This window comes from Ictidomys tridecemlineatus, chromosome 8 (assembly GCF_052094955.1).
Source record: "Ictidomys tridecemlineatus isolate mIctTri1 chromosome 8, mIctTri1.hap1, whole genome shotgun sequence".
NCBI classification, from domain to species: Eukaryota; Metazoa; Chordata; class Mammalia; order Rodentia; family Sciuridae; genus Ictidomys; species Ictidomys tridecemlineatus.
This window is the reverse complement of record NC_135484.1, coordinates 156,882,895-157,027,073: the sequence shown is the minus strand read 5'-3', so window position 1 is coordinate 157,027,073 and position 144,179 is coordinate 156,882,895. Positions and strand designations below refer to the sequence as shown.

Sequence of the window (144,179 nt, the reverse complement as noted above, 5' to 3'; positions counted from 1 at the left end):
TTTTTCTAAGACTCTTGTTTTTTTCTTAGATTCTGTATTTTCTTGAGCTCATGATTTTGATCTTACAGACCTAGGTTAATTTTTTCTGATCAGTTATATCTTTGATCAATTATGGAGTTTTTAAACATTGAAATGGACATTTCACCTTCAAAAAGCTATAAAGCTACTATTGTGTTATGTGTGCACACTTGTGTTATGTTTTGTATGTCTATATGTCCATATGTCCATATGTCATATATATGATATACAAATTAACATATATAATAGCGCTCATAAAAACAAATTTTTAAAAAATAGATCCAAAGATCTTTAATTCATGTGATTTAAATGGCTCAATTCAAATTGGATAAACAGATAATAGTAAATGTCTTTACATTTAAGCTTATAAGTTTTTTTAGGTGTTCAAAAACCTAATAAAATATTAATGTCTATGAAATGTCTAATATGTCTTGGTTCTAGGACTTTTCCTTCAACAAAAAAAAATGGCTAGCACTGTTCAATACACTTGTCTGATATTTTGATAAAATAAGTCAAATAAATTTAAAATCGGATTACTCATTCATGAGTACTTTTGTTAAATATCTGATTGATTTACTAAGGTCTGTATAAGTTTATTTTCACAATGAGTTGTGTGTTAAAAAGACAAAAATTTCTTAAAATGTAAGTTTACTCATAACATTGTGTTTATTAAGTTTTATTTTTTTCTAGAGCAAGCAACCATAAAAATTAAACAAATGGTTAAATAAGAACTGTTATTTTAGAGCATTGTACTGTCATTTCTTTAAAAGATAAACTTGGTTAATATAACAACATCAATGTAATTGTGATGCTATTAATGTGCTCATATCTTCCAGGTTTACAAGTCTGTAAGTTAGAAGCTTTAAAAGATCATTATACCAAGCTGGTGTTCTAAAGTTGTATGGTGAAAAAAATATTTGGGGGATTTATTTACCTGTTATCAATAAGATATGTAAAGTTTTATGTTACTTTTTACATTGGGGAACAATTTAAATGTATTTTGAAGTTGATGAGAGCCTAATCTATGTAAAGGTTAATATTGTAAAGCACAAAGTATTTTGCTACTTTTCACAAAAGGTTAAAAACTTTCAGCCTTTCTTTAATTCATGTTTTAAATGTGATATCATAGGGTGTTACCTAGTGTTCTTGTGACCTGAAACAATTTATGTAAACTTTTTAAAATGATATTTAAAAGGCAAAGATCAGCTTTAGAACTAGAACACTTGAGATTTATAAAGAGCCCTGCCTTACCTGAGATAAGGTTCTGTGTCCCATCTTACTACATGTGAGAATGACTATGAAAGCCGTAGGCCAGATATTAGTTCATTTAAAGTTAAGTTCAAGAGTTGTTTTTTTTTTTTTTTTTTTGGTCAAGATTACTAGAATCTCAAACAGGGGATATAATGTATACCAAATTCAGGGTAGCTATTACAGAAACTAAATGTTTATACTCTTGTTAATTTTATTTTGTAATTGCCTTATAAGTGATCTAAAGATTCCCTGTTAGTGTTTACAGAAGTGTTGCTTTAAAAACACAAACTGGGTTAATTTAAGATATTAAGCCATCATCTACAAGACAGATAAGATAATACAGATCCCAATTAATAAAAAGGATATATAATTGTAAAGTTACAGATATTAAAGCCCAATACTCTTAATATAAGGCTGTTAAAATTTATTTGCTGGATGTTTAAGATTAAGTTTTAAAATTAAAGTTAAATTAAAAGGACCAGAAAAACCAATATTTGGCTCTTGCCCTCAGAGTCAGTCTGAATCCAGGGAACAGGGGACTTCTCTAAAGAACTTTGCAACTCTGGGCCCCATAACCTCCTGATCAGGGAGATTAATGAGACCACTGAAGAACAGAAAGCCAATCAGTGCATTTGCTATGAAGAAGAGAGTCATCAGAGAAAGGAGACATCCCTGATGCTTCCAAGGGAAGCCACATGGTCAAGCAAGACCTGGTCCCATCCTAGTGCAAATGGCACTAGCAGAACTGAGAAGCTGCTCTCAAGTTTCCCCAGGAATGACTCCCATAAAACCTCAGCTGACTGTTAACAATAGATAGAAACAAAAGTCAGTTTGACTGCTTCATCTTAAACACTTAGCAAAGACATTAAAACCAAAACACAACCATTCCTGGGTATTTTAAATAATAATAATAATAATAATAATAATAATAATAATAATAATAATAATTTAAGGTACACACTTTATGTTAGCCTCCCAAAATAAGTAAGACTGGAGACTACAAAGAATGATTCTCAGACAGAAATACCTGATAACTATAAAAAGAGACTATCAAGAGGAGTTGCCAGAGACAGAAGTTTTTAGTTTAAGGCCTACAGATATTCCTAACCTACACAGGTAGACTTAGTGTTAGCTAGTATGATTATCCAGCCCTGAGTAACAGAATTAAAGGTTTATCTATTAGGCACCGAGGTCATACTAGTAAAAGGGTTTTGCAAGATCCGATGACATTAAATTATTAATCTGTATCTTATGGGGAGGGACAACTGTAACACTAAAAGTTAAATGTTATACTTACAGTCCTGATAACTGGGGATGTTAAAGCCTGGTGAGGGAACTTCTATACAGTGACATGTTCCATCTGCTGCAACATTTATTCAGTACTCATGGTTTTGTTTCTCTCATAGAAGCACCCATCCCCAGGTGACTTTACAACCTGTTCTTCCCCAACCAGACTCCAAACTGAACTGACTTCAAAGGAAACTCACATCCCTCATGCTATAACCCCTCAGGTCACCCTCTCTCAGCACAGAAGCCAAAATGAGCGACAACCCTCTTCTTACAACAATGGAGCCAAAAATAAATAGACTGTCAATAAAAATAATTAATTGTCAGGTCAAATCAGGGAGACTGGTTTTGGGTGTGTTCAAAGAAGTTGGAGACTGTTAACTGAGGGATTAAGATTCCCTCAGTGCTCTTCCCCTACCCTATCAAATAATTGAAAGGGACACATAAGAAAAGGGAGGAATGATAGACACAACCTGATCTTTTCTTAAAATTGGGAGCCATCTCACCACAAAGCCATGAAAAGGTAATTTCAGCTTTACTATAAATTACTGCAAATTCTGAACCTGCTTGGAATGCCTGCCCATACCTTGAACACACCCATGCCTGGTTCTCTGACCAGATAGCAGCCCTCTCTGAGACTTTAGTGATGCCTCACAAATATTGGCCTTCCCTGGCCAGATAATGATCCTTTCAGAGGCCCTAATGGTCCTCATAAATTCTGATGTTGGGGCCAGCAAAAAAATGTAAACTACCATTTGTGTGATGCTCGTCAGAGTTCTGTTATCTGTAACCCTCCTTTGTGTTATTTTCTGGGCTATACGCTGGGCTGCAGGAAAGATGGGGTGGCTGACTTTTTTCCCCGGGTTTGGCTGGAAGAGGTAGCTTGGCCAGTCGAAATAATAAGCTTGCTTTAATTTGATTTTAATTGGAGTCAGTGGTCTTTTCTTGCATCCTGGTCTAACAGTTATATGCCCCTAAATTCAAAGCATTGTAAAAAAAAAAAAGAAAGAAAGAAAAAAAGAAAGAAAGAAAGAAAGAAAGGAAGAAAGAAAAGAAAAGAAAAGAAAAGAAAAAATAGAGGAGATTTTGGGTTTTTTTATATTACATGTTACAATTTTAGCATTCATTTTTACCTGTTGTGGAGGCTGTGAGAATTCAGTCTCTCACACATATGTCCATTCCCATACCTGACATTTTGCTGTCAGGCTATTGTTTGATGTAAAGGTCTATACTTTTCCTGCCACCTCACTTTAATTGGAAATTTTGTCAAATCTTAAATTTATCTGAAGGTAGGGTTCATCGTCAGACCTTGTACCCGGACTTCTTCCTTCTGTGCTCATTTAGATTCAAGTATTTTTTGGAGCAGACCCATTCAAAACTGTAAACAATAAGTCTTGCTAAAAGTCACTTTTCCAATGGCCCATCAGTGCAGGAATTGAGATTGGGACCAGTGTTAGTCTGTTGTGGAGACAGTTCTAAAAAGAGCCATGGGAGCCCTGAGATTTTGAACTTGAGTGTTGGTATCAAGAGGAAAGATACTCACTCTCTATGAACATTCTGGAGCAGGAGAGGGATCCTGGAGATGACTCAGGCCTAATTCTGCCACAAGTGCTCAGATTAGGTACTATAGAGCTTTTGTGTTGTACTTCCATTCCCTCCCCTGAGACCTGAAATAGAATTAGTGACAGATGGCTGGTTCTCTTGAACTACATTGTTCCTGAACCTGAGGACAATGAATAGAAAGTAGATCAAAAAGGAAAATCAATGCATCTGTCTTTCCACTACTAGAAAAATATATCCATCAAATAATGAAACAATTTCCTTTTACTTGAAAATCAAAAGATCAAGTGGTTGGTAGTCTGAGCTTCTATGGCTATCCAGTCATGCTATTGTGGCCCAGAATGCTTTCTGTTTTTCATTCTGCCATCCTTTTGATACAGCTATCAGGGGAAAGGGAAGAAAAAAAAAACAAAGAGCTAGAGGCCCAATGACTTCCATTGATATCTCATTGGCTGGCACAGAATCATAGAGACTTCTACCTGCAAAGGATACTGGGGAATGCAGTTTGTTTTTCACTCTTAGTTTGGGTTTGGTTCTGTTTTTGGTTGTGGGGACTAAATGTAGGGTTGCTTAAGCACTGAGCAACCATTGCCAACCCTTTTTATTCTTTAGAGACAGTGTCTCTCTAAGATTTTTTAGGATCTCACCATGTTGCTGAAGCTGTCCTTGGATTTGTGAGCCTCCTGTCTCAGCCTCCATAGCCACTGGGATTATAAGCATGTGCCACTAGGCCTGCCTGACTTTTTTTTTCTTTTCTAAGGTTCTGGGTTTAGAACTCAGAGCCAGGCACATGTGAAACACTTGTTTACTACTGAGCTGTACCTTCAGCCAAAAACTTGTCATTTTGAAATGTTTGCAACCCATTTAAAAAAATATAAGGTCCCGGTGGAATGAATGAAAGATACCTGAACCTGGACCTTAGCAACCAGTTGAGCTGGGGTGACTCTGTGCAGAGCCAGTGCAGGCTCATGGTTGCATGGAAGGATAGGCATCAATTGAGAATAGACACAGATCTGAATGGATCCTTGTGGACTATTAAATGAGAACTGCTGGATAGGTGGCCATGCTGAGACACTGTTCTTTCATATGTGTTGGGTTGGGCATCCCAGATGGAGAAGAGGTAGAAGGTGAGTGCTGAGAGCCACGGCCAAGTCTGTATAGCCCCTGGCATTTTGCCAGCAGTATTGATTGACAGACGAGGCATTACTATCCACCTCTGCTACAACTTTGGAGTTCTCACACTATTTTGGAGTTCTCATTGGGATTTCTGGGGATTCCCCGAGAGTTCCCATTAGTTGGGGAAGTGCAGGAGGAGGGATTTCCGGGAGAGATATTACTGGCTAGGGGTTTCCGGATAAGCCACATGGCATTCGGGAGAATTCCCCAGGAGTGTGTGTGAGGTTTTCTCTTCCAGTTCAAAAATAAAGTTTGTTCCTGCTTCAGTGGCTCATGATTTGTGCCCAGGCAGACTGCGGCAGGTGAGTGCTTTTGGGTGGTTACCCACTGAGATATATTCCCAGTCTTTTTTTAAATATTTTTTTCTTTGTTGATAGATCTTTATTTTGTTTATTTATATGTGGTTCTGAGAATCAAACCCAGTGCCTCAGGCATGAAGCAATTGTTCTACCACTGATCCACAGGCCCAGCCTCATCCCCAGCACCTTTTATTTATTTATTTGATTTGGCCCTACTAGGATTGAACTCTTGGATACTCTACCACTAAGCAACATCACCAGCCTTATTTTGTATTTTATTTAGAGACAGAGTCTCACTAATTTGCTTAGCTAATCACCATTGCTGAAGCTGACTATGAACTCATGATCCTTCTGTCTCAGCCTCCTGAGCCACTGGGATTACAGGTGTGTGCCACTGTGTCTGGCTCCCCCTTTTTTTTCTTTCTTTTTTTTTATTATTCTGATACAGGGTTAAAGTGTTTCTCAGGACCTCACCAAAAATTAATGAGGCTGGTTTTGAACTCCCAATACTCCTGCCTCAGCCTCCACATCCACTGCAATGACAGGCCCATACCACTGTGCCAACTCTCATAAAATTTAAAAAGTTATTTATTTCATGGTAAATGGATCTATTTAAACTTACAATACAAAAGCATACATATAATATATTCATTTATAAATAAATTTATAAAAATTAGCATATGCCATTTATATAAACATAGATATCACAAAACTTACTCCTAGTGATCAAATGTGACCCATAAAATCTTGAACACATATGGACATTTGATTTATATCTTTTTATTCTTTTTCTAGACTTATTATTGTAGACAAGTTTAAAACACCAAATGAGTGAATGCAAAGAATTGTGCCCATTTCCATAGTTATTAATTGAAGATAATATTTTATTTTCCTACTCGTGGCATTCATTTCCCACAAATACTGCATGTGGCTTTTATGTGTTGAAGCTGAAAAGATGATCACACAGAAACTGAGAACAGAAAAGTTTTCAGATTTATGATAAGAATGAGAAAGACACTGATTGTGTGTAAGCAGCACCAAAAACAATTAACACCAGAAAGTGGCTTGTAGGTTTTGTAGCAAAATAAGGTGACTGAATTCTATAATAACTACTTAAACAAATCAAAACATCCAGAAGTTTGCAGGTTTCAAACAAAAATGATAATTTTAATGAGATGAAAATTACCCTGGACTGATAATTACACACTATATACACATGTTGAGTTATAATAATGGGTCTCATATCCAAGTACAATAGTAGATTCAAGTTAAAAATTAAGATAAACAGAAATCAACTCTTTGATGTTTTAACCAAATATCTATATCATCTCAGATTTTTAAATGGTATCCTATGTTCATGAATGTTTCACTATTTTGGTTTCTCTTACTGTCATGTCTTTTAGATCTACAAGGTCTAAAGAGTCATGGAATGATTTAGCCTCATCTACATGGTTTTCTGATGACTTATTTTTTTCAAAACTTGTTTACACTTTATTTTATTATTTTATTTTTTATGTGGTGTTGAGGATTGAACACATTCCTCACATGTGCGAGGCAAGCACTCTACCACTGAGCCACAATCTTAGCCCTGATGACTGGTATTTTTTAATACGTGACTGGAAACAATTTAAAATGCATACCTACTATTTCAGACACTTGACTTAAAACACAACATGCCTTGTATAAAAAATATTAACATCAAAATTTTTGCATCAAGTTTATGCATGGTTTCTTTACTGTAGATATACATTGCTTACTTCAAGCAGATGAATATTGGGATTCTTATGGAAGTTCATCTTTTAGGCTTGGGTCTAACTTTTGTTCTTTAATTTAAAAACTTAGAGTGGAATGACTTTGAGTCTATCTGAACTGTGGCTTTTATTACCACTTTATTTCAGATGACTGAGGAGAAAACAGTATTAATATATTTCTACTGATATTCAATAGCTGGACTTTGGCCACTTAAGATAGTTTTTCTGGTCATAATAATAACATATATGTAAGATGGATAGCTTCATTAGAGATTCAAAGACAGTCCTAAGATACTGCCAAAGAGCTTTCTACACATAATGTTAGAATATTCTAACATCATGGAAAATATTCTGAAACAGCAACATATGTAGCCGTCATTAAAACAAGAGATTTAAATCTCCCAAGTCACATATATGAGGAACTGCATAATTAAAACAGAATGACCAACATTTCTATTGAGGACTTTTTATGTCAGAAACACATCCATATTTTATAGTTGTTCTTCTTTCATACATAATAGCTCTAGAGTATAAGTAGTATGACCCCATCTATATTATATGAGATGATCAGATTTAGCATCACGGTAAAACTTGAACTCAATGGAAGATCAAAAATACAAATTTAAAAAAAAAAAACATCTTAGAGAGGATGTTTCTCAGTGTCATCTTAGGTGATATATTAAAGACATTAGTTCTGCTATTAAATGGTCAAAAATACAGCTCTGAAACAATACACCTATGGGCATGCCTACTACATTGAGATTCATTTTGTGAGAAGATTGCAATTCTTTACTTTTGTGCAATCATCCCATTTCAATTCACCAAAAATTGTAGAGTTCTCAATATGTTTCTAGTGTTTAATCAAGAAGAGAAAGATGAAATCAAAGTAACACACTACCCCAGAAAACCTCTGAGATTATACCAAGATAAAATTATATCAAGAACTATTTTGATAACATATGGTAATTTTGAATCTATTAAAAAGCCAATGTACAGGGGGAGCACAGATACCATTACATAATCCAGACATGATTTGGTAATAATATGGGAATGGCACCTGGAGAGTGCTAGAAAGACTTGATAACTGAAGTGAAAAAAGGGCATGTTGGGTGAATCCACATCTATCCCTGGTAATAGCATAAGCTGAGATTGATGAAGATGATGCTATTTGAAATGAAAACTTCTTCTTCAATTCTCCTATGATATATACTATTTATATGAAATATAAGAAAAGATGAAAAATACGAAGAAAACGATATTATTTATTACTATAAGAAACAGGTTTCTCTGAAGTTCATCTTGAGGTCTCAGCTAACACCATCATGTTCTTCTACAACTTCACATTCCTTTTCTAGCACAAGAACATTACCATTGGTATCTTGGCCCAAATACACCTAGGGTGCTCATAAAGATGGGGTTTATAGCTACAGATGTTTTTGGGTTTTTTTGTCTCAGAATTTTAGAGGTGACACCAAATGTAAATAAATAATCTACTTCCACAGGTTTTTTGGGGGGCTTCTCAATTTGTACCATTTGCCAGCTGAATGATACCAACATCAGCCCCAGAAGCTCCTGCTTGGAAAAGATTAACCATGAATTCCCACATCAGAGCCTGTGATTCCTTGTTTCCTATGGGTATTCTACATGATCTTGAATGCTTGCTTCTCATTCTCTTCTACTGCCATCACCAATGTGACCTCACATGATCTTATATTTATTACTGTATACTGAACAATTGCGCCAATGTGTTACTTCCCAAAGCATTTATTTTTTATATTGGGGGTATTCCAGGAATTCTTCTTTCTAGGGCTCATGTCCTTAGTTCCGTCTAAAGGTCAATAAATAGATAAACCTCTCAGTAAAAAATAAAGGATGTTATCACTATTAATACCTGAACATTAAAATAAATAAACAATGTTTACAACTCTCAGCCCATAGGTATGAGGACTTATATTACATAGATCAATTTGTTGGAAGACACAAACTACCAAAATGCATTGTGTCCTTGGTGATCATCATAATGGGAAGAAATTATTGGTTTCAGCATTGTATCCTCACCAAGCCATGGGTTTATTAAGAATAGAGTCATGACATGGTATCAATTATATGTCAAAAGGAAAAAATAATCAACATAAATAGAAAATAGTTCCCTCAGAAGAAGACAGAAGAAATTACAAGCACACTGTGGCAGTGCACAGAATATCCAAAATGTGGCCTCTGTCTACTGCGGAATCTACAGAATGCATGAACTCTATACCTGCTGGGAAAAACAAAAGTCTTGCAACCCTCCAGCTAATTGGGCTTTATAATTTGGTATTATAAAAAAATTAGCCAATGATAAAGCAATATTTCTTGCAGGATTGAATGCTGATGAGGCATTTTCAAGAATATAAAATAGATTTCCAGAGCTATTCAGTATAGAAATGTTGTCCAGAAATGAACTTCAGAAATAGCCCAAATGTCCATCATTTGATTAATTTCAACTTTGGTCTATCTACACCATGAAAGGTTAAGATCTTTGCATATGTGGAGTGTTTTCCAGGTTGTTTCATTGAGTAAAAAATAAAGGGCAGACAGAATAATCAGGAGCACTCCATTTTGGGTAAGAAAGAAATTCACATAATAACATATCATTATTCTTGCCTCCTACCAGAACAAGAAACAGTAAGAATATATACTAGAAACAAATTAAAACAGATATTCATGAGGGGCAATGGGAGGAGATTATTAGGGATGGGGTAGAGGTGAGACTTTAGTGTATTTTAACATGGGTTTATATTTGAGCCACATAAACAATGACCATATTCAAAACATAGAATTAAATTAAAGGACAAAAATCAAGCCTGACAGACAGGTGAGAATCGGACCACCCAAACATGAACATACTGTTCTGTGACTGAATAATTTCTTAAGCTTGCATAATTTCCAGAATCTTTTACTACAATGTGAACAAAATTTTTACCTAAAGTAGCAACCGTGGTTGTGGTGTTACAATTACTGGTCAGTACTTGGCAATAAATGATGTCAGAATTCATATGCTATGTTTATTGTCAGCACAGCAACGGATCACATGGGTTTCATGCTTTCTTCATGAGACTGTAGTTTACAAGGGCAGGGGCCACTTTTTATCTAGAGTGAGCAGCCTGCTGAATACACAGATACTACTATTAACATACACTGAAGAATTCTTTAACAGTTTAATGCCAAGAACATACAGAGGACTTGACAGTTACTTCCAGGTCCAGATTTCAGAAGCTTGGCTAGACACACTTGGATATACACACTTGAGACTCAGCAGTTTCTCTGCTGCCCCGCCTTTGGTTCCAGAGAGAGCATGTCTTCCTCTAAGCTAAGACAGAAATACAGTCCTGAAGTACCTGGCATTTGATGATTTCCCTTCTGGGGTGGCTTTAATCCAAGATATTTTCCAATCCCTGGAGTAATTGAAGTCCTCAAAGTTGCTCCATTATCTTGATAACAGCAGCCCTTGCACTGAAGGATCTCACAGAGAATGCATTTGAATGCCATCTCCTCCCAGCCCTTGTGATAATCCCATTCCCATCAACCAGGCACAGAAAGTGCAAAAGTGACAACTGAGGACAGAACTGGCAGGTGACAGTATAATGTGGGATTTCACAGATTCCATAATAAAATCCTTCTTACATATCTATATGTATATCCTATTGGTTCTGTTTCTCTGGGGAACACTGACACAGCATTGTCACATTAAATGAGTTAGTGAGTGGACAGCACTTGGAGCTGTTGTAGGCACCTTGTAGCTGCCCCTTTGATGTGATTTTACCTCCTTACCCACTCCTTCAGCTGGTGGATTGAGTTGTGTTGATATTTAGAAGGGGACCCATATGCTCTGGCTCATACAGTAAAATCATTTCCTGGAGAGTGGACAATATTGGAGGGTGAGTAGACCTGCATTTGCTAACAGATATAACTGCCTTAGTCCAGGTAGACCCCAACAAAGAGACCTTCAAGGCTCAAGATTTTACAGAGGCTGACCCAGAAGAAGTAGCCTACACTGTCCTGTGGAACAGGATCAAACTCAGACTCAGGTTCAAATTCTGACTAACTATGAATACTTATGCTAGTTTCTTCATCTCCATGACTGGAAGAATATGTGCCTTCAATAAATGTTAGCCCCTCTTCTTTAGAAAGAATTATTAAGATTTCCCCTGGGAAGAAGTTCCACGTGTCTTCTCCTAACATCATGTGTATTCTATATCCTGTATGCATTCCATCCTACTTTATATCAGCAAAATATCACCCAAGGAGATTACAGAATTCAATACAGTCTCATGGTTTTCTGGTTCCTGCCCAAGAAATGGCACAGGGAGGCCTTAGGAAATTCGTGCAATGAAGCTAAAATATTTTATTGATAACAATTTTATCGAGATCAGGGGTATTGTAGCAAATGACCTCCTGGGCCTGTCTCTTTTCACCTTGGTGAACACTGGGGCCAGGGATGGGTGGGGAGTGATGGCTGGGGCTAAGAGGCAGTGCCCCTGGTGCAAGCAGAGACAGGGCCTGTGGGATGTCACGGAGTGTGCTGGTTTGGGCACCAGAGGACCCCAGATTCCAAAGTGGGTTCCTGCCACTTCCTAGCTGTGTGACTTGGAGTCCATTGCTTAACCTTGCAGGCCAATTTTTTCTCTGTGGAATAGGGAGGACGGTAATACCCTCTTAGGGCAGTTGTGAGGACCCAGGGGTGTCATTAAAGTTCTCAGTTGCTATGATCATTACTTTCTCCATGGTCCAAACCTGGGCTGAGGCGCCTGGGTCCAAGGCCCATGCAGGCGCAGGCACACAAACTGCCACCAGCCAGGTGAGACCCAGATGACTGCCTAGCCCCTGGATTTTAATCCTTCAGGGTCAAGGGGGTGGGCAAAGTGGATTCAGGGGAAGGAGTAATGATAGAAGGTCAGGAAAACTGCTAGTTCTGACCCTCCAGCCTGTGGGCTGTGTAAATGGGAGACCGACAAGCTGGTTCCAGACCTGGTCTGAGCACCCTGCAATGAGGGAGGGGACTGAGAAGAGGAGCAGAGTCTCATGAGCGAGATCTCATGGTGGTAGCGGCAGAGGCCCCGTGGCTGGTGAGTGGCGGGCTGAGGAGGGCCCCGTGGCTGCGGTGGCACCACCTGATTCGCGATACCCGAACCTGCGCCCAGCTGGTCAGCCAGGGCTGCGGGCCAGTCCTCCTGGCCAGTCAGACCTTGCACTCGGTTTGACCCCAGGTCCCGCCTAAGTTTTCCGGGTGGAAGGGTGGCGCTCCTGGCCATGGCAGCTCCACTTTGCTGTGAGCCAGGCACTTAACTTGTGCACTTCCATGCTTGGACTGCACAGAGAGGTGCAGCGCCCTGCCCAAAGTCACACTGCTGGGACGTGGTGGGATGGGCTTCCAACACCCACGCAGGCCTGCACCCCTTCCTTTCCTCCAGTCCTTCTCCCAGCAGTGCTCACAGCTGGTTCCCTGGGGTCCTGGTGGGCTGCAGAGTGTGTGTCTGGGACCCACTCTGAAGTTGGATGCAGCATGGTATGTGAGTTCATTGGGACATGCCTTTTGTCTGATTCCCGGAAGGTCTTCCTCCCCTAAACTATTGGCCCAGTGTGAGAGGGCAGAGGTGGGCTTAGAGTGACCCTTGTTCGCCAGGAGCGGGGTCACTAGCCGAACAAAATTGGAATACTGGAGCCGAAGCCTTGCCTCAGGCAAAGGCAAGTTTGATTCCCACCGAAGCACTGATTCTAGTCTGGGACAGTTGGTTGTCAACCCCAGAACCAAGGCCCCTCTCTCTCCTTGGTGTTGAACATTTATCATGTCCACTTGCACACATACTGAGGGGGGAGGGGAGGCCCAAACCAAAGTCAGACAGAAAGTGGGGACAGCCCTCCCCATCCCTGCAGCTGCCAAAGCCAGAAGGAGGAGAGGAGCCCCCCCGAGGGTGGCCGCCCCACAGTGGAGAGGAGGGGCAGACGACAAGTCCCCATGCACCACAGCACTGCTGCCCGGCCACCACTGCCTTCCGAGGCACTGCCCAGTGACCTCCCTGGTCCTCGGGTAGGCGTGGCTCTCAGAAGAGCAGGGTGCTCATGCTGCCCACCTCACTTGGCTCCTTGATGAAGATCTCGAAGGACTGGGAGATGTTGGCGACAGCCAACAGGATCCCCATCCCCAAGCCGATGGCACCCAGGAAGGCAGCCAGCACCAAGAGGCCCCAAGGCACAGGCCCCCAGAGTGAGGGGACTCCTGGAGTACCAGGTGGTGGCTGCAGGGCCCCCAGCCCCCCATGCCACCCAGGGTGCCCTGAGCTTCCCAGCAGCTGGCCGGGCTGTCACCAGCTGCCCCCCAGGCTGCGGGCAGCACTTTCACCCTGATCTTGTACAGAAACGTCAGGGGACTTGGGGGGCCCACACAATGCTGCCCATGAGCCTGGGTCATTCTCTCAGATCCCAAGGGCAAGGAAGCAGCCAGTGGCAGGGACCCACGGGTGGTCTGGTGCTGTGGTCCCCTAGCTCCTGAGACGGGGCTTCTCCACCGAGAGCCACTGAATTCCCCACTGTCCATCGCTCAGCAGCCAGTCTGGGCAAATGGGGGGTCACTTCTGGCTCTAGCCGTCCTGAGACACTTGGGCCACAGGGTCCTTTTCTGATTCCTACCCCAGCATGCATTCTCGGGGACTCGTCCCCATGGCCCTCGGCTGCTGGTGGGGAAGAGGGCCTCCTGCCACCTGCGCTGAGCAGGCCCAGGCCCAGCTCCTGTTCAACCAGGAAGACAGAAAACCCCAAGGGCACCAACTGCCCACTTCGACCACTGGGCCTGAGGGGAGGCAGGGAGGCCTCGATCCCAGGGGCCCATGGAGGAATGTCCCCCAGCTGTGGCGCAGATAACAGGGCCACTGTGCTAAAGATGTGTCCATTCTGCACTGACCCCCCTGTCCCCACGGCCTGGAGCAGCTATTCTCAAAGGCAGGCTGAGGCCAGTCCGGGGCCAGAGGCCCCACTGTGTCTCCAGGAAGGTCTTACTGTCCTCACTGGTTTTGTTCCTGGAGAGACCTGCCAAAGGCCAATGTCTCGGCTTGGCACCAGAATCACAAGGCACTCACACTTTGTAGATTCAAACAGCAATTCTTTATTCCAGCTCTCACACCGCCTCCACACAGGTCCAGGGGCAAACGCATTCTCTGCCGTCTGCCCGCACAATTCACCTACTCCACGAGGCTCTCTCCAAATCCCATTTTAATCTCACGAGAACTCAACAGGAACAAGCAGCAGGAACACCCAAATCCCAGCAATAATCTTCAACTTCCAACTTCCCTAAAACCCATTATCTTAAACTGGCAACGCCTTAAACTCAAGGAGCTGGTTACTTCCTCAAACCTGATCAGCTCTAAACCCGGATCTGCCTTGGTCCTTGAGCAAGGTCACCTTATTAAAGCATGCATGCAATGTCCCATCGAATGTCCTCTAAGCAGCATGGGGTATGCTTGGCAAGGAAATTTCGATGCGTCATTCCTACTTGGTAATGGCTCTCAGCATCTCCCCCCTTCTGATTAATTAAACAACAAGCAATGTGGCTTAGGACCGTGCCTGGTAGGTTGTCCAATTCAACATGTGGTTCTTACCCGTCATGGGAGAACTGACTTTTACACGTCAATTTCCTGTCTTAGGTTGAATCCACTGCAATCAGATCAACCCGTCAGTGACTACCGGTCCAGCATTCAGCCATGCTTGTGGATAGGCCTAAGCACCAGTGGGGAGGTGAGGTTCTTGCCTCACCTCTGTTCGCCCCCAAATTTAACCTTGGTGCCAGTGGGGGGGTGAGGTTCTTGCCTCACCTCTGTTGGCCCCCAAATTTTAGACCATCACTAGTAGAAGGAAGATACAGAAATGCCACACACCAAGCCAATTGACGGCTCCTTTGGAAAAATTGCATCACTGGTGACACCATCAGCAAAGATGCCAGCATTACCACAATTAACATGGGGTGCGCTGGCAAGGAAATTGCATCACTGGTGACACCATCAGCAAAAATATGCCAGCAGTACCACAATTCACTGCACCAGACGATAGTTCACAATGCATGCAACTGATATATAGTCCAGGCAAGTTCTGCAGGCAGTTCAAAGTGGAAGAGTCTATCAATATGTCCATTTCCTCCCAAAGTAAATCAAATCCTTGATTGAGCATTACTTGTTGAGTTATATTCATTGATGCATCAGTTTATACAGTTTACTGTGGTAGCTATCATAGAAGCTGTAGTTTGGTTTTCTTAGTCTTCACCGGCACTGGGATGGAGATGGGAATTCTGGCAATGATGTTAAAGAGACATTATCCTGAACAGAATTATTAAATATAATGAAAAGGAAAAGTGAAAGTAAACAAACAGATCTGTTAATCACCTTTAAAAACAATAGTAAGCAAACAGATCTATTAACCACCTTTGAAAACAATCATTAACAGCTGTTTACCTAATTAGATTAAACCACTTAAATCACGTGAATAAAAAAAAATTCGGATCCATTTTTTCATGAGCGCTCCTCATATAAAAATATGGACATACACACATACTGACATGCAACACAAAACAGTGCATACATAACATACAACACATAAGACAATAATAACGGCCTTGTAGCTTTACCTAGGTAAAATCTCCATTGCAATGTTTAAAAACTCCACAGTCAAAAAATAAAAAACAGTCAAAAAACAAAACTGATCAGAAAAACATTAACCTAGGTTTGTATGAGCTCAAAAATAAAATAGAACTTTATGATGTGGGAAAATGCAATAATAAAATAGATATTGAAAAAAGCACCGTGGTAAATCACTGTCGCAGATGTAAGAATAGCCAAGCTGGAGCTCTGGATTTCAGCTGTTATGGATTTCAGTCAAATCACCTTCTTTTTCTGTAGAAATTGTTTTGGTTAACCTCTCTGGAATCCAAATTGGCTGCTCTTCTCCCTGTGGGAACACACAAACGGAACCCCGACTCCAGACAATAACTGGGTCGGGACCTTTCCATTGTCCTGTTAGAATATCTTTCCAAAGTACCTTAGGCTTATGTACATTTTTCGGATACATATGTCTTTCTGCAGCACTAAGTCCTGATGAATCCAAATTTTAAAAGTTTAGAGTAAAAAGGGTTATTTTAAGTTTATCTTTGGGGGATATATACCCCTTTCCAATTCCCTCTTTTTGCTTTAATAGGTACGTTTTAATAGTTTGATGAGCTCTTTCAACTATGCCTTGTCCCTGTGGATTGTATGGGATTCCTGTTATATGAGTAATACCAAATGATGAGCAAAATTGTTTAAAAGATTTAGACGTATAACCAGGACCATTATCAGTTTTTAACTGTTTAGGAACACCCACAGTGGCAAAATTTTGTAAGCAATGAGCTATAACATCTTTAGTTTTTTCTCCGGCATAAAGGGAGCCCATCAAAAATCCGGAAGAAGTATCAACTGTAACATGTAAATATTTTAATTTTCCAAATTCTGGCAAGTGTGTGACATCCATCTGCCAAATATGGTTAGGTATCAGTCCTCTAGGATTGACTCCAAGATTAACTTGTGGTAAAAAGGTCACACAATTTTGATATTGTTTTATTATATGCCTGGCTTGTTCCTTAGTTATTTTAAAACGCTTTTGTAAAGTATTAGCATTAACATGAAACCTTTTATGAAAATTTGTAGCTTCTTCTACAGTAGAAAAAATATGTATATCATGTGTAGTTTTATCTGCTAAATCATTGCCCAAACTAAGGGCTCCAGGCAATCCTGTATGTGCCCTGATATGTCCTATAAAGAATGGATCTTTTCTATCCCAGATTAGACTTTGTATAGTGGAAAACAAAGAGAAAACAGTAGAGGAAGGGGAAATCCTAGCAGCATCTTCAAGGGATATTATAGCATTAACTACATACTGACTATCAGAAAATAAATTAAATACAGAATCTTTGAACATCACAAAAGCTTGTAGAACTGCATTAAGCTCTACCTTTTGAGCTGATTGTTTGGGAACTAAAAATGTAAAAGTTTGATCAGGGGTAACTACTGCAGCTGTACCATTATTAGACCCATCAGTGAATATATTTGGAGCATTCACGATAGGTGTTTTTCTTGTCATTTTAGGAAAAACTACAGGATGCTTAGACCAAAAATACAACAAAGGATTAGATGGTAAATGATTATCAAATGAAACATTCGATTTACACATGATTATTGCCCAAGTATTTAATTCATTAGCTAACTCATCAATTTGATCCATAGTATATGGAGTAATAATTTTATTGGGAGAAATTCCAAACACTGCCTTTGCTGCTCTTATACCTTTGAGTATTAATTGTCCTACAGCCTCAGGATACCTAGTAAGAACAGTGTTAGGAGAATAAGATAAATGTATCCACAATAATGGACCTTCCTGCCAAAATACTCCTGTAGGAATATTTCTCGTTGGTAGTACAATGAATAATAAAGGCAAACTTATATCAATTCTATCTAAATGCATATTTTCCATATATGTCTCAATAATTTTTAATGCCTTTCTAGCTTTAGGAGTTAACATTCGGGGTGAATTTGGATCTGATGGACCTTTTAGAATATCAAATAAAGGTCCCAACTCTCCTGTTGGTATGCCTAGATAAGGCCTTATCCAATTTATATCTCCCAACAACTTTTGAAAGTCATTAAGTGATTTGAGTTGATCTACTCGTATTTGAATTTTAGGTGGACGGACCATGGTTGAGGATAATAGAACTCCTAAATAATTAATTGGAAAATTTAATTGTATTTAATTTAATTTTGTCTATTCCTATCTCTAGATTATAATTTTTTAACAAGTTTGTAAGTGTGGCATAACATTCCAACAATGTGTTTTTATCTTTATGTGCCAATAATACATCATCCATATAGTGAAATATTTTTAGTTCAGTGCTGAGGGCCATTACCAAGTAGGAATGACGCATCGAAATTTCCTTGCCAAGCGTACCCCATGCTGCTTAGAGGACATTTGATGGAACATTGCATGCATGCTTTAATAAGGTGACCTTGCTCAAGGACCAAGGCAGATCCGGGTTTAGAGCTGATCAGGTTTGAGGAAGTAACAGGCTCCTTGAGTTTAAGGCGTTGCCAGTTTAAGATAATGGGTTTTAGGGAAGTTGGAAGTTGAAGATTATTGCTGGGATTAGGGTGTTCCTGCTGCTTGTTCCCATTGAGTTCTCGTGAGATTAAAATGGGATTTGGAGAGAGCCTCGTGGAGTAGGTGAATTGTGCAGGTAGACGGCAGAACGGTTTTGCCCCTGGACTTGTGTGGAGGCGGTGTGAGAGCGGGAATAAAGAATTGCTGTTTGAACCTACAAAGCTGTGTGGTGGCTCGTGATTCTGGTGCCAAGCCGAGACATTGGCTTTGGCAGTTCAGGATTTTGATTTCTAAGTGGCTGGATTGCTTTATTAACATATATTTGACACATAGTTGGACTGTTAGCCATTCCTTGAGGGAGTACTTTTCATTCATATCTCTCATCAGGACCTTCATGATTTAATGCAGGGATAGTAAATGCAAAACGTGGACTATCCTCGGGATGAATTGGAATCGAAAAAAAGCAATCTTTAATGTCTATAGCTAAAACATGCCACGTTTTTGGTAAAGCAGACAATTGAGGAATCCCTGATTGAGCAGGTCCCATAATGACCATTTCATTATTAATTGCTCTTAAATCTTGTAATAATCTCCATTTACCCGATTTCTTTTTGATAACAAAAATGGGAGTATTATGGGGAGATACGGAAGGTTGTAAATGTCCTTCTGCTAATTGTTGTTTGACCAGATCATGGGCTACTTGTATCTTTTCTTTAGTCAGGGGCCACTGAGGAACCCACACTGGTCTTTCTGATTTCCAAGTAATTTTGATTGTCTCAGTGGCCCTTTCTGAAAATCCAACCCATGTCTGTCTGTTCCTTGATCTATTTGAATTGGCGCCGCTATACCTTGTTCTTGTTTTCCTAATCTTTTTTCTTTCCCGATACCTTGTCTAGCCCTAGTAGTGGGCGCATTAGGATTGATGTTATTTGTTAACATCAAACCTAGTTGATCTAGGACATCTCGTCCCCATAAATAGGAAGGTGATCCAAAACATATGGCTGTATAATTCCTTCACATCCTTCAGGATCCTTCCAATCTAATACCATAGCACTTCTATGGGGATTAGTCGCCACTCCTAGGCCTCGAAGCGTTTGAGTGGCTTGTTGTAATGGCCAATGTTTTGGCCATTCTTGAAGAGATATGATGCTAAGGTCAGCACCTGTGTCCAGCCGTCCATTAAATTCGTGACCCTGAATATTTAGTTTTAGCATTGGGTGAGAATCTAAATTTAAAGAAAACATAGCCCAATCTACACCTGTGGAGCCTAATCCCTTGGAACCTCTTTCTACATTATGACTGGGGAACTTATTATGTAGGCTGGGTATTATTAACAACTGTGCTATTCTATCTTCAGGTGAAATTACTGATATACCTCCTGGAGAGCTAGCTATAATTTTTATTTCACCTACATAATCGGGATCAATTACCCCAGGACTTATCATAAGTCCTTTTAATGTAGATGAACTACGTCCCAACAATAAGCCTACTGTTCCTTGGGGAAGAGGTCCTTTTACTCCTGTGGGAATGATTTGAACTCCCATCTCTGGAGTTAGTACTGCTTTGGCAGAGGCGCAGATGTCCAGCCCTGCGCTCCCTCAGGTTTGTCTGATGAGGGATTTAATGGACAATGTGTCCTGGGCACCACCCTGATGGGGTTGCTGGGTTCCTCCACTGCCCCGTATATTTGTGGTTGTGGGCCCCGGAGCATTGGGCCCCCCAGTCCGTTTTTTGGCAATGAAGCCTGATGCCTTTCTCCACGATATCGTGGGTAAATACCTGATCCTTGTCCGTTTTTTGATAAGGGAGTACCTTCTATGGTGGTTTGAGAACGGCATTCATTAGCCCAATGTCTCCCTCTACGGCATCGTGGGCAAATACCCGGTATTCTATTCCTTTGATTTCTAGTTTTGTTAAACCCTCCTCTTATGGGGCAACTCCTTTTAAAATGTCCTATTTGTTCACAATTATAGCATGTTTCTAGCCTGGCATCTAAAGCCTGTTGTACCGCAGCTGCCAAGACTTGCCCTTGTTCATTAACATCTCTACATAATTTAATATATGTGTTTAAATCTTCATGTCTCCATGGTCTAATAACCTCTCTGCAGCAACGATTTGCTTGGTCATAAGCCAGTTGTTTTATTAATGGCATTGCTTGTTCTGTGTCACCAAAAATTTTGGCAGCCGTTTGAATAAGCCTATCTACAAAGTCAGCGTAAGGTTCATTAGGTCTCTGTATTACCTTAGATAGCTGACCTTGTAAATCTCCATGTCCTTGTAAAGTCTTCCATGCCCTAACTGCGTCTGTAGCAATCTGTACATATACAGCAGGATCATATTCCATTTGTTGCCGCTGACCCTCATAAGGTCCCCTTCCTAATAACATTTCAAGATTTCTTTGAGGGTAACCGGCTGCTGCATTTCGCCTAGCTGTCTCCATGCAAAATTCCTCATTGGCAACCTTCCATAACAAATATTGTCCTTCATTTAGCACAGATTTACACATGCTAGCCCAATCTGCTGGCGTCATGTCCAAGTTAGTAATGGACTCCACCATGCTTACCGTGAAGGGGGCTTGAGGACCATAGGTTGTTCCAGCCTCCTTTAACTGCTTCACTGTTTTAAATTCTAAAGCACGGTGAATTCGCTGCCCTCCTACCTGTTCAAATACAGGGCATGCTAATCTTTGAGGTCCTGTCTCAGGATCCCATCTATCAACTACGGGGTTTGAGGGCCACTCAGCTGTCTCCATCGGCGGGGCTGTTGGTTGAATTACACCCTCTTGTAAAACGGAGTTAGTAACAGCCTCTTGTTGTGGCCTTTTTCCTAATAAACTCTTTTCCTTTAAATTTTCTCCCTTTCTCTGACTAGCTCGAGAGACCTTCTCTTTTGCTTGATCTAAAATGTCTTCCTCCATGGTCTGAATCTCTAACAATTTACTTAACACTTTTTCGGCTTCTTTTTTAATAATTTCTAATCTTCTATAAAGATAACGCAACCCAATAAGATAACACAAAACAAAACCACAACTGAATGAAACAAAAACTGAATAAAAATTCACTGTATCAATTTTCTCTTTCTCGGGGCTAACAAACTTCAAACCTTGAGCCAACCATTTTTCCCAGTTTGCCTGAGAAATTTCTAGGGATAGGCAGCTTGAAACAAAAACGAAATAAATCAAAACAAGAACACATTGTTTTTTGAAATAGTCACCCATTCTCTCGCCTTCCCTTAGGGGCGAGAGATTTTACTCACCTCCAAATTTCAGACGTTCCGCGTACGGGCCACCAAAATGCCAAAGGCCAATGTCTTGGCTTGGCAACAGAATCACGAGGCACTCACACTTTGTAGATTCAAACAGCAATTCTTTATTCCAGCTCTCACACCACTTCCACACCGGTCCAGGGGCAAAAACGTTCTGCCGTCTCCCGCACAATTCACCTACTCCACGAGGCTATCTCCCAATCCCATTTTAATCTCACGAGAACTCAACAGGAACAAGCAGCAGGAACACCCAAATCCCAGCAATAATCTTCAACTTCCAACTTCCCTAAAACCCATTATCTTAAACTGGCAACGCCTTAAACTCAAGGAGCTGGTTACTTCCTCAAACCTGATCAGCTCTAAACCCGGATCTGCCTTGGTCCTTGAGCAAGGTCACCTTATTAAAGCATGCATGCAATGTCCCATCGAATGTCCTCTAAGCAGCATGGGGTATGCTTGGCAAGGAAATTTCGATGCGTCATTCCTACTTGGTAATGGCTCTCAGCAGAGACCTGCGTTCCCCTCAGTGTTTAGAGCAGCTCAATTCACAGGAGCCAAGCTACAGGACCAGCATAGATGCCCCTCAGCAGATGGACGGATAAAGAAACTGTGGTCCCTATACACAGTGGAATATTACTCAGCCATAAAGAATGAAATGATGGCATCTGAAGGTCAATGGATGGAGCTGGAGAGGATCGTTCTGAGTAAGTAAGCCAATTCCAAAACCAAAGGCTGAGTGTCCTCTCTGACATGCAGATGCTGACTCATCATAGGGGAGAAGAGAAGAGAATCTCATTGGATGAGACAAAGGGAAGGGAGGGGAGGGACTGGGAGAGACTGGGGAATGAATGAACTTCACTTCCCATGTTCACATAGGAACACAACCAGGGACACCCCACAGCACGGCCAGCCACAGAAATGAAGATCATACCCCGTGGAGGTGACATGGCAGGATGCAGGCTGCTGTCACGGGGGGCTAAGAAGAACAAATTCAGAGACAAACCTGTGTTCCCACCTATGACAAGGGACAAGGCGCGATGTCAATCAGTATCCTCATCAAAGATGAAGCGGGCTCTGCTGGCCTCTGGGAGCCAGTGTGAGGGAGCTGACACTCAGGTCACCAGAGCGGCCCCACCTCCTCAGGCCTTTGCTTCCCACAGGATTGTCAAGCCTCACAGCCCGCGGAGACCCTGCTCAGCAGGGACAGGGCAGCTGCGGCCTTTGGTCCCCCTGCTGTCTCCTCCCAGGGGCAACATGCACTCCCTTCATCCCATCCTGACTTGTGACGTCACGGGTAGGGACAGACCCGGGGAGCAGGGACAGCCGGCAGCACCTACATGATAACACAGTGGCCTCGGTTGGAGGCAAAAACCACGATGGGGGCGATGGAAGATTCCAGAGCTCGGTGCAGGGAGGTGAAGCCGTCAATGGCCAGCATGTGCACCTCGTCCACGAACGGCATGCTGGGGACCACCTCGGACACTCCCTGGTCGATGTACTTGTTCACCACCTTGTTGATCTCGCCTTGGACAGGGTCCCAGCCAGTGCGGGAAATGTCACCTGCTCTCTTCTCCCCACCTCAATTCCCTCCAGACCCAACCCTGCAGCCTGGTTCTCCTACTGGCTCTCTGACCCCAGGCTGGGTACTGGACCCAGTCCAGGTTTGGTGTCATCATTTGAAAACAAGAATCATGCCAGGTGTGGTGGCACACGCATATCACCCCAGCAGCCTGGGAGGTTGAGGCAGGAGGATTGCAAATTGGAGGCCAGCCTCAGCAACTTAGTAAGGCCCTGAGCAATTCAGTTGAGACCCTGTCTCTGAATAAAATACAGAATCAGGCTGGGCACGGGGCTCAGGGGTCAAGAGCCCCTGAGTTGTATCCCTGTATCCTCATCTAAAAAAAAGAAAACAGGCATCATCGCCCCCAAATCCCACAAAAAGCCTTCTGTGGAGCTGTGTGGGGTGCAGTGTCCAGGAGCTGCCCCATCTAGCCCTGAGCCTGATGCTGAGACACCCCACTTGGGAGCCCCAGGGAGATGTGTTTTCATATGCAGATTCTCCTCTGCTGCACTCAGTCAAGGAGCCCTTTTGGGGCCCTGCGTGAGAATGCTCAGGTTCATGAACTTTCCACCCAGTGCAGTTAGAATCCTCTCCCCGGGAAACCTGAGCAATGAGGGTCAGAGCAGGCCCAGCCTCGGCTCCAGAACCAACAGTCTCTGCAGGACGGCAGACCCACCTCAGGTCCCAGCCCTCACCTTCCAAACCAGCGCCCCCTGTCATCAGGATGGAGCTGTTCCCAAAGAACCGGGGTCTGAGGCCTGTCCTCACCCAGAGCCATGACTCGTGGCTGTGGAAACCGAGTTCAGAGACAGATCCACTCTTGGCCACTCATGGTGGAGCTTAGGCTGCTGCCAGGCCTCAAGGCAACAGTGGATTCATGTTGAACTTCATTTTCAGGGAGTAAAGCTTATACTGGATTTTCTGTGAAAATTTTCTGTCATGTAATGAATAGTAGTGATTCACAATGCCTGCTCCTAGACTATAAAAATATAGCTGATAAATGTGATTTAAGGAAAGATTTCTAGGGATGGGCTGTAGCTCATTGATTGAGGGCTTGCATTGCACATGTCAGGCACTGAGTTTGATCTTTGGTACCACTTAAAAATAAACAAAAAAGTAAAATAATAACATTCTTTTCGTTTATAATTACAAAAAAATATAATTAAAGAAGGATTTCTAAGGTACTACTGTGTTTAGAATTTTGTGAGTTAGATTTTCTCTAATTCTTGTTTCTCTTTTTGAGATCCACTGTTTCGAGTAGCTTCAGTATTGCTCAGTAATACTGAGTTTTCTCAAATCAGTAATTTAAAAAAAAATTATTATACATATATGTTATAATTGAGTAAAAATTTTTCTGACTTCTCACTTGAGGACAATATTAGGTAAAATTAAATTGTACCTGAACCATGTTCCCATTTTTAAGAAAGTTACATATGCTTATTTACATGTATAAATATTACCCCTACTTTGTTTATTATTTGTGTATAGTGCCTTGATTGTTTACTCTGTTTATGTGATTATTCATATAATTTATCTATATTTTATTATATTTAAGCATATGTATGTATACTGGAGATTGAAGTCAGGAGTGTTATACTACTGAGCAACAATTCCAGCCCCTTTTAATTTTTATTAAAAAAAAAATTCTTGCTAAGTGACTGATGCTGAATTTGCATTTTTCTTCCTCAGACTCCCAAAGTAGCTAGAATTACTAACATATTCATCATCTCTATACAGATGAATCTGTTCTTTGTCTAGTAGTAAAAATCTAGCATCTTAAAGATTTTTACAATTTTGTTTATCTTTTAGGAAGACAGCTTAGGTCCCCCAAGTGCCTCTCTTTAAAATGCAAAGCCATCCACTGTGACAAAAATATCAATCAGTAAGCTGCTTCTGTAGATAAAGCCAAGTCTGCAACAGAGATGTTGCCTGCTCCCCAACACCCGGTGAACTCAGGATGAGCTAAGGACAACAGATGGCACCCTTGTGCCCTCTCACTCGGGGACCAGGTATGTAGTCCACATATGCAGAACACTTAGTCTCCCCCGCTATGCAGAAATCTGTCTTTGCAGCGCCTCCAGGGGTGGCCTGCGTGGCACATCCCCAATGGCTGAACACATATTAAATAATACAAATGCTTTCTACAGCCTTTGTGGTGAGATTTTTGGCTTAAGAAAACTTGGTTTTTAATTCTACTTCAATGCTCCCCTCAAAACTGGAAATGCTCTGTGTGGCTTACTAGTTAAACGTCACCATAAGGGAACAAGAATGAGGGAGGTGGATAAGTCAAGAATTACTTGCAGGGGCTGGGGATGCGGCTCAGGCGGTAGCGCGCTCGCCTGGCATGCATGCGGCCCGGGTTCCATCCTCAGCACCACATACCAACAAAGATGTTGTGTCCGCCGAGAACTAAAAAATAAATATTAAAAATTCTCTCTCTCTCTCTCTCCTCTCTCTTAAAAAAAAAAAGAATTACTTGCAAATAACAAATTCTTAAAAAATTCATCGTGTTATCTACAATTCCCTCTCCAAGTCTGCAGTCCAACTAGTATGCGCAGTGCAGCGGCAGTGGCCTGCAGCCGAGGAAGATGGGAACAGTTCGCTCCCAAAGGGAAATCTTCAAAGAAGGTTCAAATTTCTTAATGACCTTTTCTGGACTCTTCCAAAGGCCGCCTGGTCCCGCCACCCCACGATCTGGCCCTGCTTACCAGGTGGCCTGCCAAAGGGCCCCTGGCCCAGCTCGAGCCTGCGCAGGGGGCCACCAGGCCCCACTCTGCCCATTGTGAATGCAGCCTCTGCCCTGAGCTGGGGAGGCTTCAGCTGGGTGGTGCCCTTGTTGTCCTGGACACAGATGCCATGCCCAGGCAGCTCCAGGCCTTCAGGTGACCCAGCGCGACTCCAGGGAGACAGAGGCAGGACGTCTTCACTCCCAGGCCTGAGCCCCCTAGGAGTGGGGCAGTTGGAGGCTGAAGGACATGCAGGATGCATGTGGGTCGCCGACGCCTGGGGACCGTGTGGACCCATGTGGACCCGCTGGTGGCTTTGTGGGCCCAACTGGGCCAAGCCTGAGTGATGTGACCATCAGGAACCTGGAAGCCCACTGCAAGCATTGGGCATTCCTGGTGGGGACCAGGCCTATGGCTGGGGCACTCCGCACTCCCGGGGCGCCAGGTGCACACAGGCTTAGATGAATGGAAATTCTGCTCTTATCTTATTTATTTAGTTTTTAATAGTATTGAGTATTTATTTCAGGGGTGCTTAACTACTAAGCTATATCCCCAGCTTTTGTGTGTTTGTGTGAGTGTGTGTGAGTGTGTATGTGTGTGTTTGTGTGCTTCTTCTGGGTATTGAACCTAGGGCCCTGTGCATATGAGACAAGCACTATACTAATGTAGCTCTATTCCCACCCTTTTTTCTCTTTCCCTTTTTTTTCACAATTTTTAAAATTTCTTACTTTTTTTTTATTATTTTTGAGGCAAGATCTTGCTGAGGTTCTTAGAGGCTTTGTAAGCTGATAAGACCAGAGAAAAATGCCACCCAAACTGTAGCTTTGTGTTTTTTCTCTTTTTAAACCCAGTCCTAACATCAGTAGGGGCCGCTCTCCTTTGCTCTGGAGCAAGCCCTGGCCAGTAATAAAGGCTTCCTGTTGGAATTCTGCTGACCGTGTGTAGACTATTTTATTTTTGAGGGATTTACTCAGCTGGCAGGATATAACAGAACAAAATTGATGTCATCATAGCCTGATGATAAAATTGTTTAGGTACATTCAAATATATCTGACTCTCTATGCAAGTGGAGGCCCCCAAAGATGTTGGCGACAGAGAATAAGGTAGAGGTTCAGGGTGCTGTAAAGAAGAGAAGTAAGGACTCCACACCTCATCTCCATTCATCCAAAGAAAAGGGATCACAGGAAGCTGGAAGTCTCAAGGCCTCCCATATTTAATTAGGGCAAAGAGAAGCAGGATGCATTTTAGTGAATTAGTAAGAATTTTGATAGATTTATTTATTGTCGAGTCTATGGAGTTTTTTTGCAAAATGAGAAAGTGTGGGATCAGCTTTCTTGGACTCACAATGAATGCCATTTTTTTCCTTAAAGAGAGAGACCATTGAGTCAGTCTCTCTCTCTCTCTCTTTCTCTCTCTCTCTCTCTCTCTCTCTCTCTCTCTCTCTCTTTCTCAATACAAATCTATCTATATATAATTTCTTTTTGTCTTATGTAATAATAGCCAAAATTTATTGACTTTTTACAAGATGGCAAAGACCAGGTCAGTTGTTTTATGTGCATCATTTTATTTAATAATCTAAACAACTCTGTGGGAAGTTACTATTATTACCCATGGTTCACATATAAAGAAAGAGTTTCAGAGAGTTGAAGTAACTTTCCCAAAGTTACATAATAATGGAGAATAACAGAACTTGATTTGGACCCTAGAAGACTAATCTCAAACATCTCTTTTGTTAGAATTTTACTTTCTTGCCTTTCTTCTATGTTTAAAATATAATATACCATTATAACTCACTGAGCAACTTGTCAAAGTGGACCTATAAAAAGCATGTTTAAAAGAAAAAAAAATCTAACATTACACATGCTAAATTCTGCTATTATAAGCAGTATCTCATCCAAGTAGGATATATTTACTACAAACTTATAAAACATCTATGATTTTATACTATTTTCACCTTTTAATGAGCCTAAGCTAAAAGGCTGACCCTTTTCTTGAACCATGAAATGTCCTTTATTCTTGAGGTAAACATGAAATAAAATATCTGTACAAATAGTCCTCCTTTGCAAGGACATTGTTTTCTTTTATTCTCTCAGGGAAATCATAATCCTATGTCTTATACCAAGAGCTTTCGGAGCACCACCACAGACTGTAACATCAGAATTTCACTGCTATTTTTGGTAAAAACTGGTTGTTTTATGGTTGTTTAAAAAAGATAACTTCATTTGAGAGGTGGTGTAGAGTAAGCAAAGAAATTTGTAGAGAGGAGAAGCATAAACACAGGAAGAATGCAAAAAATGAATCTTCTTTACAGTTTTTTTAAAGGACTATTATGAAAAAAAATGGAAGTTATTTTGTTAATCCTAAGACTGTGCTCTCCTTCCAACCTAAAATGTTAACTTTATGAGCTATCAAAAGGTTACCCAACAATATTAGCCCAAGCTCATCAAATATTCATCAGCTGAATTGATAAATAAATTGGGTATATTCACCCACACAAATAAAAAAGAATTGTTGCTATTTTTATCAATTTGGACATATTACTTGGCATTATATTTAGCTAAAGAAGACACCAAAAATGCATCTTATGTTCAATTGAATTTAAATTCAGTCCAACAACAGATTAACCTATGACAGTAGCAATCAGAATAGTAGTTAACCTTGGGACAAGGACAATATAGTGATATTTTGTTCCTTGACTTGGATGCTAATTACCCAAATGTAATCACCTTGTGCTGTATGCTTCTGATTTGTGAATTTTTCTGGATATATGTAATAATTTAAAAACAAATTTTAAGAAATAAAATAAGGAGTTCCCACGAAGAAGAAGAAGAAGAAGAAGGAGGAGGAGGAGGAGGAGGAGGAGGAGGAGGAGGAGGAGGAGGAGGAGGAGGAGGAGGGGGAGGAACAAGAGGAGGAGGACATCTACTGAGATGATATACCACAAGTGCTGCCACCTGTGGGGAGAAAATTCATTATGTATCATTTAATGTGACCAGAAAGAGAACCACTTAGAAAGCTAACCATGCATCTTCAATTCATTTCTTAAAATCTTCTTCCAGAATTCATTCTTACAATGAATTCTTCTCTCACATAAATCTATGGCTATCAATTAATATAAGGTGTTGTTTTATATAAAATTAAAAAAAAACAGGAAAACATCTGGAAATACCTGGAATACTAAGGGTCTAAAAATCATCCCAACTATCACCACATTAATGCAAGGACCTCAGTAATGACCCAATGTCTACCAAGTTTTCTGCTGAAGAGACTGAACTCTACTGAAAGCCCACAGGGGGGGAAAAACATTCAAGAAAATGCTATAAAACTCAAAGAAATGTCCAGAAAAGCTCTGCCTTCTCCTTAGGTCTATAGTGGGCTCATCTAGGAATTTGTTTAGAAGATTTTTATCTTGATAAGGTAATAGGATCAATTGTCAGATCAATTAATTCTTTGTCATTCTCAGTATTCTGTAGCCTTTCTTTGATCAATATGGTATACTGCATGACTGCTCAATATGATTCATATAAAAAGTGATAGTATACAAACTTGCATCAGAAATAACTATACACTAAATTACATAAGATAATGAGAAATACAGATTGCTAATTTTTACTCAAAACTTTATAATAACTTCACCTGTTACTGCTGTAGAGTCCCTTTGGTCCCAGAGCATAGGAGGGAGGCATTGGCAGCTCCCCCAAATGCTGGGGGACTAATTAAATGTTGGTATTTATTTCATCATTAGCTCTTAGACAAAATATGTTCCCAATCTTTGAAACAGAAACTGACTTTTGGTAGAGGTAGGGGACAGAAATAAACACCCAGTCTCTGTACATTATTTAACATCAAACTAGTGATTCAACACAACACTGAGGCAGACAAGGTTTCCAAGGCAAATATCAACCAGAGACATATTCCATGCTTACAGGCAGCTCAATTCCAATCATTTAGTCCTTTTTCCTCAACTAAAGAAGACCTCAATCTTTAATTCCCACATCTAAATTAAAAGTTCTCCCTACCTCAGCCTTGTTTTAAATACTTACCCTTCTAAGTTTAAATTTTCCTTTCAACCCAATGCCCAGTATTCTACTTCCTCCTTCATCTCAAATTATCTCTTTAACTTGATTTTACTTATTTTTATAGACTTCTCCCAAGTCTCTACACCAGGATAGGTACAATTTAAAAAGACTACACCCTACATTGAAGCTTAACCACAGAGGCCCACGATACCTTTTTCCTTGCTTAGGTTTAGGAAGGATATATTTTAACTAAAATTTCATTATCATAAATTCCTTCCCTACATTTCTCCTATTCGTCTTTCTGTTTTAAACACAATCACAATGTAGCAAACTTTCAAAATTTCTAAAAATATGTAACTGTAAGTATGCCACAAACACCATTTAAAATTCCAATGTTAGGGATAGAGAATAAAAAATACACTAAAGTTTTCTTATAAGTTGTGTTTGTTGTTTGTTTTCAGTGGTAAGAAGGCCATAGAGGATTGAGGGCCTTCATACAGAACCAATTGCTTCACCTGAAACTACAAACTGTATTGCAGCAAAATTCCATTGAAGACTAAACCTTTTTTTTTTTCCTGTAAAGGGAAAAAGTTGAAATTTCACATAATAAAAAGGAAAGTCTCTATACCTTGCCCATAAGGATACAAAATATTAAATAATTCATTTTCCCACTTGAGAAACAGGCCTTATGTACCAAACTAGAGCATTATGAAGTATGTATTAATGAATAATAGGAAAAAAAATCATCTCTCCACTTTCTACCCTTCAAAGACTTAAAACCATGGTAAAATGGTTTTAGAGAATGCCCATGAATTTGGTTATCAATTCAGAATACAACCTAAGGGATAATTTGTGAGTGCCATCTGGGATCCAGGCAGCCTTATCAATAAAAATAAAACTTGTTGAGATCATCCAAATTTAAAATTCACACATACTTTTACATCTGGATTGAATTAATCTTTTCTTGATACTGACTTCCATGTAAAAAAAATAGTTGCAGGTTTTATAAAAAAGCCACATCTTTGGAAATTAAAATGTGCAATATTCAAGTTGAAAACCACAAAAAGAATTCCTTTATCAAAAAACTTGTGAGACAGGATTCATTTGCATTAAACTCTAAAACTCACAGCTCAGTCAAAACAATTCTGTTTGAAACTCTCATTCCAAGTATCTGCCACAAAAGGGTACACAGTCTATTATGTCATAAGTTCTGAAATCCAAAAGCTTTATAAACATAGTTAATGGTGGAAACAGGATCTGAATCTAGAAAAAGCTCTAATTCACCCCTAATTCAGCTAGCCCAGTCTAATGACAATTTTAAGAAACCTGGAGCTAAAAACTGTTACCTGGCACACTGGAATTTGTCTTCAAAAGCAGTGTCTGTATCATAGCCCATGCTGTTTTCAGGCATTTTCCTGTAGAACCAGCAGCATCTTAAATTTGCAAGTTCAAATTGTGTACTTACTCCTGATACCCACCAAAAGGAGGGACGGGATATAGAGAAAGATTTCCTGTCCCCTAAAATGTTTTGAGCACTGCAAGAACTGCTGCTTACTGTGTCCTATCAATGTCAAATCTCAGGGATTCTTACAAGCCTGGCAGCCTGGCCTCACAGGGCACACAGCAGGTGGCACCCACAGCCTCCAGGAATGCTGCTCCAATGCTGGTCCCTTCCTAGTGACAGAAAGTGACAGACCAGAGCCCTAGAACAGAGTGCCAGAGACACCACCAAGCCTGGAACCTGCAGAGCCCAGCGATCTGGGAGATGAGGCCTGGCGCACGGAGCCCGGAGCGCAGCCCGCAGTCACTACAGGCCTCCCGCTCTGGCCTCCCCTGCCACCAGGCTCTGCTGCCCCTGGCAGTCCTCCCGCCCCGGCGTGGGTGAGCTCCCACTCCCGAGGCGCCTGGCTCGCCTGGGTGCCCGACCCTAGACCCCAGCGAGCTAGAAGAAGAAAGACCGAGAGGGACACACTGCCCTGCCAGGACTGGGGACCTCAAGAACCCCTCCCGAAACCTGTCCAGTCCAGCTGACAGGGGACCCATCCAGTGCCAGGCGCGGTTTCCAGGGAGGCGCTGGGTTCCTTTTCTTCCCTCTAGAAAGTCCTGAGCGCCAGGAGTCAGACCCTCCTCAGCTGTGGACTTCTTCCTGCTGGCGCCCCCTGCCGGCTCCTTCCTTGAGTCTCTCTTAATGATAAGGCTTCTCTGGATTATGTGACTTTTTGCACCACTGATCTGGGGGAGCAAGACAGAACACTTAGCCTCTTTTTTAAAAATAATTTTTAGTTGAGGATGAACACAATACATTTACTTATTTTTCTAATGTGATGCTGAGGATGGAAACCAGGACCTCACACATGCTAGGTAAGTGCTCTACCACTTAGTCCCAATCCCAGCCCCACTTAGAACAAGCAGGCTGGGGTGAGCAGTCATCATACTGTTATTTATTTATTTATTTGCCTTGAAAAGCACAGAGTGTTCAGCTACTATTAAGAATGAACACCTAGGTAGTGGCTTTGCAAGTTTTTTAGGAAGGAAGGTGAGTGCCCAATGCCTGGGATCCATGTGACTTACCTGGAAACCAGGCAAGCACCAAGGTCGATCTTTCTTTGTGCAAGGCTGACATCATGAGGCCACTGCAGATATTTCTGACCAGTCAACTACTGAGCCCTAGTGCCCAGCTGGGTTTTACACATTTCTGAACTAACTCGACTCTTAAGAAATGATTGCTGTTTTCTGCCTCCAGCCAGAAAGTCATCTCAAGATATTGATTAATTTCAGATGGAGGAAAATAAGGTTCTAATACTGCCATCCATGTCCAAGTCTTCTCCAGGGCACCTGCTAGGCCTGCTGTGAGCCTCCATCAAAATGGGCAGGAATTCATTGACAAATTTCAAGTGGGCTGAAATGTCATCACTGTTTGTATAATTTTGGATTGATTACATTAGCATAAATGACACAAACGTGACAAAGATGGAAGGTATGAAGCAAACCTCTCATTGGCAATCTTTCCTTATTCAGTACTCAGCAGTAGAGTTAAGCAGTGGTTTACCTAGCATGGCTTATTTTGGGGGCAGAAAATGGCTTCAGTAAGGATCTGGGTTACATCAGCTTCTTTCACCAATTTTCTTTCAGAAGCTTAAAACATTCTTGTGAGCACTCATGCCATCCACATCTCCAAATACGATATGTCAAATCTTTCTTTTCTGAAATCCAGATTCTATTTTTTGATGTTTCATAGTCCTACCAGTAATTATATTTCCCACCTTGGTCTCCTTTTTCCTCTATGTGCTTTTTATAAAAAAATGAAATAAAATAAACAAAGAAAAAAGAAAAAAATTCTTCTGCATGCCTATATAGCCCACATTTCTTCTTGTTTTGAAAACATAGGACTTGGTTGTACTTTACATTCTCTCTAGATCAGCCTGTTCTCTAATTAATAAACCTTGATTAAACTTCCAACATATTCAATGTCAACCTATATTTTGTATGCAAAAGGGTGTTGAGATAAATTCTAGCTGTTGTTTGTCCTTGATGTAAACTGTGAAGTGTATGGAAAATAAGTCCAAGCACATTACTCTAAATCTTTTGTCATTTAAAATTATAGACCTCAGCCAGAGCAAAGGAACATACACAAAACTACTTGTACCTGCTTGGTTTCAGACCCCCCCACCCTAATGGGGCAGCTGACCCCAAAACAATAAGCCCAGAAAATACCCTATTCACATTCCTGTTCCATGCTTATGACTCAGCTGGGATCAATGCACATAAGTAGGCAAATATCAAAGGTTCCAGTTTAGCTCAAGAAATTATCAGCATATTTTCTCAACTACTATTGCTGGCAGTATTGTATTGTGGGCGTAATAGTATAGAATAAAGTAAGTCACTGATACCCTGAGTGAGATTTTAGACCTTCCAGAGCCCTGGCCCAACTCTGCTTACCACAGTAATAATTCCACAACTACCAATTGCTCCTAAAAGAAATTTGTGCACTGTTTCAACTTTAACTGTTCGAGTTACTATATTCTGAAGTTTCAAGGTTTAGATGCAAAGGTGACTGGGCATGTGAAAATATCTGTAAACTGCAAACAAATAAATTTGCATTCTTTTTCTAGGACTTTTATGGACTATGGTTTCCAACAGTCATTCACAAAAGAGGTTAGAAAAAAAAAAACCCTGTTTATTCCCAAGAAATGTTTACACAACACTCTTACACTGGCTACTTCACATAAACTTGCCTCAGGGATTTAATTCATAAATCAAATAAATTTCCTGCAGCCTGTACAGTACTGCTGAAATGGCTATTATAATAATCTAAAATTGTCATGTGTGGTGACATATGCCTGAAATCCTATAAGTTCAGGAAAATTAAACAGGGGAAATATTAGTTTGAAGACAGCCTCTTTAACTTAACAAAACTCCAAGCAACTTGGTGAGAGTCTGTCTCAAAATATAACATAAAAAGGACTGTAGATGTGGCTCAGTGGAATGCACCCCTGTGTTCAATACTCAGCACCAAACGAAAAATTTAAAAAATAATAATAATAAGGATTCCAGGATACAAAAACATGTAAAAATGTTGGCAACAGCATAAATTTAATAAATGTATTTTTGATAAAAGTGTTAAGGTTCTTTAAAATCCCCCCCCCAAATTCTACATAATTCACTAGTAATAATTTGGGGTAGTAGCACAAGGTTTACATGCCTGTACTCCCAGTGCTTACAAGGATGAGACAGGATGATCTCAAGTTAGAGACCAGACTCAAAAAATTGGCAAGGTCCTAAGCATATCAGTAAACCCTGCCTCACAAATAAATAAATAAATAGGGTAGAGACTGGGTATGTAGCACATTGGTAAAGTGCCCATGGTCAATCCCTGGGTTAAATCCTCAGTACCACAAATAAGTAAATAAATAAAATAAAAGAGAGAAAGAGAGAGAGAGAGAGATTGAACTTGCATGTAATTTAAATTCTAAATAAATTTTAAAAAATTATAAGTGTATATGTAAAGCAATTAAAATCCTTTTGTTGAAGATATTGCTGCACTTCTATTTTTATTGTATCTTTATTTACAGTATCTAATAAAAGGAAACAAATGAAGTGCCTTTTAGATAAAAGGGATTATCAGAAAATGCCTTCCAGCTGCAGATTATTCAACTAGTGCCTTTAGAAACTACACACTTAAAATTAAAACTGGTCCCTAGAAGGCAAGACTCAGATACTGGTGTTTTTTAAGTACTCCAAGAGATTTGGTATTTGTGGGCACCTTTTGTCAGACTGTTCTAAAACTCAGAATGAGGTACATATGGGAGGTCAGGATGAGACCACAATACACAGTAATTCTTCAATGAGTAATCTTAACTCAGACATTCTGATAGATGAAAGCAGTGTTGGAGATTAAACTAGATTCTCTGTTTCACTGATTTCTGGGTTATGGATTCAATCCAAACAGATATTAGAAAAAACTTATGGCTACTGGTTAAAATCTATTTAAAATAGGTATTAAAAATATACCAAGGCCTGGGTGTGTTGGTGCAGGCCTGTATTCCTAGTTGCTGGAGAGGCTGAGGCAGAAGGATCAAAAGTTTAAAGCCAACCTTAGCAAAAGTGAGGTGCTAAATAACTCAGTGAAACCTCATCTCTAAATGTCTCTAAATGAAGTAAAAATAACCCTGAGACTGAGTCTCAGTAGTTGAGTGTTCCTGAGTTCAATCTCTAGTATCCACTATAAAAAAAAAAAATGTACCAGGGGGCTGGGGCTGGGCTCAGTGGTAGCTTACTTGTCTGGCACTGGGTTCAATCTCAGCACTACGTATAAGTAAATAAAATAAAGGTCTATCAACTACTAAAAAAATAGCATTTTACATAATGTACCTATTTGTTGACATAGCCTTTGACCTAATTTGCTGTGTACTTTAGTCTTTGAGATTGAAGCTGGCCAAGCATGGTGGTGCATGCCTGTAATCTCAGCTGCTTCAGAGGATGAGATAGGAGGGTCCTGAGTTCAAAGCCAGACTCAGCAATGGTGAGGCACTAAGCAACTCCGTGAAAACCTTTCTCTAAGTAAAAATAAAAAATAAGGGTAGGGATGTGGCTCAGTGGTAGAGTGCCCATGACTTCAATCCCTGGTTTTGCCTCCCAAAAAATGGGACTGGGGATATAGCTCAGCTGGTAGAGTGCTTGCCTTGAGGCCCTGGGTTTAATTCCCAGGACCACAAAAAAAAAAAAAAAAAAAGGAAAGAAAGAGAGATTGATCTTTCATGTAGTTTAAATTCAAGTTAGTCCCACTTTTATTTTCCTGCCACACCAGAGAAAGGTGTTTCCTGAAATGTTTGGAATGTTTCTATGGGTCAGGGCCATTTTAATAAAATGGTCTTACATATGAAAAAAGAAATGAATTGAGGACCCATTACAGTTTGAAAAATCCTTTATTGGGACACATAAACTACACTACCTCATTTACGAGAGATTAATTCTTTTTAATATCATCTAATTTTATTCTGCGTTTTTCATATGTGAAAAGCTCAGATTGTTGTTAAATATGGCACCTGGAGCATTTCTCTTCCAGGATCTCAGGTCCAGGACGCACTGAATGGCGCGAACTTTGAATGGCACACCTCCAAATCCCCGAATGGTGGGAACTCTCAGCCAATAAAGAAGTAACATCCCACTCCCCCCTCCCTCTCCCCCCTTCCCTCTTCCCCTTTCCCCCTTCCCCCTTCTGTGACAAGTTGCTACAGTCCTACTAATAAGATCTCGGCTTGTTGAGTTTATGGAGCTTTTCCACCATCCCTATACAGATGATAAATCAAATCTTTTAAAAATGCTCTCTAGTTCATGAAGAAAAGTGAAATGAAATATGGGAAAATAATCATTGATAATGTTGAAAGTGGAGTTTTGAGATGAAACAAAATATCTCACTTTGCCAATTGAATCTGGGTGCTTGTCTCACAAATTTTGAAGAATAAAATCTATTTTTTAAGCAAGTAGAAATAGAACTCCCACCATGTGGATGGGGAATGATTTCAGATAAACTCATTTTTGTGTGCCATCTTAAAAGTTTACAGGTGTTTTTCAGAAGACATGGAAAAAAATTATTTAAAATCGGTTTTAGAAAAGGCATCCTGACTACCATATGGGTTCACTTTAATCTTTTTCATGACCCATCTTTCCTCTTGCAACTTCAGCATAGGGGATGTCTGTAATTAGCCTGTCATTATTACCTGTGCTTTGCAGTGCTTAGAATTAATTTATAATTATTTGCTGTGAATGGATTATGTCTATTGCAGTGCCTAGCATTAAGAATTGTTGTTTTCTTGATTAAGAACCTATAGAGTGAAATTGTATTGAGTAATTGTGTGAATAAAGCATTGAAAGGGGCAGAAGTACATGGACATTCTTTATTTCTCTCCTGTACTGCATATGTCACAATTGTTGCCCCCTCACATCAAGTCCCTAGCCACAATTTTCATTTTTCACCATTGCCACTCTAGCCAACTTCAAACAACCTACTTATCCAGTCTCAAGATAACAAGGCACATTTATCATTTTCTTGCTTTCAGGGTTTTCAGAGTTCTCCCTGTGATTTGTTTTCAGCTTCTTCTTAGCACAGAAACTTGGGCTCCTGATCCATGACAGAAAGCCTACAAAATGATTAAAAGAAGGGCACCTACGAGACTGATTGGACAAGTCTTCAGGCACTGCCTCCAACCTAAGCCAAGTGGGCCCAGAATCAAGTCCAAAAGGCAGGCTGTTGCATTTTCATTATTAAAAGACTAAGGATCAGGGCTGGGGATATGAACTTAAATAAGAGAAATTAAAATACTACTTATAAGATATCTGCTGTTGTCCAGATATTCTCTGTATCACATGTGATTAAAACCTGACATTTTCCCTCCAGTGGGTATATTGTTGTCTATAACTGTATAAGAAGTCACTCTAAAACTTACTAGTTCACATTTGGATTGAACTGCATTCATCTGCAAAGTTTTTTCTCCATGTGTTTAGCTGTTAAGATTACTGAACTTCAGAGGGTGATCTGGCTGCCAAACAAAAAAGGAACCTGAATCTTCTTCACATGATATTGAAAGGGTAAAGTTTCTAAGCTGGAAAGCTTGAATGTAAAAGATTAGGTATTATTAAATTCCTCTGTTACACCCAGAACCTGGAATTCCTGAGATAGTTAAAACAACGCCCTACTGGCCATTTAGCCTAGGGCCCTGGGCAGTTTGTCACAGGCCCGAACCAATCAGTTCGAATGTGTAACCTGCTTAGGAATGACCAATCACCCCCGCCCGACCTGTTCCCGCCAATGAATGTGCCAATCATGTCTCAGAGTTGTTGTTCAATTTTTCCCGCGCCTCATGATGATTTGTTCTGATGTATGCAAAGCCCACCGACCTCTCCAAAAAGTGTACTTAAGCTCTGCTTGACCTTTGCTCTGGGCTCCGGGCTGCTCTCCCTTCTTGAGTGAGCACGGGGCCCCAGCGCGCTGGAATGGATCCCCAATAAATCCCCTTTTGCCAATTGCATGGAGTAAGTCTCTTGTGTGGTCTCTCCCTCCGACGCTCCGCCAGATCCCTCTTACAATATCTCAAAATCAAATAAATTAAGGTGGGCTTGATCTCATTGAGGAGACAGTGTTCTAAAAGCAAAAGCAAAAACATTAAAAAATCTTTCCTGACTAGGTACCTGACTAGTACTCTTTCATAGCCACAACTTTATATAAGCCATAGGAAAAAAATTAAGAAGAGCCCTGACCCCAAGTTTGTAGAATACATTCTGCATTTGGCTAGAGTAGGAGTAAAATCGCATTACCAAATTTCTGTACACAGATAAGGCTAAAGGACTGCTGATATTATGGCACTAATTCTGCCTTTTGTAATAGATGAGGTTTATACAGCTGTTCAGTGTCAAAAATATTTTGAATATCCCACAAGTACTCTGTGTGTGTGTGTGTGTGTGTGAATGTATGTGTTTATATGAGTGTAGTACTGGTGGTTAAACTGAGAGAATTTTTATTCCTGAGCTATATCCTCAATTTTTTTTCTTTTCTTTTTTTTTTATTTTGAGACAGGATCTTACAAAGATGCTTTCTTGTGTGCCCACAATTTTTAAGTACATATCAAGATCAAATGTGCCTGACCCAAAGGCAAATCTTATCTCCTTTAGGAGCCATGATTCATCACCTTTTAAAATTCTCTTAAAAGTTAACTAGTGACATTTTTTCAAAAGGGGGGGTTTATACACATATGTGGCTCATGTCAGCAATCTTAATAATTTGGGAGAATTAAGCAGAAGAATCACAATTTCAAATTCAGTCTAAATAATATGAGAGAGTCCTAAGCAACTAAGCAAGACTTTGCCTGAAAACTAAAAATAAAATAAAATAAAATACAATTTAAAAAGTCTGATGATACAGGGGTTTAGGAGAACTACCCTGGGTTAAGTATTCATTCCTCTCCCCTTCAAAAAAAAGAAAGAAAAACAAAATTTTTACATCTGATCAACTCTTTATTCAATGGGGATAATATGTTTGAGAAAAACTTCTAAAGCTTATAGCAAGGATTTAAAATAAACTAGGGAAATTGCTGAAAGTTCAATTGAAAAATCAAGAACAAGCAATATTTTTTAAATTTCTTATCAGAAGAAATTTGAAAACAGGCATATTTCATTTCAGTCATGATGAAAATGCAGGATGCTATGGAAACTGCAACAAAAGGACTGTATCTGTATCACAAAAGTTTTGTAAATGGAGAATATGAAACTACATTAAAAAAGTGAGGACGAGACAACATTAAGGCTATATATGTAATCTAAAATAAATAATATACTAAATCTCCACTATACCAATTTTATCTAGGAGTATGTCTACAAAACAACACAATACTCCTTGCATAAAGCAGAGGATTTGTGACAGTCTCAAATTAAAAATGATTTCACATCTGTGGCTGTTGTGCAGGGGCTCATATAACAAAAGCAAGGTTTGGGGCTCAAGCAGTTGAAAGAAGATGTGAGGAACTTTTGGGATGGTAGGCATGCTACTTTTGAAGGCAGCAATAGCCCATAACCAGCCTCTAGCTTCTATCCTTCAGCCCTCCAAATTATTAGATAGAACTTTTTGTTTATGCAGGTCAGACAAAGAAGGCACATCAACAATATTTTACTGATGTAAGAACATGCTCACAAACAAATGTTTTTGACCTTGAGTACACAGCTTGAATAGGAGTGGGGTTTTTTTGTTGTTTGTTTTTTAATATTTATTTATTTTTTCTAGTTCTCGGCAGACACAACATCTTTGTATGTGGTGCTGAGGATTGAACCCCGGCCGCACGCATGCCGGGCGAGTGTGCTACCGCTTGAGCCACATACCCAGCCCCTTGAATATAAGTGTTTATGACCTTGGCTACTTGCTAAAAATACAGCCCTCTGGAAGCCTGGCCAGGTACTAACATACTTAGTCTTTTTTTGTCCTTAAATGCCTCATGGCATTGAGCATTTTACAACTTCTACTGTAAGGAGCAATGCTAACCTCTCCATTCTTAAGGTGCAACACAGAATGCTGTTTATCTCTAATTCTTACAGACAAAAAATAATAATCTTGCTCTCTTGCCACCTGGGTAAATTATTTTTTAAGTCCACCAGTTCTACTTAACAGGTAAAATGGGGTAAACTTGGATGCCTGGGCTGGCCATGCCAGTTGTTCACTGGAGCCATTGGCTGCTGTTGTTTCATTTTATGCATCATCCATTGACTGGACTTGAAAGCCTTCACTCTTCTTTTTTCTCAATCATCACAATGGGGAAGGCTGATGGGTATTTTCAAAATACAGAGATCTTACTCTACTGGATGTACTTTGGATTCCTAGACTTCTTGATTATCTTGCAATTCCTCATTCTAGTAGTCTCTCATACACTTGCATCAGTTTTTGCTGTCAGATCTATAGAAACCATTCATCCCATGGCCAGAGCAGCTGCACATGACTCATTTGACTACTTCTCCAAATCATCTATGCCACTGCTGCCACTTTTTTCTTTGGCCAGGGGCTGGGGCCTGGGCTTCAGCAATCCATTGATAGTTCAACTTCCAAGGTTCACGTTTGCCCACAGTGCAGTCAGAATCCTTATTTCTGTTTACAAGGAACTCATTCCATTATGTCACAGCTCTCCATAGGAGTTCACTCTAATAGGACTGAGGCAACTAAGTGTTGTATGCTTCTTGGTGTCCATAGGTACCACTACTCCCCTAACAATCTCCATTAATCTATCAGGACTGAGATATCTCTCACCTGCAAATATTCTAAAGAGTATGCCAGTTGCTGTGTAGGTGTTGAGACCCAGGATGTAAAATTTTGGTCTCTAGCAATTGAGAGATATGAGGCAGAGTTGGCCGTGTAGTCATGCTTATGCAGAGGTAACAATAGCTCCCAGGTAGCCCAGAGCATTCAGCCCTCAGACTCCTACATCATTCCATAGGCCTTTTCATATATAGGCCAGAAAACAAAGGTGCAGGATCAATATTTTACATAGTGAACACATGCTCAGAAGAATATGTTTATGACAATGAATGCATACACTAAATCAAGTTATTTATTACTTGAATAAATGATAATAATATTAATAATAATCATCATCATAATAATAACAGTAACCTATTGGAAGCATCAACAACAGAGTAGCTATAATCATGTCTGGCCTTTCCAATGATCCACACTTTTAGGATTCATATTCAAAAAATCTACACACCTGAAGTCTTTTGCAATGATCTATTAGCAAGGAGGTAAGAGCTCTGCATCCACAGGTCTCAAAAAAATATGTTGTATTGTGATATGACTAGAACACAATCCCCCTGTCTAAGATTACTAAAAGCCATCTCCAGATGGTATCTAAACAAGCTCATCATTCTTGCAACTTGTCATTGATCAACTGCTGTGTGGCTGCATCTAAAGATATCATATATATTGAAGTCATACTGATATTATTTTGGTGATCTAGAATATGTATACAACTGAATATGGCAGAAACCCATTCCTGTGCTGCTGATAACAAACCAACTGCTATGTGATTTTGCAACACAACTTTTTGTATTTGACATTTTTCTTTATTAACTAGAGATAGAGCCTGTTTTGTATGATTTAAGGTTTGGCTGTGTACTCTGTATCTTATTCACCAAGGATACATAAAAAGAAAGAAAATACCTCATCCTCATGAGTTTAAAATTTTATTTATCATATAGTCTTCTCTTCAGCTATAACCACACCATAATTTTCCATAGGCTGTATGGTTTGAACCTAGTATCCTAATAATGCCAGAAGAAAAACCAGAAGTTCAAACATATTGAGTAACATTTTCAAATTAAATCAAAGTTTAGGCAGTAAAAAATTGTCTGGATAAAATGGAGATTAACAGACTGTTGACTATAATAGATAATGTTACCTTCAATATACATTGAAATATGGGTTTCAGTATTTAAACATTAGGAAGTAAGCCAGAATTAATAAAGGGGTGATTATAACAGCTGCTTCTCTGCTTAGCATTTCAATTTTGCCTATTCATAAACCAGGAAACAAGAGCCAATATTTTTTTTTAAATTTAATTGTTATTAATTTTTTATTTATATATGACAGCAGAATGCATTATATTACAATTCTTATTACACGTATAGAGCACAATTTTTCATATCTCTGGTTGTATACAAAGTATACTCACCAATTCGTGTCATTATACATGTACTTTTGATAATAATGTTCATCACATTCCACCATCACTTCTTTTTTTTTTTTAAAGAGAGAGTGAGAGAGGAGAGAGAGAGAGAGAATTTTTAATATTTATTTTTTAGTTTTTAGCGGACACAACAGCTTTGTTGGTATGTGGTGCTGAGGATCGAACCCGGGCCGCACGGATGCCAGGCGAGTGCGCTACCGCTTGAGCCACATCCCCAGCCCAAGAGCCAATATTTTAATGCATGTCTGTAATTTCAGTGACTCAAGAGGCTGAGGAAGAAGGATTTTAAGTTCAAGGCTAGACTCAGCAACTCAGTGGGGCCTTAAGCATCATTTTTTTAAAATATACAAGACAGTCTGTTTTTTATTGGTTGTTCACAACATTACAAAGCTCTTGACATATCATATTTCATACATTAGATTAAAATGGGTTGTGAACTCTCAATTTTTACCCCAAATGCAGATTGCAGAATCACGTCGGTTACACATCCACAATTTTACATAATGCCCTATTAGTAACTGTTGTATTTTGAGAGGAATGGGATAATAAACAAGGAGAGAAATGAATTACAGTAGATGGGGTGGAGAGAGAAGATGTGAGGGAAGGGGAGGGGGGATAGTAGGGGATAGGAAAGGCCTTAAGCATCTTAGTGAAAACTTGGCTTGTCTTTAAAAACAAATGGGCTGGAGATGTGATTTGTGATAAAGTGTTCTGAGTCCAGTCCTTGGTTCAAAAAAAAAAAAAAAACCTCTGCTTTTTTGTGTCACTATCTAACTTCTATAACTTCTAAGACAATAATGAAAGATTGATAATTCATGTAATCTAGAGGATGTGAGTTGTGGCTTTGGGAATCACAGAATTGATCCTGAATTCCAGTAACATTGCTTAATATTCATGAGACCTTTCAAATATTCTTTCACACTGAACAGCTATGTAAACCTCATCCATTACAAAAAGCAGAATGATACCGAGTGTCAACATATTAGCAATTCTTTAGCCTTATCTGTACACATAAAGTTGACAATGTGTTTTTACTCCTCTTGTAGCCAAAGTGCAGAGTATATTTCCCAAACTTTGGATCTGAGCTCTTATTTTTTGTGTGTGACTTATGTAAATCTGTGACTAGGGAAGTTAGAAAACATTTTGAATACTTTGTTTTTGCTTTCATAACACTGTCACCTCCATGAGAATGAGGCCACCTTAATTTATTTGATTCTGAGAAGAAGGGTGCTTTTTTTTGGCAACATATATCCCTCTGAAGTTCAGTAACCTTACCAACCATCACCTAATGCAGTAAAAAGATCCCATATGAACCCAGCCTTAATTGATGATAAGCCCACACTTGAGACAATAATTTTTACATAGTTTCTTCTTATTCAGTGATAGATATCTAATTCACTAAACATAGGCTGAATGTCAGGATTTAATCACATGTGGAACAGAAGTTATGAGAAAAACATTGTGCCTTATAGGTACTGATTAAATTTTTGTTAATTTAAATTTAAACTTTAATCTCTTGACAGGCTTTATTGAATTATATAGAAATATGTCTAGACATCTATGCCTTTAATGTTTGGTGATATTCTCAGTGTACCCCATACTAAAGAAGAAAATTGAAATCACAACCCTGCATTAGGCTAACAACAAAACTGCAAAATATTTTTTTTAAAAAAATGTTTAGATTCCAGTTTCTGGGTTACTGATGATCTGATGATCTAGAGTCTTCTCTCCAGTGATACCAATCTCTTTTGGTTAAAGTATGATATCTAAAATGAAAATGGATCTGTGCCCAGAATCCTGTGAGAAACAGAGTCCACTTTTGTACACTTATGAGATGTAGATGGCTGCTCTCTCAAAATGCAGAGTCTGTCCTGTTCTTTGGCCCTGAGAGAATGTTGTTTGGTATGTTTACTCCATAACCTATGACACAGAACTGAGTTGTCCATTTTTTTCACCTTGTTGAGGTCAGGGTATTTATGGATCTCAAACATGGAATATAGCTGTGGTGAACATAGATATCCCTGAGAGGTCAAGAGTAAATTTTAGGATGAAGCTTGAAAAATACATTTATTTATTAGTCAATTTATATTTTCAAAAATAATAATATTTTGGATATAGTGCTTTAAATTATTAAATTGATTTAAGCTGTCCTTAATTTTTATTATGAATACTAGAAATTTTTAAATGATACTAGTGCATTGTATTGTTTTTCCCTCTGGGAAAATATTACTGCCTTAGGTCATTGCTTAGAATTTTAAAATAAAATTTGCTTTCTCATAAGACCAGACAGCACAAAAGTTAAATGAAATTTTAAAGTAATTTTGATAAATTTTTTTCATAAAAATATATATTTTGGGTGTATGGGAGACCTTGCCTCTTGGTTTTATTTTCCCCATTGGGTTTCTCCCCACTGAAATTAAGTTTTCATCACATGAGAAGAACATCACATAGTCTTTTATCTTTCCCCCTCTCACTAAGTTTTGGCTGTAGAGGTTTAAGAGTGGTGAGGATAATGCAAATGATGAGACGTGATGAGATGTCATTCCAAGTCCTCATCAGCCTCTCCAGCTCAAGTGCATTTTTTATTGAGCTGGCTGAACATCTGTTCATTTGCTCTATTATTTATACTAAATGTTTCAGCTTTTTTAACCCTTTTTTCAATCCTTGTTAGTTACCACCAGATTTTTCCATGACATCATTTACTCTAGGGCCAGAAACATCTGGTCTGCTGGTCTTCACCTTGGTCTTCTCACCCTTCCTCTTATTAGGTGAGGACAACCTGCCAGAGGCCTCACTCTGTTTATCAAGTTGAGAGGAAGTAATTTGTTTATGTCTGAGGGCAATATTGCAGGGCTTCTTTAGGCATGCCTGGTGAGACTGCATGTTTCAAACTGAAGTTTTTAAAATGAAGTTTTTTAGGCCCGGCCTAAGGCCATCCTCACAATAGTGTAGTTAATTTGTCCAAAATTAAGGTTTTTTTTTTTTTGTTTGTTTGTTTAATGTATTTGTCCTCAATTGAGTTTTTTTTCTTTTCTCTCTCTTTTTTTTTTTTAACCAAGTATTTAACTCAGGGGCACTGAGACATATCCCCAACCCTTTTTTGTATTTATTTAGAGAGAGGGTCTCACTTAGTGCTGAGAGTGGCTTTGAACTCATGATACCCATGTATAATTCTTCTGAGCCACAGGGGTTATGGCCTGTGCCACCAAGTTTGCTTTCAACTGAGTTTTTAAATATGTAAGACAACTTTATTAAAATGTCATTTAGAAGCATTCCTAATAATAAAGCAAACTCCTGGGCTGGGGATGTGGCTCAAGCGGTAGCGCGCTCGCCTGGCATGCGTGCGGCCCGGGTTCCATCCTCAGCACCACATAAAAACAAAGATGTTGTGTCCGCCGAAAACTAAAAAATCAATATTAAAAAAATTCTCTCTCTCTCTTTAAAAAATAAAATAAAATAAAAAATAAAGCAAACTCCTTTGTCCTGGTGTGGCAGGAAATAAAAGTGGAACTGGACTTTAATTTAAATAACAAGAAAGTTCAATTGCAAGGGTTTAATTAGAACACAGTTAATTAGAAGATTATAGGCCATAGCACTGTTGTACTTTTTAAAATTTTTTTCTTAGTTGTAGATGAACAAAGTATCTTTATCTTTATTATTATGATTATTATTATGATTATTATTAATGTGGGTCCAGTATCAAACAGACTGTCTCATGCATACTAGCCAAGCACTCTACTACTGAGCAACAACCCTGAACCCTTACCTGGTATTTTTAAAAATATTTATTTATATTTTATTTATTTATATGTGGTGCTGAGAATTAAGCTCAGGGCCTCATATATGCTAGGCAAGCACTGTACCACTGAGCCACACCTTCAGCTCTTTCTTGGTACTTTTTAAATACCTATTTTACATAAATTTTAATTAGTAGCTTTGACGCTTTTTCCAATATCTGTTTGGATTAAATCAATAACCTAGAAATCAGTCAAGCAAAGTCTAGTTTTATCTCAAACTCTGATTTTACTTTCTCTTTCTTCCCCAGACTCAGACACCTTATCACAATGTCTGAATTAAGATTCCCGCTTGAGGAATTTACTGTATGTTGTCCACATTCCAAACTCCAAAATTTACCTATTCCTTAGTTTTAAAAAAGTCTTACACAATTTGTCCAGAGGTACCAAAATCTCTTGGAGTACTCAGAAATATCCTTATCTGAGTCTTTCCTTTTAGGGAGCAGTTTGAATTATAAGTATGCAGCCTTTAAGGCAAGTAGATAAAAGGAACCTTTGCATCAATGTCTTGTATCTAAAATGCACTTCATTTGATTCCTTTTATTAGATACTGTGAATAAACCTACAGTAAAAATGGAAGTATTGTAATGTCTTTAACAAAAATGTCCCAATTTCTTTAGATATATATCCAAAATTATAATTACTGGGTTGTAGGGCATTTTTTAAACCAAGAATTGTTATTTATTTTTATTTATTTAGGCACTTATCCACTGTGTTACATCCCTATTTTTTTTTAATAAGACAGGATATCACTGAGTCACTTAAGCCATTGCCAATTTTCTGAGGATGGTCTTGCATTTAAGTTCCTCCTGTTCCATCCTCCAGAGCCACTGAGAGTACAGACATTCACAATAATAACCTGCTTTAAAAAAAATATATCATTAGTGAATTATATGGCATTTTTATTTTGAGCTCTTAAGAACTATGATAGGGGCTGGGAATGTGGCTAAAGCGGTAGCACGCTCGCCTGGCATGTGTGCGGCCCGGGTTTGATCCTCAGCACCACATACAAATAAAGATTTTGTATCTGCCGAAAACTAAAATGAATAAATAAATATTAAAATTCTCTCTCTCTCTCTCTCTCTCTCTCTCTCTCTCTCTCAAAAAAAAAAGAACCATGATAATTTTTTCAAAAGTATCTTTATTAACTTTATATTGTAACCAAAATTTTTATCCATACATATACACGTATACTCTGGAGTCCCTACTATCTTTCAGGTATTTGTTTGGTTTGGTATGGTTTGGTGGTAGGAATTGAACTCCGGGGGTGCTTACCACTGAGTTATGTCCCCAGCCCTCCCCCTCCCTTTGTTTTTTTTCAGAGTGGAAAATAGAAGTTTATTAAAGGGCAGCAGAAAAGACTTCTCCTGGAGGAAGAAGGGGACCCAAGAGATGGAATCCCCACCCTTTTTTTTTTGAGACAGGTGATATATCACTAATATCTCACTAAGTTGCTTTTAGCCTTGCTATGTTGTTAAGGCTGTCTTCCAAATCACAATCCTCCTGATTCAGCCTCTCCAGCCACTAGTATATTTACCACCACACCTAGGCTCTTTCATATTATTATAATAACCTTTTCAACAACACTGTCCAGGCTACAGAAAATCTCTTTGACTGATGTATTTTATCCCTGTGGAAAGTTTATATGAAGTAGCCAATGTAGGACTATTCTGTAAAGATTTGTTGGAATAAACAGGAATCATTGGTTTTCAACCTCCTTTTTAAACTACTGTTTGGTATCATAGTTCATAAAAGTGCTGGGAAAAGAATGTAAATTCATTTGTTTGAAATCTACATCAGCTCAGTCACCTTTTGTTCCAGAGTTTGGAACTTTAGGACATAGTAACGTAAACAAAATATGTTAAAGTTGAGACATTCAGTACACACATTCACACACACATCCACACACACACACACACACACACAAAAAAAAAAAACTTTCTAGGAACAATTGGTAGTTCTGGCATTATTACTAGTGTATCAGGGACATAGTAATATAAACAAAATATGTTAAACTTGAAACATTCAATACACACATACACACACCCACAAAAAAAACCAAAAATTTTTTTTCTAGGAGGAATTGGTAGTTCTGGCCTTATTACTAGTGTATCAGGGTTGGGGCAAGATTCAGGAAGTGCTAAGATCTCACTCAAGCTAAGAGTAGTTTACTGGATTCCCCCCTATATCACCTATAATACAAGCTAGAGTGAACTTCATCTGTCAGCAATAGCAGTTGGGAAAATATGCTGGCAGATTTTTTTTTGAGATAAGTTGACAACTTTTTTTTTTTTAAAGAGAGAGTGAGAGACAGAGACAGAGACAGAGAGAGAGAGAGAGAGAGAGAGAGAGAGAGAGAGAGAGAGAGAGAATTTTTAATCTTTATTTTTTAGTTTTCGGCGGGCACAACATCTTCGTTTGCATGTGGTGCTGAGGATCTAACCCGGGCCCCACCCATGCGAGGGGAGCGCGCTACCACTTGAGCCACATCCCCAGCCCCTAAAGGGTTGTTTTGTTTTTTTTTATCTTATTTTTTTTTGTTTTTTTTTTTGGTGGGGTTCTTTTTTATGTCTTTTTTGGAACTGGGGGTCGAACCCAGGGCTTTGCGAATGCAAGGCAGACGCTTTGCCACTGAGCTACATCCCAGCCCATAAGTTGACGACTTTGATATTTGGGTATTTTTGTGTCTTGGTCACAGCTGATGAAACACGTGTGAAGGCTTTTATGGCTCCTAGATATCACCACATTTTTTGGTATCACTTCTTTCATATTCTTTTTTTTTTCTTTTCTGGTGCTAGAGATTGAACCCAGGGCCTTGTGCATACAAGGCAAGCACTCTAAAAACTGAGCTACATCCTCAGCCCCTCTCTCACATTTCTGTTCACTAGAGGTGATGATGGTAATTAGGGATTTTGTCCCAAATGTGGTACATTTCTTAAGACAGGACTAATATCCAGTGTATGTAAATCTCTCTACTCATTTATGATTTTGCCAAAGAGACCCTCATAGTAGTTTTTTTTAAATGTATCTATAGATGGAAGGAGAGTGTCTCATTTTAATATTCTGCTTTATTTTCAACATCATTCCCTCTTAATATTTGCTTTTTATAGTGTTGCTAAGGTTGGAACTGACTATCTTGCACATTCTGCATACACACTCTAACAGTGAACTTTGCCACTAGGTCCCAATTCTAACTTTAGGTTGGATAGATTCATTCATTCATTGGATAGATTCATTCACGTCTAATGTTATTTTTTATATGATCAGTTTTACATACTCCTTTCCTTTGCTCTTAACAATACTATTGATCTACATATGGTTTCAGATTTGATTAATATTATGATTTATTGGTCTGCATTATTGCAATATAGTTTCATAATATACATTAAGTGTGTCTCATAACAATAACTATATTATTTGTTTTTTTTATTAAAGGTTTTGGGGTATTTTACATATATTGCTACTTGGAATTAAACTCAGGGGAATTGAGCCACATCCCCAAACCTATTTTGTATGACATTTAGAGATGATGTCTCACTGAGTTGCTTAGAGCCTCACTTTTGCTGATGCTGGCTTTGAGCTCACAATACACCTGTCTCAGCCTCCCAAGGTGCTGGGATTACAATTGTGCACCAACACGTCCAGCTCTCTTCTTGTATTTAAAGAAAAACATGCTAAAATTTTGATAAGAAAATATTGTATATTAAATTGAGTTAAAATAGTTGTCTTTGTAATGATTAGTTTTATTTACGTACATGGTATTTTATGTGCTTTTGTAAATTTTTATTTAGTTTGTGATAAGTTCCACATATTTTCCTTGAAAGCCATTATACATGTGATGTATTTAACAGATGTAACTTCAGTATAATACTTATGTGGTATTTTGTTCTCTAATTAAACCAAAAATCTTTCTGGGCTCTAGAAACCAATCTTTCTCAAACTTTATTATTTTTATTTTTCTGAATCACCTCCTCTTTCCTCCTAGACCCCAGATTTCCACTGTATTGACAAGTATAGCTCTAGATTTATGCTATCACATAACTGTACACTGTCATTGTACACACATATTATAATTTCTACAGGTCTAAGCTGCTTGGTGAGGAGTTTCATCTATATATAAACAGTTTTCATGATGAAATAACAGCAATTTCTACTCCATCTTTAGTTCATGAGAATTTATTTTGTGTCCTCATCAATACTTTGTATTCTTTTTGTTGTTATTGTTTCTTACTGGAATTTTAAATCAGTGGCACACAGAGATTGGGTCACATATAGTTGCTTAGGGCCTTGCTAAATTTATGAGGCTGGCTTTAAACTCAGGATTATAGTGCCTTTGCCGCACAATCCAATGGGATTAGAGGTGTGTGCCATAGAACCTGGTTCTATTTTATTTTTATATTGTAATATATATCACTTCTGAAAATAATTTATTCTTGATATTAAGAAAGCATAGAATAACATTTTCCCACACAAATAACCCTTCCTTTTTTTTTGAAAAGATGTCATTTTTTTTTAAAAGATGTCAGTAGTGCCAGATGTATAATTTATTAAGTCTAAATGGCAAGGTTGTCATTATTATTATTATTATTATTATTATTATTATGCTATGTAGTAGTTACAAAAATTTGCCTGTTCATATTATTATAAGGTATATACTCTTTTCTATAACTTCATAGCATACATCAGTGTGTATAAAAATGACATTTTGGGGGTTGGGAGGTGAGGGGAGGGATCATGGGCTTAGAAATGATGGTGGAATATGATATATATTATTATATAAAGTACATGAATAAAGGAGTGAATTCATGTAAATATAATTTGTATAAAACCAGAGAAATGAAAAATTGTGCTCTATATGTGTAATAAGAATTGTAATGCATTCTGCTGTCATGTATAGTTAAAAAATAATTAAAAATTAAAGATAAATGATGGCATTATGTTCTAACTGAAAATAAATACTACTCCTTTTGAAAATTGAAAAAAAGGTCTGTTGGTCAGTTGTAAACTTTATAAAGTACAAAATGTATCCTGAACATTTGGTAATACATAAACCTAGATGTAGGTATTTATAGTGTTGTCAGCAAAATTTTTAAAAAAATACTGTAGAGTTAATTTTTTGCAATGTATACTCATAATTATATGAGATGCATTTTGTACATGTACATGTATACTACCATTATATATAATTAATACATAATTACTACATCTCGCATTAACCACATTTATTTCAAATTAATTTGTCTTTTGAAAGCACCAATATATGACACTCTTTGATATATACACTTGGTGTGTCTTCAAATTTGTCACTTTTATATATTATGTTCTTTTATTTATTCTCCTTTTTATAGAATTTCTTTTTCCAAATTATTGAAAATAATGAGTTTTAGACACTTCAGTTTAACAGTACTGTCTGTAGATTTTCTTTTTTAACCTCAGATAAAATACATTCCAATTTTAATAAGCTTATTGTTATGTAAATGACTTCTAAAAGCCTGCATGTATAACACCCTAGCCTGACCTTACTCTGGACTATTGATATCTGGGTGGAGGGGATCTCAAAGTGATTTATGGAAAAGGCAGAACATGGATGGGTCAGGATATAAGATGATAGATTCTGAGTATGTAGTAGTGAGTATTAATGAAAAAGTATTGGTGGAGTAGATAGGGGTAGAGAAAAAAAGTGCTGTGAAGAAAAGAGGGAAAGAATGACCAGCTCAAGAGTTCAGATTTAAAAAGTCTAATGGTGGATCAATGGTAGTATGAGGGTAAGGGGTAGTTTCTTTGGAGGCAGAAATAAGGTAGAAGTGAAAGAAGAAGGCAACTCTGGCACAGTCCCCAAGAGAAAGAGTCAAATGAATGGGTTATGTGTTTATTTCTTCGAAGTGGAATTGATAAATCAGAGTATGTTTCAGTAGGTAGTATAAAACCATTTCCAAGTAGCTTTACAAATTTATATGGCCACAATCAACATTTGATAATTCCAGTCACATAAAATCTGTGTACTTATTTTATCTGTTTTGTTTATTTATTTATTTATTCATTTCATTTTTTTCATTCACATTTGCTTTACTATTATTGTGTAATAGTAAAGCAAAAGTGAATATATAATGCAAACTTCTATAACATTAGATTAAAGTCAGCCAGCCTCAGCAACTTAGCGAGGGTCTAAGAAAATCAGCAAAACCCTTTTTCTTTATAGAATAATTTATTAAAGGCTGAGAGTGTTTCTTAGTAAAAAAGCATATCTGATTTTAATTTTTCATATGAGAGAGAGAGAGAGAGAGAGAGAGAGAGAGATCTTGCAAAAAAAAAAGTAATCAGTGACACTCTTAGTGTCAAGGATGTAAATAATTTCAAAGTAATAGTGAGCTAGTTGGAAAACTCATCTAGGTTATTAACTACTGCTTGGAAAGTTGGTCTGCTCTCCAAAATATAAAAGTGAGAGAGGAATTCTTTATTAAAGTGTGCATAAGAAAAAGAGGAGTTTTGACACAGCTTTTAGTTGATCCAGACTGGGTCAACTTTAGCGGGTGATTAGGGTTCTGCCAAGATGATAAATCCTTGAGTTATTTGGAATAATGTGATTTTATCTAGTCTTCATAAATGAAGATTGAGGTATAATATAAATAAGGCTTGGCAAAGGAAAAACATTTCAATGAAAAGTAAATGTATGAATAAACACATAAAACAACATTTAACAAAAAGTCAACATTCAGAATATTTATGCAATTATGTAATCACCAGTAATATAAAAACAATGACAACTAAAGAAAAAGTGAATTAATAAAAAACAAATAAATAATGTAGTGAATGAATTAATTAATGTATAACTAACAAGTATAAAGATGTAATGTGACTGAAATTGTCAAAGTCAGCTTGTAGCCATGAAAAAGTGTAAAGGTACATAGAAATGGTGTTTTACTACTTACTGAGACATACCCTATGAACTGTAAATTCCACTCCTAGGTGGGAAGAGTTGAACACAGAACCCATTCACCTGGCTCTCTCCCTTTGGAACTGTGCAAAACATTACCTTTTTCTTTCCCCTCAAATTTTATTGCTGCTTCCAAGAACACTACCCTCTATATTCTCGCTATTATTGTAGACTTGTAGCATCTGAACCCGTGTACTATTCAATTTTTTCTTCTTTTTTTTTCATTGCTATTTTTCTCCCTAGCCCCATATCGTCCACCAATACTTATTTTGTATAGCAGAATCTACATACTCAGCAATCACTAGTCTTATATTTTACTGTATCCATTTCCTACCTTGTGCATGACCACTTTGAGATCCCCTCCATCAAAACATCAGTAGTCTAAAGTGATCAGAATGGGGGTAAAATTTGCAGAATAATAAAGGTCAGTTACACAACAAGAAAGCTATAAAAAGTGGGCCTCATTTAAAGGTGAAAATAAAAAGAAAATCTTTAGACTTCACTAGTTAAAATAAAGGATCCAAAATTTATGAGTCTCAATAATTTGAATTATACCTGTGAGTCACTTTTTTGGGGGAAAGGGATATAAGGACATTGCTAATGAGTTTAAAGCTCAAACTATTTTTTTATGAGACAAAAAACAGAAAAATTAAAAAAATATTAAAGTAATTGTTATACAATTTTTATAAAAAATGCATATTTATTCACAAATTGCTTTAACTTTATAAACAGTTATAAGTGTCAGTACACTTCTCTCTAGGTCCTATTATTGGAAGAAAACTTTACCTTAAAATAACCCCATACAGAGACATTTAATGCAATTAATAGACCATAAAAATAATAATAATAATAATAATAATAATAATAATAATAATAATAACGGTGTGGCGGATTTCAGGGTTGTGAAACATACCTGTAATATAAGCTACTTGAAAAGCCATCACAGGAGAATTTTAAACACTGTCTGAAGACATATATGTAAATATTATTTATAAAAAATGATTATGGGTTCTGTAGTCAGGGTGCACAAGTCCAATATACAGTCTTTTTGTTTTCTTGAATATTTTTTGTTGTAGATAGACACACTACTATTAGTAGTTTGTTTGTTGGTTTGCTTTTTAATGTGGTGCTGGGTGTTCAACCCAGTACCTCATGCATGCTAGGGACGCACTCTACCACTGAACCATAACCCTAGGCCCCAAAGTCCTTTACTTAATTCATTTTTTTGGCGGGATTGTATGTGTGTAGTGCAGGGCATTGAATCCATGGCTTTATATAAGCAAAACAAGCACTCTACTGACTAAGCTATATCCTCAGCCCTGATCTGTATTCTTTTTTAAAAGGATTAAAAGAGTGTTTTTCTGCAGAAAAAGGAACAGCTTTATTTGTAGGTAGTGGTGAGAATCGAACACGGGCCTCAACGAATTCCAGGAGGGCGCGCTACCGCTTGAGCCACATCCCCACCAGCGCTTTCTGCTCTTTTAACAGTGACAAAGGATGAGCCTGTCATTCAGCCTGATTCTGCACCCACTTGGCTCAGGTTGGAGGCAGTGCCTGAAGCCTTGGCCAATCAGTCTCTTAGGCGAGAACTGTCCAATCCGCATGCAGCCAGTGATGAGGGGGCGGGCTTCCACGAACTTCCGTTCCCTTCCAGTCTGGAGCCGGCCATTTTTCAATCTCTTTTAGGCTTTCTGCCCTGGATCCGGAGCCCAGGTTTCTTTGCTATGGAGAAGCTGAAAACAAACCACAGGGAGACCGCTGAGAACCCTGAGAGCCGGGAAATGGTAAGTGTGCCTTGTATCTTGAGACTGCGGAGGAAGGTGGCTTAAGGCTGACAGGAGTGGCAAAGGTGGAAACTGGGAGTCCTGGCTTGGGACTCCTCCTGGTCCTCTCCAGAGTCTTGTGGCCAGAGGGTCTCTCTGTAGAAGCTTAGCCTTCACCTCCCTCTTACTACTCTAGTGAGGCTTAGATCAGCAGTTGAAATCCTGGGCATTTTGTTCCATAATTGTATCGTGTTTTCAGCTTCTTTCTAAAGTCCTTTGTGGGCTTCCAGATCCCAGCAGTCCAGCATGACTCCAGATTGCACAGTGAAGACTGAGATAATTATCAGGAGAACCCCAAATCCATTTGTTGTACTCATGCATGAGAGAGGCTATTGATTTTAGGGCTTGTTACTCATGAGGGTTTGTTTGTTTGTTTATATATTTATTTATTGTGTGTGTGTGTGTGGGGGGGGTGTTTCTTTTTGGTACCAGAAATTCAACTCGGAGGTGTTCATCCACTGATTCACATTTCCACCCCTTTTTAAAATATTTTTATTTAGAAACAGGTTCCCTTTGAATTTCTTAGGGCCTCACAAATTTGATGATGCTGGCTTTTAACTCATTCTCTTCATGAGTCCTGAGATTTTTAAATGTAGGGGAAGCAGTATCTCAAATTGAGAACAAACATCTGAAATCCAGAACTTCAGTTTAGCTCTCCATGGGTCTCAGAGTAAACCCCTAGTTTTCTAGCTCTCTGTTCACATATCCAAAACTAGGGTTCTCTGTTCACAGAGAAAAAGTAATAAAATAGAATAGATAGTATAATGACCTTGTATTGTGGATAATGGGTCTCAAACACACCTGGCTGCTAACTGAAGGATATGTTAATGAGCACCATTAAGGCCTATTTCAAATGTAAAAGACCTTGAAGCCCACTTGTGGGAACACCTTCAACAAAGTCCTTTGTCCCAGGGGTGATTCCTGATTGAATTTGAACATAAAAGAATTGGTCACAGAAAGAATGAAAGTGAACCCCTGTGGTAGTTAGGATGCCTTTTCCAAAGCCTATTCTAAATGCATTATGCTCCGTGTTCTGCCCAAAACAATTAGTAAACTTCTAAGATGGCACATCAAGATGAGTTTTTTTTTTTCTGGTATCATTCCTCATATCACATAGCGGGAATTCTATTTCTTAGATTTTTTTTCTTCAAAATTTATGAGACAAGCACCCAGATTCAATTGGCAAACTGAGAAATTTTGCTTCATCTCAAAACTCCACTTTCAGCATTATCAATCATTATTTTTTCATATTTTATTTTAATTGGATGCATCATTTATGTTTTTCTACAAGAAATGAAGGGCATTTTAAAAAGAGTTTAATTTATCATTCTGAGATTTTGACATCATGAGCAGAAAGCAGAATAAAATTAGGTGACATTAAAAAGAATAAATCTCTCCTAAATGAGGTTTATGTGTCCCAATTAGTAAATTTTAAAAACTGTAATGGGTCATCAATTGATGTTTTGTTTATTTATTAATGTATTTGTTTGTTTACTTATTTGTGGCCAGACCATTTTATTAAAATAACCCACAGAAGGGGCTGGTGTTGTGGCTGAGCTATAGAGCACTCACCTAGCACGTGAAATGTCCTGGGTTGGATCCTTAGCACCACATAAAAATAAATAAATAAATAACCCACAGAAACATGCCAAACATTTCAGGAAATTCTTTTCTTCTGGTGTGGCAGGAAAAATAAAAGTGGGACTAACTTGAATTTAAATTACATGTAAGTTCAATCTCTCTCTCTCTCTGTACTGGGGATTGACCCCAGGGCCTCATGCTTAGAATGCAAGCACTCTACAAGCTGAGCTATTTACTCAGCCTCATTTTTTTGGGGAGGGCGGAGGGGGGAGATGAGCAATTAAAGTCAGGGGCACTCTACCACTGAGCTACATTCCTTCCCTTATTATTTTACTTAGAGACAGGGTTTGAGTTGCTTAGTGCCTCACCATTGCTGAGACTAGTTTTGAATTCATGTTCCTTATGTTTCAGTCTTGTAAACAGCTGATATTACAAGCATGCACCACCATGCCTGACCAATTTCAATCTTACAGGCTAAAGTACACAGCAAATTAGATCAAAGTCCATGTCAATAACTCGGTACATTATTAAAATATATATATATATATATATATATTTTTTTCCTTAGTTGTTGATAGACCTATATTTTATTTACTTATATGTGGAGCTGAGAATTGAACCCAGTGCCTCACATGTGCCAGACAAGTGAGCTACCACTGAGCCCCAGCCCCAGCCCCCTGGAACACTTTTTATGGGGGATATTGGAGATTGAACTCAGGAACACTTGACTACTAAGACACATCCCCAGGGGTTGTTTTTTTTTTTTTTTTTTTTTGCTTTATTTAGAGACAAGATCTCACTGAGTTTCTTAGCACCTCATTTTTGCTTAGGCTGGCTTTGAACTTTTAACACATCTTCCTCAGCCTCTTCAGCAACTGTAATTACAGGCTTGCACCAAAACACTCAGCCCCTGGTACATTTTTAATACCTGTTTTACATAGATTTTAACCAGTAGCCTTAACTTTTTTCTAGTATATGTTTGATTTGAATCCATAACCCAGAAATCAGTGAAACAGAATCTATTTTTTATCTCTAACACTGCTTTCAGTTATGACAGTGTCTGAGTTAAAATTTCCCATTAAAGAATCTACTATGTGTTGTGTTCTCATTCTGACCTCCCATATGACCTAGTTCTGAGTTTTAGAATATCTGAAACAAGGTTTCCAGAGATTCCATTTTTTTGGAGTATTTAGAAAATACCACTCTCTGAGTTTTGCCTTCTAGGGACCAGTTTGAATTTTAAGTGTGAGCTTCTGAAGGGATGGACTAATTGGATGCTTTGCAGCTGGAAGGCATTTCTGATATACTCTCTATCTAAAAGGTACTTCATTTTTTTTATTAGATACTGTGAATAAAGATACAATAAAAATAGACATGTGGCAATCTTTAGCAAAAGGATTCAAATTTCTTTACATATATATCCAAAGTTATTATTAGTGGATTGTATGACATTTTTTTTTTTACCAAGAATTATCATTTATATCTTTTTATTTATTTAAATACTGGAGATTAACCCCAGGGCACTTTACCTGTATGCTACATACCCAGTCTCCAACACTTTTATTTATTTATTTATTTTTGAGAGAGGGTTTTACTGAGTTTCTTAGGACCTTGCCAAGTTCTTGAGGCTGGACTTTAACTTGAGAATAAACCCCTAGTTTTCTACCTCTTATCCTCCTAAGCCACTGTGAGTTCAGGCATGTAGAACTTTGCACTGCTACCCCAAATTATTACTAGTGGATTATGTGGCATTTTTATTTTGGGCTTTTAAAGAACCTTAACACTTTTATAAAAAATATATTTATTGGTTTTATATTGTCACCAACATTTTTACATATTTGTGTACCCTAAAATCCCTATTAATTAAGAGATATTTACTTGTTTTTTTTTTGGTTTGGTGCTGAATATTGAACCCAGGGGTACATATCACTGAGACACATCCACATTACTTTTTATGTTATATTTTGAGACAGGCTCTCACTAAGTTGATTGTAGCCTTGTTATGTTAATGAGGCTGTCTTTGAACTAACAATTCTCCTGCATCATTTTTCATAGCTTCTAGAATTTCAGGCATATGCCACCATACATGACAATTTTAGATTTTTATAATAGCCATTCCAACATTTTCTGCATAGGCTGCAGAAAATCCATTTGATTAATGCATTAAATCCCTGAGGCAAGTTTATGTGAAGTAGCCAATGTAGGAGTGCTGTGTAAAGATTAGCAAGGATTGTGGAATGTGATAGACATTATTTTCTAAAGTACATATATGAAGATAGGAATTGATGTGAACATACTTATGATGTGAATATACATATGAAAAATTGTTCTATATGTGCAATAAGAATTGCGATGCATTCCGCTGTCATGTATTTAAAAAATAAAACAAAATTAAAGATTTCTTTATATGTATTGCTGAAAGTCAAACTCAGTGCTTTGCACATGCTAGCAAAGTAGTCTACCACTGAGACACAACTCCAGTCCTTGTACCCAGCTTTTTATACTCTGTAGTAGTCAGAAACAACTTTAAAAATTGCATTTATATCACTTTTCCTAGTACAGTAATGTATTGCTAACTAAACTTATTCTTAGTATTTAAAAAAAAATAATCTAATGGATGACTGTTATTTTTTTCCAGAGATTATTTTATCACTTCTTTAGGGCTTGGTGAAGGGTCTTCTTTTTTTCAGAATGTAGATGTCTCCTATTATCAAATGGTTCCATGCTAAGTGTGTTGAAAATAATGATTCTGAAAGTTTACAATTCACACATTTCCAAGACTATAGGGGAAAGGGAAAGGAAAATATTCACAACCAAGAAACCATTTCCCATGGAAGCATAGTATCAGTGTCCAACCTGGAGTGTAATCCAGATCTTTCAGTGATAAGGTTGTTTAAGAAATACAAATGTAGGTTTTTGGGATCCTGTAAAGTACACTGAATGGCTTTAAATCATTTACTGTTCTTCGAAATAAAATTTCTACTACCTACTTAAATAATAAAACACTATGAATGAGAAAGGTGAATGAGACTGAAGTTCTGTGGAGGTACTAAGATTGACCTTTAATTATAGTTTATAAATAGTCAAATAAGAAGGGCCTTAGAGTTGTCTCATCTTTTCCAATGCATGATATGGAATACTTAGATGAACTGACATGAAATAATGAAAATGCATTTCAGGGAAGTGATATCGCAGAAATTTTCAGGGTAGAATCTTGGAAATGTGGGAAAAATATATTCATATACATATGCATTTCTATTGAAAAAATAAGTGATAAATACATGAGTATGAGAGTAAATTCAGTGTGCCTCATGCATTGTAGGTTGAAGGTAATGATAAAGGAGTAACTGAGGGATCCAGAACTCTATAATTGTGGGAGATATTAATAGCAATTTAGAAAAAGAAAATATAGTTAAATCCCTTTAGATTTGCCTCTGTCCTCTGTTCTTCTTATAAATTTAATTCTGTCAAATGAGATTATGTGGGTATGGTTCTCTCTGAATTTATGTTTTCTCTTGTTTTTAGGATTTTGTCAGCTATGTCATGTAAAGCCCTGTCCTAAACTCACTTTGGGGCTCTTTTACCACCTGTTCTGGACTGCAGAGCAGAGACTCACCTCACTCATTCTGTGCAATGAATTGACTTTTGTCAATCTTTGCAAACAATGGTTGGGAGAACAAGGATATTGGAGGTCTTTCATATCCTATAATATGGTTGTCAGACCCTGTGGGTTAAAGGGTAGTTACTTGCTATGTTAGAAACATCTTCCCTATGAGAAGGGCTTATCTATATTTTATGTTTTGGAAGCCCCATAAACACAGAAGAGAAGCATTTATGGTCATAAACAAAGGAATGCCAGAAGCCATTAGATGTGAGAAAATAAAAAAAAAAAAAATCTTAGAACTTTCAGAGGTAAAAAGTTTATTTCTGTTTTCTATAAGAAAACTAAAATTTCTCTTTGGCCTGACAATATTTTGATGTTTTAAACTTGCTTGCAATTTCTACCTGTGTTTTGAATTCACCTATGCCTGGCTATCCCTTACCAGATATCAACCCTCTCTAAAACCTTACTGGTGCCTCATAAATCCTGGCTCCCACTGACCAAAATACAATTCTCTCTAAATCTCAGTGGCAGCTCATAAATTCTAATGTCTGGAGCTGAATTTATTCCCTCCCTTGAAATTTTAGCCATGTAGATCCTTTACCAGCTATCTGCCTTTGTATTATGATTGTCAAAATCTTGTTAGCTGTAAGTACCTTAGACACCCACTTCCTTTGTAACCTTTTGTGCTGTAAAAACTTTTTCTTGAAGGTCTGGGGGATTATCTCTAGCATGGGATCTTGTAAGAGACAGTCCTGGCCAGCTTTTGTGTACACGATACAATCTTGATTTAATTTGATTTAAGATTTGAGTTGGTGGTCTTTTCTTTGTGTTTTGGTTCAACATTAACCTTTTTTTTTTTTTTTAACTTCACTGTAAATAAAACCAAAGAACACAACAAAACTCCTGTAAATGAGCCAGGTGCATAATAATAGTCATTCTTTCCTGAAAGCACAGTATTCATTAAAGAAATAATATAAGCTTAAAAATTAAAAGATAGCTCAAATATCAAGGAAGTTTAGGAGTTAGAAATTTTTTCTTTCAGAATATAGGTAGTAAAATAGGAAAAAAGATAAAATGTGAAGCATAAATATATTAAGTAATATGCAAATAATCACCAAAATATTTATTACAATAAAAAATCTACAGAAATGGTTCAAAAGAAGCAGTCTTTTTGTCAGGAAATAAACATTTGGACAGGAATGGAAGTTTTGGTTCTCTTTTTAAGTAGTTTTACTCATAGTGAATAATCTTTACACTATTTCTGCATTTTACTGGTTGGAATTAATTATAATTCATATATCTGTGAAAAAGGTACTGAATGCAGAAAAATATTATTGCTCATGTTTAAATCATGTACATTATTTGATCTTTCCCTTTTTAAACTAAAAATCTGCATAAAACCATTTCTTAATAAATATCTATATCTGTATATTAGCAGCAACTGAGTTATAAAATTTGCTATGATAACTTGTCTCTTCATGTACTTAAAGACTATGAATTTGCTGCTTAGCATTTAGGTATAATTTTTTTATGGTGTTCTATAGTTATTTACGTCTCTGTGCCAAGTTTTATACCAAGCTCTTAGTATGTGCCTTAATTACTCTGTGTAGCAATGTAGGATCCATGTCTTATTTGTGACACTTTGTACTCAGAACTGTGTCTAAAGGGAAGTATGTACAAGATGATTATTCAAAAAAAAAAATCTATCTAATACTTTATTTTATATTTATTTATATATTTATGTATACATATTATTTTTATTATTTAGAAACACTTTGGTCTTAAACTACACTGATTCTAGTGTATTTTAACTTGAATTGGTTGTGAAAAACAAACTAATAAGACTTTTCTCTTTGTTGTTTGGTGATTTCTGCAACCTCAGGAACCTAGTGAATAATGGCAGAAATAAATAAGTAATTCTCTAGTTTGAGGCAGAATCATCAAACTAGATGATGTTTTGCTTCTGCTTTCTATCTTGATCATTAGACACATACCTTTAAATTTACATAGAACACTTTTGGAATTCTGTTCTGTTAGTTCTTCTAAAAAAAATTAAAAAAAAGTGAAAAATAATGCAGGAAACATAAATAATTAATTTAAAGGAATTCATTTCTTAAATAATTTTTTTAAATTACAAAAAGTTCTGAAAAGTTAGAAAAGTTAAAAGATTTAGAAATAGCCTAAGGCAACTTCTCTTTTGCTCAGGAAGTAGACTATATCTCTAACTCATTCCTCTCTAGAATTGGACTGTGTGCAAATATGAAAAAAAAAAAAGTGCTAAGATGCCCCACATGGCTTATAAGTTTTAAAATTCTGACAGGAGCTCAATTCTGTCATTTTTCTGCTTTACAAAATACAAAATCTTAAATTTGTATTCTTAACAAACATTTGCGGAAATGTAATTTAAAATGACCTAAAAAAATGAAAAAATCATTGAAGGACTGACCCACTGAACATGAGGGACTTATAGTATCGAAGCCCTTATACTAAATGTCTTTTTATCATTGTCAAAATATTCCACGTTTATATTATCAATATATTAATCAAAATTTTTATGCATTTAATAACAAATATCTTAGTTCTTTTACTCAGTCTTTTAAAAAATTAGTAATAATTAATATTAATAATTTAATGCTCATGCTTGTTAAAGTATGAAACATATACTTTAAAAGCTATGGCTATAGCAAGTGAAAAATCCAGCCTAATTTCCTCTTAATATTGGAAGCCATCTCATCACAAAGGCATGAAAAGTTAATTTTTGCTTCATTATAAATTACTGTGATTTGTAAACTTGCTTGAAATGCCTGCCAGTGCCTTGAACTCACGAATGTCTGGTTTTCCCCAATGAGATAACAACCCTCCCTGAAACTTTAGTGATGACTCATAAATTCTGGCTTTTCCTGACAAAATAACAACTCACTCTGAAACTTTAGTGGTGCATCATACATTCTGATGTTGTGATCTAAACTTACTCCCTAAGTGCTGAACCATTTAGACCATTAACCTACTACATGCCTTTGTATTATGCTTGTCAAAATCCTGTTGTGCATGTAAGATCTCAAACACCCCCATTTTGCAAATTTTTGTGCTATAAAACTGGAGTCCTAGAGAACTGGAGTGCTGTCTTCTTTTCCCATGGGTTTCAGGAGAGACTGTTATGCTCAAATGCGGGACCCCAGAAGACCACCAGAGACCAAGATAGATGTTTGCAGCAAATAAGTGTTTATTGTGAGCTAGCTCAGTCCTCCACACACAGCAACTGGTGGCTTAGAGGCCTTGAGCCCAGGGTTTGCAGCAGTTTTATAACTCTTTGGGAAAGGCAGGTACCCCACATACATCATAACATCTCTTAGCAAATCATCACACACCTTGGGAAAATCATAAACAACTCTAAAACATGATTAGTCCATTCACTGGTGAGAACAAGTTGGGTAAGGGTGATTGGTTAGTACAAGATGGGGATTCATTTGAACAGATTGGCTTAGGCCATGAGGGGAGTACGTGCTGAACGATATGATTTCCCAAAATGTTATCAACCACCATAAAGTACTGGGAAGGTCATCTAGCATCTCAGGTATTTTCCCTGTTTCATGCTGATTGGTGGCTGCTAGGGGGTTGCTATGGATCCCCACCTAACCTGACTGAGTCAGGGACACCAGGCACAGCAGATCTCTCCTGTTATTTGTAGATAAACAACTCAGCAGGGTGGGTATGAGCCTAGAAGTGCTCTGTGTGTCTTTCCAAGGACAAGAGTCATGCCCCCTTCCTTGGACAGTCTTTGCTCTGGGGTAGAGGTTAGTTTCTCACCTTGTACCTTATGTTTTTCCTTTTTTTAATTTTTTAATTTTTTTAGCTGTAGCTGGACACAATACTTTTATTTCACTTATTTATTTTTTATGTGGTACTGAGGATTGAACCCAGGGTCTTGCACATGGAATGAGAGCACTCTACTGCTGAGCCACAATCCCAGCCCCTTATGTGTTGTTTTTATTGGGCATTTTTACTTTAGGGGGTTTCTTCCCAAAATCATGGCATTTGCAGGGAAATGGATGACACTAGAGCAGATTATGCTAAGTGAAGCTAGTCAATCCCTACAAAACAAATGCTAAGTGTCATCTTTGATATAAGGAGAGCAACTAAGTACAGAGCAGGGAGGAAGAGCATGAGAAGAAGATTAACATTAAACCAGGATGACAGGTGGGAGGAAAAGGGAGAGAGAAGGGAAATTGCATGGAAATGGAAGGAGACCCTCGTCGTTATACAAAATTACATATAAGTGGAGGTGAAGGGAAAGGGGGAAAAAACAAGGGAGAGAAATGAAGTACAGTAGATGGGATAGAGAGGGAAGATGGGAGGGGAGGGTAGGGGGGATAGTAGAGGATAGGAAAGACAGCAGAATACAACAGACACTAGTATGGCTGTATGTAAAAACATGGATGTGTAACAGATGTGACTCTGCAATCTGTCTACAGGGGAAAAATGGGAGTTCACAACCAACTTGAATCAAATGTATGAAATATGATATGTCAAGAGCTATGTAATGTTTTGAACAACTAATAAAAAAAAAGAACTCAAAAAAAAAAAATAAAGCAGCACTCAATGACCCTTATCATGTCTGGATTGGATAATATTCCCTGTCACTCAAAAAAAAAAAAAAAAAAAGGCTCACTTCTCTCATATTCAGTGTTCATGATCTGAAGCTCCTGCCAATCAAGAGCATTTTGTAGGAACTGTCCAATCCTGTGTGTCATCAGGGAGGAGGAGGGCGGGCTTTCACTTCTTATCTCCTGAGTCCTCCATTTTTTCCATTTGAGTCTCACACTTCAGAGTCACAGTTTGTTCTGCTGTACAGGAACTGAGGATCCCAAGTAGTCCTACTCCTGAGAACCAGGCAATGGTGAGTGTACATTAGCCTAGCAAGGGAGGCTGGGGCAGAAAGACTATTGGAATCACAAGACTGGCTGTGTTGTAAACAGGAGTTAGCAGATTGGGACTCTGGGCAGTCTCTGGAGTCTGCAGGCTTAAGCCCTCCACTGGGCCACTATGTCCTCAGTCCTACTGGCCAACCAGGTGGGGAACATGTCAGTGGCAGAGACTCTTTGCTGCCTTCCTTATGCTCAAAGGGCATCCTCAGCACCTGCATAAAATACTATGTGGCAGGGGTATTCCTGCAGCCCAGATGCTAGAGATTGACAGGTGGAATAATTATCAAAATCAAATCTCCAAGGGCCATTTTCTACAGGAGAGGAGCTGTCATTTTTGGGTACCTAATTTCCTCTTGAGCCAGCTAATTTTCATTTTGACTTTCTTTTATTTTTACTTTCTTCATTGTTATTATTTTGTTAAAGTTAGGTGAACTGAGGGATACTGTACTACTTAGCCATATCCTTGGTAGTGAAGCCAGATTTGCAGATAGGTAGTTAGTGTAGTTAGGTAAATTGGGTCTAATATTCAATAAAATCAAGAATGAACACCATATTGAGAATGGAGTCCAGGAAAAGGGGAATTGAAAATGTCCCAAGGCCCTGAGCCCATCCCAAGGAAATTTTAATGAAGCAGCTCACAGCAAACATGGAGATGCTAATCCAAAAGCCCTTCCTGCCCAGATTATTCCCTCTGCCCACCTGTCCTCCACACTTTGGGCCTTCCCACCTACATTTCATCACTGCAAGAAAACAGAATAAAGGACAACAATGTGACAGGAATGCAGGATAGCTGAAGGAAGACCTTAGCTATAAAAAAGCTAAAAAGACCTTAGCTTTAAAAACCACCACCACCACCAACAACAAAAAACCCTTCCATGGATTCTACCTCTTGGGTCCCCTTTTTCCTCTGGGGAGAAGTCTTTTCTACTGTCCTTTAATAAAGCTTCTATTTTCCACTCTAAACTTGCCTTGGTGTACTTCTCTGGTGTTATACTTCAGCATTGGGGAAGCAAGGACTCTTCACCAGTAAACAGCCCTAACATGTTTAAATTTATTTTGAGAAAGGTCCTAGCTAAGTTGCTAAGATTATTTTTGTTATTGTTTGATTTATCTAGACTTTGCTATTGCAATAAAGCATACTGTTTTTACATGCATAAGTATTCTTATGGGGATCTTATTTATACTGTGATTCTTTGATGATTATTGTAATATTATAATTTCACAACATATATGAATACTTGGTTATGATAAGTTCTTTTTTTTTGCTCTTATAATTGAAAAGGTTTTTGGCTAAAGTTACTTATAATTTAGTAGATGAATTTTAAACATGTATGCTTTACTTTCTTTTTTTTTTAAAGAGAGAGTGAGAGAGGAGAGAGAGAGATAGAGAGAATTTTTAATATTTATTTTTTATTTCTCGGCAGACACAACATCTTTGTTGGTATGTGGTTCTGAGGATCGAACTCGGGCCTCATGCATGCCAGGCGAGCATGCTACCACTTGAGCCACATCCCCAGCCCTGCTTTACTTTCTTATTTCATTTAAAGTAAAGCTTGTTGATCTTTTTTATTATTGCATTTTTCTTGTATTTAATAGTCAGGTTTATTTTGACATAACCATAAAACATGGAATATAATTTGCTCCACCTTAAGTTTCCAGTAATTCCCCTTTTCCTATTCTCATACTTTCTTCTATTGTATATTTATTTATAGTTTTTTCAATTATTGCTTTATAGAATACATAAAAATAGACTTCACTGTGATATATTCATATTTGTACATAGCAATTTTTGTGAGATATATTGTGGGTTAATTTGGGGGAAAATTATCACCTTTATAATGATGAGTTTTATCATCTGTACATGGGATGTATAATTTAGTCTTCTATGTGCTTTTTGTGACTTTTATTTTCTCAGAAGTTCTGCAGATTTTGTTTCTAAAAATGTACATATGTGAAAAACCACTTGCATAAGGCACCTATGTAAAATTTATATATAGTGTTTTCTGCTGTGTTTTAGACTGGATATTTTATGAACTATGACTGGCCCTAGTGACCATTTTTTTCCTACAGATTATTTTTTATCTCTTCCAAGATGTGTATTATGTTGAGCCATGCCCTTGGGCTTCAAATGTTTGCATGAGTACCATTGCATACTTATATGTTATCAAGGTCCCATATGCTCTAATTTCAGTAAGTCTCTGTGATGGGGAGTATCATGTATATTCAATAGCAAAATCGTTTCCACAAATAGATACTAATTTAAACTTCTTTTGAGGTAATGATTATTCATTTGTTTTAAATGTTCATCAATATTACTTAATTTTTCCCATGATGGGTTTTTATTTTGCATTTCTTTAATTTGTAAAGATTTTGAATTTTTATACTTAATCTCTTGTATAAATTTGCATTCAAATTTCTGACCTTTGTATCTTTTTGGCTTAAAAGATGAGAAAATGGATCAAATAATGCAGCTAGAGTTTGATTTCAAGAAAAAGAAAAAAGGTTTAAATTATTTTTTAAAATTGCCTTCTTTCTTTCCTCATTATTTATTATAGGTTTCTTGTATGATTGTAAGTGTAGGTTATGTAAAGTGGATTCTAGGGCTTATCTTTGAAAATTACTACAAGAAAAAAAAATAAGAAATATCTCTACACTATGGCTGCAGCAAAATGAGTAAATTTCCTAAAATCATATGGTAATTAAATTGTTAAATGACATATTTACTAAATATCCACTCCTTAAAGAATTTTCTTCTGGAATATTTTTGGCAGTGAATCATGAATTCTATTATCTGGATTTGGGGGTTTAATATAAAATCATATGGACTGAAATTTGGCCAATCCTAAAAATATTCATACATAATTTGTTGTTTACTTAATGATATGTTGTGGAGATAGCAACTAATGAACATATCTATTTTTAGAAATAGTTACTTTTTTTCTTTTCAGTTTCTAATAACCTTTAGATTTATTTCCTTACTGAGTCACTCAAGGCCACTGATGTGTTTCTTTTCATTTTGTAGAAATCTGTCTTGAGAGCTCTGTTTCTGAAGAATATCTTAACATGAAAGAAAAAGAAAAAAAGTATTTGTGTTGCCCCTGAAATGTATTCTCAATGCACTCTCTTCAGAATGGAGAGAAAATAATATTTCCACCGACTGACATCCCTGTGTTAGAATCTAATAATACATTGATGGTCTTTGAAGAAATTTCATACAGTTCTGTCTTTGGGTAGTTTTCTGTGGGCTGCTGAATTTCCATTTAGTATCCAGATACCCATGTTTTTTCTTTTCTGTTTTTTTTTTTTTTAAAGAGAGAGTGAGAGAGGAGAGAGAGAGGGAGAGAGAGAGAGAGAGAGAATTTTTAATATTTATTTTTTAGTTCTCGGCGGACACAACATCTTTGTTGGTATGTGGTGCTGAGGATCGAACCCGGGCCGCACGCATGCCAGGCGAGCACGCTACTGCTTGAGCCACATCCCCAGCCCTCAGCTAATAATACATTGATGGTCTTTGAAGAAATTTCATACAGTTCTGTCTTTGGGTAGTTTTCTGAGGGCTGCTGAATTGCCATTTAGTATCCAGATACCCATGTTTTTTCATCTGTACAATGAGAATAATTTTAGAGGGCACAGATGAATATTGCTCTTCATGGAGGCTATGAATACCTGTATGTTCTGTAGTGCACAGCTGACAAAGGCCCTGGGAGACACTGTGCAGATACTAATTGATTAACAATTATCTGCCACTCACATAAATTTTCTTTCAAAAGCTTGTAATAACTTTAGGCATCTATGTCATCCACATTCCCAAGTATAAAAGTTTAAATCTTTCTTTTCTGAATTCCAAGTTCCAATTCTCTTGTGGTTCAATGTGGTACAAATAATTATGTTTCTTTTTTCTTTTTCTTTTTTTACGCCGTGTTTCTAATAAAAATGTTCTCAGCTCCAAACCTGTATTTCCCATGTCCAGCTATGTTTAGAAAATGACATAGATAATTGTATTTGATAATTTATAAGGGAGAGTTGAGAATACTTCTTGCTTGTGTCTCCCTTCCTTAGAAACTGAACCAGAACTGTCCTTCGTCCTGAAAAGGGAGGACCAAAACCAATCATATATATATATATGAATGTTGATTGATTGTATATTCTCTTTTCAGATCCTTGGCCCATTTCTCGATTGGGTTATCATCATCATCATCATCATCATCATTATTATGCTTAGTTTTTTGATTTCTTTATGTACCCTAGAGATTAGTGCTCTATCTGATGTGTGAGGGGTAAAATATTCCTCCTAAAATGTAGGCTCTGTCTTCACCTCACAGATTGTTTATTTTGCTGAGAATAAACTTTTTAGTTTGATTCTATCCCATTTATTGATTACTTGTTTTAATTCTTGTGCTATCAGTGTCTTATAAAAATTGGGGCCTAATCCCACATGATGAAGATTAGAGCCTGTGTTCAATTCCATTAGACATAGAGTATCTGGTTTAATTCCTAGGTTCTTGATACACTTGGAGTTGAGTTTTTGTGCATGGCGAGAGATAGTGGTTTGTTGAAGAGGCTATCTTTTCTCCAGTGCATGTTTTGACAACTTTGTCTAATATATAATAATTATAATTTTGTGGGTAAGTCTCTGTGACCTCTATTCTGTACCATTCGTCTGCAGTCTTTTTTTTTTTCCCAAATGCAATGCTGTTTTTGTTACCATTGCTCTGCAGTATAGTTTAAGGATTGGTATAGTGATGCCACCTGCATTAATCTTTCTGCTAAGAATTGCTTTAGCTATTCTTGGTCTCTTATTTTTCCAGATAAATTTCATGATTGATTTTTATATTTCTATGAGGAATGCCATTAGGATTTTGATCAGAATTGCAGTAAATCTGTATAGTGCTTTTGGTAGCATTGTCATTTTGATAATATTAATTGTGCCTATTCATGAGCAAAGTAGATCTTTCCATCTTCTAAGGTCTTTTTTGATTTTTTTCTTTAGGTTTTATAGTTTTCCCTGTATAGACCCTTCACCTCTTTCATTAAGTTGATTCCCAAGTATCTTTTTGGTTTTTTTTTTTTTTTTTGAAGCTATTGTAAATGGGGTAGTTTTCTTCATTTCTTTCTCAAAAGATTTTCACTGATATACAGAAATGCCTTTGATTTATGGGTGTTAATTTTATACCCTGCTACTTTGCTAAATTTATTTACTAGTTTAGAAGTTTTCTGGTGGAGCTCTTTGAGTCTTCTAGGTATATAATCATATCTGGCATTTGCAGGTAAATGGATAGCATTGGAGAAGATTATGCTAAGTGTTGTTAGCCAATTAAAAAAAATGCCAAATATAAGGAGCTGATTCATAATGGGGTAGGGAAGGGGAGCATGAGAGAAATAGATGGATTCTCAATAAAGAAGAGGGGGGGGAAAGAAAGGGTCAGGGGATTATCAAAATGGTGGAATGTGATAGAGACCATCATCAAAAGTACATGTACGAAGACACAAATTTGTATCACCATACTTTATATGCAACCAGAGATATGAAAAATTGTGTTCTATACATGGAATAAGAATTGTAATGCTTCTGTTGTCATTTATTTTAAAAAATTGATAAAAATATTAAAAAAAAGATCATAAATTATATACATTAAATATGTGCATGTTATATATAGAATATATGCATATAATTTTACATACACACATATATATATGCACATATATGTTTATAGATCTAGGGAAAGGCAAGTCTCTTTCCTGAATTTTTAAAAATCAATTAATTTATTAATTTGTTCTAACTTGCTAATAGTGCAGAATGCATTTCACTTCATAGTATACAAATGGAGCACAAAATTTTATTTCTCTTGTTGTACAGAAAGTATAGTTACAAAACCCATGTAACTCTACTTTGTGTACAACAAAATTTTCATCTCATTTCACCATCTTACCTACCTCTATACCATCTCCCATCACCTCCCTGCACTTTGTCTTATTCAAAGTTTTTTCATTTCTTTCATGCTACCTTTCACTTCCCTCGTTGTGGATCACCATCCACTTAGCAGAGAAAACATTAGGTCTTTGGTTTAGGGGGATTGCCTTACTTGCCTTAACATGATATTCCCCAACCCTTAAGAAAAGAAAATGTTATAGACAGGCCATTGGGTCTAAGGCCATGTCATAAAATAAAAAATATACCATTAATCAATTTAAATAATAGACTCAAATCTTTGGATCTGGGGGAAAATACACACACACACCATACACTTTCTGGTTAAATCTCCTTGCTGTCAATCAGGGCAGTTTCTCTCTAGTTTTTTTATATCTCAGGAGGAATATTGGTTAAAAAAAATGTATCTTTCACCTGTAGCTTAAAAAGAAGTGATCATGTCCTTCATCTTCCTGAACTCAGGAGAAGCATAACTCTCAAATATGGTTCTGTGAACTGAGATTTTCTGTAGTCTTGACATAGTTTTGAGGATGTTGTTCTAAAATACATATACTTTATTAGTAATATTTTAAATACATAATGGTAATTTTCACATAGTGGAAATTTTGGGTTATAGTATAAAATTCAATTTTTACTATTTTTATATGAATTCTAAAAAAATAATTATCTTTCCACCTCATATAATTTTAATGTTCAATCTGTTTCCATACAAGAGAAGTGAACTGAAATTTTACAGGATTGTCACTGTATTATTTTCATCCATAAATAATGTATTTACATGTATAATCTACAAATTCAAAAGGCCTCATATGCAAGTTTAAATGCAAATGCTTTTCTGGGTTGGCTAGATTTTACTTCTCCAAGGATACCTTGCCTTAAATTTGCTGCAGCCTGAGGATCTGGATTTCAATTTCCAGAGCCTCAAAAGAAAATAAATAAATAAATAAATGTACAGACAAGACCCTACAATTGTGACATCATTTATTTCTGGATTTAAGGTTATGTCCTGTCTCTCAAAAAACTCACTAGGCTCAGATTGAGCATATGAAGACATAAGTTGTGTCCAATCAGGAGCCCTTATATAAGTATTGTCCAATCTACACATTTCAGTAAAGAGAAACAAGTTTTGACCATCTGGTGTAAAGTCTGCCAGAGTGGGTTTCCATTTCTAGGCTCCCTCACTTATGTTCAGTGAACCTGATTTTTCCTCCTGTATAGGTACTTTGTGATTTATAGAGAGGACATGTGGTTCCTAAAAATACAGTAAATGATGAGTGTGCAGTGAAATCCTGAGACTGGATGGTGAGTCTGGTTGAAACTGGCTGCACTGACTATGGTGGAAACTGGCAATGGTGGACTAGAATCCCTGGTGTAATCTTTGGTTTCTGCAGTCCTGCATCTTCTGAGAAAGGTCAGCTATGAGTCTCCACTGGCCAGTCAACTGGACCATATATTAACAGTAGACCCGGAAGTCCTATGTATCCTATAGAATATCTTCAGCCCTACCTTAAATTCTATGTGAGAACATTTGTGGCAATATTTCCAAATCTTCTCAGATTGTGTTGTGGATTCTGGAGTGGGGAGATCATCAGAATCACAACTCCATATATTTTTTTCCTCCAGGAGGCGGGTGAGATACTCTATAGGTATCTCAGTTTTTCTTTCCTCCTGAATTCATTCTTCTCCTTTTTGTAGATTGTAGTATTGTGGATTGAGCCAGAGGTGCTGTACCACTTAAATGTACAGACAAGACCCTACAATTGTACAATTGTCTTAGCTACATACCTGGTAGGTTTTTTTTTTATTATTATTATTAATTTTTTTTTATCTTCAGACAGTTGCTGAGTGTGATTTTAAATTTGTGCACCAGTATTGTGAGTTGTACTTATATATAAAACTTTAGCTTCCTGTTCAATGACAACTTCCTCTTTCCAAGTATTATCAGTTACATTTTTGCAGTATTATCACTTACTTTACCCATCTTATATTTCAAATGAACATGGTATTTTCAATTGTTATACCAAAAACTGGATGAGACTTTAAAGTATTTTTTTCTCTCTGAGTGCAATGATGCATGCATATTAATTCCAGAGACTCAAGTGCCTAAGTCAGTAAGATTTCAGTTTCAAGTTAAATATCAGGAACTTAGGTAGACCAATTAGACAATTAGAAAAACCTGTCTCAAAATTTTAAAACATGGCTAGGTATGTAGGGCAGAATTAACATGCTCCTGTTTCAAATCCCCAGTACCATAGAAAAAAAATCAAAAGCAAAATTTTTGTTGTTTTGTTTATGAGCATTTTACATGATTGAAAAGTAAAGAAGAATTGCTTGATCTTGGAAAAATCGTGTTTCTTTTCTTCCTTTGTGTCTCCAAAGGCAGACAACCTGTCAGAGTGTGTTTATGCTCAGATTTCCTTTTGTGGAATGTATACGAGAGCATTCTCATTCCCTACTCTGATATTTTCCTGGAACTTTGTTTCAGAACTATGTAATGTGAGGATCCCACAGCTGGCACATCTAATGCCTCTCGTGAGCCCAGACCAGTACTTGGGGCTTTTCTTGTTCAAGAGCAGTATAAATGTAGACAGCTTAGTTTCTCAAAGAAGTAACTGAGAGAATGCTCAACTTCCATTTTTTTAAATGTCTTCACTAATTTTATAGTCTAGCACAGTGTTTCTTTCTTCCATATTCATATAATTGGAGTACTACTTACTATTCCACTTTTTCAGAGTAGCCATTCTAACATCTGTTCTCAAGCTGCAGAAGATCTTATAGTTGGCTGGTGCACTAAAATTCTGATGCAAGCTTTTTAAATTCCAGGGTGCCTTATGCTCACTGGAAAAAAAATTGATGTACACCTATTTTAGAAATAAAGAGGGATCTGTGATTGTAACCATTTTTCTTCACTAATATTAGAGATTTTAGCCCATTACAATGTTTGCACACCAATGTGAAAACACTCCTTTTTGATCAAGGGAGATTTGCACCTGCACAGTTACCAGTGCTTTCAATGCTTTGAGGTTTCAGATATAGTCCATTGAATGGAAAAAGTTAATATCAGGACAAATTACTTACAGAAAGAATTGGTTAGGTCTGGTGTTATTAGTAACGTGAGCTGGGTGCGAGAGCTCAGGAAGTGCTAAACTGCCACTTTGGATTTCAGTGGTGGTCTGTATTTCCCTGTTAATTTTTTTGGTACTGTCTAGATAAAAGTTCAACTGTCAGCAACAGCTATTTGCATTTTTAGAGAATGTTGGCAAATCCCTCTAAAGGATTAAGGGATTCCCCTAAGATTTAACACCTCTTCCACTCTTGTCTAATGGAATAAAGCCCATGGATCTTGCATGGCTATAGAAAACCACTTATTTTTCCCCCCTGGAGTTGATACTCATGTATATCTTATTTCTTCCTCTGTGTGTACAGATAAATTAGCATTCAAACTACAGGCAATTTAGAGTTAAATAATATATTTCAAACTCAAATCAATCTTCCTTTATTTATATTAACACTGGATTTGGGCATTTTGTTCCAGTAATTTTGCATATTGCTCAAATCAGGAAAATCTTCAAGTGCATTTTACTCATCTCTTGGTAGATATTTTTTTTTCCAGTTTTCCAATGTGTGTGCCTCTAATTTCTTTACAGTTTTAAGAACGACTCAAAACAGGAGTATATATTTATTTGGTGTATCCATAAATGGAGGGAGATTTATATTCTGCTTTTATTTATTTTTATTTTATTTTTTTTTAATTATCTCTCTTTATATCTGCTGTTTGATGGTGGATGCTTGTGTATAATTCCAATGTCACACACATTCCACACACAAGTCCCTTCTTGTGATCTATGCCTTTTATTCTAACATCTACCTTGAGGTTGGATTGTAGCATTCACTCACATTAAATATTTTATTGATGTGTTTTGATTTATATACTTATAATAATTAACAATAAAAAGATATTTGCATACATATGAATTGCCCTATGTACTTTTCTGTATTGTGATTTGTTTATCTTAAAATTACTACACTCTTGTAATATTATAACATGCATTAGTGTCAGGTAATGATCACTAGTACATTTGCTCTTTTTTTTTTAATATTTATTTTTCAGTTTTCAGTGGACACAACATCTTTGTTTGTATGTGGTGCTGAGGATTGAACCCGGGCCACATGCATGCCAGTCAAGCACACTACCGCTTGAGCCACATCCCCAGCCCACATTTGCTCTTATATATGAGAGAGTTCTTGCCTAATTTAATATACATTTATCTTTCCAGGAAAATTTTAGAAGTTTTTGCTTTGATTTCTTCTTTAACAAAAAGTAAAGAATGGTAAAATTTTGACCAGTTATTATTAAAGGGTACCTTGGGGAAAATGATCATTTTTATAATAGTTTTATCCTTTTAAATATGTTGAATATTTGAGTCTTTTATGTTCTTTTCTGTATTTTTATTTTCTCAAATACTGCATATTCCTTTTGTAAACATACTTGCATATGAAATGCAACATTCATGTGACATCAGCATAAAACATACATGGTATTTTATAGTATTTTTCAAACTGGATATAATACATCAACAAAAATTCTAGCTCCTAGAATTTACATTTTACAAAATTTAAGAATTATTTCTTTCTCTTTAGCCATGCCCCTTGGTTTCACCTCTGGAAGAATATGGCTATATTCTCATGTACAGTTGCTGTAATTTTAGTCTCTGTTTCCTGTGTGGGTGTATCATATACATTTTATTACAAAACAGTTTCTACAAGTAGGTAATAAAAGCTTAATTATTATTTTTCTCTTTTGTGAATACATTTATTCCACATATTCATCAATACTATTTAATTCATCTATATGATGTGATTTTATTCAATATTACCTAATTTCTAAAGATTTTGAGTTTTTATGATTATTGAACACTTAGATATATCCTTTTTAAAGTAACTCTTAAAGAACTTTTTCTGTTTTTCTTTTGCAATCTGTATTATTTCTTCTTCTTATAAGCATTTGATTATATGTGAGGAAAATAGGGTTTTTTATTACATTGTCAGTTTTGCACCTTTTAATGTAATCACTTGATGAATATATTTTTTTGTATTAATATTTTGTAATTCATAAGTTTAAGCCTATTATATTCTATAATTTTGAAAACAAAAACTATTTTTTTCTTTTGTGATATTAGGGATTCAACCAAAATGTCTTAATGCTGAGCATATGCTCAGCTCTGTTTTAAATTTTATTTCTAGATGGGGTTTGCTTAATTTCTTCAGTTAGCCTTAAATTTTGAACTTCATGCCTTAGACTCCAGAATAGTAGATATTTCAGGTGTGAACCACCATATGAACCCTATCTTTTGTATGTAAACTTTTGTGCTTTGTACTTTCTTATATATTTCAGTATTATTTATTAATAACTTATATTCACCATTTAGCATGTCAAAATATGTTGTTATGTTTTATGAGTGAAGGGATAAAATAGCATTTTATTATTACACTGTTTTCCCAATATCCTAGCAAGTTTTAAGAGTTTTGTTGTTGGTGTTTACTGTAGTTCCACCATTTATTTTATTATGAGGTTTACCCTGATTGATTTTACTTCATAACATCAATCGTGTGGCATCATGGTATTTTGGTCAACAGTAGACTTTATATACAACCATGGATCTAGCAAATATCTTAGCCATGTACTAGTCTATACCATGTAGATTCTGTCATTGCACTCAGAGAATTGGAAAATTGCACAAGATTCTTAGGATAAATTTTCCAGAGTGTATTTCCATAAAGCGAGAAATCATTATATATGCCTATATTTGCAATTATACACTGTATAATTGATATAATTTTTATTTGTTGAATTTTCAAATTTGCTAGTGCTTTCTTTTCTAATTGTATCTGCTTTTTTTTTTTTTTGTACTGAATATTGAACCCAGGGGTGCTTAACAATAAAGCCAATCCTCAGTCCTTTTTTTAATATTTTATTTAGAGACAGAGTTGCTAAGTGCCTCACTAAGTTGCTCAATACAATATATATAAGACAGTATTATATATAATATTGTCTTAGAATTTATGATCCTTTTTTCTTATCCTCCTCAGTCACTGGAACTACAGTTGTCCATCACTAGACTCGGCTCATTTGCTTTTTTTTTTAAAAGCACCAACATTGATATTGGTAACTCTGTGTTATGTTTATCTTTAATAGCTTCTAATTTTGCTCTTTTTCTTAAGACTTTCTTTACTTTTAGTTTTTAAATTTTACTTTTTATTGGGAAGAATAATTCAATAATAAATTCTAATCATTTTGTGAATTACTAATTTTTTGTATGTTTTATTTCACCTCAGGTATAGACGAATTACAATTTTTGCAGCTGTATGGAGGTCTAAGTGAAACATAATAACCTGTATGGATATTGTTAAAGAAATGGAACCACAATTTTACCCAGTTTTTCAACTGCACTGTATATGCCCAAAAGGACATAAAATCAGCATACTACATTGACACAGTCACATTAATGTTTATAGCAGCACAATTCACAATAGCTAAGCTATAAAACCAACCATTCAATGATGAATTAGTCCATTCAATGATGACAGGATAAAAAACTGTTGCTTATGTACACAATAAACTATGAATCAGCCATAAAGAAAAATGACTTTATGACATTTTCCAGGAAATGGATGAATCTGGAGATTTTATGCTATGTAAAACAAACCATTTCTTTAAAACCAAAGCCATTTCTTTAAAACCAAAGGTTGAAAGTTTTTGCTGTTATGTGAAATCTAAAGCTCATAAAGTGGGAAAGGGAAAGAAAAGAAGATCAGTAGGTTGCACAATAGTAAACAAAAAATAAATAAATGAATAAATAAAAGGGACAGGGATAGAAATATAAAATATATATCTCTAAGTGAATCCTACCATTGTATCCACCAACAAGAATAGAATTTTTATTAGGATAAGATATATCCCATGCTTGCATAATACCATAAAAATCGATTTTACTGTCAAGTAGAACTGGAAAGAACCAATAAATTAAAAAACAAATTATATTTGTTTGAAGAGCTATATGTATATTCTATATAAATATCATACAATATAAACATCAATCAAAGTTTATATATATATGAACTTTATATATATATAAAGTTCATATATATATAGTATGTTAAAAATGTTAAATTATAAAAAGGAAAATTCAAACAGGATTGTTGTTGCTATTTTTATATTAATAATATACATAAATACTATAAAATGTTTGAACTTAAATAAACTATTAAATATATCCATTAAGTGGTCTGTCTACCTTGTTACATTTCAAAATTTCTCTTATACCATTGGTATTGGAATTACTAGAGATCTCACTACACATTCAGAACAGCCAACTCTATCAGAGAAATAACAAATAAGATTCTACACATTAGTAAATGTCTGATTAGTGGTTGTACAATTAGAATTTGAGGATTCCCTTTCTTAATTGCCATAATATTCTCATCTGAATATTATACATAATTTAGATCATGATATAAAAAATTAGAAAATATATGATTTTAGAGTAATGCCTGAGTTTTATATTATGTTTCATAAATGTGGAGTATATATACTTTTTTGAACTTAAATCACTTTTTCTGCAGAAGTAGATAATAGTATCATGGTGTTCCAAAACACCACCTACATGATAGTCTACTAACTCTCATTTCAACTTCAATTACATTACAGACTTTGCAAATGTTCATGTGGTCAATGTGTTATTTATTTGCCTATTCTTATTTTAGGAACTGTTAACATTCAGGGATGTAGCCATTGATTTTACTGAAGAGGAGTGGGAATGCCTTCAGCCTGCTCAGAAAAATTTATATAGAGATGTGATGCTAGAGAACTATAGAAACTTGGCCTTCCTGGGTAAGTTTAATTTCCCTTTAAAATTTTTAATTAATAACTATTATTTAATTTACTTCTGTTGCAGAGTATCTTCTGGGAACTTTTCAATAAGAATGAGTTTCAAATTTTTGTTTCAAAGAAAAAGGGCATTTTTATACAGATATTTCTCTCTCTCTCTCTCTCTCTCTCTCTAGAATTTTATTCTTTAATCTGTCTCTTTCTTTGTGTTATACATCCTTCACTTTAGATAAGTAGTACCTAGTATAATTTATTGATGTAAACTATTGTAGACTACACCTAGCAGGGGACACAGTTGAGTCATTCAAATGTCAAGGAGAAAACTAAACTAAAAAATGTTGAAAGAGTAGTTATCCAGCAGAAGAAATTTTCAGAAGCTTAGGTTTATTTATTTTTATTGTAATCATTGAGTACATACTGCCCTATATTTATCACATTTTCAAATTCTTTGTTCTCTATTTTCTTCTTTAGTGATGTCCCAATTTATTCAGATTAACCACCAAAACCTTTTGTTGTGAGGGACAGCATGATCTGTTTCAAATCATCTTGTGAGGAAGCCTTTAAAGAAGAAAACGGAAGAGAGAGAGACACACACAGTGAAAGGGAAAAAAGAAAAAAAAAAAAACTGGCCACCCCTCTTAACAGCTGCACATATAATACCCCAAAATTACATAGCTTCTGATATCATGACTACATTCTAACCCAGTGATTCTTTAACCCCAAGTGCTAGATAACCAAGATTGGGTACAGTTAATACAAATAAAGAGCCCCTTCTCCCTGAGGACATTACCACAGGAACTAGATAGTGCATCTGTAGAGTTGACTTAATAGCTTCAGGGAGAAACTGCTGGGCATTACAATTGTGGGACTCAGGGTGCCAGTTACCATCACTTCCACACTTTCCTGTCTATTTCCAAGGTCAGAATACCTAATACCTCCCCTCTTTTTAAAGGCCTTTTGAATAAATAATATTACTTATCTCCTTAATGCTGGTGGGGGCAAAAAATAGGGCAGGCATAGACAACAGCAAGTTCCAACATCAGTGAACATCCACCTATGAATATTTTTGACCCAGATGAAATTGAGTAAACATGAAGTTAGTTATTCCAACAAGTCTAAACATCCATCATCTTGTTGAACCTTATTAATTATATCTTTAAGGTACTCTAAGTCTTTTGAAATAAAATTACTATTATAACTTAAATTGAAGGAACACGTTATTAAACTTCTGATATCCTTTATGATGTAACAATAACACAATCAATTGCAGCATGATTGTCAAGTATGGCTTGACAATGTTCCTTTTTTTCTTCATTAATCCTATTTACATCCATGGAGGCATGATTAATACTGTTTATGATAGCATAGGCGAGTTTCATAGTAGTTTGCACAACTACTGAATCATTACAGTTTTTATCAAGAGGAATAGACCTTTTATGAATAAATTCCACAGGATGGTGACCTATTAAATACTATGTGGATGGTAAGGACACATTATTCTGCTAAGACAACAATGAATACCATGAGACATTTTTACAGGTATATAACAATTTCATGCAAGTGAGTCAAGATATTGTAATGGGTTCTAGAAGTCCAGGATCTGACAGTACTGAATTTCTCACAGCTGGTGTACAAAAAACAGAGCAACATTGTTATTAAGACTAAAGCATTTACAGAGTTTTGTGTGAGTTTAGCAATCAAAGAGGTAACAAAATTATCTAGAGTACATTCTAACCCCATTTTAGCCAACACCTGTTGAGCTGAGGCTGTTAATGGTTTTATACCCCCCAAGCAACTAGAATTCAAGTATCTTGGGGTTCTCTTTTAATATATCTCCTCTTTTGAGGAGAATGATTATTCTCTTGTTTGGATGGACTCTTCTCATCCAGGGTTAAATGAAACTTGGAAATCAGCTTGTGAAGTCCCTGATGTTCATTTATAATTGCTATTTTTCATATATGAAGCTAGAGTCCAAACAGGACATGTTGGCATAAGTGTAGCACTCTATGCTTTTCCTCATGTGATCAAAGGCATAGGATCTTGTCAAGCTGATGAGGTGGAACCTCATATATTACATAATTTTTTTGGTAATGGCTGTTTGAGAATGAAATGTCTATTCAATTCAGATGACCAATTTTGAGTATTTACTTTATGTTGTATATTGTCACATTAACTGTAAATAAAACAATATTTAATGCATATTAATATGAGAGAGGCTAGATTTTTGTTTCTGTTTTAAAAGGCAAGTATTAGGATATCACTCAACAAAAGCTTGTCCAAAAGGATTATGAGAAATTTCATGATTTAAAACTGTGTCTTATTTATTCAAAATTGTGCAAAAGGATGAGATGTAAAGGGAGGGGCATTATCCACCTTTAAACAAATAGGGCCTCTAGGAGCAGATCATGCTTGGTTTCTTTCCTTGCTCTCTGCTGGAACTGACTTGACATTTTCTTTTTTTAGATTCAATTCTGGTAGTAAGATTTTTTCTTTTGTTTTGTGTTTTGCAATAATGCATTAGTAATCATAAATATTTTGAAGTGAGTAAATCATTATACTTCTACTTTGTAATTTTTTTATGTTTTTTGTTTTTTTCTATTTTCATTACTGATTTAATTTCTGGATCATTGTTTTTTTTATTGTGGCATGCTTGGATTCTTTTCACACTTTATATATATATATAGAGAGAGAGAGAGAGAGAGAGAGAGGGAGAGTGAGTCTTTTACTATAATATCCATCCTACACAAAACACAGTGTGTGTGTGTGTGTAATATATATATATATATATATATATATATCTCACTTCTCTTTATATATTCTATAGATATATATCCTATAGATTTTTAATTTTTACAGTATTTTACAAGTTGCTTAGACTTGTCTTAAACTTGGTACTGCTTGATAAGCCTCTCCCATATTGGTAGAGTTTCAGATTTGCACACTAGGAATGCCCCTCTCATTTTTTTCTTAAAGAATTATTCACATAAACATTGTGCTCATTGATGTTAATATTTTTCAATTTCACTCTCTAAACTTTTTAAAATAGTTATTTAGTGTTTTTTGAGTAATTCATAACTGTCAGTATCGCAATGTTAAATTCTTAATGTTTTTTTTTTCTTTTTTTGTCATTTGGATTTAGCCATGCTTCTCTTTGTTTATATTTGCTGTACTATTTTTTATTTGTTCATTAAAGGAGCCATCAGTAGATTATATAGTTCATTTTTTGGGGAAAAAAGTATAAAAACTTTTAAATAAATAAAAATAGGCAAGAACCGTGCTGCATCCTTTTAATATTTGCTAATTGGGAGGCCATGCAAAGTACTTCATGTTTGAGAGAAGTCACAGAAATTTAGAAACAGCATGGCTTAAATAATTTTAAAAAGACTTGTATTGTAGTTCGTGATACAGAATTTTTGGAGTAATCTCAAGCATTACACATGAAACATTAAAAGTTGGATGACCTAAAGACCCAGAATTGCCAGTACTAAATATGTATCCATGAACAATTAAGTCTGAAAATTGAAGAGATACCTCTGCTTTTATGTTTAGTGCAAATATTTTTCTCAGTATTAAAGCTAGGGACTCAATGTGTGTGCCCATCAATGTCAAATGTGTAAAAGTATGTACTTATATACTATTATTATTTAGTTATAAAATATTTTGTCTCTTAAAGTGTTATAAGAAATATATGCAGGACTTTCAGTTAAATGAAAGGTGGCAGGCAGATATTAAGTTTTAGATGCATTTGATTCACATGTGGAAGTCAGAAATTTAGTGAGCAACATTTTGCTCACCAGGTACTGTGTTTTGTTTAAGGCTGATATTATAGTCAAAGTCTCCATATTTTTATTTTATTGAGCATAATAGGGTTAAGAGTTTTATTTTACCACATAGTGAGTGTATTATGTTCTTCAGAAATACTAGTAGAAGGAATACAATACCTTGTAAGAACAAAACTGATAATTATATGAAATAATAATTATGTTAATTCATTCTATTTAGTCATTTTACCTTGTATATATAGTATAAAATACCATGATATTTATAAATAAACAAATTTGTATTTGTCTATAAGGAAAATTCTCATATCACACCAATGTAAAAATATAAAAATCAATTTATTATCCCTACTGGTCATGTGTTGAATTCATCCAAGTATTATCGCCATAGGCTATGCAAGGTTTTTATACTCTTTTAAAATGTTTTTTATGAAAAATTTCATAGACATATATGTGTATATTTCTTAGTAAATTTTTTGTTCATATTTCTTTTTTTAAGAGCCCATTGCCTCTTTACCCTTGTTGAATATTTATGGTATTCTCACTCAAAATCTACTAGTTATTTTCATGTCTCTATGTCACGGTAGACAAAAACCATTTTTTGGACACTCTTTGAAAAAGCCAGAAATGTTTGTATATGTTTTACATTTCTCTTATTCTACTGACAGTGAAGGTAGCTGGTAGATATTTCTTAAATACACAATACTATCTTATGAAGGACAAAAGGCTGTTAACTACACTTTATTATATTACTGTTTTTTTTTTTGAGAGAGTGAGAGGGGGGAGAGAGAGACAGAGAGAATTTTTAATATTTATTTTTTAGTTCTCGGTGGACACAACATCTTTGTTGGTATGTGGTGCTGAGGATCGAACCCGGGCCGCACGCATGCCAGGCGAGCGCGCTACCGCTTGAGCCACAACCCCAGCCCCTATTATATTACTCTTAATGATGTACTCCTCTTGGATACTGTGGTCTCTACAAGAATTTGGGTAATATTCTCAAGGTAATTTTGTCTGTACATTTTTATTCAAGTAATATATTTTTTTGGATTTATGGTGACTTTGGACTTACTAATCTGCTACACTCCTGATGCACTTATTTTACCTTAATTTCATGTTATGTATGCACAATATTTTTATACCAGTCTAATAGGTATTGTGGGTTTTTTAAATTTTGTTTCTTTCAGCCATGGCTTTTAATCACACCCAAGAATATTCACCAGAAAAGGGCCTAAAACATATATTTCATGAAGTGATAAGTGCAAAATATAGAAGTTGTGATCTTGACTGTTTACAACAAAAGAAAATATGGAAAACTACAAGTGAGAGTTTACACCAGAAATCATATAAAAAATCAGGCCTTGTTCACCACCAGAGAATTTATACTGGAGAGAAGTCCTACATATATGAAAAATGTTGCAAAGCTTTTAGTAAAAAAAAAGGTCTTATTTACCACAGAGGAACCCACAATGGAGAAAAGCTCTACAAATGTAAAGAATGTGGCAAAGCTTTTGGTCAAAAATCACACCTTAATTGCCACAGGAGAACTCACACTGGAGAGAAGCCCTACAAATGTACAGAATGTGGCAAAGCTTTCAGTCGAAAATCACACCTTACTTGTCACATCAGAACTCACACTGGAGAGAAGCCTTACAAATGTAAAGAATGTGGCAAAGCTTTCAGTCTAAAATCGATCCTAATTTGCCACAGCAGAACTCACTCTGGAGAGAAGCCCTACAAATGTAAAAATTGTGGCAAAGCTTTTGGTCGAAAATCAAACCTTATTTGCCACAAGAGAACTCACACTGGAGAGAAGCCCTACAAATGTAAAGAATGTGGCAAAGCTTTCAGTCAAAAATCACCCCTAATTTTCCACAGAAGAAGTCACACTGGAGAGAAGCCCTACAAATGTAAAGAATGTGGCAAAGCTTTTGGTCGAAAATCACACCTTATTCGCCACAGGAGAACTCATACAGGAGAGAAGCCCTACAAATGTAAAGAATGTGGCAAAACTTTCAGTCGAATATCATACCTTGTTTGCCACAGAAGAACTCACACTGGAGAGAAGCCCTACAAATGTAAAGAATGTGGCAAAGCTTTCAGTCTAAAAGAAGGCCTTATTTACCACAGCAGAAGTCACACTGGGGAGATGTCATATAAATGTAAAGATTGTGGCAAAGCTTTTCGTCACAAAACACACCTTGATAACCACAGCATAACTCACACTGGAGAGAAGCCCTATAAATGTAAAGATTGTGGCAAAGCTTTTGGTCGAAAATCGTACCTTATTTACCACAGCAGAACTCACACTGGAGAGAAGCCCTACAAATGTATAGAATGTAGCAAAGCTTTTGGTCACAAATCACAGCTTATTTGCCACAGAAGAACTCACACTGGAGAGAAGCCCTACAAATGTACAGAATGTGGCAAAGCTTTTGGTCACCAATCACACCTTGTTAACCACAGAAGAACTCACAGTGGAGAGAAGCCCTACAAATGTACAGAATGTGGCAAAGCTTTTGTTGCCAAATCAAACCTTATTCACCACAGCAGAACTCACAGTGGAGAGAAGCCCTACAAATGTACAGAATGTGGCAAAGCTTTTGGTCAAAAAGTAGGCCTTATTCGCCACAACAGAAGTCACTGGAGAGAAGCCCTAAAAATGTAAAGAATGTGGCAAAGCTTTTACTCAGAAAACAGGCTTTATTTGCCACAGCAGAACTCAAAGTAGAGAGAAGTCTTACAAATGCAAAGAATGTGGCAAAGCGTTCAGTCAAAAATCACACCTCATTTGCCACAACAGAACTCACACTGGAGAGAAGCCTTACAAATATAAGAAATGTGGCAAAGCTTTTAGTAATAAAACAGGCCTTATTCACCATAACAGAACTAACACTGAAGAATAGCCCTACAAATGTAAATAATGTGGCAACACTTTTCATAAAAAATAAAACTTTATTCACCACAGCAGAAGACATCCTGGTGAATGTGAAATGTGAATAAAGTGATAATAACTTTTAAAGAAAAACAAAACCTTGGGGCTGGGGTTGTGGTTTAGTGGTAGAGTGCTAGCCTCAAATTTGTGAGATCCTGGTTCAATCCTCAGTACCACATAAAAATAAATAAGTGAAATAAAGGTATTTTGTCCAACTAAAACTAAAAAATAAACATTAAAAAAAAGACTAAACCTTATTAACAACAGAATTTATTCAGAAAAGTACCCCTACAAATTAAAACAATGCAGCAAATCTCTTAATAAGAAATCAATTCTTATCGCCACTAGGCTATTTATTCTGGAAAGGAGACATGTAAATGTGGAGGATAGAAACATTTTAAGTTATATATCATACATTACTAGACATCAGAGAAAACACTGGAGAGAAGCTCTACAAATGAGACCACTACTCTATGAAAGGGACAACATGTAATCATCACCACAATAACCATAGAATAGAGAAAGTTTTGAAATGTGAAAATTGACAATGCCTCCAAAATTTATTCACCAATACTCAGTACCTGTGGATACATACTGGTTAGAGAAAATACAAATGGGAAAAAAAATTGTAGCCACATGTTTCTTAAACACTGCTTATTTTTGGAGAATTCATTGTGCCCAGAAACCCTAAAAAGTTAAATAATATTTCCAAAACGTATTTAAATTTTAAATTCATTGAGCATCTGAAAACTCATACTAGTAGTGAACATTGAACAGATTTTGTCCAAAATGTATGCCTTATATAACAATGAAACATTTATAATAAATGTGAGAGTAAAGTTATTATCTATACATTACACCTTGATATATATGAGGATCAGTAAAATACAGAACTCATTTAAGTTTAGAAAATAAGTAGTTGTCTTTACCTTTTGCTTAAATTTATTAAGCATTATCAACTTATTTTATAGAAATATCAGTCATAAATACCACACATGAATAGTGAAGAAACCTCATCTTTGAAAGAATATAATTGTTTTTTCTAAATCAGTATTTACTATTTTCACTTTTGAATACTGAGAAAAGAATTATATGAAATCTATTTTTGATGTTTAATACTGAAGTGTAATATTTTAAACTTTTTTTTAAATTTCAGTTTAAATTTAGGTATATTTAAACACTGAGCCACATTCCTAAGCCCTCTCCACTCTTTCAAATTTTGAGACTGTCTAAGTTGCTTGAAACCACACTAAGTTGCTGAGACTGAATTTAAACTTTTGAAACTACTCAACTTCCCAATTTGCTTGGATTACAAGCATGGACCATCATGCCAGGTTTACAGTGCATTTTTTAAACCTATATTTACCTTATGTAGACAATATGTGTTTATAACTGAATATTTATATGTTAACACTCATGTATTGCATCCTGTTGTTGAATGGCAGACATCACAGTGTTCCACTTGACTAAATGTTCGCCCCCCCCCATAAAGGAAAAAAGAAAACCAATCATCTAGGGCTGGGCTGTGAATATACCTCAGTAGGTAGAGCTCAATGCGTCGGCGGGCGTCGAATGTCCAGTAGCGGTGGTCCAAGTCCCGCACCAAACCAAGTCAAACGAGTAAGTCATGCAGGCAGAATTCACATTGAGACCACTGGTGGACCTGGTGGGGGGGGGAGGCGGGGCTATGTAACAGTAAAACATACTATTGAGTAAATAATACTCTAGCTTCTCTTAATACTTTTACAGATTTTAATCAAACTTAATGTGGAATACAATTTGCATAAGTCAGATCATTATTTTTTTCTGTTTGTATTTATGGTGAAAGTAAGAGTTAAAAGAAGGATATAGATATAGGAATAAGCCCCAGATTTTCATATCTTGAATTATAAATTTTAACTTTTTAACATTTTAACATTTCCTAGGGATTTGAATAGACTGAATTTCCACAAACTTAAAGGTAGCTTTTACAGGAGAGAAGAGCATTATCTTTCTTGTGTGTGCATAATGGCCTTCTAGACTTCAGCCTCATTGGAAACATTTCATTTTTTCTGTGAATGAGATCAGTGATCAGTGTTTTCATGTGCATTAGTAAATTCTGACATTGTTATTCTATAGGTAGTATTATTTCAGGGCAGGAATCAGAGAAATGGATGTGGAGTCAAGGTTGAGTGAGCTATGTTTTATAGTCTCATTTTCTGTGGACCAAGTAGTAAGAGGTTAACTGAGAAGGTTGTATGTAAAGATTATGTTTCTTATCATAAAATGTTGGCTTACTAGCTACAATAGGGTAAAGGCTTCTTATACATAGAATCCATAGAAAAATCATTGAATATCATTCACAATTTTATTAACATTACATATAATTCATGAAGAACTGAGTTTACAACAACATATGCCTAAGAACAAGAACTGAGGACATTGTACACTCTCCAATATAGACATATTTATATCAACTTAATTATACATGAAACTACACTAAATGAAAAGAAAAATCAATTGGGTTAACACACAACAATATACAAATAAAATGTTGTAAAGACTTAAGCAAGAGACCACTAGTGGATGAAGTTTGGCTTCCAAATGCTAGGGGAAAAATGGACATATAATCAGTTAAAGGTAATTGAAGAAATATAAGTTACCCACTTTGAGCTAGACCAGCATTTGAAAGAAAAAGAGTCACAAAAAGCAAAGATTATTCACTTCCATTTGTATGCTTTGTAATATTTTCCAAAAGTTTTCTGCATATTTTATTGCAGTGAAACTGGGAAACAATTCAGAAAGTTAAAAAAGACAAGTATTGCTCCTCTGGTTTTAAAAGCAAGAAAAGGAATAGAGAGATTTATTGAGCTAGAAAAATTTACTACTTAGAGGTTAAAAAAAAAAAAAAAGAACTGAGATTACCAGAGTCTCAGTATAATGTATTTCAGCCATCCCTGGCTGCACAGGGCATTTTTGCTCAACAAAGAATTTGTTCACTATATGTACAGCTTAAGTAACATTGCTGTTTTTAGTCAGTCTTTTTCATTAATAACAATGATGCACCTTTCAACAGTTTCCAGCCACAAAAATACACAATTTCAGAAATCTTCTGGTTCATCTTCCATATATTCTGCCACAATATTCACCAGGACAACATAATATAAATCTTTTGGCAGCCCCATCAAGGTATTCACTTCTTTTAATTTTAAGGCTAAACATACTGTATAGAAAAGTATGATACATGGAACAACATAATTTTACATGGAACAACATAATTTTACTTAGTAAAAAAATTTTTTTTCATGAAAAATATATCCCAACTCCTTTGTCTTGGGATTACATTAGAAAAATATGAGGTAATTATAGTGTGTACTATGACCTTAGGCTATGAGCCTTAAAATTACCTTAAAATACAAAAAAAAAAATGTTTATTTTGAAATATAGTTTTTATATTTCAAAACATTGAAATCAAATCCCACAGCAACCAATGATACAAAAAAGATGAGAAAAACAACTGCAGTTTGGTGTCTCATCATGACATTTCAATATCTGCTGTAGATTGCCTGTGGCTTCCACTTTTAATTTAAAAAATAATAATTTTTTCCATACAATTTGGGTGAAGTGGAGGACAAAATCTCCTGCATTGCTTTCCTGAGCAAGCCATCATACTTAAAACAACTGAACCCCAAGTCAAAATATGTTTTCTCTATAATCTAATTATACCAGTTCTTAACTCATCTAGCATAAAACAAATCCACTTTCTTCTGGTTGAATATATTGAGCCCAAAGATATGGAACCTGGGAACTAAAAGAAGTATGACATAAATGACGAGGTCTTTTTTTGCATAAGGCAAATTGCACTTTTTGTATTTGATTTTTCTGCCTGTGAAGATCTACATTTCTCTTCCTACAATGGTATTATGATTGATGGTGACTTGTGTGATAACAGGAGGCTTAAAATGCAGCTACATGTCTTTTGAGTCCTTTCACTGGTAAAAATTACTGTAATTTGTACTCTAATAGGAGACTCAAAATGATGCTAGATGAACCTATTTTTTTAATCTGCCTCTTTATTCATGGTTTTCTAATGGTTTTGATCCAGTCAGTTCAGACCATTTCTGATTAATGGGTATCATCAAGGTGTAAATTCCCTCTGATCAGTAGCAATGAGACAATTCTTCCCATTAAAAATAAAAACATTCTCATAGAGTCTTTGCTATATTCCAAGGAACAACTCTTGCTTTTGCTTTACTAAACAAAATAAATTCCACATATTTGAGTCCCAAAGTAAATGGCAATACATTAACCTAAGCACCATGAGGAATATAAGAAATACAAGATATCACGTTTGAAACATAAAAAAAAAAATCATAAATGCTAAGGCATTACCATCTAAACTATCCCAGAGCTTTTAAATTGTAATCTTAGATGTTCTACTCACTCTCATAGTAAGAGGCCTTAAACTCAGATATTTAATCACTCACTAAAGATCACTCAGTGAATGCATTAACATTTCTTAGTCTAAAGCTTTTACAGAAGTTTTTGATAATACATTGCAAAGTCTCACCTGTCTTCTTTAGAAATAAGACACAGAACTTTTTTAGTCTGTTTTACAATGCTATACAAAATGCCAGAAACAGGCCAATGTATAAAAAGAGATATAAATGCATAAAAATATTTTCTGAGGGGCTGGCATTGTGGCTCAGTGGTAGAGTGCTCACCTGTCACATGCAAGAAGTTGGGTTTAATTCTCAGCACCACATAAAACTGAATAAATAAAATAAAGGTATTGTGTTTAACTACAACTTATAAATAAATAAAAATATTTTTTAGCACATAGTTCTGAAAATTTAAGTGCATTGTTCCAGAATCTTCTCAGCTCCTGTGACAGCCCCTTCACCTGCATTACATTTGAGATGGCATTATGGGTAGGGCTCATTTGAGAAGTAGAGAGAACATAATGAGAAATGAAGTCAGAGAAATTCACAAAGAAGACTTGCTCTTTTTGTAACAACCGGCTTTAATAAGAACTATCTTGTGTCCCATGAAAGTTCCATTAAACTTTTCCAAGAGCATCTCCCCCAATGATCTAACCACAATTTACTAGATCTCACTTCTTAAACATTCCACTATTTTCCAACTCTCTCCCTTTGAAACTAAGTTCCAAACACATGAGCATTTGGGGGACATACTCAAATCATAAGACAGAAGGCTGACGCCTAGAGGTCAGTTTTTCCCACGACGGGTAAGAACCATATGTTGAATTGGACAACCTACCAGGCACGGTCCTTAAGCCACATTGCTTGTTGTTTAATTAATCAGAAGCGGGGAGATGCTGATAGCCATTGCCAAGTACGAATGACACATGGCAATTTATTTGTCAGCCTACCCAATGTTGCTTAGAGGAAGGACTCTCCATATTGGACCCAGGTCATTTGCATTGACATTGCATGTAAGGTGACCTTGCTCAAGGACCAGGGCGGGTCAGGGTTTAGGGCTCTCCTTGGGTTTAGGGCAGTTCCAGGTTTAAGGTGTACCCTGCTGGGAATAGAGCATATCCTGCTGCCACAGGCACACCGGATCTTTAAGTTCCAGTTGAGTTCTCGCGGGATTCAGAGAGTTTTTGGGATACAGAGCTCGGGGGAGAACGTGAATTTTGCCAGATTTCCCCAGAATGTGTGTAGAGTGCCGGTGTGAGTTTGGGAATAAAGAATTGCTGTTTGAATCTACAAGGCTGTGAGTGGCTCGTGATTTTGTGCCCAGCCAGACTACGGCACAGAAAGTTGATGGCATTATTCACTGAATGCCAATATTTTCCAATAACACCTCACACCACAATATATTTACCTTATATGGTTTAACACCTATAGGAGTTCTTAACAAAATGGATAGATAATTAAAGTAAAGAGTAAAATGAGACTCAAACAACTAATTATAGTAAAAATTATTATTACCTTATTTCAAATACTAGTGTACCCTTTTGTTTTTTTTCCCAAAAGTTAATTTTTTTAACCTTTTGCTATGATATTTCACTTCATTTATATAACATGATAAATAGTACTGTTTTCTCATATGTACTCTCTGATGCATCTCAAATATATTTGCATAGCCCAAGACCTTTGCAGATTTCTATACACATTATTCACTAGAGAAACAGTAGTTACTTTTGAAATCTATATTGCTCTTTTCAAATGAGGTCTTGCAGTTTTTTTTGAAATATCTGAAATAATTATAATGAACTTATTTCTAATTAGCATATAGTAAGTGCCTGATAAATATTTGTGAAAAGGATGAAGAAATAATAAGAGCATTTATATAATCTATACAATATGGTATGTGGTATTTCATTATTGTAGCTACAAATTATTGAATATTATAACAATCTTACTATGTGAGTGAGATGTGGGTATGATGAAACAATAATATATAAAAATTGCATGCTGCATTGTTAGTAATTCACCAAAAAATATTTTCAAAAACAGACACTCTGATGTGTGGTTTTTGTCAACTATTATATTATGAATGAATGAAGCTCTGTAAATGAATAATTGGAACTACATACTTGCTTAGGATGCTTATCATTTATTGTTAAAAAACTTTTAGCTATATAAAATTTTAATACTGTGTGTCACATTGTGATAAAATGGAATTTTGATAAAATATACATTAATAATGCTGAAGTCTTTCATTGAGTCTTATATCAGTTTATGAAATAAACTTGCTATATGTGATTTACTCAATTCTAAGTGTCTTTTGTTTTAAGAAACTGTATGGACAATGCAAATTAAAGTTAACATACTAATATTAATAGCAGAAGCACCACAGGAAAAATGAAAACAAAGAATTGGGAGACTCCACCATTATAGGTGTAATTTTCTCAACATCTATTCAATGTAGCTAACCCACTATTGATACCAAAATTAATGAGCAACCTCTTCTCATGCTGAATGTGTATGATGCTATTATATACAATGAAAACAATTGCAAATGTGTCAGAGATGCATTTTGCGACATTAGTTGAAAATAAAATTGATTGATCAGTATCTCACTGTGTTTGACCCCAGCAAATACCTTCTCAGTGCGCAAAATAAATGGGTAAAAAATTAAAAAAAAAATCAAGTAAAATTCATGTTAAAGAATAACAACTATTTTTTCATAAGGAAACTGTCACTGTCTTTTGAAAACAATATGAAAATAAACTGTGCCCTATCACATAAAGGAAAGCAACAATTCTGGTAAAAATCTTTATTCTTTGTCTATGCCAAGTATTCTTTGGCAAACTGCCAAATATATTGTTTCAATTATATCTGGTTTTCTCTAAATTGTTACTTATTTAATATAAATTTGTGAGGAATTATTTCTGCATGTGCTGATTATTAAAATATAGTGAGAAATGCAAGTCATTTAAAGTTCTATGAATTGCAATCCCAAAATTGTGGGAGGAAGCTGTATATAATCATGAGAAACATATTGAGTATGATTAATTTGTTCCAGATATTTATTTCTCTTAGTATCCACTTTTTACATAAACTAGTGCTTTTACATGGAACTATTAAATATCATAGGAAAGGCCATCCGAGTAATCAGAAGAAGAAATTTAAAAGAAAAACCATCAAATCATAAAAACCTGGTTGAAACAAGAACTGGTTAACTGTTGGATCTTAGCTTTTGACTTTGCTAAATTTCCTCCTATCTTTCTTTTGATGATGACTAAGAGGAAGGTACTTCTATTAAGAGTATGACCAGAAAAAATTATGGCAATTTGTTTTTCTAAAACATATATAAAATTGACTTGCTAACTCGGAATAGAATCTAATGAGTATATTTTGTTGTGGTCAAAAAAAATAGTATAACTACTCAACATGAAGATTGGCTTTTTGAAGAAAAGAATGTGAGGGTGAAAACCAATTTGGAAAGGTAATATGAAATATTTTATATAAAAGTAAAGGCAGGAATAATTAAAATCATTTTGTTATTAGATGCATGTAAAAAATAAAAAGGTAGTGTCCAGGCCTGATATGGTGGTACATACCAGTAATCTCAAAAATCATAGAGGCTGAGGCAGAAGGATCACAACTTCAAGGCCAGCCTTGGTAACAAGGTTAAGTGAGAAGAGTGCTCAAAATAAAATATCAAAGAAGTGTGAATATATATGAGTGATAAAGCACCCCTGAGTTCAATCCCCAGGACCATATAAAACAGTAGTTTCCAAGATTTACACACAAATCAGCCACCTCCACTCTATCTGAAACAATGTAAAGTTCTCATAGGCAACTAAATTTAGCCATAACTACTACTAGTTGTCTGACATTGACCATAATCTTGAAATGTATACATAGAAGACCCTTCACAATGTATTCGGTGTTTCCATTATTTTTTCCAGTTATAATGAGGGAGGAAAACCAGTTTAGCTTATGGGGCCACTTCTTTCTCTTCAGGCCTAATGAATCAAATATTAAAAGGCTTTAGTGTTTAATTGATTATCATTTATGTAATCATAATGATATGTGTTCTGTGATTTCTTGCTTAATGTACATTGGACACTATTATTTCTGAGTATCAGCATCTGAACAGACCACCACACCCCACTCTATTTTTTAATAGTTACAAGTCCCTGCATTCATGCTTCATCAGTTAGTTATTCTCTTTTAAAAATAATTATGTGTTGCATTCTTTGTCAACAGAAAATTTATGAAGGCTAAAAACCAGTAAGCATTTTCACAAATTTGATTTTAAAATAGTTTTCATCACAAAACACACACCAGAAATAAGAATAATTTTTTTCTCTAATTTATTAGCCTTTCTGACATCCAATATCAGGACATGAATGCTGCTCATGGAGGGATGTTCTTACCATCAAGAAAAATTAATACTACTTTCTTCTATTCCATTAAATGTTACAAAAAGTACACATTTTACTGGGTTTTATATGCAGAACTTGACTTTCTATGATTTGTGTTTAATGGGTTTTTGCTTTCTTTTTCATCACTTTGTTTTTCCTGTATTTTATAATATTCAATTTTTTGTGTGTAGTGAGGAAAATAGATCACTAGAATCTTTTACTACATTCAATCACTTGACTACTCACTAGCTAATATTATTATTAAACCATCATTTTAAAGGTAGGACTGAGATATGCTAACACAACTATTTTCAAGGTCTACTGCAGAATCAGCATAACTTTATTGAGCTCTCAAGTTAGAGTCATTGTTTCTGTCCACAAACTGTGTTCCCTTTGTTTTATGTTTCTTCTATATTGAGTAACTCTTTTTTAAATGAGGCACAGAAAATAGCTTTTTAGAATTTTATCATTTATGAAAATCTATTTTTATTTATCATTGATGGACAGTCTGCTTCAGTTTAGAATACAGGTTGAAAACTATTTTTCCTTTAAATCTTGAGGTTATTATTTATTTATCATCTATAAGCCATCATTAATGATAAGTACTTGGCTTCTATTCTTGCTTTCTTGAAGCTGACCATGGTTTTTCTTTTCAGAATATTCTCTTTGTTTTAAGCATAGCTACTTAAGAAATTCTGGATATATATTTATCATATTTAAATATTATTTTCTTGATTATAGCATTCAATCAAAATGGAATATTTCCAGACCTGATTTTCCTTTCCAGCATATACATGTAGGAAACAGGATAAAATATGGAAAATAATATGTCTGTTTTTCAGACACCAAAAACAGGCATAGCAGGTGAGTGAAACCATAAGCAATAAGTGCAGACTGGTAAGGGGAACTATAGCTTTATTTTTTAAATTGTTCTTAATAAGTGCAGTTTGATAAAATGCTGTTAAAACTTATGGGTAAAGGGGAAGTAAGAATAATCAAAGTATACCACTGTAGAAAAACTTGAGGTCTGGCACCTGAGAGCAGACTCTGGGGGAAACTTCATGTTATAATCGTAAAGAACCCCCCACTTTCCTTTCACCCTCTCACCCACTTAACCTCACAAAAAAAAACACCAAAACTCTCAAGTTTCAAGTTCAATAGTCACACTCTCTCCAAATACAAAAAGCAGTTACAATTCAACTGAACACGGAAGCTTGTGTGCAGAGTTACGGGGATCTGAGACATCATATAAAAAGTTAGGTTAAAGATAATTCTGTGCTTTTTTTGTGTGTGTGTGTCTGTGTGTGTGTTTTATTTTGTTCTGAGGGTGTGGCTATTCCTTGGTCACCTGAGCTCAGCAAAGAAACTGTTATTTTGATGAACTATCACTGGCTGACTCACAATTAAAAACAGACAAATGTTTAAAAAAATTTTAAAAGCCTAATTATCAAAAAATATCTTGCTGCTTTCTCCCTTCATATTTTGCCTTTTAAATTTTTTTTTTAATTTTTGACTTTTTTTTAGTCCTGAAAAGTAGACAGTAAAACAGCTTCTGGAAGAATTTACAACCACTTGCATGAGGGTCTGGGAAGCTGAGAGTCTGGAGCAGGGCTGGGAGGAGCAAACAGGAAGGGGTCTTTTCCTTAGTCACTGGAGGCCAACTATAACTAAAAAGAATCAAAAATCAATAAATGTTTGTAAACCAGGAAATGACACAGCTTATCAAGTTAGAATCAGTTATAAAAATTATATAATGAATAAAATAGAGAAATAATTAACAAGATTAGAAAAAACTTGATGTAAATTTTATTTTTAGAAGTTTATTGGTGATACATAAAAAATAAAGATGAATTTTATATTTTGATTTCAAATGGGAAGGCAGAGAGATATGCAAGTCATATAGTACTTCAAAAACCTTACTTCAGTTACAAAAGTATAATCTATTGATAGCTTTTACTTATTTTACTCTCTATCTTCCTTAGCATTTCACCTGAGGTCTCACTTGTAGAATGTGACCAATAACTAAGCAAATAACTAACCAAGAAGATAATCACTGAAGTTACACTCTTTCTCAGAAAACCCAATCAATTTCAGAGCAAAGAAGTGATACAACACCTATTCATTTCCTTCTTTTGGTAAAAGTCACTTTTGTGAATCAGATAGAAGAGGAAATTGGTCAACCTTTATCAAAATGTTACTAGAAATAAATATGAGTTAGCTTCATTTAGAAGTAAACTGAAATAAAATAACACCATTGTACAGTATATTTCAGGGTTAACCTTGAAAGATAAAATAAATAAATAAATAATTTTTAAAAAAGAAAACTCTTTTCAAAGAGCAGAATACTTGGCAGCACACTTCCTCCTTAATTTCACATGGAAAAAGAAGTTTCCTCAGGTAAGAATGTATATAAACTAATAGGAAGATCAAGACCTGGTCAAGAGTCTAGAAGAAAATTTTGAAGTGTATAAAATTTGTGGGGTAAGTAATCAGGTTGGTCTCTGAGAGAGACAATGCAGTATAAATATTATGGGATTTCATGCTATCACATACCAAAGCACAAACATCATGGACATTGTACAAGACAACAAAATTGACAACTTGACTTTACTAGTTGTTTTTATCCATCCTCGGATGATGCACAGGATAAATGAGGACTGAGTACCATAGTGGTTTCCAGTCACTGCATTTTATCTATCCAATGATTCTTCCAAATATCCAGCCAGCTAGGAAGAGAAGTCTATCTCTAGGTTCTTGTGACAGCATCATTCTTTTCATCATTCTCTCATAATAAATTAATAAGTGGACCTCTTTTAATGCAGAAATAATTTTAACCAGAAAAACCCAAACTTTTTTTTTATATTTTGCTTTTACAGACAATAAATGCTAAGCAAGCACCAAAGTGCCAATGGATTATGCCTAAAATTGAATCAGACCACACTTAACAAAAATAAAGATATTACTATTGGTCTATGACCATGGTATCCACTGTATTATCATCTACAAAAGAAACAAAAAGCTGCTAGCCTGGTAGAATTCTGGAACAGGTGATGGTGTTCCTAACATTTCTTAAATTTCACATCATTATATCAGGTTTTGCTACCAAGAGATAGACTACATAGATCCAGGAACCAGAGTATCAAATTTGAAGAGTCTTCACTCATGATCACTTCCATTAACCCACTTGGCAATTATATTTTCTTACGTTATGCCTCTGCATCCTCCAGTTTTATAAATCTTAATTATTTAAGAGGTCACTTTTCCAACATGATGTCTAACAAGATTCCATGTAAAATTTAAACTGCAACTGAGGACTCTAAATTCTATGTACTAAGAAAACATAAAGCATGAGGAGAAATTACAATCCTAGCTAGGCCAATTCACTCTTTTTACCAGAAGAACATTGATTCAATGTTGCAATGGAGATAAAAATCAGATGATTCAATTTGCAAACAGATGATCCAATTCTCTATTTTTTAGTACTCACTTGCCCTACAGGAATTGTAAAAGGACCAGTACAGTAGTTGTGTCTTGAGAAAATTATGGTGAGGAGGCTCAAATGATTTGGGGATGAGTATGAGTTTCACTCAATTAGCTAAATTATAGAGACCAAAAGAAGTACATTTAGGGGATTTAAATGAACAGCAGAAGAGACATAAGATTACCATTAATTTGACATTCAGTCTACACAGCTGTCAAAGTGTAATTAATTGCAGTGTTTTCCCTTCTTATAAGTTTTTTTTTCAGAAATAGAGTCTCACCAGACCATAAACTAAGTACAGAACTTAGACTGAAAAGTGAATTTTTGTGGTGTCACTATAGGGAACTGTGCTTTATGGCACCATTATGACTGAAGGATCCATTTTCCAGACAATTGATGAAAGTGGTCTTTTCAAAATATTTTCATCAGTAGAAGAGAGTTTTTCTGGCTATGACCATTCAAGGCTTCCTACACTCAAGACTGTTTGAGACTCCTGTAAATCACACTCTATGTCTCAAGTAGGAACAAATATTAAAGTACAAGACAGGGCTGGGGATGTGGCTCAACTGGTAGCACGCTCACCTGGCATGCGTGCGGCCCTGGTTTGATCCTCAGCACCACATACAAACAAAGATGTTGTGTCCACCAAGAACTAAAAAATAAATATTAAAAATTTTCTCTCTCTCAAAAAAGAAAGAAAGTGCAAGACAGCTCCAAAACTTCAGTTTGAGTAAGCAGAAGCCTCCTTTGAGATTAGACTGCAACCCCAGATTCTGTGTGCCCATACGTGCTTCCTTCCCTTTATTTCCATTGTGCAGATCTGAAGCACACTCACTTATAGACTTCCAAGATGCCTAGTCATGGTCTTAATCTACCTCCTGGGGAGCCCTAGTTAGAACTCAAATGCATCTTTCATTTACTTCCAGACTTTCTGTTTTCCAAAAGTTCTTTGAAGTCTTTTGTCACTGGAGATCACCTGTTCTTTTCATAGTAGGTGTTTATCTCATTTTATGTTTCTCTTTGACTGTTACTTTAATTCATTGTGGGTAAAATAGACTTATATATTTGAAGATCCAGATCTCTAAGTAAAATAGTTTAGTTTATGGGCTTATAATACACAGTCAAAAATGTTCAATGCATTTTAATATAAATTTAGATCCATTATTAAAATTGGAGAAAATAAAATAGGCTTTATAAGGATGTAATTTTGCACTACAAAGTTATCATTGTTTTTCACAAAGGATAGGAATTTTGGAAGATTCTACCATGCGGCCTGTGCAATGGTTTCATTAATAAGGTTCTAGGTTTCTTAAAATTAATTGCTGGGATAGTGAAAGCAAATCTTTCACAATCTTCACGATGTAACCTTATAGAGAAAAAGCAGTCTTTTTAATCTATTACCATCAAGCTATAATCTAAAGGAATGGCTGTGGGGGAGGGAAGTCCTGGCTGTAATGATCCCATAGGCTGAATTGCATGATTTATCACCCTTAAATCCTATAGTAATCTCCAATTTCCTGACTTTTTCTTAATAACAGAAATAGGTGTGTTCCAAGGACTAAGTGTTGGTTCAATATGACCAGCCTGAAGTTGTTCCTCAACTAATCTATGAATTATTTTAAGCTTTTCCCCTGAGATGTGCACTGAGAAATCCATATAGGCTCCTCTGTGAGCCACGTGATTTTTTCAGCTGTCTTAGGGATCGGGGAAGTACTCAGGGCCCCTAGTAAAAATTTTGGTTTGGAGCATTTACTAATCTTTGTCGTGGAGACTGGTTTGTAAACAGATACTTTTCCTGAAAGGTCTCCTTATCATCTCCAGGAAAATACCTCTGATTAACTTCCTCAACTGTCCTTATAGAGTTTGGAGTAACTAATAATAATCCCATTTTGGCTAAAATATCTCTTCCCCATAGGTTAGCTGGTAAAGACTCTAACACATAAAGCTTAAATACTCCACTGTTCCCATTGGAATCTTCCCAACGGAGATAGTTGGCACTTTGAGCAGGCTGTGAAACCTGTCCTATTCCCTCTAGGTTAGCTGGTGCTACATGCAAAGGCCAGTTCCTAGGCCAAAATCTACTAGACAATACTGAGATATCAGCCCCTATGTTTATTATTCCTAGGAAATTTTTATTATTAATTATAAGTTTTAATAAAGGGTGTTCTTGCTGTACTGTGACCAGTATACTCTGTCCGGCAGTTTAGAAACTGAATCTACCGGCAGGTGCCTTTCTGAGACACAAGGCAATAATATTAATTAGGCAAAAGTATCCTTTGGGGTGAGCCTTAGGGCATAATTGGATTTTACAGTAACATATAACTGTCCTTTAAATTCTGAATCTATCACACCAGATATCACCTCAATGGCTCCCTTTAAATTATTACGTCCCCAAATTAAACCTACAGTATTATCAGGAAGCAGCCCGAAAATCCCAGTAGGGATTTGTTCTGGCCCCGTATCAGGATTTAATTCAACTGTCTTTTAAGGTCCTAAGAAAACTGTCTGTGATCTCTGCCCCGCGGGCTGTCCTGGTCGGCGCCAGTGACGTCACACTCTGCGACCTCCCTTAGAATTCCCCATATTGTTGCTCGGCCTGGGGAGGGGCCAAACGAAATTTTTTTGTCCTCCCGCTAGGAGGAAATGCCGGCGGTGAGAAGGCGGGCTCATCCGCGCCATCTGAATCCACCGCGTGGCGCTGAGTCCTGCAATATCTATTATCGCCGGTAGATGGAGCCCTGAACTTAAAATTGCGCATGTGACACTCGCAGGCAAAATGATTATTTTTTCCACAAACATAACATCTCCCGCGGGACTTTTGACTTAAATTCTGTAAGTTTAAATTCACATTTTTAACCTTTGGCTTAGCCCCTAGTGCCTTTGTTTTTAAATGGCTTAAGGGAAAGGGAATTAACTTAGCCTCAGGCTGATTTTCCATTTGAATAGACTTAACAGCTGAATGCCTTTTAAAAGGTCCTCAGGGGGCAACGAACTCTGGCCCATATATTCAAAAAGACAAACTTCTAGAGCCGTCCAAGTTTTCTGTATATTTTTTATGCCTTCAGGTAGTTCATTAGAAAGGCAGACTCTCTGTAACTTCCTTCCTAATTTCTCCCAAGTAAGTAAATTTGGAGACTTTTGTTCACAAAACCAAGGACAATATTCACCTACAATCTTTAAAAATTGTAATAACTGAGTTTTCTTTATCTGTTTTCCTTTCTGATTAATTATACTGTCTAAAATAGTCAGGCACATTTCCTTATCCATAGAAGTTGAATTTCCCATTTTAATTAATTTAACTTCTCTTTCCTTCAATAACTCCAGGTACTTTTGTGACCAAATTGTCACCTTTTCCTTTATCTTTATTTTTTTTCCTTATTTTATAACGCGCTCCCACTCAATCTAACTAATCTAGAATGCCCCACATTGGGCGCCAATTCTACCACTCGGCCTGCGCAATGGTTTCATTAATGAGGTCCTAGGCATAAAGTTAGTTAGAAGAGATTGAAATAGAACACACAGACTCAGTTACCTTATTTCTATTGCTAGGTCTGAGACAGCTCCCCTCTCTGGTTCGCTCCTCTAACCACCCAGCAGGGCAGCAAGGATTACTCAGGGCTAGCAGGAGAGAGAGAGAGTGAACACGCCTGGAGTAGCCTTTTATTGGGGAACAAGAGATTCAGGGGAGAATTCCATCCAATAAAGGTTGAGGGGGGGGCTGCACTCCAAGGTCAGTGTCAGTGATTGAATCCCCGGGGTCAGGGGTCAGGCACACCCCCACACGGATGGGCTCTCTCATCAGGAAAGGGCCGGGAAAGCTTCAACACAGCCAAAGCGCCTCAGACCCTTAACGGGAGTCACCCAATCACGTGTTAGAATGGCTTCCCACAGAAGATAACATGACACCAAAAAAAAAAAAAAAAAAAAAAAAAACCGAAAAAACCCACTATTTTTTATATATAGTTATGTTTGAAAGAGAATAATAAAGTCACCATAAATTAATGATATAATATTAAGCAAAAAGCTTTATGACCAAGTTCTGTTTATTTTTGAAAAAATATATTTGAAGCAAAAATACCAAATCCATGAATCTCCTCAAAATACTATAAAGATACAGTGAATAGCATTTTTACACAAATCATGTAATTTTATGATATTATGTAAATTTTCTAGACATAGATGTAGAAGCTAAATATACTAATATTCTCTCTCAAGGCACATTTATTTTGAAGCATAGTTCCATAAATCTGCAAATACAATTAAATTTTACTTATTATACACAGATCAGTACCTCAAATGACCAAATACTTGGAAATAATTTCTTTTGAATATTTCTATTCCCTACACAATAAGGTCAGCTTTAATATATTTCCTCCTTTTCAGTGACACAGAATTTTAAAATTCTAAATAAATTTCTCCTTTAGGCTCAAAAATCATCATATAACTATGGTACTAATACAATTAGTGATGGATTTTACAAGAAAAATTCTTTGTACTTTTAAGGGAGTTGTTTGAAATGAAACACTAGATCAACACATGATCCTTCAAAAAAATTATAATAATGCATGCACAGCAATAAATTTGGAATAAAGAAGGTATAGACATTTGTTAGCAACAGGACTTTAAGAACATATGCTTTGGACCTAAAAGACAATTATTTTGCTTTGTAATTAAAGCACTTTTTATAGCTGTGTGAGGAGTTTTAGGTCCATGTTTTTGTTTTGTGATCTCACATGGTTCATTTATTCAGATGTACTTATGTAATATATGCTTTTATGAGTAATTTGAAATTATATGTAACTTTCTAATTATAGAATATTGTTTTAGAAAATCTTGGTAATCACACAGTTTCTAAATTAGAGAGCAATTACCATGCAATATAGAAAATGCACAGTGGCTAAAAGAAGTCCTCATTCCAGAGTCTAGCCTTAGCATTTTCACAGAGTTGATTGTGAATAAATTTATATAGTTCATAAAGTTAAGATCTGTTGAATCTTATCTTGACATTCAAGATGGTCAATGTGAAAGCATAATGTTTAAGACTGTATGTTCTTTGAATATTATGTGAAATACTCAAGGAAAGAAGATGAAGTGACCAGATAAGAGTTTAGCATTTATAGATTTATATCTAAAAAAAATCTTCTAGGGTGTATTCTCAATTGAAAACTGATGTTTTAAGCCTATGTTCTATACTGAATGTTTTTACTTAAGTTTTGTCTGTGGTAAAACATCAAAATAGTCATATGAAAGTAGGCACTTTGCCTATTACTTACCATTTAACCACAACTCTCATTTTGAGACTGCACATACTAATTGAATGGACCAGTGTATGCCAATGTCATATTTCAGGGAAAATGCCTTGTATGGTGTAATAATTGTTAATACTCCTGTCTTTTCCAGGACAGTAATCCAGTAGGTAATATCTCCAACTAAGAATATAATGTTGTCCATAAGATTAATTTTCTAGCATATTTTAAATGTAGTCTCCAAGGCAAATTTTTATTTAATGTGAAATGTTCTTACATTTTAAAAAAGAGAGCTATGTTAGAGCAGTTATGTAATCCTAAACACTCAAAGTTTAAAAAAAAAAGTTGAATTTCCTTGCTCCCTGGAGAGAGTTACTCTTCTTTCCTTCCCTTCATCCTTTCTTTCTTCCTTCATTCCTTCCTTTCTTCCTTCACTTTTTCTGTTCTTCCTTCCCTCCTTCCTTCCTTCCTTCCTTACAGCTCTGCCTCACACAAACACACAGTGTCTCTGTCTCAACCTCCCTGCCAAATCTGCCCTGCCTTCCCTGGCTTCCTTCCTTAGAGTCTCCTGCACTGAATATGGAAGACATGTCCCATCTTGAGAAGGATACTCTGCATCTCCCTGTTTGCTATCTGAATGATGCCACTTCCTGTGATTGTTGGTATTCAAATTCCAGACTTATATTGATGTTAGGGATTTAGAATCAAAAGACTAGAATTGGCACCCCTAAATACCCACCTACATCACCAATTGCTGTTAAAATGCTTCTGACACTCTTCGTGTGCTTAACTTGTTATGAGAGACAGTAAAATTGTGTAATTAGTACGATACATATGTATGTTTGGTACTATTCACAGAGAGCTGTAGCCTGGGTTGAATATACAAACATAGGCACACACCTGCAGGTATTGCTGGGTGTTTTTTAACTAATGTGCTTACTTTGTAAGATGTCACCTTTAGCAGCAGACAGGGCCTATGACATGTGTTTATCATGTGGTCATGGCTGCCCACAACCCCAAAGAGAGCCAGCATGGTGGCCCCTTCTCTCCTGCCCTGGCTGGAACCAGGACGCTGACCTTTCTTTCTGCCTGTTGGCTCCCCCTGCTGTTTCTTTCTTCTTGCACAACTGGGTCCCTTTGAGGAGCAACATCTCTGTGTGAAATGATGCTCTTTTGTTCTCAGTGGAAAACTGCAATCCTTTTTCTTATTTCTCTCACTTCCCAAGCTCAATTTCTTAGAATGTGGGATTCAGAAAAATGCACCTATATCATTTTCCCAAGAAATGCCAGAAAGAAATTCCCAGGTGGAAGCTAGTATCATAATAAATACCTTGGAACCAAGCAAAACCAATGACTATATATATATATATATGCACACACACACATATATATGTGCATGTGCATGTATGTATATGCATGTGTGTATATAGACCTATATAATAAATACATATCTATTTATATATTTTATATTGATGCTAATTATATAATTTCATTTACACATTTATACATAAATATATCTTAATATATTTAATATCTATTTTTTATATTTATATGAATAAAGTGTATCTTTTCATCAGTGGCCCACATCATGGTGCTTCAGATGTTGGGCCAGCTGTCACTTGCTTTGGGGCTTGCACCTTCTTCCTCCCTATCTATTTGCATGTGTCCTGGAACTGACTTATCTTACCAACAAAATCATTACATTAGATGCCCTGTGTTTTAGTATGGGACTTCACAGGGACTCAAAAACATCCATCAAACCATAGAGCTTTGGCACAAATTAGTTTCATTCTAAGAGACAGCGAAATTTCCTGAGCCTTTAGGGCCTTATCATGCACATTTTGTGTATGTGTATGAGCATGGTGGTGGTGGTGCACACATGAGTCAGAATTCCCCAAAGAATCAGAATCGATGTGAGGGTGGGGGAGAAAGAGGAGAACAAAGGAGGAGAAGAACTAGGGGAGATGAGATGGGAGGAGAGACAGCATGAAGCACTGGTCACATAAATATGCAGTCTGAGAAGAGCCACGGTCAAGCTGGAGGCTTGATGGCAGGTGGTGTGGATCAGAGGCCTGAGATCTGCAGAGCCAGCAGTGAAGACCCCAGTCCAGACCATCAGCCTGTGCACTCACTCAAGGAAGGCACAGAGGGATGCAAAACTGTAGCATTCTGGGTTCAAGTTGAACTTCAGTGTCTTATCAACCCAACAGGTTATGGTCAGGGTAGAAAATAAATTGCTAAACAAAAAAAAAGTAGGAACAAAATAGCAACTAGAGAAGTAGCTGAAACAGACCATAAGTAGGCTCCCTGCTGCTCTCTGGCCTTCTAGCAAGGTTCCCGCCAGTGCATGCACATGGCTCACACTGCTCACCCACATCACCACTCCCAGGAGGAAAAGGAGGGGAGATATATCTGAGGAGGCCACTCAGAAGCACATTTTTGCCAGTGCTTGCCCCACAGTGATGGCTTGTCCCATGGCCTCAGTGGGCTGGGTGAAGCAATTCGCAGCCATGTGATCCCCCAAAGTAGGAAATTGTCATCACCAAAAGGAGGAAAAAGCCAATGTTCACTGGAGATCAGTGACTATTCACTGCTCCCTGGGCCATTAAGAGAGGGCTGGGAGACTCCACAGTATTTCTCTTCGGGAACCACAGGTGCACAACCCAGCACCACCTGAGCAATGCCAGAGATGCCTGAAAACCTGGAAATGCCGTAGACACCCTTTTAAACAGACTCCAATATGAAATGGAGGGGAAATCATCTTTCTCTCAGCTGTAGTTTATACACCAAACTCTGGCTTTTAGCATCTCTTTAAGGTTCTTCCTTTTATTTATACACCTGATCAATAAGACTTCTTGTTTTGTTAGGGTAGAATTATATGCTTTCTGAAGTCTACACAGTAGAAGAAATCCTTCCTCACCAATTTTGATTGTAAAGCACTAAACCTTTTTAAAAAATAACTAAACTTCATGCCATGCATAAAATCCTCTGTGTGTGTGTATGTGTGTGTGTGTGTACATGTGTACACCTTCATGAATGTGCTGTGCCATACCCAGTGTTTTCGTGGGCTTTTGCATCACTGTGACCAAAATACCCAATGAGAACAACTTAAAGGAGGGGAAGTTTATCAGGAGCTTATGGTTTTAGAGGTCCCAGTCCATAGATGGCAGACTTCATTTCTCCAGGCCTGAGGTGAGACTGGAGGATATCATGGGGGAAGGATCCCGGAGAAGAAATCTGCTCAGTTTATGGTGGGATCAGGAAGCACAGAGACAGAGAGGGAGGGGAAGAGGCAGCAGGAAGGCCCAGCTCCTTCAGCCACATCCTACCTGCCAACAGCTACCACCCAGCCTGTCCATTTCAACTGGGATGGACTGATTAGGTTCCAGCTCTCACAGTCCAATCACTTCACCTCTTAATATTTCTGCATTAACCCAGGAGCTTTGGGGAGACACCTCACATCCAAACCATAACACCCATCATCATATCCACCAGGGCACAGGGAGAGAGAAAAGGGTGTGGCTGCCTGGTGATCTTGCCCCCTTGGCCCCTGCAAACCTTGGATCAGGGTTGCCTAGAGTGGCTGGAACAGAGGCATCCTCATCCTGAATAATGCTGTGCCCACCATCTACCTTTAAAGCTGCCCCTGGAGGCTTTAATTCCATTGGGAACATTTTCAGAAACTTTACATTTAAAGCCAATTTCTAAGTTCTATTTTATTACTTTATTTATCAATTTGTGTAGTGGTGCTAGGGATAGAAGCCAGGGTCTTAGGAATACTGGACCAGTGTCTCACCTGAACTACATCCCTGCCCTCAAATATCTCTTCACAGGGCGAGCCTCCACTTTCATTCTTGGTGAAACATGGTGCCAATCCCAGAAATCTCATTTACAAAGTCCTTGTGGGGCAGACACAGGTCCTGGTGTCCTGGAGAGCAGCCTGGAGCTCCAGCCAATGAGCTCCCTGTCACCTATGGCAAAAATCTCTGTATTTTTGCAGAATCCCTGGTCACTCTTTTGAGTACTGTCTGAAAATCACACTCCAGTGTCTCTTTGTTTGGCCTGAGGCTCTGGGGTAGGATAAGGAGAAAGAAACCACCCAAAAGTTGTGAAGGTCCTCTCTGTCCTGTCTGTGTGTCTGGCTCTTACTTCATTGTTTCCAGAGAGCAGAAGAGCTCAGCCACCCTGGGCAGTCTCCATGCAGGCTAATGGCATTAAGAGACTGGCCTAATGTGTGGGGTTGCAAGCAGAGCTGCTGGCCCCATGTGGTCCCAGCTGTCCCCCACCCATATCTCTTTGGTCTAGGAAGCAGATGCCATGTTGGGATGTAGTGGGAGTGGGATCATCACTTGTTATTAAACAAGAGACACTGGAGCTTCTGGGTATCCCTCCATAGAAGGGGCCATCTTCTGCTCTCTCTGCCTGGACCTGGGACTCAGTCTCTTGCTCTTTGCCCTCACCAGAGGTCTCTCTGAATACCCTAGAGTGCCCACATTTTGTTCTGCTATTCTTGCTTCCCTGGCCTTCTTGGTTTCTACCCACAGGGCCCATAAATACCTGACTTCATTTTTTATGCATCTATCATCTCTCTCCCCCACTAGGATGCAATCCCATGGCAACAGAGACTTGGATTGATTTCACTTGTTGCTGTCTACCTGGAGCCCTGGAAAGTTTCTGGCATGCAGTAGGTGGGCAATAAAAATAAATGAGCTGCTTAATGAATTATGAGATTGTTGTGAAAAAGAGAGGGAGATGTGTCTGTCAAGGATTTCACAGGGTACCTGGCCTGTGGCAGGTCCTCCACAAAAAATAGCTATTTGTATTGCTGTCATCAGACTTCCAGGGAAAGACTGAGCTGCTGACTCCTGTCAAACCTTAGCTCTGTAGTTTCATGTATAGGGAACTTGTTTACCATTGTCATAGTGTTCAGAGGTGTGACCTTTGGGAAACAGAGCCCTCATGCATGGGTTAATCCATTCCTGAATTAGTGGATTAAACCATTCCTGAATTAATGTTTTAATGGATTAGCCTTGGAGTGAGCTCTCTCTAGCACTTGTCTTGCCTGGGAAGCCATCTGCCATGTTGTGTTGCAGCCAGAGATGCACCAGATACCACACCTGGGAATTTCTGGCCCCTGGAATTCTGAGGTAAATCAACTACTGTTTCTATAAAGTGCTCAATCTGTGGTACTCAGTCACCTTTTTTTCCAGAGCTTGGAACTTCAGGACATAGTAATGTAAACACAATATGTTAAAGTTGAGACTTTCATTACTCACATACACACACATACACACACAACTTTTTCTAGGAGCAATTGGTAGTTCTGGCATTGTTCCTACTGTGTCAGGGTTGGGACAGGATTCAGGAAGTGCTAAAATCTCACTCAAGCTAAAAGTAGATTACTGGATTCCTCCCTATTTCCCCTAAAATACAAGCTAATGTGAACTTCATCTGTCAGCATCAGCAGTTGGTAAAATATGCTGACAAATGTTTTTTTGAGATAAATTGACAGCTTTGATAATTGGGTATTTATGAGTCTTGATCACAGCTGATGGAAACACTTGAAAAGGCTTTTATAGCTCCTGGATATCACCACAATTGTTTTGTATCACTTCTTCCATATTTCTTTTCCTTTTCTTTTCTTTTTTTTTTTTTTTTTTTTTTTTGTGGTGCTAGAGATTGAACCCAGGGCCTTGTGCATACAAGTCAAGCACTCCAAAAACTGAGCTACATCCTCAGCCCCTCTCTCACTTTTCTGTTCACTAGAGGTGATGATGGTAATTGGGTATTTTGTCTCAAATGTGGTACATTGTTCAAGACAGGACTAATATCTACTGTATCTAAATCTCTCTACTCATTATAATTTTGCCAAAGAGACACTCACATAGTAGTTTTTTCTTAAATGTATCTATAGATGGAGAGAGAGTGTCTCATTTTAATATTCTGCTTTATTTTCAACATCATTCCCTCTTAACATTTGCCTTTTATAGTGTTGCTAAGGTTGGAACTGACTACCTTGCACATTCTGCACACACACTCTTACAGTGAACTTTGCCACTAGGTCCCAATTCTAACTTTAGGTTGGATAGATTCATTCATTCAATCTAATGTTATTTTTCATATGGTTGGTTTTACATATGCCTTTCTATTACTCTTAACAATACTATTGACATATATATGGTTTCAGATTTGATTTATCTTATGATTTATTCTTCTGTATTATTGCAATATAGTTAAATGTGCCATATAACAATAACTATATTATTTGTTTTTTTATTAAAGGTTTTGTGGTATTTTACATATTTTATTTCCAAGATGATTTTTTGGTTTCTTCTTTCCTTTTCTTTTATTTGGTACTGGAAATTAAACTCAGGGGAACATAGCCATTGAGCCACATCCCCAGACCTATTTTGTATGACGTTTAGAGATAGTGTCTCACTGAGTTGCTTAGGGCCTCACTTTTGCTGATGCTGGCTTTGAGCTCACAATAAACCTGTCTCAGCCTCCCAAGGTGCTGGGATTACAATTGTGCACCAGCACATCCAGCTCTCTTCTTGTATTTAAAGAAAAACATGCTAAAATTTTGATGAAAAAATATTATATATTAAATATAGTAAAAATAGTTGTCTTTGTAATGATTAGTTTTATTTACACACATGGTATTTTATGTGTTTTTGTAAATTTTTATTTAGTTTTTGATAAGTTCTACATATTTTCCTCAAAAGCTATTATACATGTAATGTATTTGACAGATGTAACTTCAATATAAAACTTATGGGGTATTTTGTACTCTAATTAAACCAAAAATCTTTCTGGGCTCTAGAAACCAATTTTTCTCAAACTTTATTATTTTTATTTTTTATTTTTTTTGAATGTACCTCCTCTTTCCTCCTAGGCCATAGATTTCCACTGTGTTGACAAGTATAGCTCTAACCTTATGCTATTCTGTAACTGTACACTGTTATGGTACACACATACTATAATTTCTACAGGTCTATGCTGCTTGGTGAGTAGTACTTCATATATACATAAACAGTTTTCATGACGAAATAACAGCAATTTCTACTCCATCTTTCTTTATGAGAATTTGTTTTGTGTCCTCATCAATACTCTGTATTCTTTTGGTTGTTGTTGTTTCTTACTAGAAATTTAAATCAGGGGCACACAGAGACGGGTCACACATAGATGCTTAGGGCTTTGCTAAATTTCTGAGGCTGGTTTTGAACTCAGGATTATCTTGCTTTAGCCTCCCAATCCAATGGGATTAGAGGTGTGTGTCATGGAACCTTGTTCTATTTATTTTTATATTGAAATATATATTACTTCTGAAAATAATTTATTCTTGATGTTAAGAAGGAATAGAATATCATTTTTCCCACAAATAACCCCCCCTTTTTTGGAAAAGATGTCATTTTTTTGGAGGGGGGAAGATGTCAGTAGTACAAGATGTATACTTTATTGTTTTCTAAATGCAAAGTTTATTATTATTAGTAGTAGTAGTAATAGTAGTATGCTATGTATTAGTTACAAAAGTTTATCTGTTCATATTATTATAAGGTATATACTCTTTTCTATAACTTCATTGCATACTTCAGTGTGTGTCAAAATGACCTGTTGAGGGTTGGGAGGGAAGGGAAGGGCTCATAGGGTTAGAAATGATAGTGAAGGGCTGGGATTGTGGCTTAGTGATAGAGTGCTCACTTACCATGGGTGGGACTTGGGTTCAATTCTCAGTACCAAAAAAAAAAAAATAAAAGCATTGTGTTGTGTCCATCTACAAAAAAAAGATTCTCTCTCTCTCTCTCTCTCTCTCTCTCTCTCTCTCTCTCTCTCTCTTTAAAAAAAACTTTATTAAAAAATAAATGATGATGGGGCTGGGGATGTGGCTCAAGCGGTAGCGCGCTCGCCTGGTATGCGTGCGACCCGGGTTCGATCCTCAGCACCACATACCAACAAAGATGTTGTGTCCGCCAAGAACTGAAAAATAAATATTAAAAATTCTCAAAAAAAATGATGGTGGAATATGATGTATATTATATAAAGTACATATATAAAGAAGTGAATTTGTGTAAATATACTTTGTATAAAACCAGACAAATGAAAAATTGTGCTCTATATGTTTAATAAGAATTGTAATGAATTCTGATGTCATATATAATTAAAAAGTAATTAAAAATAAAAAAGATGGCATTATGTTCTAATTGGAAATAAATACTACTCCTTTCAAAAATTGAAAAAAAAGGTCTATTGGTCAGTGATAAATTTTATAAAGTATAAAATGTATCCTGAATATTTGGTAATACATAAACCCAGATTTAGGTATTTATAGTGTTTTGGCAAAATTAAAAAAAATTACTGTACAGTTCATTTCTTACAACATATACCCATAATTATATCAGATGCATTTGGTACATGTACATATATACTACCATTATATATAATTAATAAATGATTACTACATCTCACATTAACCACATTGATTTCAAATAAATTTGTCTTTTGAAAGCACCAATATATGACACTCTTTGGATATATATACTTGGTGTGTCTTCAAATTTGTCACTTTATGTATTATGTTCTTTTCTTTACTCTTCTGTTTGTAGAATTTCTTTTTCCAAATTATTGAGATTAGTGAATTTTAGGGATTTCAGTTTAATAGTGCAGTCTGTAGATTTTCTTTTTAACCTCAGCTAAAATACATCCCACTTTTTATAGGATTATTGTTATGTAAATGACTTCTAAAACCCTGCATCTATAACACCCTAACCTGACCTTACTCTGGACTATTGATATCTGAGTGGAGGGGATCTCAAAGTGATCCATGGAAAAGGCAGGATCGGTATGGGTCAGGATGTGAGATTGGTGGATGCTGAGTATGTAGTAGTCAATATTCATGAAAAAGTATTGGTCGAGTAGATAGGGGAAGAGAACAAAAGTGCTGAGAAGGAAAGAGGGAAAGAATGACAAGCTCAAGGGTTCAGATCTAATAAGTCTAGTGGTGGATCAATGGTAGCATGAGGGTAAGGGGTAGTTTCTTTGGAGGCAGAAATAAGGTAGAAGCAAAAGAAGAAGGCAACTCTGTCACAGTCCCCAAAAGAAAGAGTCAGATGAATGGATTATGTGTTTATTTCTTCCCACCTTGGAGTGGAATTGATAATTCACAGAGTATGTTTAAGTAAGTAGTATAAAACGATTTCCAAGTAGCTTTACAAATTTTTGTGGCCACAATCAACATTTGAAAATTCCAGTCACATAAAATCTTTGTACTTTTTCATCTATTTTATTTATTTATTTATTCATTTATTCATTCATTCATTCATTCATTCCATTTTTTTCATTCACTTTTGCTTTACTCTTATTTTGTATATTCCCCTGGTGAGTATTCAATGATACATACACACACATACACACACACACACACACACACACAATTGTGTGTGTGTATATATATAAAAATATATTCACACTACCATTGTAGACTTGCAGCATCTGAACCTGTCTACTGTTCAAGTTTTTCTTCTTTTTTTTCATTGCTCTTTTTCTCCCTACCCCCATATCATCCAACATTATATATATATAATGCTCACTTCTATAACATTATATTCTAAAACATTAAAGTCAGCCAGCCTCAGCAACTTAGTGAGGCTGTAAGAAAATCAACAAAACCCTTTTTCTTTATAGAAAATTTTACTAAATACTGAGAGTGTTTCTTAGCAAAAAAAAACATATCTGATTTCAATTTGTAATATGAGAGAGAGAGAGAGAGATCTTGCAAAAATAAAAAAAAATAATCAGTGACACTCTTAGTGTCAAGGATGTAAATAATTTAAAAGTAATAGTGAGCTAGTTGGAAAAGGTTATTAACTGCTGCTTTGGAAAGTTAGTCTGCTCTCCAACTTATAAAAGTGAGAGAGGAATTCTTTATTAAGGTGTGTATAAGAAAAAAAAAGGAGGGCTGGGGATGTGGCTCAAGCGGTAGCGCGCTCGCCTGGCATGCATGTGGCCCCGGTTAGATCCTCAGCACCACATACCAACAAAGATGTTGTGTCCGCCGAGACCTAAAAAATAAATATTAAAAATTCTCTCTCTCTCTCTCTCTCTCTCTCTCTCTCTCTCTCATCTCTCTCAAAAAAAAAAAAAGAGTTTTGACACAGCTTTTACTTGACCCAGACTGGGTCAACTTTAGTGGGTGATTAGGGTTCTGCCAAGATGATAAATCCTTGAGTTATTTGGAATAATGTGATTTTATCTCATCTTCATAAACAAAGATTGAGGTATAATATAAATCAGGCTTGGCTAAGGAAAAACATTTCAATGAAAAGTAAATGTATAAATAAACACATAAAACAATATTTAACAAAAAGTTAACATTCAGAATATTTATGCAATTATGTAATCAGGAGTAATGTAAGAACAATGACAACTAAAGAAAAAGTGAATTAATAAAAAACAAATAAATAATGTAATGAATGAATGAATGAATTAATGAATAACAAGTACAAAGATGTAATGTGACTGGAATTGTCAAGGTCAGCTTGTAGCCATGAAAAAGTGTAAAGGTACATAGAAATGGTGTTTTACTATTTACTGAGACATACCCTATGAACTATAAATTCCACTCCTATGTGGGAAGAGTTGAACACAGAACCCATTCACTTGGCTCTCTCACTTGGGAACTGTGAAAAACATTACCTTTTTCTTTCCCCTCAAATTTTATTGCTGCTTCTAAGAACACTACCCTCTATATTCATGCTATCATTGTAGACTTGTAGCATCTGAACCCATGTACTGTTCAAGTTTTTCTTCTTTTTTTCATTGCTTTTTTTCTCCCTACCCCCATATCGTCCACCAATACTTATTTTGTATAGCAAAATCTACATACTCAGCAATCACTAGTCTTATATTTTACTGTATCCATTTCCTACCTTGTGCATGACCACTTTGAGATCCCCTTCATCAAAACATCAGTAGTCCAAAGTGATCAGAATTGGGAGTAAAATTTGCAGAATATTAAAGGTCAGTTACACAACAATAAAGCTATAAAAAGTGGGCTTCATTTAATGATGAAAATAAAAATAAAATCTTTAGACTTCACTAGTTAAAATAAAGGATCCAAAACTTATGAGTCTCAATAATTTGAATTATACCTGTGAGTCACTTTTTTGGGGGGAAGGGATATAAGGACATTGCTAATGAGTTTAAAGCTCAAACTGTTTTTTTTTTATGAGACAAAGAACAGAAAAGTTAAAAAATATCAAAGTAATTGTGATATCATTTTAATAAATAAAATATATACATATTTATTCACAAATTGCTTTAACCTCACAATCAGTTATAAGTGTTAATGCAATTCTCTCTGGGTTAGATACTATTATTGGAAGAAAACTTTGCCTTAAAATAACCCCATACAGAGGCATTTAATGCAATTAACGGGCCATCAAATAATAATAAGTGAGGTGTGGGGGTTTTCAGGGTTGTGAAGCATACCTGTAATATAAGCTACTTGAAAAGCCATCACAGGAAAATTTTATACACTGTCTGAAGACATATATGTAAATATTATTTATAAAAAGTGTTTATGGGTTCTGTAGTCAGGGTGCACAAGTCCAATACACAGTCTTTATTGTTTCGTGCATATTTTTTGTTGTAGATAGACACGCTACCATTAGTAGTTTGTTTGTTGGTTGGCTTTTTAATGTGGTGCTGGGTGTTCAACCCAGTACCTCATGCATGCTAGGGAAGCACTCTACCACTGAACCATAACCCTAAGCCCCCAAATTCTTTACTTAATTCATTTTTTTTTTTTGGCGGGAGTATATGTGTGTAGTACAGGGCATTGAATCCATGGCCTTATATAAGCAAAACAAGCACTCTACTGACTAAGCTATATCCTCAGCCCTGATCTGTACTCTTTTTTAAAAGGATTTAAAAAAAAAAAAAGAGAGAGTTTTTCTGCAGACGAAGTGGGGATCGAACACAGGCCTCAACACATTCCAGGAGGGCATGCTACCACATGAGCCACATCCCCACCAGTGCTTTCTGTTCTTTTAACAGTGACAAAGGATGAGCCTGTCATTCAGCCTGATTCTGCGCCCACTTGGCTCAGGTTGGAGGCAGTGCCTGAAGCCTTGGCCAATCAGTCTCTTAGGCGAGAACTGTCCAATCCGCACCCAGCCAGTGATGAGGGGGCGGGCTTCCACGAACTTCCGTTCCCTTCCAGTCTGGAGCCGGCCATTTTTTCAATCTCGTTTAGGCTTTCTGCCCTGGATCCGGAGCCCAGGTTTCTTTGCTATGGAGAAGCTGAAAACAAACCACAGGGAGACCGCTGAGAACCCTGAAAGCCGGGAAATGGTAAGTGTGCCTTGTATCTTGAGACTGCGGAGGAAGGTGGCTTAAGGCTGACAGGAGTGGCAATGGTGGAAACTGGGAGTCCTGGCTTGGGACGCCTCCTGGTCCTCTCCAGAGTCTTGTGGCCAGAGGGTCTCTCTGTAGCAGCTTAGCCTTCACCTCCCTGTTACTACTCTAGTGAGGCTTAGATCAGCAGTTGAAAACCTGGGCATGTTGTTTCATTATTGTGTGGTGTTTTCAGCTTCTTTCTTTTTATTTGATTTTTTTTTTTTTACTTTCTGAAATGGAGCCATTGTACATTGTAGAAACCATCTACTGATGGAATAAATAAGTGAAAAATTATACTGCTGTACCACACACCAAAGAAGAAAATCATTTAAGAGGGAGGAAAATTAGCTAACGGTGAAAAAAGCTCTTTATACCTCTTACCAGGTCCTCGGCCATCATGAACATTCCAAACCATGACACTTTTTGATGATGGGAGGTCACCACCCATATGAACCCGTCATCAGCCTTCTTGGTTATGGGTGTAAGTGCCAGCACTTTGTGGAATGTGTAGCTGCAGCTCCCCCACCTTCAAGTTTTGTGGGGGAGTTAAGTTTGCCCTGGGAGCCCATTAGGCCACGGGGCCTGATGTCCATGGAAAGCAATCGCTTAGGATCCCCCACCCCTGGCTCCGCCGGCTAAAAGGTCTTAGTTTCCTTGGTGGGGACGAGGGCGAGGGGTGCAGGGTGGGTGGGGAGCAGCAGCTCTGAGGAGCAGACTGCCTCGGGGAAGGAAGCACATTGGGTTTCTGCAGTCTAACCATGCCACTGGGAAGGCCTTTCCGGCCAGCGTGGAGTGCAGGGCTGCTGGCGCTCTGCCTGGTGTGGCCTTGGCAGGGCCCAGCTGGTCCCAACTGCTTGCCCATTCCTACCTTCAGGGACTTAAGAGAAAAACTAACGACAGCCTTGGTACCATGGACATCTTCATCCTCCACCGGGCTGGTCCCCTCGCCTGTCCAGAGAGGCCACGTGAGCACAGGAGGCCTGGCTGCCTTCCTGTCTCCATGGATGCTGTTGGAGTCTCCTTCAGCTGTCTGGGTTGTAACCTCTCTGGTTTGCCAAAACAGAAATAAATATCCAGATTCATCTTTCATCAAAATGGAGCTTTGTGCAAAGAAAAAACGTTACCCTAACTCTACAGAATCTGAAGGTAAAGCCGCCTTGAGATACGTTGAGTGGTGGCGCCTGGGGTCACATCCATGCTGAGGCACAGAACACAGTTCTCAGCAGAACTGACCACCTGAGGGGCAAAAGTGATAAGTACAAGGATTTTTTTTTTTTAAACAGAACCTTTCAGCATTGCTCACTTCAACATTAAGATTTTTCAAAGTGTTTTTTTTTCTTCCCTTATTTTAGGAAACATTTTGCATGAGGTATTTGAAATTCAGGAACATTTTGATTCTTCTTGAAGTGCAGGAAATGTATACGCTCCCTTAGAAAAACAAAAACAACAACAACAACAAAAAACAATAGGAGCTTCACCCTCAGAAACTTTTAGAAAATGGAACCTGGCAGACACTTCCCATGGTGGTCGGGAGAAAGATCCACATGTCAAAGTGGTACCTGAATATGCACCAATTAGCCCAAACACAAACAAAAACAAAAACCCCCAACAAAACCCGAAGTCCCCCTCACACCCCCCAGTAACACACAACTCAAAGGGAGTCAGAACTCCAGTGCAGTAAAGAAAGCTGAGGAAAAGGTTTATGGTCTGAGGAGTCCGTATGTTAATTAAGAACAAACCAGGCCTCAAAACTCAATAGCTAGGCAGTTCATCCAAGGGGGCATCTCTGCTTTGAGAGGACCATCCTCTCAAAGGCTGGTCACAGGGAGGGGAATTCGGTTGCTCCTTTCTGGAGGGTGTGCAAATCTTTCCAATTCCTTGGTGCCTTGATTCTGGCCTTTAAGGCCCAACCATCAAGGCCTGATCCCTGGTGGCATAAATGTCCTGGAAATGAGATTCCATCCAACTGTTGGCTCTGGGAGTCAGAACACTTTACAGAAGTGAGTGGGTTTCCTCTGATTGCAATCTTGCCTCTGGGGGCTTGGGGCTGGTCAGAGGGCAGCAGTTTTCTATGGATTTGAAATCCAAGCAACATCCCATGAGAAAGTTCAGCACCAGCTGCTCCCGCTGCCTGCTCCCACCTCCTGGCCCTGCTGTCCTCTTAAGGAGACAAACATGCAGTCAGCCAGAGAAGCCACTTGGTCTTTGGAGGTCCAGGAGGAAGCAGTGAGGGAGGTGGTGGTGACAGTAGGGGCAAGAGGGTGGAAGTGCCAGAAAAATCTAAGGGCTTTGCATGTCCAGTGGGCTGCTGGGAACTTGGAAATACCCAGGCCCCAAGGCCCCGAGGAGGCCAGCCCTTGAGGACTGGGCCCTGGCACCTATAATTTTTGGAGTCCTGGAGGCTGGTGCCAACCCCACCCAGGGCTCAGAGGGGGCCCAAGTCCCCCTTTCCAAAACTGGGCCAGCTGAGGAGTGTCTACTGTCCTGCAGCTCCAACCTGCCCACTCCACAGCAGTCCTGGGCAGGAAGGAGCAGGCCGAGGAAGGCGGTGGCTGCTGCCTATTCTGGACTGAGAGGGCACTTTGTAAAGGGAGATGCAAAACAACCAGGAAATGCCAGAGGCCACCTCAAGGGCACAAGGCACAAAAAAAGAAAGTGGAAGAAATTAGTAGAACAGTGAAAAGCCCCTGACAGAAAAGCGAATTCCTGATGGGTACCACCCTCCAATAGCTGATATGGATAAATAGAGAAGTGGGGGGGAAACAGCAGCAACACCAATGTGACCTTGGCTTCCAAGACAGTGTGGACGCTCCTGAGCGGTCACCCCGCCTCCCAGGACAGCCGCTTCGGGTTCGGGTGTTTTGCTTCACCCCAGAGTTCTTCAGTGTCTGATAAGTTCGCCCTTCTTGGTTTTCTTGGATTTGCACTTGGTTAACTTGAAATGTTAGGAGTCCTGCTCGCGCCCAAGAGAAATGGCGCTCACAGTGCTTTCTAGGGTGAGCCCGAGGAGGGAGCTCGGCTTCTAAGTCTCTTCCGAGTTCTGGTGAGAGGCTCCAGCTTCATCTGTTTAGAGGGTGGCACTCCTTCCAAGTCCTGAGAGAGTGTGGACATCTGCGCCGCCAGCCTACTTTCTCTGAACTGCTCCTCGAGCTTCCATCCAAGACTGAGTTCTGCTCATCAGAAGCGGCTTCGGCCCCAGGGTGCTCCTTCTGTCAGCTGCGCCTTGTCCCTGGGGCCTCCGCACAGTCGCTGGGCGTCTGGGGTTGGGCTCTGGGGCCTGGCTGTGGTCCCTGCTGTTCCCCTGTGGGATGCAGGAGGCATCTGCTACGGAGCTCTGGTTGCTGTTATCCTCCTGCATGTCCATCATCCTGGGGAGGAGCTGTTCTCTGGGGTGGTGACCTGGGAGCCACACTTCTCGTCTTGGCCTTTTTTCTTATTCTTGTTTTTATCATCAACTTTTGGCTCTGTCACAGGGACCCATTTGTAGATTCGTAGGGACCTGTCACCCACAGTCACCCACTTCTCCCATTTGCGCACTTTCTCCATAGCCGCCATGACCCTCTTGACGTCATCTTTGGCCTGGCTCCTGGTCTCTGCTGGAACGGACCTGCCTGACATGGTTCTGGCGGGAGAGAGGCTGGGGGAGTGCGCTCGCTCACTCACACACAGACCACACACTCACACACACACACACACACACACACACACACACACACACAAAGCCTGATGCCACCACTCGCCGGGGCCCAGTGCCTTCAGCTTCTTTCTAAAGCCCTTTGTGGGCTTCCAGGTCCCAGCAGTCCAGCATGACTCCAGATTGCACAGTGAAGACTGAGATAATTATCAGGAGAACCCCAAATCCATTTGTTGTACTCATGCATGAGAGAGGCTGTTGATTTTAGGGCTGGTTACTCATGAGGGTTTGTTTGTTTGTTTATATATTTATTTTGTGTGTGTGTGTGTGTGTGTGTTGTTTTCTTTTTGGTACCAGAAATTCAACTCAGAAGTGTTCATCCACTGATTCACATTCCCACCCCTTTTTTAAAAAATATTTTTATTTAGAGACAGGGTCCTTTTGAATTTCTTAGGGCCTCACAAATTTGATGATGCTGGCTTTTAACTCATTCTCTTCATGAGTCCTGAGATTTTTAAATGTAAGGGAAGCAGTATCTCAAATTGAGAACAACCATCTGAAATCCAGAACTTCAGTTTAGCTCTCCGTGGGTCTCAGAATAAACCCCTAGTTTTCTAGCTCTCTGTTCACATATCCAAATCTAGGATTCTCAGTTCACAGTGAGTAAGTATAAAATAGAATAGATAGTATAATGACCATGTAATGCGGATAATGGGCCTCACTCAAACACACCTGGCTGCTAACTGGTGTTCTGCCCAAAACCATGAGTAAACTTCTAAGATGGCACACAAAGATGATTTTTTTTTTCTGATATCATTCCTCATACCACATGGTGGGCGTTCTATTTCTTCTTGCTTAAATAGATTTTTTTTTCCTTCAAAATTTATGAGGCAAGCACCCAGATTCAATTGGCAAACTGAGAAATTTGGTTCATCTCAAAACTCCACTTTCAGCATTATTAATCATTATTTTCCCATGTTTTATTTCAAATGTATGCATCATTCTTAATGTTTTTTTTCAAGAACTGGAGGGCAGTTTTAAAATATTTTAATTTCTCATTCTGAGATTTTCACATGAGAAGAAAGCAGAATAAAATTAGGTGACATTAAAAAGAATGAATCTCTCCTAAATGAGGTTTATGTGTCCCATTTAAGGATTTTTAAAAACTGTAATGGGTCATCAATTGAGGATTTATTTATTTATTAATTAATTTGTTTATTTATTTATGGTCAGACCATTGTATTAAAATAACCCACAGAAGGGGCTGTGGTTGTGGCTCAGTGATAGAGCACTCACCTAGCATGTGCAAGGTCCTGGGTTCGATCCTCAGCACCACATAAAAATAAGTAAATAATAAATAAATAAATAAATAAATAAATAAATAACCCACAGAAACATGCAAACATTTCAGGAAATTCTTCTGGTGTGGCAGGAAAAAATAAAAGTGGGACTAACTTGAATTTAAATTACATGCAAGTTCAATCAATCAAAATATCTCTCTCTCTCTCTCTCTCTCTCTCTCTCTCTCTCTCTCTCTATTGGGGACTGACCCCAGGGCCTCATGCTTAGAAGGCAAGAACTCTACAAGCTGAGCTATTTACTCAGCCCCATTTTTTTTGGGGGGGGGATACCAGCAATTGAAGTCAGGGGCACTCTACCACTGAGCCACATCCCTACCCCTATTTTGTATTTTACTTAGAGACAGGGTTTCACTGAGTTGCTTAGTGCCTCACCATTGATGAGACTGGTTTTGAATTCATGATCCTTATGTCTCAGTCTTGTAAACAGCTGATATTACAGGTATGCACCACCATGCCTGGCCAACTTCAATTTTACGGGCTAAAGTACACAGCAAATTAGATCAAAGTCCATGTCAATATCTTGGTACTATATATATAAAGTTGTTGATAGACGTTGTATTTTATTTACTTATATGTGGAACTGAGAATTGATTCCAGTGCCTCACATGTGCCAGACAAGTGAGCTCCACTGAGCCCCAGCCCCAGCCCCCTGGTACATTTTTTATGGGGGATATTGGAGATTGAACTTACGAGCACTTGACTACTAAGACACAACACCAGGATTTTTTTTTTTTTTACTTTATTTAGAAACAGGATCTCACTGAGTTTCTTAGCACCTCGCTTCTGCTAAGGCTGGCTTTGAACTTTTGATATTTCTTCCTCAGCCTCTTCAGCAACTGGGATTACAGGCTTGCACCAACACCCCCCCCCCCCGGTACATTTTTAATACCTGTTTTACGTAGATTTTAACCAGTAGCCTTAACTTTTTTCCTAATATATATGATTTGAATCCATAATCCAGAAATCAGTGAAACAGAATCTATTTTTTTATCTCCAACACTGCTTTTGGTTATGACAGTATCTGAGTTCAGATTCCCCATTAAAGAATTTTCTATGTCTTCTGTTCTCATTCTGACCTCCCATATGACCTAGTTCTGAGTTTTAGAATATCTGAAACAAGGTTTCCAGAGATTCCATTTTTTTTTTTTGGAGTATTTAGAAAATACCACTCTCTGAGTTTTGCCTTCTAGGGACCAGTTTGAATTTTAAGTGTGCAGCTTCTGAAGAGATGGACTAATTGGATGCTTTGCAGCTGGAAGGCATTTTCTGATATACTTTTTATCTAAAATGTACTTTATTTGTTTCCTTTTATTAGATTCTGTGAATAAAGGTACAATAAAAATAGACGTGTGGCAATATATTTAGCAAAAGGATTCCAAATTTTTTACTTATATACCCAGAGTTATTATTACTGGATTGAATTATTATTTTTATCTTTTTATTTATTTAAATACTGGAGATTGACCCCAGGGCATTTTACCAGTGTGCTACATACCCAGTCTCCAACACTTTTATTTATTTATGTATTTTTGAGAGAGGGTTTTACTGAGTTTCTTAGGACCTTGCCAAGTTCTTGAGGCTGGTCTTTAACTTGAGAATAAACCCCTAGTTTTCTACCTCTTATCCTTCTAAGCCACTGGGAGTACAGGCATGCACTGGTACCCCAAATTATGACTAGTGGATTATGTGGCATTTTTATTTGGGGCTTTTAAAGAACCTTAACACTTTTATAAAAGTATATTTTAAATTTATATTATCACCAAGATTTTTACATATTTGTGTACCCTGGAATCCCTATGAATTATGAAATATTTGCTTGGTTTTGTATGGTTTGATGCTCAGTATTGAACCCAGGGGTGCATACCACTGAGATACATCCACATTCTTTTCTATGTTATATTTTGAGACAGGCTCTCATTAAGTTGATTGTAGCCTTGTTATGTTAATGAGGGTGCCTTTGAACTAATAATTCTCCTGTGTCATTTTTCATAGCTTCTAGAATTTCAGGCATATGCCACCATACATGACAATTTTAGATTTTTATAATAGCCATTCCAAGAGTACTGCATAGGCTGCAGAAAATTAGTAGTAATTAATATTAATAATTTAATTGTCGTACTTGTTAAAATATGAAACATATACTTTGAAAGGTATGGCTATAGCAAGTGAAAAATACAGCCTAATTTCCTTTTAAGATTGGAAGCCATCTCACGACAAAGGCATGAAAAGTTAATTTTTGCTTCATTATAAATTAGTATGATTTGTAAACTTGCTTGAAATGCCTACCAGTGCCTTGAACTCACCCATGTCTGGTTTTCCCTGATGAGATAACAACCCTCCCTGAAACTTTAGTGGTGCATCATACATTCTGATGTTGTGATCTAAACTTACTCCCTAAGTGCTGAACCATTTAAACCATTAACCTACTACATGCCTTTGTATTATGCTTGTCAAAACCCTGTTATGTGTAAGTTCTCAAGTCACCCCACTTTTGCAACTTTTTGTGCTATGAAACTGCAGTCCTAGAGAACTGGAGTGCTGTCTTTTTTTCCCATGGGTTTCAGGAGAGACTGCTATGCTCAAATGCGGGACCCCCAGAAGACCACCAGAGACCAAGATTGATGTAAGTACCAAAGAGGTTTTTATTGCAAGCTAGCTCAGTCCTCTACACACACAGCAACTGGTGGCTTAGAGGCCCTGAGCCCGGGGTTTGCAGCAGTTTTATAACTCTTTGGGGAAGGCAGGTACCCCACATACATCATAGCATCTCTTAGCAAATAATCACACACCTTGGGAAAATCATAAACAACTCTAAAACATGATTAGCACATTCACTGGTGGGAACAAGTTGGGTAAGGGTGATTGGGTAGTACAAGATGGGGATTCATTTGAACTGATTGGCTTAGGCCATGAGGAGAGTATGTGCTGAACTATATGGTTTCCCAAAATGTTATCAACCACCATAAACTACTGGAAGGGTCATTTGGAATCCCAGGAATTTTCCCTGTCTCATGCTGATTGGTGGCTGCTAGTGGGTTGCTATGGGTTTCCACCTAGCCTGACTGAGTCAGGGACACCTGGCTCAGAAGACCTCTCCTTTATTTGTAGATAAACAACACAGCAGGGTGGGTATGAGCCTAGGAGTGCTCTGTGGGTCTTTGCAAGGACAAGAATCATGCCCCCTTCCTTGGACAGTCTTTGCTCTGGGGTAGAGGTTAGTTTCTCACCTTGTACCTTATTTTTTTTAGCTGTAGCTGGACACAATTCCTTTATTTCACTTATTTATTTTTATGTGGTACTGAGGATTGAACCCAGGGTCTTGCACATGAGAGGTGACCACTCTACTGCTGAGCCACAATCCAGCCCCTTATGTTTTTTTTTTTTATAACGTCGGTTACACATCCACAATTTTACATAATGCCCAATTAGTAATTGTTGTGTTCTGCTACCTTTCCTATTTTCTACTATCCCCCTCCCTTCCCCTCCCATCTTCTCTCTCTACCCCATCTACTGTAATTCATTTCTCTCCTTGTTTATTTTCCCATTCCCCTCACAACCTCTTATATGTAATTTTGTATAGCAATGAGGGTCTCCCTTCATTTCCATGCAATTTCTTTTTCTCTCCCTTTCCCTCCCATCTCATGTCTCTGTTTAATGTTAATCTTTTCTTCCTGCTCTTCCTCCCTGCTCTGTTCATAGTTGCTCTCATTTTATCAAAGAAGACATTTGGTATTTGTTTTTTAGGGATTGACTAGCTTCACTAAGCATAATCTGCTCTAGTGCCATCCATTTCCCTGCAAATTCTATGATTTTGTCATTTTTTATTGCTGCATAGTACTCCATTGTGTATAGATGCCACATTTTTTTTTTATCCATTCATCTATTGAAGGGCATCTGGGTTGGTTCCACAGTCAAGCTATTGTGAATTGTGCTGCTATGAACATCGATGTGGCAGCATCCCTGTAGCATGCTCTTTTGAGGTCTTCAGGGAATAGTCCAAGAAGATCAATAGCAGGGTCAAATGGTGGTTCCATTCCCAGCTTTCCCAGGAATCTCCAAACTGCTTTCCAAATTGGCCGCACCAATTTGCAGTCCCACCAGCAATGTACAAGAGTACCCTTTTCTCCACATCCTCGCCAGCACTTGTTGTTTGACTTCATAGTGGCTGCCAATCTTACTGGAGTGAGATGGTATCTTAGTGTGGCTTTGATTTGCATTTCTCTGACTGCTAGAGATGGTGAGCATTTTTTCATGTACTTGTTGATTGATTGTATATCCTCCTCTGAGAAGTGTCTGTTCAGGTCCTTGGCCCGTTTGTTGATTGGGTTATTTGTTATCTTATTGTCTAATTTTTTGAGTTCTTTGTATACTCTGGATATTAGGGCTCTATCTGAAGTGTGAGGAGTAAAAATTTGTTCCCAGGATATAGGCTCCCTATTGACCTCTCTTATTGTTTCTCTTGCTGATAAAAAACTTTTTAGTTTAAGTAAGTCCCATTTGTTGATTCTTGTTATTAACTCTTGTGCTATGGGTGTCCTATTAAGGAATTTGGAGCCTGACCCCACAATATGTAGATCAGAGCCAACTTTTTCTTCTATCAGACGCAGAGTCTCTGATTTGATATCTAGCTCCTTGATCCATTTTGAGTTAACTTTTGTGCATGGTGAGAGAAAGAGATTCAGTTTCATTTTGTTGCATATGGATTTCCAGTTTTCCCAACACCATTTGTTGAAGATGCTATCCTTCCTCCATTGCATGCTTTTAGCCCCTTTATCAAATGTAAGATAGTTGTAACTTTGTGGGTTAGTCTCTGTGTCCTCTATTCTATACCATTGGTCCACCTGCCTGTTTTGGTACCAGTACCATGCTGTTTTTGTCACTATTGCTCTGCAGTATAGTTTGAAATCTGGTATCGCTATACTGCCTGATTCACACTTCCTGCTTAGAATTGCTTTTGCTATTTTGGGTCTTTTATTTTTCCATATGAATTTCATGATTGCTTTATCTATTTCTACAAGAAATGCCGTTGGGATTTTGATTGGCATTGCATTAAACCTATAGAGAACTTTTGGTAATATCGCCATTTTGATAATGTTAGTTCTGCCTATCCATGAACAGGGTATATTTTTCCATCTTCTAAGATCTTCTTCTACTTCTCTCTTTAGGGTTCTGTAGTTTTCATTGTATAAATCTTTCACCTCTTTTGTTAGGTTGATTCCCAAGTATTTTGTTTTTTTGGAGGATATTGTGAATGGAGTGTTTTTCCTCATTTCCGTTTCAGAAGTTTTGTCACTGATATACAGAAATGCCTTTGATTTATGCGTGTTGATTTTATATCCTGCCACTTTGCTGAATTCATTTATTAGTTCTAGTAGTTTCTTTGTAGACCCTTTTGGGTCTTCTAGGTATAGAATCATGTCATCTGCAAATGGTGGTAATTTAAATTCTTCTTTTCCTATTTTTATGCCTTTAATTTCTTTCGTCTGTCTAATTGCTCTGGCCAGTGTTTTGAGAACTATATTGAATAGAAGTGGTGATAGAGGGCATCCCTGACTTGTTCCAGATTTTAGAGGGAATGCCTTCAACTTTTGTCCATTCAGAATGATGCTAGCCTGAGGCTTAGCATAGATAGCTTTTATAATGTCATTATGTGTTGTTTTTATTGGGCATTTTTACTTTAGGGGGTTTCTTCCCAGTTCAAAGTTCAATATGTCACCTAAAAAGAGCAGAGATAAAAAAAATTAAATAAAATTTGATAGTTATTGTCATTATTTTATATTAATTTCTGAATAATATACAAGCATATATAATCCGTAAACTGAAATGACCTTATATGTAAGTTTAAATGAAAATGTTCTGTTGGTTGGGTTAGTTCCCACTTATGGAAAAAAACCTTGCCTTAAAATAACAGCAGCCTGGGGTACATTTCTCAGATTTAAAAAAAAAAAAAGCAGCACTCAATGACCTGAGATTCTAGCCCTTATTCATGCCTGAATTGGATAATATTCCCTGTCACTCAAAAAAAGGGCTCACTTCTCTCACATTCAATGTTCATGATCTGAAGCCCCTTACAATCAAGAGCATTTTGTGGGAACTGTCCAATCCTGTGTGTCATCAGGTAGGAGGAGGGTGGGCTTTCACTTCTTATCTCCAGAGTCCTCCATTTTTTCCATTTGAATCTCACACTTCAGAGTCACAGGTTGTTCTGCTGTGCAGGAACTGAGGATCCCAAGTAGCCCTACTCCTGAGAACCAGGCAATAGTGAGTGTGCATTGGCCTAGCAAGGGAGGCTGGGGCAGAAAGACTATTGGAACCACAAGACTGGCTGTGTTGAAAACAGGAGCTAGCAGATTGGGACTCTGGGCAGTCTCTGGAGTCTGCAGGCTTAAGTCCTCCACTGAGCCACTATGTCCTCAGTCCTACTGGCCAACCAGGTGGGGAACATGTCAGTGGCAGAGACTCTTTGCTGCCTTCCTTATGCTCAAAGGGCATCCTCAGCACCTGCATAAAATACTATGTGGCAGGGGTGTTCCTGCAGCCCAGATGCTGGAGATTGACAGGTGGAATAATTATCAAAATCAAATCTCCAAGGGCCATTTCCTGCAGGAGAGGAGCTGTCATTTTCTGGTACCTAATTTCCTCTTGAGCCAGCTAATTTTCATTTTGACTTTCTTTTATTTTTACTTTCTTCATTGTTATTATTTTGTTAAAGTTAGGTGAACTGAGGGATACTGTACTGCTTAGCCATATCCTTGGTAGTGAAGCCAGATTTACAGATAGGTAGTTAGTGTAGTTAGGTAAATTGGGTCTAATATTCAATAAAATCAAGAATGAACACCATATTGAGAATGGAGTCCAGGAAAAGGGGAATTGAAAATGTCCCAAGGCCCTGAGCCCATCCCAAGGAAATTTTAATGAAGCAGCTCACAGCAAACATGGAGATGGTAATCCAAAAGCCCTTTCTGCCCAGATAACTCTTTCAGCCCACCTGTCCCCCACACTTTGGGCCTTCCCACCTACATTCCATCACTGCAAGATAACAGAACAAAGGACAGCAATGTGACAGGAATGCAGGATAGCTGAAGGAAGACCTTAGCTATAAAAAAGCTAAAAAGACCTTAGTTAAAAAAAAAAAAAACCCTTTCATGGATTCCACCTCTTGTGTCCCCTTTTTCCTCTGGGGAGAAGTCTTTTCTATTGTCCTTTAACAAAGCTTCTACTTTTCACTCTAAACTTGCCTCTGCGCACTTCTCTGGTGTTATACTTCAGCATTGGGGAAGCAAGGACTATTCACCAGTAAACAGCCCTAAGAAGTATAAATTTATTTTGAGAAAGATCCTATCTAAGTTGCTGAGATTATTTTTGTTATGGTTTGATTTATCTAGAATTTGCTATTACAATAAAACATACTGTTTTTACATACATATGCATTCATATGGGGATCTTATTTATATTGTGATGCTTTGATGATTATTGTAATATTATAATTTCACAATATATATGAATAGTAGTAGGTCATGATGAGTTCTTTTGTTGCGCTTATAATTGAAAAGGTTTTTGGCTAAAGTTACATATAACTTTGTAGATGAATTTTGAAAATTTATGCTTTGGTTTCTTATTTCATTTAAAGTAAAGCTTGTTTTTTTTTTCTTTATTATTATTGCATCATTGTTGTATTTAATAGTCAGGTTTATTTTGACATAACCATAATACATGGAATATAATTTGCTCCCCTTCAATATCCAGTAGTTCCCCTTTCCTTATTCTCCTACTTATTCTATCATATATGTATTTATAGTTTTATATTAATTATTGCTTTATAGAGTACAAATAAAAGTAGACTTCACTGTGATATATTCATATTTGTACATAGCAATTTTGGTGAGATATATTGTGGGTTAATTTGAAGGAAAATTATCACCTTTATAATGATTAATTTTATCATCGATACATGGGATGTATAATTAAGTGTTTTATGTGCTTTTTGTGACTTTTATTTTCTCATAAGTTCTACATATTTTGTTTCTAAAAATGTACACATGTGAAATACCAGTTTTGCATCAGGCACCTATGTAAAAATTGTACATAATGTTTTATGCTCTTTTTTAAACTGGATATATTATGAAATGAGACTGGCCCTAGCGACCATTTTTCCTACAGATTATTATTTATCTCTTCCAAGATGTATATTGTATTGAGCCATGCCCTTGAGCTTCAAGTGTTTGGGTAAGTACCATTGTATACTTATATGTTATCATGATCACATATGCTCTAATTTCAGTAAGTCTCCGTGATGGGGAGAATCATGTATATTCAATATCAAAATAGTTTCCACAAATAGATACTAATTTAAACTCCTTTTGAATTAATGATTATTAATTTGTTTTAAATGTTCATCAATATTACTTGATTTTTCCCATGATGGGTTTTTATTTTGTTTTTAATAAATTTCTAAAGATTTTGAATTTTTATAGTTAATAAACATATTTCATGTATAAATTTGCAGTTCAAACTTCTGTCCTGTATATCTTTTTGGATTAAAAGATGAGAAAATGATCCAAAAACGTAGCTAGGGATTGATTTTAAGAAAAAGAAAAAGGTTTAATTTATTTTTTTAAATTGACTTTTTTACTCATTATTTATTATAAGTTTCTTGTATGATTGTAAGGGTCGATTATTTAAAGTGGATTCTAGGGCTTATCTTTGTTAATTCCTATGGGAAAATTAAATAAGAAATTGATCTACACTATAGCTGCAGGAAAATGAATAAATTTCTTTAAAATCATATGGTAATAAAAATTATTAAATGACATATTTACTAAACATCCACTTCTTAAAAAAATTTTTTTTCTGTAATATATTTGGCAGTGAATTATGAATTTTATTTCTGGATTTTGGGATTTAATATAAAATCATATGTAATACAATTTGGCCAATCCTAGAAATATTCATGCATAATTTGTTGTTTACTTAATGATATGTTGTGGAGATAGCAACTAATTAACATATTTATTTTTAGAAATAGTTACTTTTTTTTTTCTTTTCAGTTTCTAATAAGCCTTTTAGATTTATTTCCTTACTGAGTCTCTCAGGGCCACTGATGTGTTTTTTTCATTTTGTAATCTTCAGGCATTTACCGTTCTAAGAAATCTGTCTTGTGGGCTCTGTTTCTGAAAAGTTTCTTAACATGAAAAAAAAAAAAAAAGTATTTATGTTGCCCTGAAATGTATTCTCAATGCACTCTCTTCAAAATGGAGAGAAAATAATATTTCCCCAGACTGACATCCCTGTGTCAGGAGCTAACAATACATTGATGGTCTTTGAAGAAATTTCTACAGTTCTGTCTCTGGGTAGTTTTCTGTGGGCTGCTGAATTGCCATTTAGTATCCAGATACCCATGTTTCTTCATCTCTACTATGGGAATAATTTTAGAGGGCACAGATGAATAATGCTCTCTATGGAGGCTATGAATACCTGTATGTTCTGTGGTGCACAGCTGACAAAGCCCCTGGGAGACACTGTGCAGATTCTAATTGGTTAGCCATTATGTGCTACTCACATGAATTTTCTTTCAAAAGCTTGTAATAACCTTTTCACTTTAGGCATCCATGTCATCCACATCCCCAAGTATAAAAGTTTGGATCTTTCTTTTCTGAATTCCAGGTTCCATTTCTCTTATGGTTCAATGTGATGCCAATATATATATATATTTGTCTTTCTTTTACACAGTGTTTCTAATAAAAAATGTTCTCTGCTCCAAGCCTATATTTCCCAAGTCCAGCTATGTTTAGAAAATGACATAGAAAATTGTATTTGATAATTTATGAAGGAGAGTTGAGAATACTTCTTGCTCGTGTCTCCCTTCCTTAGAAACTGAACCAGAACTATGCTTGGCCCTGTAAAGAGAGCACCATAATCAATCAGATATATAGAAAAATGTTGATTGATTGTATATTCTCTTCTAAGAATTCTCTGTAAAGATCCTTGGCCCACTTCTTGATTGGGTTTTTGTTGTTGTTGTTGTTATTATTATTATTATTATTATTATTATTTGCTTAGCTTTTTTAGTTCTCTATGTACCATAGAGATTAGTGCTCTATCTGATGTGTGAGAGGTAAAAAATTCATCCTAGGATGTAGGCTCTCTCTTCACCTCACAGATTGTTTCTTTTGCTGAGAATAAACTTTTTAGTTTGATTCCATCCCATTTATTGATTATCTGTTTTAATTCTTGTGTTATAGGTGTCTTATTAAGGAAATTGGGGCCTAATTCCACATGATGAAGATTAAAGCCTGCATTTTACTCTGTTAGACACAGAGTCTCTGGTTTAATTCCTAGGTTCTTGATACACTTCCTTTTCAATGAACACTTCCCCCTTTCCCAGTATTATCAGTTACTGTTTTGCAGTATTATCAGTTACTTTACCCATATTATATTTCAAATGAACACGGTATTTTCAATTGTTATAACAAAACTGGATGAGACTTTTAAAGTATTTTTTTTTCCTCTCTGGGTACAATGATACATGCATATTAATTATAGAGACTCAAGTGGGTAAGCCAGGAAGATTGCAATTTCAAGGTAAACATCCTTAACTTAGACAATTAGAAAAACCTGTCTCAAAATTTTAAAACATGGCCGGGTATGTAGCCCAGAATTAACATGCTCCTGTTTCAAATCTCCAGTACCATAAAAAAAAAATCAAAAGCAAAATTTTTGTTGTTGTTGTTGTTTATGAGCATTTTACATGATTGAAAAGTAAAGAAGAATCGCTTGATCTTGGAAAAATCATGTGTTTCTATTCTTCCTTTTTGTCTCCAAGGGCAGACCACCTTTCAGAGTGTTTTTATGCTCTGATTTCCTTTGTGGGATGTATATGAGAGCATTCTCATTCCCTACTCTAGTATTTTCCTGGAACTGTGTTTCAGAACTATGTAATATGAGGATCCCACAGCTGGCACATCTAATGCCTCCTGTAAGCCCAGACCAGTACTTGGGGTTTTCTTGTTCAAGAGCAGTATGAATGTAGAGGGTTTAGTTTGTCAAAGAAGTAACTGAGAAAACTCTCAATTTCCATTTTTTAAAAAATGTCTTCACTAATTTTATAGTCTAGCACAGTGTTTCTTTCTTCCATATTCATATAATTGGAGTACTACTTACTATTCCACTTTTTCAGAGTAGCCATTCTAACATCTGTTCTCAAGCTGCAGAAGATCTTATAGTTGGCTGGTGCACTAAAATTCTGATGCAAGCTTTTTAGATTCCAGGGTGCCTTATGTTCACTGGAAAAAAATTGATGTACACCTATTTTAGAAATTAAGAGGGATCTGTGATTGTAACCATTTTTCTTCACTAATATTAGAGATTTTAGCCCATTACAATGTTTGCACACCAATGTAAAACCACTCCTTTTTGATCTAGGGAGATTTGCACCTATACAGTTGCCAGTGCTTTCAATGCTTTGAGGTTTCAGATGTAGTCCATTGAATGTAAAAAGTTAATATCGGGACAAATTACTTACAGAAAGAATTGGTTAGGTCTGGTGTTATTACTGAAGTGAGCTGGGTGTGAGAGCTCAGGAAGTGCTAAACTGCCACTTTGGATTTCAGTGGTGGTCTGTATTTCCCTGTTAATTATTTCGTACCTTCTAGATAAACGTTCAACTGTAAGCAACAGCTCTTTGCATTTTTAGAGAATGTTGGCAAATCCCTCTAAGGGATTAAAGGTTCCCTTAAGATTTAACACCTCTTCCATTCTGGTCTAATGGAAAAAAGCTCATGGATCTTGCATGGCCTTAGAAAACCACTTACATTTTTTCCCCCTGGAGTTGATGCTCGTATACATCTTATTTCTTCCTCTGTGTGTACAGATAAATTAGCATTCAAACCTGGAATCTAAAAAGCTTGCATCAGAATTTTAGTGCACCAGCCAACTGTGAGATCTTCTGCAGCTTGAGCACAGCTGTTAGAATGGCTACTCTCAAAAAGTGGAAGAGTAAGTAGTACTCCAATTATGGATATGGAAGAAGGAAACACTGTGCTAGACTATAGGAAATTTAGAGTTAAATATGCTGTATTTTAAACCCAAATCAGTCTTCCTTTATTCCTATTAACACTGGATTTGGGCATTTTGTTCTAGTAATATGGCATGTTGCTCAAATCAGGATGATGCTCAAGTGCATTCTACTCATCTCTTGGTAGATTTTTTTTTTTTCAGTTTTCCAACGTGTGTGCCTATAATTCCTTTACAGTTTTAAGAAGGACTCAATACAGGAGTATATATTTGGTGTATTCATAAATGGAGGGAGGTTTGTATTCTGCTTTTGTATTCCCTTTCTTAATTACCATAATTCTCTTATCTGAACAGTATGTATAATGTAGATCATGATATAAAAATTATAAAATATATATTTTTGTGGTAATGCCTGAGTTTTATATTGTGTTTCATAAATGTGGAGTATATATACTTTTTTGAACTTAAATCACTTTTTCTGCAGAAGTAGATAATGGTATCTTTGTGTTCCAAAACACCACCTACATGATAGTCTACAACTCTCATTTCAACTTCAATGACATTACAGACTGTGCAAATGTTCATGTGGTCAATGTGTTTATTTATTTACCTATTCTTATTTCAGGTTCTGTTAACATTCAGGGATATAGCCATTGATTTTACTGAAGAGGAATGGGAATGTCTTCAACCTGCTCAGAAAAACTTATATAAAGATGTGATGCTAGAGAACTATAGAAACTTTGCCTTCCTGGGTAAGTTTAGTTTCCTTTTAAATATTTTAATTACTAATTATTATTTAATTTACTTCTGTTATATCTTCTGGGAACTTCTCTGTAAGAATGAGTTTCAGATTTGTGTTTCAAAAAAAAAGGGCATTTTTTTGTACAGATATTTTACTCTTTAATATATATTATTTTATTCTTTAATCTCTCTCTTTCTTGGTGTGTTATACATCCTTCACTTTAGATGAGTAGTACCTAACATAATTTAGTGATGTAAACTATTGTAGCCTAGACATAGCAGGGGACACAGTTGAGATGTTCAAATGGAGAAAACCAAACTAAAAAATGTAGACAGAGTAGTTATTCAGCAGAAAAAAGTTTCAGAAGCTTTTGTTTATTTCTTTTTATTGTAATCATTGAACACATACTGCCCTATATTTATTACATTTCAAATTCTTTGTAGTCCTCTGTTTTCTTCTTTACTGATGTTCCAGTTTATTCATATTAACCACCAAAACTTACCTTTTGTTGTGAGGGCCAGCATGGTCTCTTACAAATCTTCTTGTGAGGAAACCTGTAAAGAAACAAACAGAAGACACACACACACACACATTGAAAAGAAAAAAAGAAAAAACTGTCCACTCCTCTTCTTGAATGCACATAGTATACCCCAAAATCACACAGCTTTTGTTACCGTTCATACATTGTAACCAGCCTTATTTTAACCCCAAGTGCTAGCTAACCAAGATAAGGTACAGTTAATACAAACATAGAGCCCCTTCTCCCTAAGGTCATTACCACAGAAACTAGATAGTGCACTTGTATATTTGTCTTAATAGCTTCAGGGAGAAACTGCTGGGCATTACCATTGTGGGACTCAGGGTCTATTTCCAAGGTAAGAATACCTACAGCCCCACCTCCTTTTTAAGGCCTTTTGAATAAATAATATTACTTATCTCCTTAATGCTGGTGGGGGCAAATTTGGGCAGGCATAAACAGCAGCAAGTGCCAACATCAGTAAACATTCACCTATGAATATTTTTTGACCCAGATGAAATTGAGTAAACATGAAGTTAGCCATTCCAACAAGTCTAAACATCCATCATCTTGTTGGACCTTACTAATGATATATTTAAGTTAATCTAACTCTTTTTAAATAAAACTACTATTATCACTTAAATTGAAGGAACACATTTTATTAAACTTCTGATATCTTTTATGATGTAGCAATAACAGACAATCAATTGCAGCATGATTGTCAAGTATGGCTTGACAATGTTTTTGTTCTTCATGAAGCATTTAAACAACCATGGAGGCATGACTAATACTTTTTATGGTAGCATAGGTGAGTTTCATAATAGTTTTGTAAGCCGGTTGAGCTAATCCAGGAAAACCCATTAAGGAGAATGTCAAAGCAACAAATTCTGCCTTAGAGAGAAGATTCACTGAATCATCAGAGTTTTTATCAAGAGGAATAGACATTTTATGAATAAATTGTGCAGGATGGTGACCTATTAAATACTCTGTGGATGGTAAGGACACAGTTATTCTGCTAAGACAACAATGAATACCATGAGATGTTTTTGCAGGTATGTAACAATTTCATCCAAGTGAGTCAAGATATTGTAATGGGTTGTAGAAGTCCAGGATCTGACAGTACTGAATTTCCCACAGCTGGTGTACAAAAACGGAGCAACATTGTTACTAAGACCAAAGCATTTACAGAGATTTGTGTGGGTTTACCAATCAAAGCAGTAAGAAAGTTATCTAGAGCACATTCTAACCTCATTTTAGCCAACACCTGATGAGCTGAGGTTGTTAATGGTTTTATATCACCCCAAGTAACTGAAATTATAGTACATTGAGTTCATCTTTTAACGTTTCTCCTCTTTTGAGGAGAATGATTATTCTCTTGTTTGGAGGGACTCTTCTCTTCCAGGGTTAAATGAAACTTAGGAATCAGCTTGTGAAGTCCCTGATGCACATTTGTAATTGCTATATTTCATGCATCAAGCTAGAGTCCAAACAGGACATGTTGGCATAAGTGTAGCACTCTGCTTTTCCCCATGTGATTAAAGGCATAGGATCATGTCATGCTGGGTCAGGTGGAGTCTTATATATTACCTATTTTTTTTGGCAATGGATGTTTGTGAATAAAATGTCTATTCACTGCAGATGACCAGTTTTGAGTATTTAACTTTATGTTGTATATTGAGCACATTAACTGTAAATAAAACAATATTTAATGCATATTAATATGAGAGAGGCTAGATCTTTGTTTGTTTCTGTTTTAAAAGGCAAGTATTAGGATACAATTTGCTCACTCAACAAAAGCTTGTCCAAAGGATTATGAGAAATTTCATGATTTAAAACTGTGTCTTATTGATTCAAAATTGTGCAAAAGGATGAGATGTAAAGGGAGGGGCATTATCCACCTTTAAACAAATAGGGCCTCTAGGAGCAGATCATGCTTGGTTTCTTTCCATGTTCTCTGCTGGAACTGACTTGGCAGTTTCTTTCTTTAGATTCAATTCTGTTAGTAAATTTTTTTTCTTTTGTTTTGTGTTTTGCAATATTGCATTGATAATCATAAATATTTTGAAGTGTAAAATTCATTATACTTATACTTTGTAAGTTTTCTATATTTCTTATTATTTTCTATTTTGATTAATGATTTAATTTCTGGATCATTGCTTTTTATTGTGGCATGCTTAGATTCTTTTCATATATATACCACTTCTATTTATATATTCTTTAGGTTTTTAAGTTGCTTAGACTTGTCTTAAACTTGGTTCTGCTTGGTAAGCCTCTCCCATATTGGTAGAATTTCAGCTTTGCACACTAGGAATGCTCCTCTCATTTTTTCCTAAAGAATTATTCACATTCACAATTTGTGCTTATTTATATTAATATTTTTGGTCTCAATTACACTGTCTAAACTTTCTTTAAATAGTTATTTAGTGTTCTTTTTAAAATTTTTTTTTTAGTTTTTGGTGGACACAACATCTTTATTTTATTTTATATGGTGCTGAGGATCGAACCCAGTGCCCCGCACATGCCAGGCAAGCGCGCTACCTCTTGGCCACATCCCCAGCCCCATTATTTAGTCTACTTTGAGTAATTCATAACTGACAGTATCCTAGTTTTCAGTTCTTTATGTTTTTTTTTTCTTTTTTGTCACTCGGATTAAACCATTCTTCTCTTTGTTTATATTGGCTGTATTATTTCTATTTGTTCATTAAAGGAGCCAACCATAGATTATATAGCCCATTATGGGAAAAAGGTATAAAAAACTTTTAAATAAATAAAAATAGGTAAGAACAGTGCTACATCCTTGTAATATTTGTTAATTGGGAGGCCATGCAAAAGTACTTCATGTTTTAGGGAAGTCATATAAATTTAGAAACAGCATGGCTCAAACAATTTTAAAAAGACTTGTGTTGTAGTTCGTGATATAGAATTTTTGGAGTAATCTCAAGCATTACACATGAAACATTAAAAGTTGGATGACCTAAAGATCCTGAAATGCCAGTGCTAAATATGTATCCATGAACAATTAAATCAGAAAATTGAAGAGATACCTCTGTTTTTGTGTTTAGTGCACATATTGTTTTCAGTTTAAAGCTAGCGACTCAATGTATGTGCCCATCAATGATCAAATGAGTAAAAATATTGTACTTATATACTATTATTATTCAATTGTAAAAATATATTTTTTTAAAATGTTATAAGAAATATATGCAGGACTTTGCATTAAGTGAAATGTGGTAGGCAGAGATTTAAGTTGCAGGAGCATTTGATTCACAGGTGGAAGTCTGGAAATCAGAAATTTAGTGAGTAAAATTTTGCTCACCAGGTACTGTGTTTTGTGTAGGGTTGATATTATAGTCAAAGTCTCTTTTTTTTTAAATTTTATTGCACATAAGAGGTTCAAGAGTTTTGTTTTACCACAAGGTGAGTGTATTATGTTCTTTATAAATACTATTAGAAGGAATACAATACCTTGTAAGAACAAAACTGATAATTATATGAAAAAATGATTATGTTAATTCGTTCTTTCTTTGTGCATTAATTCATTCTATTTAGTCATTTTACCTTGTACATATAGTATAAAATACATGATATATTTAGGAAATAAAAAAAGGTGTATTTGTCAATGAAAGAAATATTCATATCACACAAATTTAGAAATATAAAAATCAATTTATTATACTTGATTGTTATGTGTTGACTTCATCCAAGTATTATGCCCATAGGCCATATACTCTTTTAAAATGTTTTCATGGAAAATTTTATAGACATATATGTGTATATTTCTTAGTAAATTTTTTGTTCATATTTCTTTTTAAGAGTCCATAGCCTTTTTACCCTTGTTGGATATTTGTGGTATTATCACTTAAAATATACTAGTTATTTTCATGTCTGTATGTCATGGTAGACCAAAACCAGGTTTTGGACACTCTTTGAAAAAGCCACAAATGTTTGTATATGTTTTACATTTTTCTTATTCTACTGAGAGTGAAGGTAGCTGGTAGATATCTCCTAAATACACAATACTATCTTATGGAGGACAAAAGGCTGTGGATGATAAAAGTAACATACTTACCTTCTCTTTATTATATTACTTTTCTTAATGATGTACTCATTTTGGATACTGTGGTCTCTACAAGAATTGGGGTAATATTCTCAAGGTAATTTTGTCTATACATTTTTATTAAACTGATATATATTTTTTTCTTTATGATGATTTGGCCTTACTCCTCATGTACTTATTTTATCTTAACTTCATGTTATGTATGCAGAATATATTTATCCCTGTCTAATAGATATTGTTTTTTTAAAATTTTTATTTATTTCAGCCATGACTCTTCATGATACCCAAGAATATTCATCAGAAAAGGGCATAAAACATATATTTCACAAAGTGATAAGTGGGAAATATAAAAGTTGTGATCTTGACTATTTACAACAAAAGAAAATATGGAAAACTACAAGTGAGAGTGAACACCAGAAATCATATAAAAAATCAGGCCTTGTTCACCACCAGAGAATTCACACTGGAGAGAAGCCCTACAAATGCAAAGAATGTGGCAAAGCTTTTAGACTAAAAGCAGACCTTATTCGCCACTGTAGAACTCACACTGGAGAGAAGCCCTACAAATGTAAAGAATGTGGCAAAGCTTTCAGTCGAAAATCACACCTTAATCGCCACAGCAGAATTCACACTGGAGAAAAGCCCTACAAATGTAAAGAATGTGGCAAAACTTTCAGTCAAAAAGCAAGCCTTATTGGCCACAGCAGAACTCATACTGGAGAGAGGCCCTACATATGTAAAGAATGTGGCAAAACTTTCAGTCAAAAAGCAAGCCTTATTGGCCACAGCAGAGCTCACACTGGAGAGAAGCCTTACAAATGTAAAGAATGTGGCAAAGCTTTCAGTGAAAAATCACACCTTCTTCGCCACAGCAGAACTCATACTGGAGAGAAGCCCTACAAATGTAAAGAATGTGGCAAAGCTTTCAGTCAAAAAGCAGGCCTTATTTGCCACAGGAGAACTCACACTGGGGAGAAGCCCTACAAATGTAAAGAATGTGGCAAAGCTTTCAGTCAAAAAGCAAGCCTTATTCGCCACAGGAGAACTCACACTGGGGAGAAGCCCTACAAATGTAAAGAATGTGGCAAAGCTTTCAGTGTAAAGTCACCCCTTATTTACCACATCAGAACTCATAATGGGGAGAAGCCCTACAAATGTAAAGAATGTGACAAAGCTTTCAGTCGTAAAGTAGGCCTTACTTTCCACAGGAGAACTTACACTGGGGAGAAGCCCTACAAATGTAAATAATGTGGCAAAACTTTCAGTCAAAAAGCAGGCCTTATTTGCCACAGGAGAACTCACACTGGGGAGAAGCCCTACAAATGTAAATAATGTGGCAAAGCTTTCATTCTAAAATCACTCCTTATTTGCCACAGAAGAACACACATTGGAGAGAAGCCCTACAAATGTAAATATTGTGGCAAAACTTTCAGTCGTAAAGGAGGCCTTATATGCCACAGTAGAACTCACCCTGGAGAGAAGCCCTACATATATAAAGAATATGGCAAAGCTTTCAGTCAAAACTACACACTTGCTTAGGGTGCCCATCATTCATTGTAAATAAATCTTTAGCTATATAAAATTTTAATACTCTATGTCACATTGTGATTTTATAGAATTTTAATAAAATATACATTAATAATGCTGAAGACTTTTATTGAATCTTATATCAGTTTATGAAATAAACATGCTATATGTGATTTCCTCAATTCTAAGTGTCTTGTGTTTTAAGAAACTGTATGGACAATGAAAATTAAAGTTAACATACTAATATGAATAGCAGAAGCACCACGGGAAAGATGAAAATGAAGAATTGGGAGATTCCATCATTATAGGTGTAATTTTCTCAACATCTTTTCAATGTACCTAACCCAGTATTGGTACCAAAATTAATGAGCAACCTCTTCTCATGCTGAATGTGCAAGAGGCTTTTATATAAAATGAAAACACTTGCAAATGTGTCAGAGATGCATTTGACACCATTAGTTGAAAATACAATTGATTGATCAGTATCTCACTGTGTTTGACCCCAGCAAATACCTTCTCAGTGTGCAAGAAAAATGAGTAAAAAAAAAATTCACGTTAAAGAATAACAACTTTTTTTTTCATGAGGAAACTGTCAATGTAATTTTAAAACAACATGACAATAAACTTTTCCCTATCACATAAAGAAAAGCAACAATTCTGGTAAACTTCTCCATTTTATTCTTTGAATATGCCAAGTATTCTTTGGCAAACTGCCACATATATTGTTTTAATTTCACAGGTGTAAATTATATCTGGTTTTGTCTAAATTGCTACTTATTTAATACAAATTTGTTGAGAAATTAATTCTGCATTAGCTGATTAGTGAAATATAGTGAGGAATGGAAGTCATTGAAAGCTCTATGATTTGCAATCCCAGAATGGTGGGAGGAAACTGTATATAATCATGAGAAACATATTGAGTACTATTAGTATTTTCCACATATTTATTTTCCTTAATATCCACTTTTCACATAAACTAGTGCTTTTAAATGGAGCTGACTATTAAATATCATAGGAAAGGCCATCAGAGCAATCAGAAGAAGAAATTTTAAAAAAGCAATCGAATCATAAACATCTTGTTGAAACAAGAACTGGCCAACTGTTAGATTTTAGCTTTTGACTTTACTAAATGTCCTCCTATCTTGCTTTTGATGATGACTAAGAGAAAGGTACTTCCATTAAGAGCATAACCAGAACAATATATGGCAATTTGTTTTTCTAAAACATATAAAATTGACTTGCTAACTCAGAATAGAATCTAATGAGTATATTTTGATATGGTTAAATAAAAAGTATAACTACTCAACATGAAGATTGGCCTTTTCAAGAAAAGAATATTACGGTGGAAACCAATTTGGATTTCCTCCTTTATGTCTTCTGTAACCCCTTGATCATTCAGTAACATATTGTTCATTTTCCATGTGATATTGGATTTTCCCTTCCTTCTTTTATCATTGATTTCCAGTTTCATTTCATTATGATCAGATAAAATGCATGGTATTATCTCCACCCCTTTATATTTACTGAGGGTTGCCCTATGGCATAATATATGGTCTATTTTTGAGAAGGGTCCATGTGCTGCTGAGAAAAAAGTATATCCACTTGATGATGGTTGATATATTCTATATATGTCAGTTAAGTCTAGGTTATTGATTGTGACATTGAGTTCTATAGTTTCTTTATTCAACTTTTGTTTGGAGAATCTGTCCAATGGTGAGAGAGGTGTGTTGAAGTCACCCATAATTATTGTGTTGTGGTCTATTTGATTCTTGAACTTGAGGAGAATTTGTTTTATGAAATTCGCAGCACCGTTATTTGGTGCTTAAATATTGATAATTGTTATATCTTGTTGTTGAATGGTTCCTTTTAACAGTATGTAATGTCCTTCCTTATCCCTTTGGATTAACTTAGTCTTGAAGTCGATTTTATTCGATATGAGGATGGCCACCCCTGCTTGCTTGCAAGGACCGTGTGCGTGGTATATTTTTTCCCAACCTTTCACCTTCAGCCTGTGTATGTTTTTTTCAGTCAGATGTGTAGCCTAGAGGCAGCATATTGTTGGATTTGTTTTTTTAATCCATGTTACCAGCCTATGTCGCTTTATTGGAGTGTTCAAACCATTAACGTTTAGAATTACTATTGATATATGGTTTGTACTTCCAGCCATGTTTGATTATTTATCTCTTTTTTTTTTAATTTAGTTTGCTTCTCCGTGATTAGCTTTCCCCTCTCCGTCTGTCTTTACTGAGGTACTTCCCACTGTTGGCTTTGGTTATTGTTTTTCATTTCTTCCTCGTGTAGTGTTTTGCTCAAGATGCTTTGCAATGCTGGTTTTCTGGCTGCAAATTCTTTTAGCTTTTGTTTATCATGAAATATTTTTATTTCGTTGTCGTATCTGAAGCTTAATTTTGCTGGATACAGAATTCTTGGTTGGCATCCATTGTCTTTCAGTGTTTGAAATACGTTGTTCCAGGATCTTCTCGCTTTCAGCATCTGTGATAAAAAATCCGTTGTTAACCTTATTGGTTTACCCCTGGATGTAATATGCCTCCTTTCTCTTGTAGCTTTTAATATTTTTTCTTAGTTCTATATATTGGATATCTTCATAACAATGTGTCTTGGCGTTGGTCTACTGTGATTTTGTATGCTCGGTGTCCTGTATGCATCTACAATTTGTATATCTGTTTCCTTTTTTATTTCTGGAACGTTTTCTGTAATTATTTCATTTAGTAGGTTACTCATTCCCTTGGCTTGAATCTCTATCCCTTCCTCTATCCCGATGACTCTTGTACATTGCTGATGGGACTGCAAATTGGTTCGGCCAATTTGGAAAGCAGTATGGAGATTCCTGGGAAAGCTGGGAATGGAACCACCACTTGACCCAGCTATTGCCCTTCTCGGACTATTCCCTGAAGACCTTAAAAGAGCGTACTACAGGGATACTGCCACATCAATATTCACAGCAACACAATTCACAATAGCTAGACTGGGGAACCAACCCAGATGCCCTTCAATGGATGAATGGATTAAAAAATGTGGCAACTATACACCATGGAGTATTATGCAGCACTAAAAAATGACAAAATCATGGAATTCGCAGGGAAATGGATGGCACTAGAGCAGATTATGCTTAGTGAAGCTAGCCAATCCCTAAAAAACAAATACCAAATGTCTTCTTTGATATAATGAGAGCAACTAAGAATAGAGAAGGAAGAGTGGGAAGAAAAGATTAACATTAAGCAGAGACATGAGGTGGGAGGGAAAGGGAGAGAAAAAGGTAATTGCATGGAAATGGAGAGAGACCCTCACTGTTATACAAAATTACATATAAGAGGTTGTGAGGGGAATTGGAAAAATAAACAAGGAGAGAAATGAATTACAGTAGATGGGATAGAAAGAGAAGATGGGAGGGGAGGGGAGGGGGGATAGTAGAGGATGAGAAAGGTAGCAGAATACAACAGTTACTAGTATCGCATTATGTAAAAATGTGGATGTGTAACCGATGTGATTCTGCAATCTGTATTCGGGGTAAAAATGGAGTTCATAACTCACTTGTAGCTAATGCATGAAATATGATATGTCAAGAGCTTTGTAAGGTTTTGAACAACCAATAAAAAAAGAAAACGAATTTGGAAAGTTAGTATTGAATATTTTATATCAAAGAAAAAGTAGGAATATTTAAAATATTTTTGATTATTAGATGTGTGTAAAAAATAAAAAGGCAGTGTCCAGGCCTGATGTGGTGGTACATACCTGTAATTTCAAAAATCATAGAGGCTGAGGCAGAAGAATCACAACTTCAAGGCCAACCTCAGTAACTAAGTGAGACCAGGTCTCAAAATGAATATTGAAGAATTGTGAATATATATGAGTGATAAAGCACCCCTGATTTCAATCCCCAGTACCATATAAAACAATAGTTTCCAAAATTTAGACCCAAATCAGCAACCTCCACTCTGTCGACAACTATGTAAAGTTCTAAAAGGAAACTAAATTTAGCCATACCTACTACTAGTTGTCTGATATTGACCATAATCTTGAAATATGTATATAGAAGACCCTTCACAATGTATTAGGTGTTCCCATTATTTTTTTTCCAATTGCAATGGGAGAAAAACGAATTTAGCTTATGGGGCCACTACTTTCTCTTCAGGCTTAATGAATCAAATATTAATAGGCTTTAATGTTTAATTGATCATCATTTATGTAATCATAATGATATGTGTTCTGTGATTTCCTGCTTAATCTACATTGCACACTTTATCATTTCTGAGTATCAGCATCTGTAGAGACCACCACACCTCACTCTATTTTTTAATAGTTCATGTCCCTGTGTTCATGCTTCATCAGTTATAATTCTCTTTTTAAAATAATTATATGTTGCATTCTTTGTCTACAGAAAATTTATGAA

The 144,179-nt window shown here is 36.7% G+C and overlaps 1 protein-coding gene and 2 pseudogenes across 2 annotated transcripts; 2 read left to right on the top strand and 1 right to left on the bottom strand.

Annotated features, from left to right (window-relative positions):
- Window positions 1-55,053: 55,053 nt before the first annotated feature.
- LOC101959607 (uncharacterized) lies at window positions 55,054-92,693 on the top strand. The gene is made up of 3 exons (XM_078020664.1): window positions 55,054-55,291; window positions 79,134-79,260; window positions 84,224-92,693. Exons 1-3 carry the CDS (start codon window positions 55,232-55,234, stop codon window positions 85,702-85,704), a joined length of 1,668 nt encoding a protein of 555 aa, XP_077876790.1. The 5' UTR covers window positions 55,054-55,231; the 3' UTR covers window positions 85,705-92,693.
- Window positions 92,694-106,378: 13,685 nt separating this feature from the next.
- LOC144366402 (uncharacterized) lies at window positions 106,379-139,950 on the top strand (annotated as a pseudogene). Its single transcript, XR_013425510.1, has 4 exons — window positions 106,379-108,210; window positions 115,776-115,873; window positions 133,551-133,677; window positions 138,507-139,950. The product of XR_013425510.1 is annotated as an uncharacterized LOC144366402 (transcript).
- On the bottom strand, window positions 118,910-119,536 carry LOC144365937 (B-cell CLL/lymphoma 7 protein family member A pseudogene; annotated as a pseudogene).
- Window positions 139,951-144,179: the final 4,229 nt, after the last annotated feature.

Excerpts from the sequence above, each read along its gene's own strand:
- LOC101959607 (XM_078020664.1), top strand. The coding sequence starts at position 55,232 with ATGGAGAAGCTGAAAACAAACCACAGGGAGACCGCTGAGAACCCTGAG. Across the intron at positions 55,292-79,133 it reads ACCCTGAGAGCCGGGAAATG|GAACTGTTAACATTCAGGGA; the intron begins GTAAGTGTGCCT and ends TTCTTATTTTAG. Across the intron at positions 79,261-84,223 it reads TAGAAACTTGGCCTTCCTGG|CCATGGCTTTTAATCACACC; the intron begins GTAAGTTTAATT and ends TGTTTCTTTCAG.